The sequence below is a fragment of the Diabrotica virgifera genome, chromosome 4 (genome assembly GCF_917563875.1).
Source record: "Diabrotica virgifera virgifera chromosome 4, PGI_DIABVI_V3a".
In the NCBI taxonomy this organism is placed as follows: domain Eukaryota; kingdom Metazoa; phylum Arthropoda; class Insecta; order Coleoptera; family Chrysomelidae; genus Diabrotica; species Diabrotica virgifera.
This window is the reverse complement of record NC_065446.1, coordinates 30,208,375-30,352,553: the sequence shown is the minus strand read 5'-3', so window position 1 is coordinate 30,352,553 and position 144,179 is coordinate 30,208,375. Positions and strand designations below refer to the sequence as shown.

The following is a 144,179-nucleotide window of genomic DNA, read 5'->3' as shown; positions in this document are numbered from 1 at the left end:
ACAGTTAAATTGCAAAACTTCTAAATTTTAAAGAACCGCTTGGATTGACATGAAATTTAGCATAAACATAGGTAATACGTATGTCAAAGAAGAAAAGTGATATTGTGCCGATGTGTGCTTTTGTCCTAGGGGTGAGTTCCACCCCTTTTTGGGGGTGAAAAATATATATTCGAAATAAATCCGGAAATGGATAAAATGGCTAATTCTAAGCAACTTTTGCTCTATAAAGTTTTTTTACCAAGTTAATACTTTTCGACATATTTGTGAGTGAATATGTTCATTTTTCTACAAAATAACCACGTTTTCAGACGGTTTTTCGCAAATAACTCAATAAAGTAAGTATTTGGTCGAAAAAAAAATTCTTATCAAAAATATAGCACGTAAAAAAGTGAAAAACATGGTGATATATTAGGTCACTATACCTAGCAGAATCAGAGTTATTGCCAATGAAAAATAGGTTCATATTCGTCAAATTCCAAATAGAACATTTTAACGTGCCATAACCAAAAAACGAAGCACATTTTTGGGGAAAACTCATTTTAACTTTTTTAAAGTGTTTAAAAAATGCTTATTTTTGTTTTAATAAAAAAATTTAGCATCAAAAGTAAACAAGTTACGCTCAAAATAAATTTGGTCCCTTTTGGAAAGAAATCGGGAAAATCACCCCCTAATTAGCATTTCAAATGAACTTAATTGTTACCACTTCACAAGTTTTTTACTCGCGTGTGTATTGATCGTATTATCTGTAAGTTTCATCGGTTCAAAGTCCTTATTTTTGAGAGAGCTGTAGTTAAAAGAGCTTGAACGAGGCACTTATCACGAGTGTAATCAAATTTAGAAATACCGAATCTTAACCAATTTTTGTCTTACAGAAAAACAAAAAAATACAAAAATATTCAGAAAAGTAAAATCGACTTTATTAATTGTTTAAGATTTTGGTATCTCTAACAATTTTTAAGTTATATTGAAAAAAACATTTTCTTCAAAATTAAAATTTTTAAAAATTTTCCTTTAAAACCAAATTTTTTCAAAAATAAACACTTTGAATCGATGAAACTTACAGATCATATAAACACAACATAAGTAACAGTAACGATTAATTTCATTTAAGTTGCTAATTGGGGGGTGATCTTCCTGATTTTTTTTGCTAAAACAAAAGGGGCCAACTTTCTTTTGAGCGTAACTTGCTTACATTTGATGCTAGAAACTGTTTTTATAAAAACAGAAATAAAGATTTTTTTAAACACTTTAAAAAAGTTGTAATGTGTTTTCTTCAAGAATGCTTCATTACATATTTGGATATTTCACATTGAATTATTCTATTTGGAATTTTTCGAATATGAACCTATTTTTCATTAGCTATAACTCTGCTTTTCCTAGGTATAGAGACCTAATATATACACCGTTTTTTTCACTTTTTTATAGGGTAGTTTAATAGTTTTATAGTTTTGTTAAGAACATTTTTGGTTATTTTGTTGAAAAATGAACATATTCACTTGCAAATAACTCGAAAAGTATTGAATTGGTGAAAAACTCTATATAACAAAAGTTGCTTAAAATTAGTCAGTTTATCCATTTCGGAACTTATCTTGGACATATATTTTTTCACCGCCGAGATGGGGTGAAAATCACCCCCAGGGCAAAATCACACATCGGAACCATATTACTTTTTTTCTTTGACATGTTAGCTATGCGTATGCCAAATTTCTTGTCAATCCAAGCGGTTCTTTAAAACTTACAACAAAAACCGTGAAAGAATGTATGTACTAATAGTATTTTAATTTTCTGTGGTGGTTCATCGTGACACAATAGCCTCACGTTAGGTATTAACGTTGAATCGATCTTTACATCGAAAAAAAAAAAGAAATACCAAGACGCCGTCTTCAAAGAACTCTAGCTCCCTTAGTAAGCATTTTCGGACTAGATGAATTGAGTTAAATTGTCTTAAAATTATCTGAGGAATCTCCAGTCTTCGTGTATCAGGAAAGTTTCTGGACACCCTGTATATGAGAATGATAATAATATTTTATGAAATAATAGGACATATTATATAGTCCTGGAACCGAACCTTTTCACCTCGCAATTTTTACAGAACGGATCGATTTACTTGAAAATTTGAGAAAAAGTAGTGGATAGTCCAAGGATCAAGGATCAAGCGGGGGTGGAAATTTTTTACTACATTTTGACCGCAAAAGTTGATAAAAACGTTAATTCTAAGCAAAAAGTTTTCTATACATTTTTTGATAAAATTAATAGTTTTTGATTTATTCGCTATCGAAAGTGTTAGTTTTATATCGAAAAAATCAATGTTTTTCGATAATCCATACTCAATTACCATTCACTCAATTTTTGTCGTAGAAAAAATTTTTTCAAACCAAGTTCTTCGGAATTAAATAACCTACAATTTCATATTTAAACATTTTTTCGTATCTCTGTTGATAATCTTTCTATTCTGAAGAAAAAATCTTTCTTTGCCAAACTACAAAAATTCGTTATTCGCTTTTACCTCCAGTTTTTTAAAAAAAAACTAATCATTCTAAGCCAGTCAAACTTCTAGAATCTAGTAATAATACATAAATAAAGAAGAACTTACATTAATATGCTTCCAATTGGATTTCTCATTTTTTTTTTTTTCAAAAAAATATATTGATTTTTTAACCGGAACTTTTTATTTTTTATCTTAGAAAGTTTAGTAAAAAAGAATTTTGTAGGTTTTTACAAGATCTATAAGCTTATTAATACTAAATATTTTTAAAATCCTCAGTCGCAAAAAGAGGTGACTTTGAAAGGGTTGGTAAAGCTGGTTTTGCATGTTATTACAAGTTTTAATTGTCAATAGCTCACTCAATTTTTGCCGTAGAAAAAATTTTTGCAAACCTGGTTCTTGAAAATTAAATAAGCTACAATTTCATATTTAATCATTTTTTCGTATCTCCGATGCTAATCTTTCTATTCTGAAAAAAAGGCCATTTTTTTTCCAAACTACAAAAATTCGTTATTCGTTTTTAACTCCATTTTTTTAAACTAATTATTCTAAGCCGGTCAAACTTCTAGAACCTATTAATACTACATAAATAAAGAAGATCAAATAAGGTCAATGACTGATTTTAATTAGTTTGGTGATTAGGAGGTTGCTTCCGATCGCTTTTGCGCTGAAAAAAATAGGGACTGACATTCTTTTTATTATAAGTCACTTAATTTTACAGCTAGAGACTTTTTTTGTATTTCTGGAGAGAGATATTTTTAAATATTTTAAATTGGTTTGAACAAGGTATCCTCAAAAAATGCATAGTTTTCCCGTCTTTTGACATTGAAACTACAATATTTAGCATTTGACGAAGAAGAGCTAACATATAATTAAGTATAGCTCGATTACTATTGGTCTTCAAGAAAATTAAAAAATACGGTTTTGTTAATTTTTTGAAAAGATACATCTTTGTTAGGTAAAGTTGTTTTGATAAAACGAAAACTTTTGGAGTTGTTAGCAGAAAACTTATTAAAAACATTGATTTTTTCGATATAAAACTAACACTTTCGATAGCGAATAAATCGAAAACTATTGATTTTATCAAAAAAATGTATAGAACATTTTTTGTTTAGAATGAATGTTTTCACCAACTTTTGCGGTCAAAATATAATAAAAAATTTCCACCCACGAGATGGGGTGGCAACAACCTCCATAGTAAAAGCGCCTTTTGGCATCATATAGATTTTGATCCTCGGACTATCCACTACTTATTCTTAAATTTTCACGCAAATCGATCCATTCTGTAAAAATTGAGAGGTTTTGTCCTATTTTAAGCTTCATTACTTGGACTAATAGTTTGCTTTAATACTTTGGTTAATTGTCTGGAAAATCTATTTAAAAAAAACTTGGTGGGAGACACCATGTATGTGGAAATTTGACCCTTCACATGTTTTCGTAATAGTTCCATTAAGGGAATAAACAGAACAAAGCCCTCTTATATTTGTGCGTTCGAATAGAATTCCACTGTTAAATTCCGGTATGGTTAGCACTAAGCTACTTATATCAATACCGACATAGGGAGATTTCTACTATACCGGGATAAAATAGAATGCGCTGTTGATCGGTTTCAGAAACAAGTTTTCTTGAAAGCTTATTTCTATTCATCCAGCGATGTTTGCATTTTCAATAAAATAGAAATAATATAGAAAATAATATTATGGTAAATATATTGTTGTGGAATTGTTTTTTTTTAAGGAAATTCAAAAAATTAAATTTATATCAAAGACCATAAAATCATAGTTTTTCATCACCCTGTATGTGAACAAGATTGTATAGAATTTAATTTTGCTAGTAAACAAGTGTTTCGGAAAAATTAAAACGATTAGTGATAATGATTCGACGAAATGGACGGGGCATTAACAAAACATTTCGGTAATTAGAAAGTAGAGAGAGCGTTGACGGGACAATAACGTTTTTAAGATCCTTCCGGGAAGGTATTTTAATGTGATATACAAACTGTATTATTTTTAGTTGTAAAAGTAGAAAGTAGAAAATAACTAATTATGATTATTCTTGAAATTTGACAAATTGGAAAAGTTATGTGGAAGAATATTGGGTTTCTTAAGAAATAAATGGTTTGAGAGAGGTGGTTGTTTAGTGGACGAAAAATATCGGGAGAAGGGATAATGGATGTGAGAGTATGGATTTGAGAGAAAAATAAGGCACTGTGTAATTGACATCGGAAGAAGGCAGTCGAGTTTTAAAAGTGTATAATCAGTGTATAGTGGTGTGATCAGCCTTTGCGAGCAGAGTCAAGTTGAAACCAAATCGGCGACCGGTTGAAGAGTTAAATTTCCTGGTCCGAGGGAGATTCCTTTGTTTTGTCTAGAACGAGTAGCTGATTATTATCCGTTTGTGCACAAGATATTCGAGCAAGTCCTGTGTGTTTTTCTTGGAAGCAGTTTTGACGAGGGGGACTTTTTCGCAACAACCAGAGAGTACGTGTTGAGAGAATCAAGGACAGCGCAATCCAAAAAACGAGGAAGTGAAGAATAAAAGGTTAGTCAAATCATTTGTCTGAATGGAGAAAAGTTATTTATATCAAGACCATATTTGTTTACTTGTTTATTGAACAACTTTTTTGTAACGGAGTTAGTCATTTCAAATTTGAGAAATCAATTCAAAAGAAGAAAAGTAAAATTCATTCAATTTAGTATGAGTAAATAAGAAATTAATTAAATAAATAATTTTGTCAAAACAACGAGATATCAGAGTTAGAGTTTTAATTTATTAAGTTAGAGATTGTTGCAACAAAGTTAAATTTTAATATTTTTGAATCATATGTACACGGCATTTGATAAAAACAATAGATTACATTTATATGAATTTGAGTGTTGTCAATTTCCCTGTTTCTACCCTGGAAGAAGTAAGCAAGTAGAAATACTAGAAGCCACAGATTATAGGTATTGTATCAAATACAAAATTAGCCCTGAAAATAAAATTGATTGGAAAATTTAATTGGAATTTAGTTATGTCTTTACATAGGCAATAAATAAAATAATTGGATAATCAATCAAATTAAGAATTTGCTAATTAATCTAAATAAATAGAAAAGGTAGAGCATAACAATATGTATGTGTCTTGTGTTTCTAATATGTCATTATTGGTCTTACAGTGGCTTTATAAATCCTTAAATTCATCTCAGTGTTAATATGTTCGCCATATAATTTAATTAGGGCATCCTGACAGTCTATGTGCCTTTTGTACTTGATTTCTCACTTCTTTGTCCAGGTCTCCGTAGCTGGAAAATTTTATTTCCATTACTTGTTCATTACTGATGCCATCAATTTCTATTTTACATCTAATTGGTTCTTTACTATTTTAGTTTTCTGAGATGAAATTAAATTCTTTTGCTCTTATGTTAAATCAGTGGACTAATCTTTGCAGACTATCTTCATCTTGGGCCACTGGCGTAGCTGACAGGCCCGCAGGGCCCGCAAGGCGGGAGGAGCGACGTTAGGAGGGGCCCCTTAAAGCCTTCAAGCTTAATACTTCTACTTTCTTTAAATTGGGAACCAAAACATATTTTTTCTACGAGCCTGCAAAAATGTCTACTTTCGCGCACGCGTTTCAGTTTAGAAAGTTTTATTTTCCGTACGCGTTTTACTTTTCCGCACGCGTTTTACTTTTCCGCACGCCTTTAGATATTTTAGTATGGCCTTAAAATAATTATAATACATGCAATAAACTAATATTTAGACATTAGTTACTATTTTATTTCAAATGTATCTTATTGTGTTCCTGTTTTAATGTTCTTTGTGTGTGTGTAACAAATTTTAGCAAAAATGGTAAATAGAGACCGACCGATTAATCGGCTTCGGCCATCTTCGGCCAATATTTAAACCTTCGGCCAAAATTCGGCTTCGGACAAAACGAAGCCGAAGGTTTCGCCGAAGGTGGAATAATAGAATGCTCCGAGTATACTATTCTATATAAATAATCTCAAAACAATATGCTTCGGCGAGCCTTTGATACTTTGAATAATATTTACACCCTATTTTATACCCTAATAAACCAAAATGGTTTACAAACTTTCAGGTAGTAGGTAGGATATAAATATTAACAATAGGCCAAGATGTCTCAAAGATCTTCATTTGAATATTTCTCAGGTAGTAAAATTCTGAGAAACTATAAAAATTTTATTGTATTTGTTAAAACTCAAGATTACTGGTGTTTTGACTACCTAAATATTAATGGCAAAATATCGACCATCGACAATCCCTACTATAAATGCAAATATTTAGTCACCTTCAGCTTCGGCCGAAGGTATCCTTCAGGCAGAATTTCGGCATCGGCTTCGGCTTCGGCCAAAAAAATCACATTCGGTCGGTCTCTAATGGTAAATAAATGTTGCGTATTCACCTAATAGTCATAAAAAGGATCGTTTAAACACAGCGATAAATCAAACAACTTATCAAGGTCAATCGAGTTGTTGCAACTTATCATTGTGTGTAAACGGTGCATCGCACAACTTATCAAAGTTGGAGTTGGGTTGAAGGTGGTATCGCATTGAATCGCAGCGTCTAAACAGCGTTTCAACTTGTCATCACAACTAGTTGCTGTGACTTGTCGTTGTGTTTAAACGACGCTTAATAGCAGAGGATCTAGGCATGGCAAGGGAGATGCTACAAAAACTCGTTGCGGCTACAGAAAATGTAGGTTTTAAATATAAACATCGCGAAAACAAAAATAATGACAAACTTGGTACTCAACCACAACATCAGTATTGGTAGGAAACAAATAAAACTCATAGATAGATATAAATACGTGGAACAAAAAATTACGATTGTACGAAAGTACGATAACCAGACTCATGAACTGGAGAAAAGAATCGGTTTTGGGTGGGCACCATATGGAAAACTGGGAGAAACTTTTAAAAGTGAGGTAGTTGAAATTGTCTATTATTATATAAGAAAAAGTTTACAATTCTACACCCCCTCCATTTTACAAAAATTGGGAAATACGGGGCGAAAAATGTTTTCTAGGGGGTGAAAAAATATACGTTCAAAATAAGTCCAAAATTGTATAAAATGACTAATTCTAAGTAAAATCCACGAGGAAAATAAACTTCCTGTAGCTGGCTGTATACCATAAATCACAAAAATGCCAAGTTTCTTGTAAAAGGTATATATTAAAATACCCTAAATAAGGGTCAAAATACAAAACGTTTTCGGATTAAGGAATCCATCATCAGTGTTTAAAAGCCAAAATTTGCATGCCTGAGCCACCAAAATGTATAGGGTAAAAACCCTTTAAATGTAAATAATAAAGATGTTTTACATATTTATATAAAATTCATCGGATGTAATAGATAAACCTGGATGTTACCCAGGGCAACACAGGACTCTCCCCACGTGGTTGGAACTTTTTTTTTTTTTTTTGGTGAAAACCTCACATATTGGATTTCAATGGCCAACTGAATCCTGGCAGTTGGCCATTGAAATCCAATATGTGAGGTTTTCACCAAAAAAAAAAAAAAAAAAAAAAAAGTTCCAACCACGTGGGGAGAGTCCTGTGTTGCCCTGGGTAACATCCAGGTTTATCTATTACATCCGATGAATTTTATATAAATATGTAAAACATCTTTATTATTTACATTTAAAGGGTTTTTACCCTATACATTTTGGTGGCTCAGGCATGCAAATTTTGGCTTTTAAACACTGATGATGGATTCCTTAATCCGAAAACGTTTTGTATTTTGACCCTTATTTAGGGTATTTTAATATATACCTTTTACAAGAAACTTGGCATTTTTTTTAATTCTAAGTAACTTTTGTTCCATAGAGTTTTTTCACTAAGTTAATATTTTCGAGTTATTTGCGAGTGAAAGCTATATTTTTACTAAGAATATTTTTTTTTGTATAAAATACTTACTTTTTGAGTTATCTTCGAAAAACCGTCCAAAAACATGGTTTTTTTTTTGTTAAAAATGAACATATTCACTCGCAAATAATTCGAAAAGTATTAACTTAGCGAAAAACTCTATAGAACAAAAGTTGTTTAGAATTAGTCATTTTATCCAATTCCGGTCTTATTTTGAATGTATATTTTTCACCTTCGAGAGGGGGTATCCCCTCTATTTTGTAAAATTTAGGGGATGTAGAATTGTAAACTTTTTCTTATATAATATTAGACAATTTCAACTACCTATTCCCAAATTTTCATCCTTCCTTTTATTTTTTGTGGTCTGACTGTTCTTTGATCGGGCTAAATACATATTATATCAATCGGAAAATGGAGAGGTTTTCTTAGGAACATTTTTAACATATTTCCCAACTGAAAATTCTGTTTTTTACTTTTATTATAAGATTTTTACAACTACTGTAGATTCTAATAGTTTTATCGAATAGTGCTTCATTTCACTTAAAATGCGTTCCCTAGAATCTAAAAGATTATTTCAAGTGCCCTTAAATCCTTTAGCTTTTTTAGAATAAAGAATATGTAATCTATATTTTTAGTATAATCTAATTTAATTTAGTATAATCAACTAATTCTAAAAACAGACCTCTATTACTCGATTCTTCAGACTGATTATGACCAAACAGTGCAAAATAGTATTATTTTTAACTTTGTCTATATGAATTTAGAAGGGTAGATAACATAAGGCATGTCACCAAAATGTGTAATGAAAATTGCATGAAATATAATAAACAAATGACTATTTATAACAGATAGACCGAGGTTGCTAATTGAATCAATTTCTGAATTAATTTGTTTAGAATTAAAAATTTAGGAGTAAATCATGATTTATTTCATTACTTGGATGAATAAATTACGAGAAAATTATAGGTACTGAAAATTCGTTACCCTGTTATTAACTTACACTTTTAAAGCTAATAGTAATGAAGTAACCGCATTTCCATTATATCTAGCACCGTATCATCAAAATATTAAACTACTTCAAGTAATTTTTCTCCTGTAACGGAAAAATGGAAAAAGTTTTGAGACTCGTTAAACTTCCAAGTGACATTCTTTAAATTTTCCATATAATTTATGAAAGCTTCCTGATGAAGTCCCTGAAAAAACTGGTAGATATTTTAGCAAAACGTTGAAGTTTGAACATATTTCGAAAGACATAACTTTGTATAATTAATAAAGAAAATTTCTTGGATTTTCTCAGAATCTTTAAGAACTAGAGGGAAACATATTTAGCATTATATAAAATATTATTATTATCCAAATTTAGCCATACGGCTCACACTCCCTCTATGGGGAAAATTGACTCATCCCAGATACCTACGGTATCAAAAGGATTGAGCTCTGGTGGGACTGTTTCCATTTTATGGAGCCTTAGGTGACCTGGTAGGCTGGAGTACCTACCAAAAATTTTCGTACACATACACACCTGACCGTCGAAAGTGGTACAGCTTTCTGCATGGTATTGTAACATTTAGACAGCTTTTTTATGTTTTCCAGGAGGTTCCTCGGAATGACTCCAGTAGTAGACATAATAATAGGTATCATCTGGGTACTTTGCATTCTCCATTGTCTTCGTCTTTAAATTTCCAGATCTCTGAACTTGGCGATCTTCTCAGTAAATTTAGTACGTAGCTTATTGTTATCAGGTATCGCCACATCAATAAGTGTTGTTTTTCTTGTTAATTTATCAACTAGTACGAGATCTGGTCTATTGTGTGCCACTGTTTGATCTGTGAGTGCAGTTCAGTCCCAGTAGAGCATGTAGTTGTCATTATCAAGCATAGTCTCAGAAACATATTGATAATACGGGAGATGGTCCGTTTGGAGAAGTTATTTTTATTATTACTATTATATTCCAGTCCCTATGTAATATATCCCACTCTTCATTCCTTGCGCCTTAAAATTATGAAATATTTCGCACTATATGATATATTATGTAACTAAAGGTTATAGAAATGTATAGTTTTGTTTTTAAAATAAAATGAAATGTTTACGTATGTTACGTAATGTGTTGTATAACGGACTTCCCTTGTTGAGTAAATTGTTTCTTCTATTTATTTAAAATTCGATCATTTTTCTTCGTTTTTTTATTATAACTTTAAAAGTATTCATTTGCGAGAAAAGTTGTACTGACATAAAAGTTGCGTTAATAAATTTCTATAATATAGGATTAGTTAAAAATTTTAAAAATTGTCACTCTTGTTGCAAAATAGCAATAATTGCGAAAAAATCATAAAAAAAACAAGTACATATTCGAATTTTACGTTTTTTAACCATTTATGCTATACTTACGACCTTCATATTTCACCCAGACAAATTTTATGATAAATTAAAACAATACTTTAAATTTCATTAAGATCGGTTAAACAGATTTTGCAAAATAAATTTTGCAATCCAGCATTCGCAAAAAAATTCAATTTTTCAAAATGTTGCAGTACTGAAAATAAAGCAGACAGCAAGTTGAATTTTTTTTACATATAGAAGAACAATGTACCTTTCATTTTTAATTTGCAAAATTAAAATCGGTTAACTACCACGACGTCAGGATTTTTTTAAATAAACATTAATTGCTCGTGCTACGCGCAGGACAGCGGATACGTTTGCTCTGATTGGGCATTCCAATGATCTTTGATAATGATAATGATAATGATAATGAAAAATTTTAATTTTTAGTACATTTGGATATAAATTTGTTTATTGCAAAATAAAAACACATACTATGTCCTTTGAAATAACACTATTTTCAGCAAAAACTTTCTTTGTTCATATATTTTAACTTAACATAGAGAATATAAGTTTATTATTTTTAAACATATGTAATTGTTTAAACAATATTTAACAAACAGTAATCAAATTAGTTTGATTTTTGTGGAATTAAAATATTAAAATACAACAAAATATGGAGTAAGAAAATAATATATTAGATAAAGATTTGAAGAAATTTTGGTGGAAATCAACTTGTGTGAATCGAACACCGCTGTCCTGCGCGTAGGACCAAAAATTAATGTTTATTTAAAAAAATTCCTGACGTCGTGGTAGTTAACCGATTTAAATTTTGCAAATTACAAATGAAAATGCAGTATTCTTCTATATGCAAAAAAATTTCAACTTGCTATCTGCTGTATTTTCAGTCCTGCAACATTTTGAAAAAATGAATTTTTATTGCGAAAGCTGGATTGCAAAATTTATTTTGCAAAACTTGTTGAACCGAGCTTAATGAAATTTTCAGTATTGTTTTAGTGTATCATAAAGTTTTTCTGGGTAAAATATGAAGGTCCTAAATGTAGCATAAATGGTTGAAAAACGTAAAATGCGAATACTTGTTTTTTATGGTTTTTTCGCAATTTTTAAAATTTTGAACTAGCCCTATATTGTAGGAAATTTAATTATGCAACTTTTATGTCAGTACAACTTTTCTCGTAAGTGAATAGTTTTAAAGTTATAATCGGAAAACGAAGAAAAAAATCGAATTTTTCCTTCACTTTTTGACATTTTGATTATTTAAACAATGTTCCGGACTTTTTTGTGTGGGAGGATAACTCCATTATTATTATATGAGTTAATTCCAAGCAATTTCTGCAAAAAAAATTAATTAATAACCAAAAATTAATGTTTATTTAAAAAAATCCTGACGCCGTGGTAGTTTACCGATTTTAATTTTGCAAATTGCAAATGAAAGGTACAGTATTCTTTTATATGTAGAAAAAAATTAAACTTGCTGTCTGCTTTATTTTCAGTGCTGCAACATTTTGAAAAAATAAATTGTTTTTGCGAAAGCTGGATTTCAAAATTTATTTTGCAAAATCTATTAAACTGATCTTAATAAAATTTACAGTATTGTTTTACCATATCATAAAGTTTTTCTGGGTGAAATATGAAGGTCCTTAGTGTAGCATAAATGGTTGAAAAACGTAAAATGCAAATACTTGCTTTTTTTATGTTTTTTTCGAAATTATTGCTAGTTTGCAACAAGGGTGACAATTTTTTAAATTTTCAGTTAATCCTATATTGTAGGAAATTTAATTACGCAACTTTTATGTTGGTGTAACTTATCTCGAAAATGAATACTTTTAAAGTTAAAATCAAAAAACCAAGAAAAAAATCGGATTTTTCCTGCAATTTTTGACATTTTGTTTATTTAAACAATGTTTCGGGCGTTTTTGAGTGGGAGGATAACTCAAATATTATGATATGAGTTATTTTCAAGCAATTTCTGCAAAAAAATATGAGTCACCTCTCAACATCCAAATGTACTAATATTTTTACAGATGCACCCTGGTCTTATAGTCAGGCACCATACTCCGTACATACTAAAATATATTTTATATTATATTTATCTATGATCAGGCAGGCACTTTTCAAATCCTCCTAAAGAACAGAACAGTGATATGCGTCTCTCATTATTTACGCTAAGCACAGCGCTGTAATTGTGGCTTGTCTATACGTAGTGGACGAGGACGAGAGTTTCCGGGAACTTTTTGGGGCTAGGTTAGGCTACATTTTTTGCGCCTTCGACAATGGTTGTCCCGAGCTGCATCTCGGGATAGCCAATTGCATGTTTTAGGATCCTGACTACAAATACTGAAAAAAAAAACTAAGTGCGAATTTTGTCATGAAATTTGGTACGAGGGGTTAGAATAATATTTGGAACAACTTTTCCAAATAACTTTTTTCGATATCTCTAACGCGAACCAAAATACGAAAATTCGCCCTGTTTGTAGATTCGCAGTTGATAGCGTTTAAAATTTAAATTTGAGTTGACTATGACTATCTTAAAAAATGTGAACCATCACACGTGTTTGACTGCGAAATTTTAAATCTGTATTTATTTTGATAGCCGCAATATAGGGGTGTCTTCATCTTAAATGCGACACACTGTGTATATAGGTATACGAGTATATAATATGTAGAGCATAGTAGATTATAGAGTATATCTAAAGGTATATGTGTCGCCTACCCGCATACTGAGGTTACGAAGCCGCCACTGCATAGAACTAGAAGAAGAAGAAGATATTTCTCTTGAGATAGTGGCGCCCTAGGGCGGAGATAAGACTCATTAAAGCCACAATTGATGAAACTTAGGCATGTGTACTAGCCAGGGAGGTAGTGTCAAATTTGACCGGAGCATTTTAGCATGGCTGGTTTCTTATTATTTAGATAGGTGCTCCAAAGCTTATTAACAAATGATGTGTCAGCTGGCCCAAAACCGGGGATTTTAGTCAAGAAAAGGTAAACATGAAAGTTGATGGACCAACGCTACAGCTTAAATGTCAAATATTTATATACGTTACTCAGAACATTTAATGGACTTGCTTACTTGTCGCCTACCTTTCACTCAGGAGATCGGGGTTCAAATCCTGGCGCGGAAAATTCTTTTTGTTTTTTAAATTGACATTTTATTTTGAAACATATTTATTTTTATAATACCACGTTTTTATTATTTATACGAGACAATATAAAAAAATCTGTATGTCTTTTATAGAATTATGCATAGAACTTATGAAATAGCATAATATATACTTCTTCTTCTTAAGGTGCCGAGACCGCTTGTCGATCGTTGGCTCTCATGTTGCGCAGCATATTAACAATCATTGTCTTATTTACAGCCGCACGAAATAGTTCAGTGCTAGTTTTCCCAAACCATTGGCGTAGGTTTTTAAGCCAAGAAGTTGTACGTTGTTGTATAATATATACATTTGATCATAAATATTATGATTCACCTTAATAAGCAAAATTACTGTACATGAACCCCTGAAGCTTCCTGAGTTAGTACGACCAATCTAAGTGGCCTCCACACCCCACCCCCCTCCTGACATTTTTTATCTTTTTAGACAAACTGTTTTTTGTATATTATATTTTATATATATTATAGAGAATAGGGAAATATTTAGATTGCTATTAAAACATGGGGGTTGGTGATAGAAAAGTGAAAATTTAGGGTTGTATCTTTCGGTTCTACAACATATAAAATTAAGAAAAAACAGTGTGTCCAAAAAAATAACAAATAATATCTCCCTTTTCACTTAGATTGTTGGTCTTACCAACTCAGGAACCTTCAGGGGTTCGTGTACAACACATTTGCTTATTAAGATCAATCATAATCTGACCAAAAATGCATAGTTTGCGATTCTATAAAAGACATACAGATTTTTTTATATTGTCTCGTATAAATAATAAAAACGTGGTATTAGAAAAATAAATATTTTTCAAAATAAAATGTCATTTTAAAAAACAAAAAGAATTTTCCGCGCCAGGATTTGAACCCCGATCTCCTGAGTGAAAGGTAGGCGCCAAGTAAGCAAGTCCATTAAATGTTCTGAGTAACGTATATAATTATTTGACATTTAAGCTGTAGCGTTGGTCCATCAACTTTCATGTTTTACTTTTTCTTGACTAAAATCCCCGGTTTTGGGCCAGCTGACACATCATTTCTTAATAAGCTTTGGAGCACCTACCTAAATAATAAGAAACCAGCCATGCTAAAATGCTCCGGTCAAATTTGACACTACCTCCCTGGCTATACGAATACAAAACCAACGGACAGACTTTTTCAAAATTTCGCAGGGACTAAAGCAGGGAGATATGCTGGCCCCAACATTGTTTAACCTGGCACTGGAGTATGCGGTTAGGCAAATGCAAACTGGACGAGGAAACCTACTGACCAACCGAACGGTTCAACTGGCCGCTTATGCCGATGATATTAATATTATGAGTAGAACATCAACAGGAGTACAGGAAATAACATACGCAGAGTTAAAAACACAAACAAAATTGCTAGGTCTGGAAATTAACACAGAAAAAACAAAAATAATGACTCAGACGAGAAGAAACATAGTCCCACAAAACCACTGGCGAAGCGTCCATGTAACCATTGTTACCATTGGTAACAGTTAAAATTTGCAAATAAATATTTTATGACTACTCTGAAATAATTCCATTTATATTTTTTAAAAATAGAAATATTTGTTAATAGTATCTACCTAATTCAGTAAAATAGCCAACTAGAAGCACGAAAATATCAGCGAGTTTATGTAAAATCGGTTGTACGTTATTATAATACGCCCTTACCACAGTATACAGAGGTTCCCTCTTTATACTGTGCCCTTACCGTGCGCCGCGGCTTTACCACTTCTGTGAGTGGCAACGATGGTAGGATATTTGTATCGGTCAGGACTGGATCGTCTCTGAAAATTTTGCGGGCACGATGGCTCTGAAGCCGCTGTGGATTAGTATTCGTGTTACCAAATTTTAATTTGGTAACACGAAGTTAAGGGCCGGTAGGTACTTTAGCCGATTAGCTAACCGGGACATAAAGTAATATTCTATCGGGACAGAAAATACCGACCGTAAGAATATCAGACTTAATAAATGCAATTTTAATTATTATTTTTATAATTATAGGTAATAATTATAATTCCATTTATGAAGTCTGTTATTCTTAGGGCCGGTATTTTCTCGATTAAACTCCGGTTAGTTAACCATACCGGCCCTTTGGATTCGATTATTGCATAATATGCATTATTAATTATTAGTTTATAACTTGTAACTGTACTTGCTCACTATACAGATAACATATCTATACCTTTTTATCCTATATAAATCATATTAATCGATTTTAATTACTTGTCGAAATATATTAATTAACAACATTATTATATGACATATAATAATGTTGTTCTGAAGCTATTTCCTTGTGGCATTTTTATAATTACGTATTTTTTATGGGAAATAAGCCACAATTTTACTAAAAAATGAATTTATTAACGTTTCGAAGCCCAAATCGGGTTTCGTTGTCAAAATACAAAATACTATTAAAATAAAACAAACATGTTGTTGCTAAGTAAAAAAATTCTTCTAATAATTTATTTAATCTGACTCATTTATATTGGCAATTCAGACGTATATTATACATTTTAAAGTAGAAGACTTTAAAATGATATCGCCAATATTTATGAGTTGCGTTCCTGGGACGACTTTACTAAAAGATAGTTCATTCGATTACATGAAATCAATCCCAACTCAAGAATATCCGTCGCAAAAAATCATAGCATGTGATCTGTCTTTAAAAAGACAACCAAATGCAACGATGACAGTAAAATTCTCGCGTTAGAGATTCCATAGTAAATCACGAGGGAAAACCAGGAAAAAACCTCGTGATACTATCCCGACATCGTAAGTATTTGGTCTTACATTTAATCTACGTATAATATACGTCTGAATTGCCAATATAAATAAGTCAGATTAAATAAATTATTAGAAGAATTTTTTTACTTAGCAACAACATGTTTGTTTTATTTTAATAGTATTTTGTATTTTGACAACGAAACCTGATTTGGGCTTCGAAACGTTAATAAATTCATTTTTTAGTAAAATTGTGGCTTATTTCCCATAAAAAATACGTAAATACATATAATAATATTGATTATACAGTACATTGTAGTGTATAATCAATAAAATAAAAATTATTTAATATTTTAGGCTAAAAATGACAAATGAATGTACTGATTAGTATACTAATTATACAATTTGGATTTTTTAATAAAGTATAAAGGTGATATAATACATATTTTACCTAAAAACAACAAATATGTTTTTAGTTTGTAGATGCTTTATATAATTTCTTAAATTTTTAATTTTTTAATTTTATTTCTGTATTTCATCTATTTTTATAATAGACCTGGATCGCGCGTACCAAAAAAAAGTTGATTAATAGCAAGCTGAAAATTCACGGTGTCTAGTCGGACAAACTTTGATGTATGGGAACACTGTATAATATAAAAATATTTATAAAATACATTAGGTTTTGGTAACACTTTGGAAAAAGTCACGCGTCGCCACTGCACAAAACATTATACATGAAGATGACATTGAAACGGTTGGAAAGTTTTTATACCTGAGAGTAGAAATATATGCCGACAGATCAGAAGATGGAGAAATACGTAAGAGAATAACGCAGGCAAACAGAGCTTATTTTACCCTCTCCCATATATTTCGGTCTAAAAGTGTCCACCGAAATACAAAGATGAGAATCTATAAAACTGTAATTCGACCAATAACATACTATGGCAGTGAAGCCTGGGTCCTGAAAGAAACATCCAAAAACAAACTCAACACATTCAAAAGGAAAGTACTGAGGAGAATACTAGGACCTGTGAGGGAAAACGGAATCTTCAGAAGTCGATACAACAACGAACTTTATCAACTTTATAAGGAAGCACCCCTGTCAGACTTCATTAGAATAAAAAAGCTGCAATGGGCCGGACATGTGATAAGAATGGGAGAGGATAGGCTACCAAAAAGGGCACTGAATGCTAGAATGCAGGGAACGAGACCGGTTGGAAAGCCAAGAAAGCGCTGGGAAGCCACAGTAAATAGCGACGCACAAGCCCTTTTAGGAGTCCGTGTATGGAGAAGAGCAGTCACAGACAAGCAAGGGTGGAGGCAAAAAATAAAGGAGGCCAAGGCTCAATTTGGGCTGTAGTGCCGTAGAAGAAGAAGAAAAGGTAGGGCAGAGATGCTAAGTACCTACTTGTTGTTCTGAAGCTATTTCCTTGTGGCATTTTTATAATTACGTATTTTTTTTATGGGAAATAAGCCACAATTTTACTAAAAAATGAATTTATTAACGTTTCGAAGCCCAAATCGGGTTTCGTTGTCAAAATACAAAATACTATTAAAATAAAACAAACATGTTGTTGCTAAGTAAAAAAATTCTTCTAATAATTTATTTAATCTGACTCATTTATATTGGCAATTCAGACGTATATTATACATTTTAAAGTAGAAGATATATATATTAATATACATTTATACGCAACTCATAAATATTGGCGATATCATTTTAAAGTCTTCTACTTTAAAATGTATAATATACGTCTGAATTGCCAATATAAATGAGTCAGATTAAATAAATTATTAGAAGAATTTTTTTACTTAGCAACAACATGTTTGTTTTATTTTAATAGTATTTTGTATTTTGACAACGAAACCCGATTTGGGCTTCGAAACGTTAATAAATTCATTTTTTAGTAAAATTGTGGCTTATTTCCCATAAAAAAAATACGTAAGTACCTACTTATCGCACCACCCACGTATCTTTATCACAAAAGTGTATCACCCTGTATAGAATAATTGAAATACCGAAGTAATTCAATAAGCTGTTAAAAGACTGTATTTACATTCGCATCAATATTAATTTCGTCTTCTATTGATTAATACACTATAATCCATTAATTTAATCCTACTTTATTTCGTTTTGTTATTGATGGACAATTTTAATAATAAATATTAGCATTTTAATTGATTAATTAGATTAATTTGGTTTTATTTTAATTGCTAGTTTATATTTAACAGATAATTAACTGTTCGATGGTAAAATAAGTGCTGTGTTTGTTGAAATTTTAATTAAATTATTATTTATTCACTGTAAAATAAATAAATAATTGCATAATATACCATTTTATGCATAAAACAAACAAAACTTTGAGGGACCTTGAATTCGAATCATACTGGAGGTGGATTCAAATATATTTTTACAAATACATTACACAATAGACGCAATTTTTATTATCAGAAAAATAATAAAAAAGTCTATTGAATATGGAAAACCAGCATACATGTGCTTTGTAGATTTAAAAAGTGCATTTGACAGGGTAAGGCTAAATGACATCTTATTACAAATCAAATTTATTACAAGCTGAACAAATAGACCATCAGAAAAAAGCCAAAAAATTGTGCCCAAATAAAACATATAAAGAAATAAGAAAGAGAAAAAGAAAAAATCAATTTGACGAGGAGGCCGATGATGAACTAAACTTTTCAGCTAGTGATGAGATGAAAATCCACACATTCTATATTATAATCGACACTCTGATAAGAGACCTGAATAGACGTCTGGAATCTTATCGACTTATTTATCAACATTTTCGTGTTATTAACAGATTTGCCAAAATTAAGCAATGAAGAAATTATTAAAGAAGCTGAAAATCTGATCCAAAATAAAGACGACCAAGATACACCATTCATACATAAATGCATTCACGTAAAGGGTCATTTGGATACCACAATAAAATCACCAAATTGACATATCTTAATATTTAAAGATGAGTTAGTGCAGTCACTAAAAGTGGATATGAGCTGTTACCTCCGATATCGTTGAACCTCGATCGATTTGCATGAAAATTGGTGAGTGGTTAGAGGATATCTTAAGGAACAAAGGTGACATGGTGTCAACTTGCGCTTTTACCCTGGGGATGGATGCTACCCCTTCTCAGGGGTGAAAATTATTTTATTAAAAATATCCCCAGAATTCGATAGAGGGACAAATTCTAAGCAAAATTTGTTACATACAGTTATTAAAATAAATCAAAACTTTTTGAGTTATTAAAGATCAAAGATTTTAATTTTTCGTGAGAAAAATTAACTTTTTTAACCGCTTTTTCATAAATAACTCAAAAACTATAAGATTTTACAAAAAAGTTATTATTACCAAAATTAAAGCTAATAAAAAATGAAATAAACTCCTTACTGGAAAAACCTTTTATTGTTAACTAAAAGTGAATTATAGGTAATTGAATATATATTTTTTTCGGCGAGTACCCAAATCTAAATATTCAAGCTTAAATAACGGGAAAATGATGCATTTTATAACATAACCTTATTAAACATTTGTCAAAGTACTAAGAAATATCTATCAAATGAGCCCCCGAACAAGTTGATAGCATTAAAATTTATGCACCAAGTATTTTCCGAAATTTTTCTATTAAAAATTTTTCCAAAAAAGTTATTATTATTTTTTAAATAACTCCTTTAATTTTTACGATATCAGGTTTATCTAAAAACCATTTAAAAGTTAATTTTAATGGCTATTAATCCACTTTAAATTTAATCTATTAAACGCCTTACTTTTTTAGAAATAAAAGTTAAATGGCCCCGGTTACATGGTTCTCGCAGCAAAATTTAAGCTTTAAACGTTTCTATCTCGGTTATTTTTTACCCAACAGAAATAGTAAAAAGGTAAAATATTTGATACAGAAAAAACTAAAATTTGGTTATACATAATATGTATATTATATCACTTTTTACGTATATTGAGTATTTTTTGAGTTATTATCAGAACAAAATGAAAATTACGATAATTTTAAAAATTATGATTTTTTAAATTATATCTTTTTTAAAAATATGCATTCTAAACCTGTCAAAATTGTTGATATCATTACTTATGCTAATATAAAGAAATTCTTCTATAGATTACTAGATATAAATTTTAATTTTTGTGGAAATGGCATATGTTTTATGGTTCACTTTTTCCTAAAAAGTTCTAAAGGGTTCTCTTATTTTCATCATAACTTGCTTAATTGTGATGCTATTAACTTCTACTGGAACTCATTTGATAGGTAGGTACTTCGAAGTACTTTGACAAGTGCTTAGCAGGCAAGCAGGTATATTTTATAAAATGCATCGTTTTCCCGTTATTTAAGCTTGAATACTTAGATTTGTTAGATATCAGAATAAAGTATTAAGGAGCATCCTCAATGCTTCATGGTACTTCAGAAACTGTGATCTTCATCGAGACCTCCAGATGGATACGGTTAGCAAGACAGTAAAGGTTTCTACATATTATCATGCACTCTTCGTTTCCAGCACGTAGCGTTTAGTTTCAGAAAAATATTGATTTGAATGGTTTTAAATATGAACAATTCACACTATCCGTAACGTATCATATCAGACACCTCTTTGTAAAATCAGGTTTTTCGAAGACTACGCTACGTGCCGGAAACGATGAGTGCATGATAATATGTAGAAACCTTAAGTATGAACAAAGGCTCTCTAACCATGTCGTTGGTTTGGAAGAAGAACGTTACAAGTCGAAAAGTTATAATGTTCAGGAGCGACCGACGTTTTAAAATTTTAATGTGCTAGTTTTCATGTAATTTTGGTAAGGTAAAAAAAATAAATCTTTACAATATTAAAGAGCCCATTATTATCATTTAATTATAAATAGAAAGACCTTTCTTGTTCTCACCTTTCTACCTGTAATTAGCATTTATAGGAGTTTTTCCCAAAATGTGTTGAAATGTTACTGTATTATTCATAATAATTTTATATAAACGCACATATCCTGTATAGACCTGGATCCCGCGTAAGAAAAAAAAAGTTGATTAATAGCAAGCTGAAAATTTGTTAATAGCTTAACGGTGTCTAGTCGGACAAACATTGATGCATGGGAATACTGGAACAGGGGAAGTTTTAACGGTGGACCATGATAAACGTGTCGTCCTGGCAAGTTTATGATGGTAAAAATAGCAAGTTGTTTTTAAGTTTATTCAATAGCCAACGTTATATAATATATGAAAAAATGTTTGTCCGACAAAAAGGTTGGGCATTTTAACGAGTCCGACACGTAGAACATGTCACATCACAGGAATTATGTTGGTGATGAATAGCAGTCTGATTTTTGCATGAGAGTTTAATGAAAGGTTAAAAAAGCAATTGGAAGTTCTGTCGGACAAAATTAATGGGAAATTGTCCTAGTCGGACATTCTAAACATGTAAGATATAGACAAAAATGTTGGTGATAAATAGCAAGCTAATTTTGATTTGTTTATGTAAAAATTATATTTTGTAACGCAAAAAGTTATATCTCGGACAAAAAGTTTGGGCAAATCGAAGGAAATAAATAAAAAAACATTTTTTCAGAATGACTTAGTCACATATTGATAAAGCTATTTTAGCTGTATATTATTATTTATATTCACATATTTGCATGTGCATATATATACATGCACACTCCAAAAACAGTGAGGTAAGTATCAATGCATGTATATATAGCAAAACAATTATTTTTTTGGGTGGAGTTTGTTCTAGATATTCTCAAAATGATAATAAAAAATGTCAAAGAACATGTGAAAGCAATCTCTTAGGGTTTTCTAATTAGGCGCATCAGAAAGTACGGAAAATTTCCTACAAAAAACGTTGTATACACTTTTTTCCATACTTAAATCTTAACCCTGTAAACGACATTGAAAAATGTGAAGAGTGTAAAACTCCGGTGCTTATAAGAATAGACGTAAATATGACACATTTTGCTTAGAAGTATGTATTATAATAGAAGGCTGCATTTGTCAGTGTGACACTTTGTGCTATACAAAGTAATATTTGAAAGTACATGGTCTCTGAGTTTCTGTTTGCCACGTGTGTTGGAAATTAAAATTTATATTAACTATGGAGTGTTTTTGTGTCTATTTTTGAGTGTCAACAGTTTAAATTTTAAGTCGCCAAATCAAAAGTGAAACCATTCAACGGAACATTTTTGAGTAATTTTCGAACATTTTACAAAGTTCGTAAAATGCTTGCGTCATCAATTCAATGAGGTTCAGTTGCCAGATAATTGTGAAAATTCTATTGAATATCATTCTTCGTGCTGTAATGCTTTGCTTGATTGAAAAAGGGTACCTAAATAAATTATTATTAAAATTGTATAACGTAATTTTTCTCAACTTTCTACAAATGAAATATATTAATGTAATATGTCACATGGCTAGAAATAATTTGCTGCCAAAATAAATCGATTAGTTTAAATTTGAAGTTACGATTGCAATTTATTATGAATTATTGTCAAAAGTGACAGTTTTCTTAAATGGAAATGTATTCATAGACATAAAGGTAGACAGGGAATACAGTGCAAAAAGTCGATAGGTGGTCTATCTATCTCTTTTAACCAAGCGATCCTGCGCATGTGGCAGACAAAGATAGCTAGACCACTCAATCCATAATATACTTTGCCTGATCTACTATAAATGTATTACAGTGAGGTGTATAAATGATGTTGAGATAAATCGAAAGATATCGATTGTAATTGACTGCAGGTACTTTTGACATAGAATGATCACCCCTTATTGAAATTTCAAAAATTATTTTTTTAAATTGTCCGACTACAAAATCTACCCCTTATTTTTTTCCGACAACAGTCATTCTTGGTAAGGAATAATTTACTTAATTAAATTTCATCTTTGTCGGAAAGCTATTTATCACCAGCATTTTTGTGTATATCTTACCTGTTTAGAATGTCCGACTACGAAAACTTCCCATTAATTTTGTCGGACATAACTTCCAATTGCTTTTTTAACCTTTCATTAAACTCTCATCCAAAAATCAGACTGCTATTCATCACCAACATAATTCCGGTGATGTGACATGTTCTACGTGTCGGACTCGTTAAAATGCCCAACATTTTTGTCGGACAAACATTTTCTCATATATTACATAACGTTGGCTATCGAATAAACTTAAAAACAACTTGTTATTTTTCACAATCATAAACTTGTGAGGACGACACGTTTATCATGCTCCCCAGTTAAAACTTCCCCTGTTCCAGTGTTCCCGTGCATCAATGTTTGTCCGACTAGACACCGTTAAGCTATTAACAAATTTTCAGCTTGCTATTAATAAACTTTTTTTTCTTACGCGGGATCCAGGTCTAGTAAGGAATACTTACCTAAGACGAAATGTAACTGTCTTACATTAAATATTAAATACAAAATCCCCAAAAAAATACGTTCCTTTTTAACTTGTAACACTGTTCTCCAAAAAACACGTGGCAACTTCCACAACAACTGAAACACAACTATATTGAGACGCTCTTCCATAAAATGTTATGCATGGGTTTTGACAAAGTCAAACTTATTATAAGTTGCCATCTAGCGGTAATTACATGACTGCAACTTCTGACAATTTTTCCCATAATAAAGTTTAACATTTAGAGTTGGTTGGAGGGTAAGCCTCAAAAATGGCAATTTTTGAGTTGTAGCGTTCTTCTTCCAAACCGACGATGTGAAAATCGTGGCCATCAAACTCCTAGACAACGCCAATCAAATAAGAAGACTTAAGAGAACGAAGCCGTTCGAGTTAGTGCGATAAGTGAAAAAGCAGAGCAAATTGGGGCTAAAGTGTACACGTTAGCTGGTATAGTGCTATAATGAATTACAGAGCTTAAGGATTATTGGTGAATATGACCTTAGATAAGTTGTTTATAGTATTTTGTAGATAGAACTAAATTGCTCATTGAGCATAGTAAATATAGTTATATCAGATAACAATAATCATAAGATTGCTGCTGGAGTTTTATTAAATAAAAAAAATCTATAGAGTGTTCAATTTAAAAAAAAAACTTTTGTTCATTCCGTTGTTCCGACTTACCCTGTATAACCGAAAATAATTTTAGATTATAGAAGTCTTTGATACACATTAGTTTTGTTATAAACATTTTTTTGGATGCCCCATAGTTTAGCTGTAAACAAATAAAACCAGAGGTTTGGCACACCCTGTATAAATTTGTATATATATTTATATAATATATTTATATACTATTATTCAGTTATTAATAATGATATTTATACTTGTAATAACCTACCTTTTTTCTTTCTCTCCAGGTGCAAACTGCAGATTTCCTTTCGCTTTTACATAATCACTACCAGCTTGTGCAGTACCGTCTTCAGTAGTATACTCAACAGTCAGTGATGTGTCCGTATTACCGACCCTGACAATTCTCACTTCAAATCTTCCACAACTTTCCAAAACCGTATATTTAGATGGCTCAAAGAATACACGACATGCTGTTTGGTTATATTCTGCAGCTCCTGATTCTCTTTGAAGCTCAGCTTTGACTTCACTTAAGTCACTTTGTGCTCGTTCTGATATTCTTCGCAATAAATCGCCGCTACCCATTAACTTTCTCGTGGCTTGAATTCTGTAGAAAGCTCTAGACTTTGGACCTCTGTTCAGTAACATCTCGTGTGCCATTTTCTCAAGAACACCTAGATCAGCATGTGGATTTTGCTGCCGCAGTTCTTTTAAAGTAGTAATATACTCTTGTTTAATATCTTCATGAACATCATCAAGAGCAAGAAGTTCTGTATTTCCTAGCTCTAAGTTTTCACCTTCCGCTTGCACTATGACACCACGTCTATTCATTCTATAATCTTTGATCATGTATTTATGAATTTTCCTATCAGCGGCGTAAGCTGTCAAGACAGTCAGAGGAAAGAAAGAGAAAGTCAGAAGACCTTCCCAAATTTCTATTACTTCAGGAGAAAAAACGCAGAGAATAAGATATAACCAAATATAAGCAAAAACGGACCAAGTTGCTGTCACAAAGAAAACTCCCAAATGTTTTATTTTCCTCACTTCCCCATTTGGTATCACCGACACACATATAGCAATAATTACTAATAGATTATAAGCAGCCGATCCGACAATGGTACCAGGACCAAGATCACCGGCTTCAAAGTTTTTTGCGTAAATTTCAATAACAGACAATAATATTTCAGGAGCGCTAGAACCTAATGCCATCAAAGTTAAATTGGCGACAGTTTCATTCCACATCCGAACCACAACAATTTGTGTATCGCCATTTGATTTTCTTACTGAAACTTCTTTTTCTTGGGAAGTTATAACTTCAATAGCTGCCATAAACCGGTCAGAAATAATGGAAACTCCGATAAAAAGATAAGCAAGTAGCAGGAAATATACAATCCCCCGTCCAACACGTTCCCAGAAAGGCACTCCGACGAGAGGATGCCAGCACGGCATCATGAGCCCGTCCACACAGAGGATGGTATCGTTCGCCGCCCCCATAATGCCCGTTTCGTGCGGCAGTCGGCATGCCAGACGCTCCGTCGGCTTTCGCGGGCAAGACTGGCGACAGAGCCAAACCCCCTTAGAACTACGGATGGCGCAAACGCGCAGGAGATGATGCTCGGACCTGGGGGAGCACACACTGATTGAGACGTGTATGGTATGGGAATAAGGGATACGCTCCGTTCAGGGTTTTGTCCGGGTAAATAGAGTGTGACCACATGATAGCAAGTTCGAGTTCCGCAAGAAATTTGCGATGTTTCGCGCCGCTCTTTTGTTCTTACTTAATATTAGTTTTCCAAATACTATGTGTTTATTTTTCTGTTTCACAATAGATGTATAAGGTTTCTATTATTCGAATGAAACGACAATTTTCTCAAGCAAAACCATTTGTGAAGAACGTAGGATAGAATCGAACAATAGGAAATTTAAGCTCAGACATTAATTTCGATATTTGTTAAAAATAAAAACTTTAGCCTGCTATTCTTAAGTTTCATCTATAAAAATACCTTGATGGTATCTATTGTATTCTTGTGAATCTTCGATAAATAAGTTCTCGTCGACGTTATGGCCTTGATACTATTTTTAAAAGTAAATTATATCTAATTTAGGGCATTTATATTGTCGGCATAAAAGTTACATTAAATGAGAGTAAATTGCCAAAATCCGACTTCGTTATAGTATAAAACGGCAAAATTATAATTGTTACTCTTTAGCTGTATACATGCCATTTTAATCCAATATACGAGAGATGTAAATATTGGTTATGAAAAAAAAATTACATTAAAAAACATTTAAGGGGATATGTGCAAACTTTCGGCTCCAATGATATTTAAATGCATTCATTTTTTTGCAATCCTGAGAAAACTAATAAGTATTTTTGAAAAATTTAAAATATGAATGAAAGTTTGCATCACTACCGAGGGTAGAAAGTCTCTGAAAACGTCTATAGTGTTTATTCTAATAAGATACAGGAGTGAAAAAGAAGAGAAAATTGAGTGTGATTTTTAATTTCAAATATATCATTCAAAAGAAAACTTTTTTTATTCTAAAGGACTTTCTACCCTCGTAGACCAGTAAGGATCTGTGAAAAAACGTCTATTTTTTGGATGTGAGAGGTGGCATTCGGATTTTTGCAGATAAAGTTAGGTGACACCTTCAGTAATAATAATTGACTTATGCTCCTTCTCAAATATGCCCGGAACATTAATAAAAAACTAAAATATTTAAAAATTTCGAAAAACGTCGATTTTTTTCTGCTTTCTTTGCTTATAACTTTAACACGATTCGTTTTGGAACAAAGTCGTATAGAAATAAAATAAAGATAATTGAATTTTGTATGATATACGACTGGTCAAAAATGTCTTAACGTATTACCTTTTCTGCAATATAGCCATAAATTTAAAATAAGGGGGCAAAATACGCCTGTTGTTATTCAATGTTTTTAACCACTTTGGTGGCACTTAGAACCTTAGTAAATCGCTTAGGAAATTCTTTGTAACATACTTAAACCGTGTATAAAATTTCATTAAAATCGACCTAATAGATTTTGCATAATAAATTTGCAATCTAAATGGTTTTAAAAAAGTTCAAATTTTTAAAATCTTTCTGAACAAAAAGTAGACCATTTAGAAGTTGTCTAATTTTTTTACATATAAAGAGGTGCTCTACCTATCTAATACACTTTACAGAATTAAAATTCGGATTATTTAAGGGGCCTCAGCAATGTTTAAAACTTATAAACAATTTTTTGGCTTATAAACAAATAGCTTTGTTTAATAATAAAAAAATTAATTTTTAGCAATGCAAATAATTAAAACCGGTATAATTTGACTTAATCTTTCAAATGCTGTCAGCAGAATTGCTATTTTATTTTTTAATCAAAAGTTATTCGCGTTCAAAAATTGCAATTTTTCGAATTTTTGAAAGTTCCACTGCGTTTATCTCGAAAACTATGCATCCTACGAAAAAACTTGTAAGAACATTTTTGCTTAGATTTACAAAATAAATACAAAAAAAAATATTTTGCGAAAAATCTATGTTATGTAATTCCTCAAATTCTTTGTTTATAACAATCTTATCGACATCCGGATCAACTGTTACCCAAAAAAAATCGTGTTCTACGTATCAAAAAATACATAAAAATCTTGGGTAAGTCCATCTACATAAAGGAGCCCGTAGCACCCCCTCCTGGTCAAAGGACTAATTTGTTTATAAGCCAAAAAATTGTTTATAACTTTAAAACATTGCTGAGGCTGCTTAAATAATCCGATTTCAATTCTGTAAAGTGCATTAGATAGGTGGAGTACTTCTTTATATGTAAAAAAATTGACAAATCTTTGTATGTTCTAATTTTTTTGCGCAAGATTTTAAAAAATTTTAATTTTTTTAGAAAAGTTTAGATTGCAAAATTATTATTCAAAATCTAGTAAGTCAATTTTAATGAAATTTGGTGTACGGTTTTAGCACATTACAAAAAATTTTTTAAGCGAATTAGGAAGGTTCCAAGTGTAACCTAAGTGATGGAAAATCATTGAATAAGGACAGGCTTGTTTTGTCCCCTTATTTTATATTTATTGCTATTTTGCAGCAAGGGTGATAAATTAAGACATTTTTAACCAATCGCATCTGACAGAAAATTTAATTATCTTTGTTTTATTCCTATACGACTTTGTTCCAAAATGAATCGTTTTAAAGTTATAAGAAAAAAAATTAGAAAAAAAAACGAAATTTTTTGAAATTTTTAAATATTTTATTTTTTTTATTAATGTTCCGGGCATATTTGAGAAGGAGCATAAATCAATTATTATTAACGAAGTTATCACCTAACTTTATCCGCAAAAATCTGAATGCCACCTCTCACATCCACTTAAAAACAGATCCTTACTGGTCTATCGGTAATGATGTAATCTTTCATTCTGCGTTTAAATGTTTTAAAAATATTTCTTAGTTTTTCCAGGATTCAAAAACAATGAACACCATGTCCGTGATGATATTTTCCAAATCAAACATTCGCTATCTTTGTCATACAACGCACTCAGTCGAACAGAATGTGGTCGTGGTAACAAGGCCACTAAATATTTAACACTGACAGCAGTAAGTATGTGATATGGGAGAGAGTATACAGGGTGAGGCAAATAAAGGGCCTATTAGAAATATCTCGAGAACTAAGGGCAACAGAATCATGAAAATTGGAATAAAGGGGTTTTGAAGGATGATCTATTAAATGAAAATATTTTCATCTCTTTGCAACTTCCGGTTATACCGGAAGTTGCTTATAACTTCGTTTTTTTAAATGGGACATCCTGCATATTTTTACATTTTTGGATTCTCTTCGATGTCTTCTTTCTTAAAATATGAGGTTTTGTAATATTATACAGGGTATTTTAAAAGATAATTACGTTTTTTTATTAATTTCGTGGCAAAATTAACACCCTGTAGAATTGTAGTAGTTTGACATCTAAAACTCTACTTACGTTCAAATGATTTTTAATATACTCTACTATTGTTAAGAATCATTAGTATAGCTAAATTTTTAATTTTAATATACAGGGTTGGTCGAAACTCGGAATGAGTATTTTCTGAGTTTTCTTAAATGGAACAGCCTGTATTTTAGTATTGTAATGAAATGATATTTTATGGTACTTTTTTATTTCTTAAGCATTCCCTATACCTAACTGCTTTAATTTGTGCTTAATTGTTAATCGCACCAACAATCTTAACTAAGTAGGTATTTCGATAGCTAAACCATTATTGGTAATTTTAGGGACCAGTCTGGACTAATATGTATTTATTTCTGTAAAATTATTTGGGATTGAGTATTTTCACGGCCAACCTAATAAAATTTTACGTATTTTTTGTTGCAATTAATGTTTAGCTTGAATCACCAATAACTCACAAATTAAAACAGTTAGGTATAGGTAATGCTTAAGAAATAAAAAAGTACTATAAAATATCATTTAACTACAATACAAGAATACAGGGTGTTCCATTTAAAAAAACTCAGAAAATACTCATTCCGAGTTTCGACCAACCCTGTATACTAAAATTAAAAATTTAGCTATACTAATGATTCTTAACAATAGTAGAGTATATTAAATAGCATTTGAACTTAAGTAGAGTTTTAGATGTCAAACTACTACAATTCTACAGGGTGTGAATATTGCTACGAAATTAATAAAAAAACGTAATTATCTTTTAAAATACCCTGTATAATATTACAAAACCTCATATTTTAAGAAAGAAGACATCGAAGAGAATCCAAAAATGTAAAAATATACAGGGTGTCCCATTTAAAAAACGAAGTTATAAGCAACTTCCGGTATAACCGGAAGTTGCAAAGAGATGAAAATATTTTCATTTAATAGATCATCCTTCAAAACCCCTTTATTCCAATTTTCATGATTCTGTTGCCTTTATTTCTCGAAATATTTCTAATAGGCCAGTTATCTGCCTCACCCTATATAGTACATAGATACTGACAGTGACAGATCTTTTATACCAGTGATTATTTCATTCATAGGAGATTCTGACCAATAGAAAGCTACAGAAATAAAAATTAAACTGATTATTTTTTAATGATTTTAACTTCCAATCGTATAGTAAGATATTTGATCACGTGTTAGACAGGGCCGCGCCTTCCACGTGAGCAATGTGTGCTGCGCACACAGGCGCCAGCCATTAAGGGGCGCCACTAGAGTTCTCACAACAATTTTAGGCGGATCAAAATAACACTTACCCTTTTTTTTCAGTTTCTACCAAACGTTGGGATATTATAAAACAACACTTTGCAAGTCTGGCTTTAAATCATTTATCTAATACACGCTGGTTTAGCAGAATTGATGCTTTAAGCCATTATACCAAATTTTGTTAGAAAGTTATTATGCTTTATGTGATAACACGCGTTAGGATAAAGATCGTGATTGAAATTGTGAAGCTAGATGTTTAGGAGATAAAATATCAACATTTACATTAATATGCTCAGTTGTTCAGTCTACAGTCTACATATCTATGATATAAAGTTCTGATAAAAGTTAACTTCGTTAACAAAATTTTTCATTCAAAAACAATGAATATTATGCAGCTGGCTTTAAATGCTTTACAAAAGATAAAACAATTGTTGCTCCAGTTTCGTACATATATCAAATTTAATGATGTTATTACTACATTAAATAAAACTGCAGAGAAACTAGATGTGGAGACCAGTGACCAGTTATCAACCAGCCACCACTGGCGAAGCGGCCATGTAACCACTGTTACCATTGGTAACAGTTAAAAATCTTGCAATAAATATTTTATGACTGTTATGAAATAATTCCATTTATATTTTTTACCAACAGAAATATTTATTAATAGTACCTAATTCAGTAAATAGCCAACTAGACGCACGAAAATATTGGCGAGATATGTGAATCCATTGCACTTTATTACATGCTGTTAGCAATACTGGCAGTGGTAACGCAGGAGAAACCTCGCTATCGCTCGGGACTAGCTCTTTTCTGAAAATTTTGAAGGAGCGACGGCTCTGTTAGAGACGGCTCGCGGGCACTCTGTGTATATCAGTATTGTCACCATTTTGAGGATTGGTACATTAGTTTAGTACCTATTACAGATTACAGTGTGCGTGCATTTAAACATGGAAGAGTGTTGCTACGTATTGCTTAATTGATCAACTACTTGAAAAGTTATTTATTCTCCTTTTTTTATATATATAATTTTGAAGAAAAAAAATGATATTATTGAAAATGGAAGAAATAAAATATAAACAATAGTTTTCAAAATCTATTCTTTTTCATACTTGTTCATTTTTTTATGTTAATTTTATGGTAGAATAATACCTATGTCTAGTTTGTTTATTATTTATTGTTATACCTGTTACATATACATAATTACATACATATAATTTGAGATTTAATAAGATTTTTTTACATCTGGTTTGATAACACTTTGGAAAAAGTCACGCGTCGCCACTGACAGCCACACAGTTACAGAATACAGCCTTGCCTTACTCCACGCATGATGTTCACGTATTCGGTGTGTTCACCTTCAACTCTGAGGTTTGCAGTTTGATTCCAGTAAATGCTGGAAGGCGCAGAAAGTTATTTTTTTCTGAAATAGATATTTATTTTCAAGTTTAACTGTATCTTTTGTTATTTATTTTACGCCAAAGATTTATTTTTACTTAATTATTTTAACTTAAGAATCCAAAAGGAAGAATTTCCCGTAGCTGGCTGTATACCATTAATTACAAGTAAAATTTAATAAAAAATATTTGTCCTGGTAAAAGGTATATTAGTTTAAAAAGCCCCTATAGGGCTACAAACATAGAAACAAAACGTTTTCGCTCTGTAACAAGAGCATCATCAGTGTTACAAGAACATGGTGAGCCACCCAAAAATACAAAGGTTCTTTTAAAAATAGACTAAAAGTCTAATATAAATGTAAACATCGTAAAATCCAAAGGATGGATATAATCCCTATGGATGTGGCTTTAGGGCAGCATATGACTCCCACATGTGGTAATTGGGTGACTAGGTAATAATTAATTAGGTCATTATGTTATAAGATGTGACAGACAACTGATTACTAATATACCTTTTACCAGGACAAAAATTTTTTATTAAATTTTTACTTATTTTAACTTAGTTTATTTTCCTGTTGCATATTATATCAGAATTTTTAGTTATTTAGTTATTTTTGTTTTGTTACAATAAATAATTATTGTTCATTTTAACGAGACGATTTTAACGAGACGCCATTAAATGTTTTGCACACAGGCGCTAAAACGTGCTGGCGCGGCACTGGTGTTTAATTCCGTCCAATCAGATTAAAATTATACTGAGAATTATCTACCGTAGAAAATTACCGATAGAATTTTTTAAGTAGATTGTTTCTGTTTAATAGCAACCAGTTTCCTAGTTTTTACAACTGTCAAATTTAAGAAAATATCCATAATATACGTATTAAAAAATAATCTTACGAATATCACACGACATAGCCACTCGAGCCTTGCGGGCTCTCGTGTCTATTGCCAGACAACAAATTTTCGAAAAACTGTCGCATTATTTTCAATTTATTCTCACTCTCTTGTGATATTATACCCGATAATTTTTAATAATATCCCGTCGTCAAGTATACTACATCAGATGCCCTTCGTTGCTACGAAAAAATACATTCAGTGACATTAAGGAGGGGGTATTGTTTGAAATCAACATATCAAGCACATTTTTGTGAATTTTTTTCGACGCTATGGTAGAATTATTTTATTTTTAAATTAAATAAATATATTAAGTAAAATTCAAAGAATATTTAAGAAAAAATTTAATCCAAAATATTGAAAAATAAGCCATTGGCGACAAATTTTGACAGGCAGCTCACAAAAAAATGGATTTTGCGGTGGACATCAGAACTCATCACTGGATCATACGAAACAAAAAATTCAAAAAGATTTAATTAGCTTATGAGTTTCACGAGGTAACAACGTCGAGTTTTCTTATTTTTACTGATTTTTGAATTTTTGGTATCACTCAGAAGTCAAAAATACGAAATTTTTGATAAAAATTTTGTGAAAACCAACAGATTTAATATTGCTGAACAAAAACTAAGCACAAAACGAAAAATATCTCGACGTTGTTACCTCGCCAAATGTCTAAAGAAAATATATGCAAAATTTCAGGTAGATTTGTCATGTAGTTTTTCAGTTACAATGTCCACCGCATTTGAAAAAGCAGTTTTGAGAAAAATGCGTTTAAAGTTTTGACAACTGCATCTTCATCTTCTTATTTGTCTTCTTCTTCTTTATGTGCCGTCTTCTACCGAAGGTTGGCGACCATCAAACGATAGGTTTCTCTGTTTTGTGCCGCATGTATTATGTTCGCAGCTTCTGGTATTTGAAACCATTCTCTCAAGTTTCTCAGCCAGGATTTCTTCTTCCTGCCCAAACCTCTTCTACCTTCAATCTTGCCTTCGACGATAAGCTGTAGCAGACTGTACTTATCATTACGGAACACATGGCCCAGGTATGACGCTTTCCTCCTTTTAACAGTTGTTAACAATTCCAACTCTTTACCCATTCGTCTCAATACCTCTGTGTTGGTCACTCTGTCTGTCCAAGGAATTCTCAGTATGCGTCGATACAGCCACATTTCTAGAGCCGCTAACTTCTTTATAGTTGCTGCTGTTAACGTCCACCCTTCTACTCCGTAAAGTAGCGTAGAGAGTACATAGCATTTTGTGGCGCGCCATCGGAGGTTAACGCTTAGGTTGCGGTTGCTTAAGAGCTTTCTCATTTTTATGAATTTGGATCTTGCTATTTCAATTCGGATCCTAATCTCTACGTCTGGGTCCCACTTGTGTCTGCCAAATCGTAAAGTGATGTGATGAACATTGGAATATGTTTTTTGAATTGCGGAGTAATCTACAAAAGAGAAGGCGAACAGTTGTTTAACGTTTCTCACTACGTTCAAGCGTGCTGGCGCGAAGCCGCGGCAAAGCGAGTCGAAGGTAGGGATATTCAACACCCTGTATCTCCGGTAATTTTACTCCAATTATTTTGAAATTTTCAGAGAGTATTCTTGAAAGTGTGCACTTTTATTTGAAATAATAAAAAAAATTAAATATTTCAAACCATACCCCCCCCCTTAATGACAATTAATGTTTTAAAAATTATAAAAGTGATAACTTTCAACCGTCAAATATTTATAATAACTGTGTTTTAAATTTTACTAATTTATACTTACATAAATAAATTACAATAAAATTTTAGTTTTGAACAGTTTTATTCATGAAAAAATCGCAACAAATTGCACTCGATCTCTAAAATTATTATCAAATTTTTGCCCTCGTGACACATTGACATAATTTCACTCCCCTTCGGGTCGTGAAATTAAAACTGTCAAAGTGCCACTCGGGAAAAATTCGATAATTTTAGAGCTCTTGTGCAACTACTACTGATTATTTCATTCATAGGAGATTCTGACCAATGGAAAGCTACAGAAATAAAAATTAAACTGATAATTTTAGATAATATCCCGTCGTCAAGTATATTACGTCAGATGCCCTTCGTTGCTACGAAAAAATACATTCAGTGACATTAATGACAATTAATGTTTTAAAAATTATAAAAGTGATGACTTTCAACCGTCAAATATTTATAACAACTGTGTGTTCAATTGTGCTAATTTGTACTTACATAAATAAATTACAATAAAATTTTGGTTTTGAACAGTTTAATTCATGAAATAATCGCAACAAATTGCACTCAATCTCTAAAATTATTATCGAATTTTTGCCCTCGTGACACATTGACATAATTTCACTCCCCTTCGGGTCGTGAAATTAAAACTGTCAAAGTGTCACTCGGGAAAAATTCGATAATTTTAGAGCTCTTGTGCAACTACTACTGATTATTTCATTCATAGGAGATTCTGACCAATGGAAAGCTACAGAAATAAAAATTAAACTGATAATTTTAGATAATATCCCGTCGTCAAGTATATTACGTCAGATGCCCTTTGTTGCTACGAAAAAATACATTCAGTGACATTAATGACAATTAATGTTTTAAAAATTATAAAAGTGATGACTTTCAACCGTCAAATATTTATAACAACTGTGTGTTCAATTATACTAATTTGTACTTACATAAATAAAATTACAATAAAATTTTGGTTTTGAACAGTTTTATTCATGAAATTATCGAAACAAATTGCACTCAATCTCTAAAATTATTATCGAATTTTTCCCTCGTGACACATTGACATAATTTCACTCCCCTTCGGATCGTGAAATTAAAACTGTCAAAGTGTCACTCAGGAAAAATTCGATAAATTTTAGAGCTCTTGTGCAATTACTACTGATTATTTCATTTATAGGAGATTCTGACCAATAGATGCTAGAGAAATAAAAATTAAACTGATAATTTTTGATAATTTCCCGTCGTTAAGTATATTACGTCAGATGCCCTTCGTTGCTATGGAAAAATACATTCAGTGACATTAATGACAATTAATGTTTTAAAAATTATAAAAGTGATGACTTTCAACCGTCAAATATTTATAACAACTGTGTGTTCAATTGTACTAATTTGAACTTACATAAATAAATTACAATAAAATTTTGGTTTTGAACAGTTTTATTCATGAAATAATCGCAACAAATTGCACTCAATCTCTAAAATTATTATCGAATTTTTCCCTCGTGACACATTGACATAATTTCACTCCCCTTCGGGTCGTGAAATTAAAACTGTCAAAGTGTCACTCAGGAAAAGTTAGATAAATTTTAGAGCTCTTGTGCAATTACTACTGATTATTTCATTTATAGGAGATTCTGACCAATAGAAAGCTAGAGAAATAAAAATGAAACTGATAATTTTTGATAATTTCCCGTCGTCAAGTATATTATGTCAGTTGCCCTTCGTTGCTATGGAAAAATACATTCAGTGACATTAATGACAATTAATGTTTTAAAAATTATAAAAGTGATGACTTTCAACCGTCAAATATTTATAACAACTGTGTGTTCAATTGTACTAATTTGAACTTACATAAATAAATTACAATAAAATTTTGGTTTTGAACAGTTTTATTCATGAAATAATCGCAACAAATTGCACTCGATCTCTAAAATTAATATAAAATTTTAGAGCTCTTGTGCAATTACTACTGATAATTTTACTACACGTAATTTACCGTGTAAAGAAAGAAAAAGTGCGAATAGGAGAGTTAGTGTCGATTCGCTCGGTAAAATATTTGCGCCTAGGCTCTTAAGAAACAGAATATTTCATTATAATTATCTTTGCTTTAAAAAGTTATAGAGCAAGGATGGCTAAACTGTGACTCGCGAGCCTCATGCGGCTCTTTGAAGGAATATTATTTGTGGCTTTCGATAATGTACTCTCGAGTTACTTTTCATTTTTGTATCATTATATTAAAAAAAATGTTACAATAGCGGTCCGTGCGCTAATAACCGGCAAAATAATGGAAAAGACCGAAAACATAATACGTTGTGATATAAAAGGAGATGAAACTAGTAGAGGCGGGAAATTATCTATAGAAACCTATAAATTTATATTAAGTGCGTTCGCGGATACCTGGACAACTTGTCGCTGACAACTCCTAACCTTACCTAATATAAATAATACCGTTAATAGATAAATATATAAGATGTATTAATTAATAGTAAATATCCCTTGTATATTTATCTATAGGGCTTTTCATTCACAGTCATTTGTTTCGAGCTTCTGTCATGTGTCACATAATATTAATATATCTACGTCATACGTTATTGATATATATAATAATACAAATCAAAGACGTATGGCGTAGATATATTAATAATATGTGACACATGACAGGAGCTCGAAACAAATGACAATCGATGAAAAGCCCTATTAACGGTGTTATTTACAGTATTATTTTAAACTGCGCATGCGATTTTCTGACAATTTATCACTGACTAGTCGCCGACAGTCTCTGCAAATGCAACTAATATATTAGGTTTGTTCTAGCATCAGTTTCAAACGGTTTGAAACCATCAGCGAATAGTGGACCAGCGCGAGTAGAGGGGATAGCACTGGTGACTGTATTATGTTCTCTCACTGACCAACTGTTTGCTGACGGTTTCTGACTAGTTTGACTGTTTGCTAGAACAAACGTATTGATACTTTCCCATCTTTAGACGTATCGGAGGAGTTGCCAAACTCTTCCGATACGTCTATCCGCTGTGAGCTCGTAGGAAGAGGGGATATTTAAAAGTTCGTGAGCGCAAGTAGTGACAAATCAGTGAAGTTTTACTGGAAATTCGACATAAACGTCAAAGTGATTAATTTAAAACATTGGAATTAAACCATTAATAGGAAAAATATTAGTTGGCCAAAGGTGTGGTATATATTTTTGCCTTAAATATACACTCGCGAGCAAAAAAATCGGATCACGCGATGAATTGTACACGTTTGAGGTCTCAAATTTCCTAAACCTCTTGTCCGATTTGAGTGGTTTTTTCAGTATGTTATAGCATTATTATTTAAGAATATCAATGTAACAATATTGTTGCTAGATTGGTAAATGTCATTTTATACCGGGTGTAACAATCATACTGTGCTTTTTGCTTAAAGTTCGGAACACTCTGTGGAATATTATAGCATAGATAAAATATTGAAATTAAAACTCAATTGTAGCCTTAGGCTTTCTTAACATTTTCTTTTTTAATTCATTTGCTTATGTTGTATAATAAAAAAGTTGGGTACTTTAACAACTAGCCATGTTCTTCATCAATAAAGGTTGTTTCTAAATAAGCGCGATAAACTTTAGGGGTAGTCCTGCTGTCCTGCATAAACAAATAATGACCGTTTGCTTTTTAAAGATATGTCCGCAAATGCTTCGTTTCCGAGATACGGGATGTTGAATTTTTTCTTACAAACTGACGATTTATTTGTTGCTCTAAAACCGGTTGAAATATGCAAATGAAATTTGGTAGGTTTTAAGGGGTAGTTATTGCGCATTTCTTGACATACAAATAAGCATTTTATATACACCATTGGCTTGCATACGGGATATATCTAAAATGCTTATACCCATATGCACGCCAATGGTGAATATAAAATTCTTTTTTGTAAGTCAAAAAATGCGCAATAACTACCTCTTAAAACCTACCAAATTTAATTTGCATATCTCAACTGGTTTTACAGCAACAAATAAATCGTCATTTTGTAAGAAATAATTCAACATCCGGTATCTCGGAAATGAAGTATTTGCGGGCATATCTTTATAAATCAAACGGTCATTATTTTTTTATGCAGAATTACCCCTTAAAGTTTGTCGCACTTATTTAGAAACACCCTGTATTGATGAAGAACATGACTAGTTGTTAAAGTACCTAACTTTTTTATTATCAACAGAAGCAAATGAAACAAAAAAGGAAATGTTAAGAAAGCCTAAGGCTACAATTGAGTTTTAATTTCAATATTTTATCTATGCTATAATATTCCACAGAGTGTTCCGAACTTAGAGGAAAAAACACAGTATGATTGTTACACCCGGTATAACATGGCATTTACCTGTCTAGCAACAATATTGTTACATTGATATTCTTAAATAATAAGGCTATAATATACTGAAAAATCACTCAAATCGGACAACAGGTTTAGGAAATTCGAGACATCAAACGTGTATAATTATTCATCGAGTGACCCGATTTTTTTGCTCGCTAGTGTACTTACGTTTTAAATACTGAAATTTGTTTTTTTTTTAACATTTCGTAATATAATTAATCTATTAATCTAAGCGCCATCACGATAATTTTGAAAGTGTCCGAAGTAAGAAAGAAGGAAACTAATATTTCATCAATTGAACTTCAAAATGATTAGCAAAATCTTAAAAAAATAATCATAATGAATCATAAATTGTGTACTTAGTGATATTAATGATCGATTACAATTTAATTTCTTCTTTTTTAAATTTAAAAATTTCCAGCAAAAGTTGCATTAGTAATCCGCTAGTTGGCGTCGTTGGCGATACCAGCGAAGGTCAGAGCGAATAGATGGGAAACTATCAAATATAATATAAATTTATAGGTTTCTATCGATAATTTTCCACCTCTACTAGTTTCATCTCTTTTGATTTCACAACGTAAGTATTATGTTTTCCATCTTTTACGTTATTTTGCCGGTTATTAGTGCACTTATCACTGTATTTCGGTCAGAGGCGTGCGGTCCATGGAAGCGGGGGAAGCACCGCTTCCGTATTTATACTTCGATATAAGAAAATATATTATTAATTAATATTTAATAATCAAAAATTTTTCCTAATCCAAATAATCTACATATTACCTAGGCAATAGGCATTGAAAAATATTAAAAATTAATCGCGTACGAACGAACTCAATATGCACACAATTCAACTATTCGGTCCACTCCTGACAGAAGCGCATCTCAAAATCGCTGCTTGTCATGCAGTTGTCCCGTTTAAAATTGGTCAGGGTTCAATGACCGCACCCACTAGTCGCGCGAATTTTGGTACCCTCAGGAAGCGCTCGTCCTATCGCCTTCCAAAAGTGAGATGCTCCGACTGCTAAGGGGTGCTTAGGTCAACATACATTCTTAAAGAATATTTCGATTTAAATTTTTTGCAGAGATTTTTCCTTTTACTGATCTTTTATTTGACATTTTACAGAAGTCAAATGACATTGCATTTTGTATAAGACAAATTGATGACTTTATTAATACGATAATTAAAAAAACGAGAGCAGTTTAAAATATTTGGGATAAAACTGAAAATATGAGGTTTGAACATAAAAGAAAAATAATGAAGATTGATAATGTCGGAGAGAGAGGGAACAGAGGAAACAGAACCTTTTGATAATATTCTACAACAAATGAATTCTAGCTTTCAAAATTTTAACGATTTAAAATTTGTAGAATTATAATATGTATATAATCTTAATATTTCTAATTATAATTCATCAAAATTTCCCACAGAGGAATTTATTTCACTATACGATTAAATAATGAAATTTTTTTGATATCCTAGCTTTGCATTCTCAGTTAAGTGTCGTTTATGAAACAACTGACATTAGTGATAATTATAACTACTGGTTTAAACAAGTCACTGTGTGAAGTGGTCAAGTTGTGTGAATTAGTACTATGGGCCATTCCACAAACATACGCCTGTTTTGGATTACTTCGACAACGAATATTTTACTGTGCAACATAATAAGTACGAAAGTAAATGGCGCTAATAATTATTCCAATAAACAACAATGTAATTTGCAATTTACTTTCGTTCTTCTTATTTTGCACAGTAAAATATTCGTTGTCGAAGTAATCCAAAACAGGCGTATGTTCGTGGAATAGGGTATAACTATCCAAGCCACACGTGAATCAGTTGAACGAAGTTTTTCAGTATTAAGATGCATTACAAGTTTCAAATTAAGAGTTTCAAGAAAGTTTTCAAAAAATTTTAAAGAAAAGTTTCATTAAAAGAAATTCAACAAGCGAAGACAGACTTTGAAAGTTAGCCCTATTATCCATTGAAAGAAAAAGACTGCATTCAACAATTATCAGAATTTGATAGGAGAATAGACCTCAAGTACCTATAAATAAGTGTCATATTATTGGAAGTTGTGTGTTGTGGAAAATGTCTCGGAATATAAATTTTTTTAAATAGAATTCTTCTTTAGGAAACCAAGCCCGGAGCGAGGACTCAAGACCCGAGCTAGCAATACAGATCAATGATAGGTCACTAGTCACTAGAAATAGCGGAAATAGAGTGCCTCACGCATTGATCGGGGTAGGATTTAGTGTGTGAGTCCTTGTACCCAGGACGTCTCACATAAGCACTTTGCTGATAGAGAGCCCCTGCGCATCAGAGTGTTATCAGGTGGGAAGTGTCTCGACCCTCGACCCTTAAGAAAATATTTTTATATCCTTATTGAATCGCTTCCCCTTTCGAAAAAGTCACCGCACGCCACTGATTGCGGTCTAGTTATCAGACAAGACTATGTAACATTTCTATATCCACAATCCCCTCAAAATTACATATAAGAAATCGTTTAATCTCCACCCACGAACTTGTCGAGTATTCGCACATCAAACAGTGTTGGCATGTAAAACAAGTGTATTAAACTTGAAGATATTTATCTAGGCGTTAAGATAGATCGTTAAATTACTCGAGTTTGAGCCAACAGAGAATCTGAAACAGATTTATACTCCAGAGAAATAACGATTTTCTCAGGACACTGAAATATCCAGGCAGCTGACTACTTTTTTAGTTATTGTAGACCTATAGGAAGAAAACCTACCTGTTTCCTGCCTAGAGTTCGGAGCCGTTTTTTAATTATTAATAGTATGGTATAGTTAGACCCAAACCCAGACATCCAAAGTGAAAGTTATCCTCCAACACCAAAGTGTTCTATATGGTCCATATAATGTTCAGAAAAAAGTCACACCATTTTGAGCGTCGGGTTTGGGGGGGAGAGGGGGAGAAATCTGTAAATTCGTAGTTTTTTACGTTTTTCGTCAATATTTCTAAAATATGCGGTTTACCATGAACAACCCTCTATACAAAATTGTTCTACATTAAATTTGAAATAAAAAAGGCCCTATGGATAACCCTTCTAAAATTAACGGTTCCAAAGTTACGGAGGTAGTATAGTATAATTGGTCCAAAAAAGGCCTAACCCAGACATCCAAAGTAAAAGTCTTCCTTCAACACCAAATTGTTCTATATGGTCCACATATTGTTTAGTAAAAAGTTACACCATTTTGAGCGTCCGGTTTGGGGGGAGATGGGGGAGAAGTCGGTAAATTAGTAGTTTTTTTACGTTTTTCGTCAATATTTCTAAAACTGTGATTTAGCGTAAAAATGTTCTATAGAAAAATATTCTACATACAATTTAAAACAAAAAAGGTTTTATCCATAATTGTTATAAAATCAACGGTTCCAGAGTTACGGAGGGTGAAATGTGGAGGTTTTCGATACTTTTTATATTTACCGATTTCTCCCCCCTCACCCCTCCAAACCCGACGCTCAAAATGGTATGACTTTTTTCTGAACATTATGTGGACCATATAGAACAATTTGGTGTTGGAGGATAACTTTCACTTTGGATGTCTGGGTTTTTGGTATAGTTATACCATACATTGCCCAAAAAATATAAAAAGTATCGAAAACCTCGACTTTTCTCCCTCCGTAACTCTGGAACCGTTGATGTTATAACAATTATGTATACAAGATTTTTTGTTTTAAATTTTATGTAGAACATTTTTGTATATAACATTGTTTACGCTAAAGCATAGTTTTAGAAATATTGACGAAAAACGTAAAAGAAACTACTAATTTACCGACTTCTCCCCCATCTGCCCCCCAAACCGGACGCTCAAAATGGTGTAACTTTTTACTGAACAATATGTGGACGATACAGAACAATTTGGTGTTGGAGGAAAACTTTTACTTTGGATATTTGGGTTAGGCCTTTTTTGGACCAGATATACTATACTACCTCCGTAACTTTGGAACCATGCATTTTAGAAAGATTATGCATAGGGCCTTTTTTTCAAATTCAATGTAGAACAATTTTGTATAGAGGGTTGTTCATGCTAAACCGCATAGTTTTAGAAATATTGACGAAAAACGTAAAAACTACGAATTTACCGATTTCTCCCCGCTCTCCCTCCCAAACCCGACGTTAAAAATGGTGTGACTTTTTCTGGAGATTGTGTGGACCATATAGAACAATTTGGTGCTGAAGGATAACTTTCACTTTGGATGTCTGGGTTATGCCATCTTTTGGATCAACTATACTATACTATAACAATTTAGTGCAAAAAACGCGATTTTTGATTTTTTGCACTCTATTAAAAAGCTAAATACATAAAATTACAAAATTTGAGGTTTTAGAACATTGAAAATACTTCAAAATACCGATTTTTTAAAGTTAAAAAGTCAATTTGTTTCTTCGCAAATTGTAAACTAAGTGAAAATTGATATTCGTTAATAACTTTTACTAAAGCTAACTTGGAATTTGATTGTTTCACCCAAAGTTTGGTATTGGGGTACTTAACAAACCCTTAAAATTTGAGATCGATCTATTAATAAGTTTAAAAGTTATTCTATTTGTTTATCCCAGAGACCTTTGTTTTGCAATAACATAAGACAAAAAATAATGAAGGTATGGCAATTCTGCGTTTGGAAAATAAAAGTAGAAGAGTTAAACTGCTACCATTTTCTATATCTCGGGATCTACTCAATGGATTTTGATCTTTCTTTTTTAATGTGAAGGTACCTATTGAGTACATTACAAATATGCAATTTGTCTATACATTTATTAATTAATAAACAGTCTAATTTGTTTAAACAATTTTTGAAAAAATAGTGTTTTTCCAAAAATCTATTTTTTAATCATTATTAATCTTATAAAAAGTTAAGGCATACTTTAATAAATAAATTATCTTCAATAAATAATTATTTATTAAAAATAATTTATTTATTAAAGTGTACTTTAACTTTTTCTATGGTTATTATAGAAACTATGATTTAAAAAATAGATTTTTGGAAGAAAATTATTTTTTCAAAATGGTTTAAACAAATTAGACTGTTTATTAATTATTAAATGTATAAACAAATTTCATATTTGTAATGTACGTAGAAATTACACGCAAATTAAAAAAGAAAGATCAAAATCCCTTGAGCAGATCCAGAGATATAGACAATTTTATTAATTTGAAATTGCTTTTTCGGTATTTGAACTAATAGACGGAGAGGCAGCGCTGAAAAATCTATTTGAATTTACTAAAGCTAGATTTTTTATAGTTGATTACTGTGAGTGTGTAGAGAAACACACTGCGGTCGATCAAGCGAAACGTAGAACAGGGGTTACTGAGAGGGTATCAAAGTTGCTTTCCTACGAAGGTAATTATTTCCATTTAGTAAGGCTGAAAATCAGTACACACACTCTAAATTGAATATCAATAAAAGTTATTATAGTCGGTCAGCTGTATGACGGGACAGAGCCGGTCGGTCGGCCCCAATAGTCGATTGACGAAATGAAGCATTTTGGCTCGCAATTTTTTCGTCCAGCATGGATTTAGTTGAAATTTTCACAGAAGGTAGAGAATAGTCCAAGGATCATTTTCTATCTCATGCCGCTATCATACGCTAAAACCTTGGGTGGTTGCCACCCCATCTCGACGGTGGGAATTTTTTATTACATTTTAACCATGTAATTCGATGGAAATAGAGATTCTAAGAAAAAAATGTTTTTTACATTTTCTTCGTAAAATTAATATTTTTCGAGTTATTCGCGCTCGAAAATAACAGTTTTTCGACGAATAAATCAACTTTTTTAGAGCGTTTTTTGAGAATACCTCGAAAAATATTCTATATATTTTTGGCGATAAAAAGTTTCTTCAAAAATGATTTTGTAGGATTTTTAAAGGGCTATAAGACTGTGTAAATTAGATTCCATAAGATCCCTTAGTTTTTAATTGGGCGGGTTTAAAGGGCTCGAATAAGGTGGTGTTTGCTGGTAAATAGAGGTTTAAACAGCTATATCTGGCTAATTATTCACTGTAATGAAAATCTATGTACAGGGTAATTTTAGTCATTAAAAAAGCTACAATTTAGTAGTTTATAATTTTTTTCGTATCTTCAGTATTTTCGGAGATATTTTGAAGTAAAAGGTGAAAAATACCAAATTGCAAAAAATCAATTTTCCTTTAAACTCCAATTTTTCCAAAATTAGGCATTTTAAATAGGTCAAACTCCTTGAGTGTATTTATAATATAAATATAAAAGGAACTACAGAAAGGTAAAGACGATTAAAAGAAAGAAAGGTAAAGACATTTGACGAAAAAAGCTAACTTTTAACATGTCGTATCTCGGTTTGTATTGGTCTTAGAGATATTATAGGAAAAGAATTTGGTTTGTGATACTAAAAGATACAATTTCGATATCCAAAAGTTTTTTGGATTAAATGCATATTTTTCGAGGTATTCTCAAAAAACCCTCTAAAAAAGTCGATTTTTTCGTCGAAAAACTGTTATTTTCAAGCGCGAATAACTCGAAAAAGATTAGTTTTACGAAGAAAATGTAAAAACATTATTTCTTAGAATTACTCGAATTACTTGGTTAAAATGTAATAAAAAAGTCCCACCCCCGAGATGGGGTGGCAACCACCCCAAGGTTTTAGCATATGATAGCGGCATGATATATAAAATGATCCTTGGACTATTCCCTACCTTCTGTGAAAATTTCAAGTAAATCCATGCTGGAAGAAAAAATTGCGAGCCAAAATATCATTTCCTCAATCGACTATTGGGGCCGACCGACCGGCTCTGTCCCGTCATACAGCTGACCGACTATAATAACTTTTATTTATATTTAATTTAGAATGTGTGTACTGATTTTCAGCCTTAGTAAATGGAAATAATTACCTTCGTAGGAAAGCAACTTTGATACCCTCTCAGTAACCCCTGTTCTACGTTTCGCTTGACCGACCGCAGTATGTTTCTCTACACAATCACGGTAATCAACTGTGAAAAATCTAGCTTTAGTAAATTCAAATAGATTTTTCAGCGCTACCTCTTGGTCTATAAGTGGATTTGTAGGTTCCCCCTTTTGAACTACATTTTTGAAAATTCGTAGAGGGTACTGTGAAAGTACAATGTTTGTGAAAATTTCTTAACAAAGAATAACAATCCCATTCTTTAAAATGACACCAATGAGGTTCCTTAATTATTATAAACAAATTAGCTGTGAATTAAATAAAACACATCACTAACTTTGGCCGAAATTGACCTAAACTAAATTTTTTTATTTGAAAATTCGTGTTTAAATACTAGCTTTTCGAATATATAAAAAACTTTTTTCTACGGACAATATTTTTAGGAAGTTATTCTAAATGTTTTTACTACAAAAATTCTTCAAAAATTTGTCATTAGGATTATTAACTATATTAAATAATTAATGTATCTGTTTTTAATACATTTTGATAGTATCACTCTTCTACTTTCATTTGGCATACATAGAATTGCATTATCTTCATTATTTTCTGTCTTATGTTATTGCAAAACAAAGGTCTCTGGGATAAACAAATAAAATAACTTTTAAAGTAATTAATGGATCGGTCTCAAATTTTGAGGGTTTCTTAAATGCCCCAATACCCAACTTTGGGTGAAACACTAAAGTTCTAAGTTAGCCTTAGTAAAAATTAATAACAAATAACAATTCTCACTTATTCTGCAGTTTGCGAAGCAACAAATTGACTTTTTAACTTTAAAAAATCGGCATTTTCAAGGTTTTTTACTGTTCTAAACAAATTAATTTTGTAATTTTATGTCAACCATTTAGCTTCTTAATAGAGCGCAAAGAATCAAAAACATCGCGTTTTTTGCACTAAATTGTTAATAATTAAAAACAGCTCCGACCTCTAGGCAGAAAACAGGACACAGGTCGGTTTTCTTCCTTTAGGTCAGGTCTACAATAACTAAAAAAGTTGTCGGCCACCTTAATATTTCAGTGTCCTGAGAAAATCCTTATTTCTCTGGACTACGAGTCTGAGCCAACAACGAATCTGAAACAGATTTAGTTACTCGTCGAAAACAACTATGGCAAGTACTTTCATGTACATTCAAAACTAAATTAAACGAAGGGTTCGACCAAGGGGTTGAAGGAGCCAGAAATTTTAAGTCAATAATGTCAAAGTAAATAGTATGAGCTATTGAATTGAAATTCTGAAATTGTCTCTAGACAAGAAAATGAAAATAAATAAAAAATAGAACCGCCTTAGTAAAAGTGAGTCAACAAAAGTCTACTCTTTCATAAGACGAGTAAATAAAGTGGAAGAAATTAATATATATTGCGACCGATGAAAAATGGTAAAATTAATGGTAAAATTACATACAATTATATCATTTTATCCGTTACAAATCTTTCTTAGAGGTAGTAAATAAGCTATGTCAGTGCGGCGTCATTTGCCATGTAAAATCCCATAAGAAAACACTAAGGTGCATTCTGGTAATGTTTGACGCTTTTTGTGGTGTATATCGACTCGTCTGATCTTGATGTGTGACACCTCGTTGGAAAATAGGTAGCTTAAAAAGTAGTGCTACAGTTGTGTAAGTTGGAAAATAAGCTAGCCAGTGCGTTGATCATTTTTATTGTGGAAAGGTTCCCAATAGGCGAAGAGAAAACCACTGCTTTTTAAAAATTAAAAAGTATGAAGAGAAGTATCCATTTTCTCATATGTGGTCTCGAGGTAACAAAGTACAAAAACTCAAAGAAGTACCACAAAGTTTTATATTAAAAGGTCATAAAAGGACGCGTTTCAGCTCAGCACGAGCCATCATCAGCTTAAAATACAGGAACACAAATAACAAAGGACTGACCAGAAAATGCATACTGCAAACTGCTTATAATGTAAACTAGTTGATTCTTCCTCCTTCCTGTTTCTGGTCAGTCCTTTGTCGTTTGTGTTCCTGTATTTTAAGCTTCATTTTATGACCTTTTAACCTTTTCACTGCAAGAACCGGATATACGAGTATACGTAAAATGATTTCATGCCCGTACAACGGGAACCGGATAAATACGCGTAACCTTTTTCGGCATTCGCTGCGGCAACCGTATGAATCAGATATTGTTTGCGTATTGTATGTTGCCTATAGAAGAGAGTTAGACGTAATATATCAAAATTTACAATACTTTTAAAAATTTTATACTTTACTGCGGGAGCCGTATAAATCCGCACCTTTTTTATACAGGCACGCACTTTGGAGGATTTACTTGTAAAATCTTAGGATTCCCCTTAGCTGTATTTATGCAGGATAGTGTTTATCAACTATTTAATTTTAGTTTAAAAATTCAATTGTGCGAATTACAGCTGCTAATAAACCTATTATTGACTTTGAAAAAAGTGCAAGAGCGTTATGATCAGTAATTTGATAAATACAAAAATAATAGTAAATAATCTGAGATTTTTGGGTTGCATTTTCAAGATTTTGTGTGTGTAGCATTTAGCATCAAAATTATTGCAAATGAGGGCCGAAAATTGCAGAACATATTATATCCAGTTTTGCCACTCCTAAGCAAAAGTCGGAAAAATCTTCAAAAAATTCCGATCAGTTGTATAAGGTCTATTACGTCCACAAATTATTAATTTTCAAGAATCTAACAGCAACAGATTAACAGTTACTTCTACAAAATTGCAAATACAGTCCTGAATACATTGTATTGATACACTGCGCGAACCGTATTTATACGCCATAGTACTACATCGACTGACTGCGGCAACCGGATTGATCAGCACAGGCATGAAACAGCCGTACCAGAGACCATACTACTTTTATAACTAGCTTCAGTGAAAAGGTTAATATAAAACTGTGTGGTACTTCTTTGAGTTTTTGTACTTTATTAATTAAAAAGTATATGTAAAATCAACTTTCATAAAAAAAATTAATTAAGATGTAAGAGAAAATAGACTTCAACCAGTACCTGCCGACGAAGATCCAGTTGGCGACATTCGAAATTAAATACATAACGAGAAAAATATTTTAGTAAGAAACTAATATTCTTTTTCTGATGGAGGAGTTCCAAGTCTCGTCACACTTCTCAGCGTCACCAAGGTCAGAATCAGAACTGTTAGCAAAGTACAAAGCTCGGGGATATATTTGTTCAAGACAAATTTGATGATAGCTGACACTGAAAATAGTAACGATGGCATTTATGACAAGACTTCTAAAGAGTGTGCTCACAAATCCCATGTGAAGCATTCTCACATATTCGATGACGACTGCATCGACACTGAACGGTCAAGACAGCAGCAATTTCTGAACTTTTTGGATTTCAAGAATAAATACTCTTCATTCATGCAAAACAATATTAATTTCTTCTAAGAGACTGTTTACTGTTACCAAAAGACTGGCTACTATCAATATTCATTCCACTTCCCAAAAAAGCCAACGCTAGAAAATGTGAAGAACATAGATTAATCAGTTTGATGAGCCATGTACTTAAAGTACTCCTTAGTATCATTCACTCGCGCATATACACCAAATTAGAAGAACAGCTGAGTGAAGTCCAATTTGGATTCAGATCAGGACTCGGAACGAGGGAAGCACTTTTCAGCTTGCAAGTTCTAATACAGAGAGCCAGGGATGTCAATTGCGATGTGTATGCATGTTTCATAGATTTCGAGAAGGCATTTGATAAAGTCCCACATGGAAAACTAATCGATATCCTAAAAACATCAGGACTCGATGGTAAGGATATAAGACTCGTTTCAAACTTATATCTCCAACAAAAAGCAACAGTTCGATTCGAAAATGAACTGTCCGAAATCTTCACGGTTGAAAAAGGAGTCAGACAGGGTTGCATACTGTCACCAACATTATTTAACATATACTCTGAAAACATCTTTAGAGAGGCCTTGGACGAATCAGAAGATGGTATTGCAGTAAATGGACAACTTATAAATAATATTAGATATGCAGACGAGACAGTATTGCTGGCAGATAGTGCGCAGGGGCTCCAAAGGATCATGGATAACGTTGTAGAAGCATATAACAAATACGGCCTAAAATTAAACTGTAAGAAGACAAAAATAATGATCATTAGTAAAAACACCAACATAAACGCCCAAATTACAGTAAACAATACACCCCTAGAGAGAGTACAGAAAATATGCTACCTGGGCTGCAACATTAAGGATACTTGGGATCATAGCTACGAAATAAAACCTCGTATTGAAAAAGCCAGAAGCTCTTTTAACAGTCTTAAGAAAATTCTCTGCAACTTGTCTTTAAGTATCAATATACGCATAAGAATTCTTAGATGTTACGTCTTTAGTGTCCTCCTATACGGAGTTGAAAGCTGGAGCCTGACAGAAGATGCCATAAAACGGTTAGAGGCGTTTGAAATGTGGTGCTACCGACGTATGTTGAGGGTCTCATATATACACCACACAACTAATATAACTATTCTCCAGAGGCTAGGAAAAGACAAAGAAATAATTAACACCGTAAAGAACAGAAAATTGGCTTACTTCGGCCACATTATGCGTAATGAAAAATACCGACTGCTGCAGTTGATTCTACAAGGCAAGATTGAGGGCAGGAGAGACCCTGGACGTAGACGTATATCCTGGCTGGCCAATCTTAGGAAGTGGACTGGTCTAACGTCAACTGATCTATTTCGAGCTGCCGTAAATAGAATACGATGGGTCAATGTGGTCGCCAACATCTCCAGAAGATAGGCACTTTTAGAAGAAGAGACTGTTTCCGTTTACTTTTCTTGTACCTTAATTATTTTTTTTTTATGAAACATACCTCTAAATATATTTTAAATTTTTACAAGTTGTGGAAAATAAGCTAGCCAGTGCGTTGATAATTTTTATTGTGAAAAGGTTCCCAACAGATAAACAGAAAACCACTGCTTTTATAAATATATAATATAATAAGCGAGTCTTCTACAGCTGTCGCCGCTTCTCGCATCCTAATTTCCAGCGTTTTCTGTCGAAGCAATCTTCAGATTTTAGGTCTCTGGCGGTCATTGCATCTTCGACATCTTCTCTCCAGGATCTTCTTGGTCTACCTCGTTTTCTTCTAGTGGGTGGAGTCCATTTTTCCATTTTTTTCGGCCATCTATTTTCGGGCATTCTCTGAAGGTGTCCATACCAGTTAAGTCTTTTGACTTCGATTGTGTCTATTATATCTAGATCAATTTCCATTTGTCTCCTAATATCTGCGTTTCTCACCCTATCAAGTCTAGTGAGTCGGCAACATCGTCTCCAATAGTTCATTTCCATGGCCTTAATTTTTGACTTGTTTCTTTGGTTGATTTCCCAAAGTTCAGCGCCGTACAACCCAATACTTTCTATTATTGTTTTATATATTCTTCTTTTATTTTCTATTGTTATTTTATTACTCCACAATAGTCCGTGTAGTTGTCTGGTGGCTGATCTTTCTTGGCCAATCCTGGAATGTATTTCATTGTTACTCCCTGCTTTTAAAGTTATTTGGACTCCTAAGTATTTGAAGACTTCTGTTGGGTTTATAGTTCCCATTTCAATTTGTTGGCGTTCTGGTGTTTCTCCTACAACTAAGTACTCGGATTTTTGTATATTAATTGTAAGGCCCCACTTAGTGTACTCTTCTTCCAGTTTTCTGAGCATATAGTCCATATCACTCTCGTCTTTAGCTAGAATGGCTTGGTCGTCAGCGAAGTGTATTGGGTACAATCTATCGTCATCGATTGGGATGGCCATATTGCAGCACTTTCTTCTCCACAGTGAGAGTGCCTCATTTAAATATATTTTAAAGAGTGTAGGTGCTATGGAGCAGCCTTGCTTCAGGCCCTTACTAATAGGAATTTCTCTCGTTAATTTGTTTCCAGTTTTAATGTTTACCGTCATATTTTTGTAAAGCTGTTGTACTGCTTGTATATTTTTTTTGCTTATTCCTTTTTTTTTTCAATGCTATCCAGAGCATTGAAAGGGGTGCACTATCGTATGCCTTTGTCAGATCAATAAAAACTATATGGGTGGAAAGGTTGTGAGCTAATCTTTTCTCAATAACCTGCTTTAGAGAAAATATGCTGTCTATACAGGATCTGCCTACACGAAAGCCATTTTGTTCTTCTACATCTGTCATCTCTTTTTCAATTTTATTTTTTATTATTTTTCCATAGAGTCTTGAGAGTGAGTTTATGACACTATAGTAGTTTGAACAGGGTAGCCCCCTGTAGTTTGAACAATTTTTTCTATCTTCTTTTTTGTATATGTTGTTAATATGTGCTTTTGTCCACTCAGGTGGTAAATCATGACCTTTATAGAATAATGTGAAAACATACGCAAGGTGAAAACATACGTAAGGCGAGAACATACCACTGCTTTTTAAAAATTAAAAAGGATATGTAGAATTAACTTTAATAAAAAATAATAATTAAGATGTAAGAGAAAATAGACTTCAACCAGTACCTGTCGACGAAGATCCAGTTGGCGACATTCGAAATCAAATACATAACGAGACAAATATTTTAGAAAGAAACTAATATTATTTTGCTGATAGAGGAGCTCCAAGTCTCGTCACACTTCTCAGCGTCACCATGGTCAGAATCAGAACCGATGGCAAATTTGTACAATGTTCGGGGATATAGATATTTGTTCAAGACAAATTTGATGATAACTGACACTGAAAATAGTAACGATGGCATTTATGACAAGACTTCTAAAGAGTGTGCTCAAAAATCCCGTGTGAAGCATTCTCACATATTTATTCGATGACGAAGGCATCGACACTGAACGGTCAAGACAGCAGCAATTTCTGAAATTTTTGGATTTCAAGAATAAATATTCTTCATTCATACAGAACAATATTAGTTTCTTTTAATTGACTGTTTGCGTTTACTTTTCTTGTACCTTAATTATATTTTTTGTGACACATAGTTCTAAATATATTTTTAGTTTTTACAAAGCACTGCTACAGTTGTGGTAAACAAACTAGCCAGTGCGTTGATCATCTTTATTGTGGACAGGTTTTCAATATGCCAACATAAAACCACTGCTGTTTAAAAATTAAAAAGTATATGTAGAATTAACTTTCAGAAAATAACCTCCACCACAAAAAGCGTCAAAAATGACCAGAATGAACCTTGGCGTTTTCTTATGGGATTTTACATGGCAAATGACTCCGCAAGCACACAGCTTATTTACTAAAAAACCAATTTTCATTTGGTCATCATCATTTTTATTTACAGTTTGCTAAGGCTCTTACGAATCGAATGCAAAAAAGTGTCATTGAGATTCATCCAACTACAAAAAGTTGTTAGGTTTATTGCTCCATTTCCTCGCCTAATAATAGTCCGGGATCCGCATACCAAAAAATAGTTTATTAATATCAAGCTCAAAATTTGTTAATAGCTTAACGGTGTCTAGTCGGACAAACTTTGATGTACGGGAACACTGGAGCAGGAGAAGTTTTAATTGTGGAACAGGTTACAGGTTTCTAACGTCAGACTATGAAAACGTCCCGTGTATTTTGTCGGACAGAACTTCCAGTTGATTTGTTACCCTTTCATTAAACTTTTATGTAAAAGTCAGACTGCTATTTACCACCAACATAATCCTGGCCCTTGACATGTCCGACGTGTCGGACTTATTAAAATGCCCACCATATTTGTCGGACAAACATTTTTTCATATATAATGGTAGGGGAGCCCAAGCGGGGAATTTTGCAGTTACTCGAGCGCGTCAGATTATTACATGCGGAGAAACTTTGTACCCTGAAAATATACCTCTACCATATATTGGCTCTTAATGCAGGGGAGTTCGTTAAGGGGGGGTCGAAAAAAAAATCTATCTTTAGAAAAACTCAAAATCATCAGATTAAGATAAGGTAAGGTAAGTACATGCAAAACAGTGTATATTTCAAAAATCTGACGATTTGAGCGGGACGTAACGAAATGGGTGAGTCCCAAAATTTCACAAGAAAAAAGCGAATATTTCGCGAAATGAACGTTAGATCGAGAAACTAAAAAATACGTGTTCAATATTTTTCAAAAATCTATCGGATGATATCAAACACGACTTCCCACGGAGAGGGGTGGGGGTAAATTTAATATTTTAAATGCGAATCCCGCGATATTCTGAATAAGAATAAAAGGAATTCAAGGAATAAAAACAATTCTGAAGTGTCAATACCGCAACTGTCAAATAAATGTTACAAATTTATGCCAAAATGTCACCTTCGTTCGATTACAGTTACAGTGTGTTTCGAACAAATATGCTTTATAAAAACGCTTTATAATCCATTTATACAAATTAAATGAAACATATTATTGTGTATTTCTTTAAGTTAACATTAATATAAATCTTGAAGTATTATTTCTACGCGTATGTAATAAAATATGTCTAGTGGCTGTAATTCCAGTATACTCGGCAAAATGATTCTAAAAAAAGAACACACCTACCGCCTATATATTTCGTGTTGGTATCATATGACGTCACGGGCTATGACGCGGATGACGTGCAAGGGTAAGTATATTAGACGGAGTATACCTACGTAAAAATAAGTAACTTTTATTCGATACATTTTTTCGAATTATGGATAGATGGCGCTATAATCTAAAAAACGATTGTTGGAAATGAAAAATTAAATTAAAAATGGATGTCCCCACGAAAATGGAAAATTGTACTTAAATTTTTTTGATTTTAGGACCTACTCTTCACAGCCCAATAGGTCCCCAAAGCGCTTTAGTGACTGCACATTTAGCATACTTTGCTCCCCTACCATAAACTTTGCTGTTGAATAAACTTAAAACAACCTTCTAGTTTTCACAATCATAAACTTCTCAGGATGACACTTTCCACAATTAAAATCACGATCCACAATTAAAACTTCTGTGACGAATTTCTAACTGAGGCCGGCCCTGCCCCTAGTAGTCAACAAACAACAGCGACACGTCATCGACGAGTAATGTCTCCGCTAATCCAGAAGTTTCCCCGATGATAGGCGTGGACCCGCCTCAGGCCTTCCAAATGTTCTCGAAGCAGAGCCGTATCTATATAAGCGGATGATTTTTAAGCAGCAGGCAGTCAGTTAATATATTCGACGCGATATATTGTTTTATTGTTTGATCGGGTTGCTGAAATGTATGTATTTTTAAAGTAGATAAGTCGTATTTGTAAATAAATTAAATGTTAGAAAGTGTAAAATAAATTAGATATTGTTGTTAAATAAGTGTTAATTGTAAGTGTTATAAATAAACAATTTCAAGTAAGTCTTTTATTTATTTAATAATAATTAAAAGTCAATTCGCGTAATATTTCCTAAAAAAACGTAACAAAATTAAAAAAACGTAACACTTCCCTTTTCCAGTGTTCCCATAGATCAAAGTTTGTCCGACTAGACACCGTTAAGCTATTAACAAATTTTCAGTTTATTATTAATAAATTTTTTTTGGTACGCGGGATCCAGGCCTTTAACATAATGCTCTATTAAATGCATCTTGGTTTAATTTTGATTGGAAATATTTAGATTGGATTTAAATAATTTGAAAATTTTTATTTTTAAGTCCATGAAATTTTATTCCATTCGATCATTTTTAACGAAACTTTAACAATAAGTACATATTTATAATTTAAGAGTTTTTCAATCACTTAAACGAAACGGATCAGCATTTTCCGACTAGCAGTATTTCAATGGTCCGACCGGGGCTGAGATATATGAGCTGGTAAGTCAACCTTCAATTATTTTCGTCTGACCATTAAATCTAAAACTACGGACATCCGTATACTATTTTATTTGTTTTGCTAAGTTTCTACTATTTACCAGAGAACGGCAGTTCTTGTCAGTGGCGCACAATACCCCTATACATGCGACATTATACAGGATGAGGCAAATAAAGGGCCTATTAGAAATATCTCGAGAACTAAAGGCAACAGAATCATGAAAATTGGAATAAAGGGGTTTTTAAGGATGATCTATTAAATGAAAATATTTTCATCTCTTTGCAACTTCCGGTTATACCGGAAGTTGCTTATAACTTCGTTTTTTTAAATGGGACACCCTGTATATTTTTACATTTTTGGATTCTCTTCGATGTCTTCTTTCTTTAAATATGAGGCTTTGTAATATTATACAGGGTATTTTAAAAGATAATTACGTTTTTTTATTAATTTCGTAGCAAAATTAACACCCTGTAGAATTGTAGTAGTTTGACATCTAAAACTCTACTTACGTTCAAATGATTTTTAATATACTCTACTATTGTTAAGAATCATTAGTATAGCTAAATTTTTAATTTTAGTATACAGGGTTGGTCGAAACTCGGAATGAGTATTTTCTGAGTTTTCTTAAATAGAACACCCTATATTTTAGTATTGTAATGAAATGATATTTTATGGTACTTTTTTATTTCTGAAGCATTCCCTATACCTAACTGCTTTAATTTGTGCTTAATTGTTAATCGCACCAACAATCTTAACTAAGTAGGTATTTCGATAGCTAAACCATTATTGGTAATTTTAAGGACCAGTCTGGATTAATATGTATTTATTTCTGAAAAATTATTTGGGATTGAGTATTTTCACGGCCAACCTAATAAAATTTTACGTATTTTTTGTTGCAATTAATGTTTTGCTTGCATCACTCACAAATTAAAGCAGTTAGGTATAGGGAATGCTTAAGAAATAAAAAAGTACTATAAAATATCATTTCACTACAATGCAAAAATACAGAGTGTTCCATTTAAGAAAACTCAGAAAATACTCATTCCGAGTTTCGACCAACCCTGTATACTAAAATTAAAAATTTAGCTATACTAATGATTCTTAACAATAGTAGAGTATATCAAAAAATCATTTGTAAGTAGAGTTTTAGATGTCAAACTACTACAATTCTACAGGGTGTGAATATTGCTACGAAATTAATAAAAAAACGTAATTATCTTTTAAAATACCCTGTATAATATTACAAAACCTTATATTTTAAGAAAGAAGACATCGAAGAGAATCCAAAAATGTAAAAATATACAGGGTGCCCCATTTAAAAAAACGAAGTTATAAGCAACTTCCGGTATAACCGGAAGTTGGGATAGTGGGTCTCCTTGTCGTAATTCTTCCTTGGTTTTAAACTTTTTGGATGTATACCCTTTCCAAGCTATTTCGTTTGTGGTGTTTTCCATCGTCATCTTTATCATCCTGACAATTTTACTTGGTATCCCCAATTCTTTCATCAGTTCGTACATCTGCTGTCTATTTACTGTGTCGTAAACCTTCTTAAAATCTATGAACAAAGTATATATGTTTTATGTTCGTAATAGGTAGTCTGTATTTCTTTTAAGGCAAATATTTGGTCAGTCGTTGATCTGTTGTTCTGCCTGGTATTCTCCCAGTATTTTTTCCGAGTATTGACTTACCCTTTTTCTTATAAAAAAAACAGTAAATACTGTACAAAAGGTATATTTAAAAAACCCTCAAAAGGGCCACATCAAATTCACATAACTAGTTTTCGACTGGTTTACACTTGCCGTCTCACTTCCAGCATGTGAACAAGTCATATCTAGATCTCAGATGTTACCTAGGGCAAATTAGATAATATTTTAAACATCCAGGCTTAAGGTAGCATTTTATACCTGTTTCCTTGACGGACTACTTTTACTGGGCTTTGACCCACATATATTTTTGTATAATACTATCTTGGTGGTTAGCATGTACATTGCACGTAAGCACTGATGATGACTGGTAAACCAGTCGAAAACTACTTATGTGAATTTGATGTGGCCCTTTTGAGGGTTTTTTAAATATACCTTTTATACAGTATTTACTGTTTTTTGTATCACATGGTATACAGCCAACTACAGGAAAACTTTTTCCTTGTGGACTTTTTCTTATACTTTGTGCCAAGATTTTGTAAACTATTTCTAATAGTGCGATGCCTCTGTAATTTTCGCATAGCATTCTATCACATTTCTTATGTATAGGGCATATCCTTGCTATGGTCCACTCTTCTGGCATTTTTTCTACTTCCCATATTCTTTTTATCAGGTCATATATCTCTTTATGTAGTCTTCTCCCTCCTGATTTTATCATTTCGGCCGATATTTATGTTATTCCTGGGCTTTTGTTATTTTTCAAGCTCTTTATTTCTTGTTCTGTGAGTATTTCTATTGCTATCTGATCATCTTCAATTTCATGGTTTGTTTCCTTTTGTACTTCGCTCTTATTTAGCAATTCTGTGAAATAGTTTTGCCAGTTTCCCATTATTTTTTCCGGCTCATTTAGCAACATCCCTTTATCATCTCTCATATATGGGTTGTTTTTTTGATATCCTCTTTCCATTTTTTTTGCTTCCTGGTAGAATGATCTTATTTCTTTTTTTTTAATTTTTCTTCTATTTCTTTCAGTTTGTTCTCGTTGTATTTTCTCTTTTTGCTTCTACATTTTCTTTTCATGATTTTTCTGAATTCTCTGTATTCTTCTCTAGTGCTTTCTTCGTCATTTGTGAGATTTTTGGGTCTTACCTTTCTTATTGCTTCTGCTACTTCTTGACATTCTTCATCATACCAATCTTTTGTTTTGTGTTTTCTTTTGGTTTTCGCTAGGATTGCTTTACTTGTTTGATGGGTTTGACGTTTCTTGTTCCCTGATTAGTCTGTTGGTTATTCCCTGTTTATACTGCTTCTGTGTGTTGTTATCTTTTAATAGTCCTATGTTGAATTGTTTTCCAATCTTTTCTTTTGTTTTATTGTTTTTCTTTATGTTATGCTCGATTTTGTATTCTGCTCTCACCAAGTAGTGGTCCGAGTTACAATCCGCTCCTCTCATGCTCTTTACATTTATTACATTGTTTGCATGTTTCTTCTCTATTAAAATATGGTCTATCTGATTTACTGTCTTTTTATCAGGGGAAATCCCGTTCCTTTATATATATCTTTTCGGCGTAATTGTGTGCTTCTTATCACCATTTGCCTTTCTGTTGCAAAGCCTATTATTCTTTGGCCATTATCGTTCGACACCTGGTGCTTACTATATTTCCCTATTATGTGTTCGTATATATTCTCTCTTCCGACTTTGGCATTGCAGTCTCCCATTATTATTTTGATGTCAAACCCTGGTAATTCTCTTTCCAATTGCTCGAAGAATTCATCTTTTTCTTCTTCTGTGGCATCTTCAATCGGTGCGTGTAGGTACATTTATTATACTTATGTTTCGTTTGTCCCCTTTTAATCTTATTGTGCATAATCTATCTGATATTGGTTGGAATGCCATTACTCTTTCCTTCCATTTTCGCTGTATTATAAAACCTGTTCCTAACCTTCTGGTTTCTCCCCCGCTTTTAAAAAATACCACGTCTTCTATTTCTACTATTTCTGTCTCCATTTATTTTGTCTCTTGTAAAGCTATTATTTCTACATTATATCTTTTAATTTATCTAATTAATTCTTTGAGTTTTCCTGTTTCGTATGTGCCTCTTATATTCCATGTACCCAAGTTGACTTTAGTTTTCTTTTTGTTATTTTTACTTATTGCCTGCGTCGTTTCCGTCTCATTTTTCTCTGTTGCAAATTGTATCTTGTCATTTTTCGGCTTTTATTTTTTACTGGTGTCTTGATTTGTTTTATTTCCATAGTTCCTACTCCTCTTCTTTGCATTTTTCGTCGTCCTTTGTTTCCTTTTATTGCTGTTGCTTAGTTTTTTACTTTGGTCTTTACCACCAACGTTTGGTTCTTTCCATCCCAGCGCCATATTTCATAATCGGCATATATTTTCTTATACCCTACTTTCACTTTTCTCTCTTCCTTTCTTAGTTCTTGCGCTTTTTGTCTGATACGTTTCTGTACAATTCTGTCGTTCTTTGATAGGTTATCGTTGATATAAACTAGACCTTCTTCTCGATTTCTCAACTTGGTTTTGTTTCGCATGATTTTTCTTTTATTTTCTTCCTTTTCAAGCTCTACCAAACCAACTTTTTCTCCTAACTTCAGAGCCTTCTCTATTTGTACCGGGTGTCCCAATAAGAATGGCTCTCGGCCATATCTCATTAACCGTTTATAGTACAGCTTTGGGAAAAAAAATTTTTTAACAAAAGTTGCCTCGAGAAATGCCTGGAAATTATTTTCATATTTGTAAGTCCACCGCTAGAGGGCGTAATTGAATATCAAAAATTTAAAAATCAAAATTTTACAAAATTTACATAATGAAAGGGCACTGAAAATCCGATCATCATATTCTTCGCAAAATTCTGCGAATATTTGATTTCACAAGTGTAACTCTACCTTTGCAAATAAGAGGTGGGGGTGAGTGGGAACCTTGTTATGAAAAATGGCTGCAAGTCCGGTTCTGCTTAATCGATTTTTGCAAACTTGGTCTCGTTGAAAACAGATCTTTTTCGTTAATGTAAGAGTTATAATTACGAAACAGCCTAGTAAGTAATATGCCAGCTAGGGGGCGCTACTTTATGTTTTTCAGAAATCTAGTTTTATTTGGAAAATATTAAATACAAGTATGCACTTTTAACCCTGTATTACAAAATTAGACCAAATTATCAACAGAATATCGAAAACCGCATGTCGATACCTTTTGTCTATCTCGAGATATCTTAAGAAACGTATAAATTGTAAACAAACTGATAATGTCACCGGTAAACGAAGTTAAGGAAATCAAAGTGAAGACAGGTAGTGTGCTATGGAAACAAATTAGAGCGGGACACTTGCGGAGTGCCGACAGAAGTGAATATTTCTCATAGATTTAATTATATTCGGTTCGATTCAATTCGATTGCATTTAATTTAATTTTATTTATTATAATTATGTTTATAATTTAACGCATTTAAAATATACCCAATTTAATACATAATATATATGGTTTGTCAAACGTAGGAAAGAGTTTGAAAATCTTACAATCGCCGAAATTTTTAAACTTTTTGCTACGTTTGACAAACTGTACTAGTGATTTTACCCATTAATTTTAGAATTAACAAACTTTCAAAAGAAGTTTTACTTCAAATTTGATAGTGAATTTAATTATTATTATATAAAATGAATCGGATGTTTAAAAATACAATTTGAGGATAAGTAGGTTGAAAGGAATAATGTAATCAACAAATTTAAAAAAAGTCACTTTTGTATAACGGTCTCCCCTTTAATGAGAGTATCTAAAAATAAATAAACTCTTCCATGCATTATTTACGATTAAAATTTACACGAAGTATCATAGGCGTAACTAGGGGGTGGTTTGGCGGTTATAACCCCCCCTCCCATTGGGATGGACTTTGAGCTCTATGCGCTTAACACCATACCCCTCAGAGACCTTCCAGTAGTTGTAACCCCCCCTTAGGATCGTCCTGGTTACGCCTATGCGAAGTATTTACTATACTTCATCAGTAATTACATTTTTAATTTAAAAAATATCGGCTACATTATTAAGAAAAATAATAATTTAAAGCTTTATGTATCTTTATATCTTATTAATCCTAATTTTAACGGGTAAAATCACTAGTATATAATATTATGTATTAAATTAGGTATATATTATATATTTATATTAAATTATAGATATAATATATATTAAATAAAATTAAATCTAATCGAATGGAATCTAATTGAATCAAACGAATATAATCGAATCTATAATAAGTATTCACTTCTGTCGGCATTCCGCAAGTGTCACGCTTTAATTTTTTTCCACAGCACACTACTTGTTTCCACTTTGATTTCCGTAACTTCGTTTAAAGGGACTTCATCAGTTATGTTTAAAAATTAACACGTTTCTTAAGATATCTCGAGATAGAAAAAAGGTATCGACATGCGGTTTTCGATATTCTGTTGATAATTTAGTCTAATTTTGTAATACAGTGTTAAAAGTGCATACTTGTATTTAATATTTTCCAAAGAAAACTAGATTTCAGAAAAACATAAAATAGCGCCCCTAGCTGGCATATTACTTACTAGGCTGTTTCGTAATTATAACTCTTACATTAACGAAAAAGATCTGTTTTCAACGAGACCAAGTTTGCAAAAATCGATTAAGAAGAACCGGACTTACAGCCATTTTTCATAACAAGGTTCCCACTCACCCCCACCTCTTATTTACAAAGGTAGAGTTACACTTGTGAAATCAAATATTCGCAGAATTTTGCGAAGAATACGATGATTGGATTTTCAGTGCCCTTTCATTATGTAAATTTTGTAAAATTTTGATTTTTAAATTTTTGACATTCAATTACGCCCTCTAGCGGTGTACTTACAAATATGAAAATAATTTCCAGGCTTTTCTCGAGGTAACTTTTGTTCTAATTTTTTTTTCCCAAAGCTGTACTATAAACGGTTTCTGAGATATGGCCGAGAGCCATTCTTATTGGGACACCCGGTACATCTACGTCTAATTCTGTCTGCATAAAATTTTTCATTGCATGCTTTAGGATATCTGGGCCATTTGTATCTATGTTCAAACCCTGTATATTTTTTCGCCTTTTTTGATTTTCTAAACTTTCAAGCCTTTCTTCTATTTGATAAACTGCCTGTTTTAGTTTCGTGTTTTCTTCTCTTAATGTTATATTCTCCTGTCGCAGCTCTCTTATTTCATCTCTTTATTTTTTCTTCTCTCTACGCAGCTCGCTAAGTTCTTTTGATTGTTCCTCGATTTTTAAACTTACTCCTGACATAATTTCCATAATTTTTTGTACATTCTCCTCCATTTTCTCCTTTCTGTAGGAGGGAGATCTGCTTATTTTTCGACTTTTGTTGAAAGCCCATTCCAATTCTTCCTCTTTTCTCTTCTTGTCGTTTTCGTCTGTCGTAGTATCGTCACTTTCCATTCGAAATAGCTCTTCGTATTTTTTATCTTCTCTGCACTGGTTCGTTTCACTGCGATAAAGGTCTCGTTCGGACTATCTCCTCAAAAACTTAACAATTCTCAGTGTAACGTCTTACTTTTTTTCTTTTTTTTTGATAAAATTATAGTGAGCAGTATATACTATTTCGATCCTCCCTAGTTACAGGACTTCCCTGTCGACTTGGCAACACCGCGTTACAATATTCCAATCGAACGAGGTTCCACTGGTTCCACTTCGAATATCGTAATATCGATGACGTTTTATTTGCTTATGTGTTACGCTTACCTTTTATATTTTTGATAATTTGGAGCACACTTTTAATATTTTGTTTATTATTTTTTCTTCTGCGCTAAGATTACTCACTAAACTTCACACTTTATACATTAGATATAATTGATTCACTCTGCATTTCGAGAAACATTCGGGTTTAATGCAGGAGCAAAATACAATTAATATACTCACACCTAGCGCTACGTTGCCACCCTATTTTCCTGTCATAAATATTAGATGACCTTTATCCTGGGCAATCACCACCTGATCGTCAGGTGTATAGTGTTGAGTCGTAGTATAGCTGTATCCCAAGATAACTTCGCTGTATCATGCCAGAACATGATTTCCGCCATTTATTCAATTCAAGACCTCATTTATAGAGATTTTAAACAGTGTTGGCGATAAGATGTATCCCTGTCGTAGTCCGATATTCACCATGAAGCTATTGGATAATAATTTGTTGTTAATTTTTATGTTTGATTGGGTGTTGTTAACAAATTTTTTGCACTACTTTTATTTAAAGTTATATTATTAGGGGATATTTCCATAACTTTTCATAATTTACACAGTGGTACGTATCATATATATGCCTTAGTTAGATCGACGAATAATAGATGTATTTCTCTGTCTCTGGCTACTTTTTTTTTTCGTTGAGTTGGTTGAGAGTGAAGATGTGGTCGATCTTCCTGCTCGGAATCCTGCTTGTTATTCGATCTCTAAGGTGCATATTCATTTTCTGTTGGAGTTTTCAAAATTTTTCCTGGTTTTCAAAGGTGCTGATTACAGTAATACAGCGATAGTTCTCGCAGTCTTCCTTTCTACCCTTTTTGTCTATTGGGGTTATCCACCTTTTTTCCAATTATTTACAATAATGTCAGTTAAATATATTTATTATTTGAATTTAATGTGATTTATTATTAAAAATTTTATTCCTAGCGCAACGAAACAGACACGTCAGCATAAATCGAAAGGATTTATATTCCCAGAAAGGTAACGGCCATGTAAAAGAGTGAAAATAGCTTAAAACCTCTGAAACCGACAGAGATGAATTTTAGTTTGACAATGATTGATGATAGTTTAAGAGGACCTCCGTATTCATACCAACAACGGTAACGTTTTATAGATCCCAGATTCAATAATCAAATATTGGAAAATGAGGAATTCATATCCAAAGTTGCGAATAGAATAGAAAATATTTCATTTTTCTTTTCAAAAAGGTAATCAATCTTAATCGCTCCAGATCGCTTAATTACCGGTTTCTATTGATTAAAAGAGAGATAAATGCATTTGATTGATAGGATAAAATAATAACGTCTACTCGTAAAAATTTGCATGTATGATGTGATTATTAAATTCACACAATGTAAACGTATTGTTATACTTACAGGAGTTATATCATCCAGTTTAATCTACTGTCAAAATACCTATACAGGGTGTCCCAGACTAATTTATCCAGGCTATATCTCTTTTAAACCAATAGAGATTTTCGAATGGGACAAAAACTGATCTATTACATTTGTAAGACACTTTAATATGGCGTAAAAAAATCATCGCCTAAATATTCATCCCTTAGTTACAACCCCTAACTTTAGATAATTTTTTTAATAGCAGCCTGTACATCTTTTTATAGTTTTGGATGTGGTCTTCTGTCGTCTATTGAACATATTCTTTAAAGATAAAATCAGTTTGTGAGTAATCAAGAAAATATCGGTTTATTTTTGTAAATTATGTGTCCCAGACTAATTTATCCAGGCTATATTTCTTGAACGAATAGAGATTTTCGAATGGGACAAAAACTGATCTATTCCATTTGTAATACACTTTAATAAGGCGTAGAAAAAATCATACCATCCCCTAAATATTCATCCCTTAGTTACAACCCCTAGCTTTAATGTTTATAGCACCCTGCACATTTTTTTATAGTTTTGTAAAACGAAATAATTTTATTTTTAAAAAATCTGTTGAATAGACAATAAAAGACCAAATACAAAACTATAAAAAAAATGTACAGGGTGCTATTAAAAAAAATAAAGTTATGGGTTGTAACTAAGGGATGGATATTTAGGGGATGGGATGGATTTTTCTACGCCGTGTAAGTGTATTACAAATGAAATAGATCAGTTTTTGTCCCATTCGAAAATCTCTATTCGTTTAAGAAATATTATAGCATGGATAAATTAGTCTGGGAAACATAATTAACAAAAATAAACTGATATTTTCTTGATTACTTACGAACCGATTTTATTTTTAAAAAATCTGTTGAATAGACGATAGAAGACCACATCCAAAACTATAAAAAAATGTACAGGGTGCTAGTAAAAAATATAAAGTTAGGGGTTGAAAATAAGGGATCAATATTTAGGGGATGATTTTTTCTACGCCTTATTAAAGTGTATTACAAACAAAATGGACCAGTTTTTGTCCCGTTCGAAAATCTCTATTAGTTTAAGAGATATAGCCTGGATAAGTTAGTCTGGGACACCCTGTATGTGTATACACTATACACACTGCCATAGTATAGTACATATTTGACTTTATTCTTTTGTGGGATACCTTTATCGTTTAAGTATACAGTTGGACATGTTTCCCTACGCGTGGTAAATGTTAGGTGTGGTATTTTATTTTCATTTACTTTGACTCTCTATTTTTTCACCCATTGTTGCATTTTATTTAAGATATTTTGAAGGAGTTCTGAGGCTATTTTGGGATTTTTATTAGATAATAATATCGCCGTATCATCGGCAAATGTAGCTGTGATGATATTTGTATCGGTCGGTAGATCTGAAATGAATATAAAGTATAATAATATGGGACGCTTCTTTGAGGCACCACAGCGAGAATTTGTTGTGTTTGTGTATTCATTCTCAGACTTTACCTGGAAGTTTCTATTGGTAATAGTAATAGAGGACTTTAAGACTATATAGTAATTTGTTGGTAAATTCGGTTTTAGTTTACATACGAGATCTTTATGCCAGATTTTATCAAATGCCTGGCTATCTCAATACCGCCGATAAATATTATTTTCAAAGTCTTCATTGATTCTCTACAACTCTATGCTCTATGTACCTGTTGTATTGTTGAATGTTGTTTTATGAACCCACATTTGTGTGGCAGTAGTAGTTTTTATTTTCTGGTATAGGCATTAGCCTAGAAGTATCAGCTTTTCAAAAACTTTGGAAACCATTGGAAAGGACTGTACTTTTTTTGGTTCTTTTCCTGGCTTTAGTATCATTTTTATCTGGACCGATTTCCATTGTGATGAAAAATGACCATTAGGTATAGAGCTAAAAAGTTGTGTTAGTCGTATTCGCGGTGTGCAAGTACTTGGAGGGGATACGAGAAACGATCGTGCGAGAATAGGCGCCCAGATAGCATGTAAACTTGTGGCAAGTTTGATTCTTCTTTGATTTTAAATTTCTGCGTCAAATATGACGAGGCAAGTTTGTGTCAAGTTTGCTGCAATATTGTTATGACAAAGATGATGATTCAAGTTTGTAGCAACTTTGCTGCAAGCGTACAGTTGCAAAGCCATGTCACGCGTGCCATCTATTACACGTTACGGTCGGTTCGGTTCGGTTTCGTTCGTTACCCTGACGTTGGATGGAGTATTCTTTGCCCTGACTGATGTCATGCCCACGAAAACGAGAGTGTTGCCACCTGTGGTAAATTTCCCTTTCTACGAGAATTTTCAACATAAAAGGGAAAAAGTTAACTTATAAGGGAATCTTTGCTCCAGTCCAAATTGTAAAATATTTATAAAAATCAAAATATTTAAAAATAATTCAACATATTTTCACAGATTTTTTAAATAGGAGCATAGGAGGGAATTTTATCATAAAAGTGGGAATTTTTAAGGTACGTTGAGGGAAAAAGCTTACTCGACAGCTGGCAACACGGGAAAAGTAACCCTGCCATCCTGCCAAGAAGCGGTGATAATTTGTGGTTAGGGGTTAGGTATATCCTATCCTATAATGATATTTTTCTTTGATTTTTTTACAACATTTACCGTACAATTATCCGAGACTATTACTTTAATTACTAAGCTGAAGCTTGTTTTCTTCAGTTTTTCATAGACCCACCTGCTTGTGGTGATTAGGTAAGTTTTTTTATGTCTTTCGTTCGTAGCTTCAAAACTGTATTTACATACATACTATCCAAAATAAACATATTATAATTATTATTTATATCCCGAGGGATATAACCCAATAAAGGAAGAAGAAGAAGAAGAATTATTATTTATAAACAACTTTTAGGTTTTATTGTAAAATTGTTACTTTAACATGTTTTTGTCTCTTTTAATAGCAAATATTAATTCTGTTCACACAGCAAGACTTTATAACAATTTCTTTTATTTGTTTCAGAGCTGAGACAAAGATAAAACTGAGCATCGGAATCTGAAGCTAGCGGGTTTAATGTAAGTTCCAATAAATAATTTTAGACAATAGATTGTATTTTAGTTGAGTGATTACTGAATAAATAGTTATATAAAATGGTATTGTATTTTTTATTCACATTGTTTTATTCAAATTGTGGCTAGTATGTCAAAACAAACCTTAAGTAAGTTTGTATCAAGTTTGAAAATACAAACTTCATGCAACAAAACAAAAACAAACCTTCAGCAAGTTTATTATATCAAGTTTGTATCAAGTTTGAAAAAACAAACTTCATGCAAGTTTGTCACACACCAACTAGCAAGTTTGATTTAAACTTGCTGCAAGCTTGCAAAATTGCCATGGCAAACCTGCAGCAAGCTTTCATGTTTGATGTATCAAACTTGTTGCAAGCTTGAAACAAGTTTATATTGCTATCTGGGGGGCTTTTCATCGATTGTCATTTGTTTCGAGCTTCTGTCATGTGTCACATAATATTAATATATCTACGTCATACGTCTTTGGTTTGTATCATTGGTTATTACAAAAAATCGTCGGTTTCAGCCACTTTGTGGATCCACAGCGTAGCGCTGCAGAGTGGTCCGTCTGTTTTTGCTCTTAAGAAGGATTGCTGGAAAAGCAATACAAGATAGGATAAGAAGTAAGAAGATCAAACGCATATGTGGGGTAGACAATATAAATACCTGGATAAAGAACAGAAAAGTGGAATCAACACATAAGCAGAATGTGTGAATCAAGGATAGTAAGAATAGCCAGGGACAAGTCACCGTTAGGCAAAAGAAGTATAGGACACTAAATTTAGGGGCAGAATAAAAGGCACCGTGAAGAAAAACAGGCAGTACTGCCTATATAAAAGAAAAAGATAATTTTCAGAACACCCAGAAGTGTTGGTCTTCATTTTAAGCCTCTATGGTTTTCAATAACTTGCTCTAGTTCTCGTTTCATTTTTTATGTCACATTTTACTTTTTTTCTAATTGTTTTATTTAGTTCTATGGATTCTTGAGAATGGCCTTCGTTTTCCGCTAGCAGTTGTCTTCTTTCCTTCATTAGTTTTGTTTAGTTTCGTTGCTTATTTTGTCTTCTTTAGTTCTTTATTTCTTTGTGACCTTTAATCCCGCTTCGAGAGGGTTTTTATTTAGGTTTTTGTTAATCTGAATTGAACTTACTCGCTAAAACCGGAATTCTTCTCCATTTGTTCTTGCTTTGAAGGACTCTATCCGCGTTGTTTTTTAAAAGATCCTTTTCCTTTCTTCTTTCATATTAATATTAATTTCGTCCTAACTACAATGGTCACTACCATTTGTTACGTTGTTTATTGTGACGTCAGAGGCGTAGCTACCGCCGTATCAATTATACGGGGTCCCCGACTTTCAGGGGCCCCAGCGCGGCATATCGAAACAAAATTCCATTCAAAAAATTGAACAAAATATTCTACAATTATTTCACTATTAAAACTGATTGATTTTTGAATTGATTTTTTATCTATATATAAACTATATTTATGTACAGGTACCTATCTATTTTCTACCTCTCGCCGTTGTATAATAACAGAGCTTTTTTGTTTTCAAGCTACTTTTTATTGTCTATTCACCGTTGGCTGTGTGTGATACATTGTATAATGTATGAAACATTGAAACACTTTATATTGTTTGCGTATATTTCCGTGTAATATGTTCTTTATCGATAAATTGTCTTTAGGTATATCTATTTGTCGGTTGCTCGCCGTTAAAGAACAGAGCTTCTTTGTTTACGCTCATTTTGTCATTTTCAATGTCCATTCACTCTTGGCTTGAAAAAACTGAATCTGTTTTAAAACAATGAGTATCAATAATTCAAATCTATTTTTCAACTTTGGTTTATTAGAGTTTATTAGGTTTATTATTATTATCTATATTTGGGTGTTATACGAAAAACTTATTAGTTCCCAAAATTGTATTATGCAATTTGCAATTTATGTAAATTTTGTAATATACAGGGTGTTTCATTAATATTTGGAAATAATTTAACTGTAGATTCCTGGGCTCAAAATATTAAGATTTAATCCAAAGTACCTAGTCCGAAAATGCTTCCTAAAGAAGCTAGAGCTGTTTGAAGAAATCGCCGTGTAATTAGTTTTTTTAAATACCTCCAGAACGCTACTGTTTAGAGAAATGAAAACTGGTACGGCTATTTATCTTCCATAGATAAATCGACTCCATAAATTGCGAATTTCTAGTACCTATCATAGGCGTCCGTCTTGGGTAGGGCAACGGTTATTTTATCGCATAACTTTTTTGTCTTTAACTTTAACTTTTAAGCCTTTTTGACACTGAATGATTACATTGTGAGGTATTCTAGTAATAAAAGGTACTCTTACTTTAAGTCGGACACACCGTTTTCAAGAAATATCGATTTAAAATTTATTTTTTTTTTTTCAATTTGAGAAAAATTTTCAAAAAAAAAACTATGAAAACAAAAACGAAAACTGGTACGTTTATTTCAGAGATGAATAGGTTTAATCAATTGCGCATTATAGTACCGTCATATGCTTCCGTTTTGGGTAGGTCAACGGTTATTTTATCGCATTATTCTTTGCGTCTTTAATTTTGAAGCATTTTGACACTATATTAGTAAATTATGAGGTATTCTAGTAATAAAAGTTACTCATGCTTTAAGTCGGTAAAATACACGTTTTTTTAAATTTTTTTCAAATTTTATTCAAATTCAAAAAAAATAAAAATTTTTAAATCGATTTTTCTAGAAAACGGTGTATCCTACTGACTTAGAGTAACTTTTAGCACTAGAATACCTCACAATTTAATAATCTAGTGGCAAGAATTCTTTAAAGTTAAAGACAAAAAAGTTGTGCGATAAAATAACCGTTGCCCTACCCAAAGTGGACGTATATGACCGGTACTAGAAATGCGCAATTTATGAAATCTATTTATCTCTAGACGATAAATAGACGTACCAGTTTTCATTTTTCTAAATAGAAGTGTTCTAGAGGTATTTACAAAAAACTAATTAAAAGACACCATCTTCAAAGAACTCCAGCTCCATTGGGAAGCATTTTTGGAGTAGGTGATTTGAGTTAAACCTTAATATTTTGAGCTACACACACCTATACATGCTATACAAACCTTAATCTACAGTTAAAATATTTCCAATTATTAATGAAACACACTGTATTGTTTTGTTTTATTTCATTATCTTTTTTTTTTCGTAATATTGACGATTTATGTAATTTCAGTAAACTGTATTTGTTATTGTTTCTTTTCCTACTCTTTGTCCATATAATGGTAAAATTTTAGGTGACAATAAAGCATATTAAATATGCTTTATTCTCACTGAAAATTTTCTATTATATTCTATGCAAGCGTTTTTGCTTCTTTTGTTGAACATTTTTTTAGCATTATGCCATATCAGTGGTGGAAAAGGGCCCCGCGACAAACTTTGATATGGGGCCCCTGTGGGACTAGCTACGCCACTGTGTGACGTCTTCAAATATTCTATTCTTTTTTTAGAACAATAGTCTATTTCATTTTTGGTAGTTCCGTTGTGCACTTTTTTTGTATAAGGTAGTTATAGCATACATGTTTTCTTCTTGTTCCAGGAATTCCATAAGTTTTTCTCCTCTTATGTTTCTTGTGCCGTATCCGAAAAATTGTCAATCTTGTTTTCAGAGTCTTCAATCTTCCTTCTAATTTTTGCTTTAAAATCTTCCATTATTCTTATTTTAGTATCTTCTCCTCTTCTTTTAACGTCTGATAGTCCAATGTATCCCAATTCCTGTTCCCCAATTCCTCTTCTAGTTCGTAGAGTTTTTCATCTTTTGCCATGTAACGGATGTTATAAGTTGCTATATGGGAGTGTGGAATAAAACCCACCTGGGATACCTTCGATGTCTCTGTTGAAATAGACATTTTTTTGGTTTTTTTAGAGGTTTTGCCTACTCCCACCAGGCTGGCCAGACGGGTTGGTGGAATAGAAGAATGTGTAATGTCAATCGTTCCAACGGAGGTTAAGCAGTGCGTCCTACTTAGTTCAACTAACACCACTCAGAAAGACAACTTTCATTGTGACTTTTAACCTGATTCGGTTTATTGAGTTGTTCTCTCCAGAGGTATACACAAATCAATGGTAGATTTAAAAATGGAACACCATAACAAATTTAACTTTTATTTAAATGATATATTTAAAATAAAATGAAATATGAAAACTACAAAAGAAAATGTTAAGACTAGACTTTTATATACATATAATTCTAATACTAAGCAACATTCAAATTAGGCCTTAAAAATTATTTATCAGTTCCGAAGGCATAATTGAATATCAATCGAAAAATAAAATAAAACAATTCAAATTTGCACTGATTTCATAAGGTTTCAATAAAACGTCCAAACTAAAATAAGAACGGCAGTGTCTAATGCTTTCCTTAATTACAGGTACTCGAACAAAGGCGATATGGTACACTCATTCATAATAGTTTAGGGCGCATCTGTTTTGAGATGGATGTTGAGAGGTGCCTCATACTTTTTTGCAGAAACTGCTTGGAAATAACTCATATAATAATAATTGGATTATCCTCCCACTCAAAAAGGTCCGGAATATTGTTTAAATAATCAAAATGTCAAAAAAGGAAAAAAATTAGATCTTTTTCTTCGTTTTTTGATTATAACTTTAAAAGTACATATTCATTTCCGAGAAAAGTTGCGTAATCAAATCTCCTACAAGATAGGATTGGTTAAAATTTTTAAAAATTGTCATCCTTGTTGCAAAATAGCAATAATTGCATACCATACCTTACATACCATAAAAAACAAGTATTCGCATTTTACTTTTTTTCAACCATTTATGCTACGCTTGGAACTTTCATATTTCATCCAGAAAAACTTTAAGATACAATAAAACAATACTGTAAATTTAATTACGATCGGTTTAACAGATTTTGAGAAAATAATTTTGCAATCCAGCTTTTGCAAAAAAAATTTGCAGGACTGAAAATAAACCAGATAGCAAGTTAATTTTTTTTACATATAGAAGAATACTGTATCTTTCATTTGCAATTTTCAAAATTAAAATCGGTTAATTAGCACTGCGTCAGGAATTTTTATAAATAAACATTAATTTTTGGTGTTACGCGCAGGACAGCGGATACGTTTGCTCTGATTGGGCATTCCAATGACCTGTCAAAAAGTATCGAATATTGCGGCTGTGGACAAACAAATGTATTGTTAATAATTGTTAGGTGTTTTAGTTTTTATTGTTGTGAGAGCAGAGACAAAAGTAAGTTTATACTTGTAGGGACTTTTTAAATAGTTTTTAAAAGCAACAGGTACTTATGTGTAAATATTTTAGTATTGTATTGGAAAATTATATATTCTACATATTTGGAAAATGTAAAATGTTCGATTTATACAATTTGATTTGCAATAAAATTTCTACCAATCTTTATCTAAAATATTATTTTCTTAATCTATATTTTGTTGTATTTTAATATTTTAATTCCACAAAAATCAAACTAATTTGATTAATTAAGACAATAAGCAAATATTATGACTAACTGTCAAAAACTTTAAAACCTTCAGTTCGCATGTCTAATTGGGTACATTTAAACAGTAAAACTATTTAAAAAGTCACTACAAGTAATAAACTTACTTATTACGTCTCTGTTCTCAAAGAATAAAAACTAAAACCCCACCTTAACAATTATTAACAATAACACATTTGTTTGTCCACAGCCGCAATATTCGATCATTTTTGACAGGTCATTTGATTGCCCAATCGGAGCATACGTATCCGCTGTCCTGCGCGTAGCACTAAAAATTAATGTTTATTTAAAAAAATTCCTGACGCCGTGCTAATTAACCGATTTTAATTTTGAAAATTGCAAATAAAATTATATTTCATATATTATATAAAAAAAAATTCAACTTGCTATCTGCTATATTTTCAGTCCTGCAAAATTTTGAAAAATTGTATTTTTTGCGAAAGCTGGATTGCAAAATTATTTTCTCAAAATCCCAACCTCTCAACATACAAATGTACTCAGATTTTTACAGATGCGCCCTGGACTATAAATAGAAATAATTAAAATAGTTAATTTTCCTTAAACATGTAAATTTGTAATAAGAAAGGCCCACAACGGGCAAGAGTTTGCAGAAGAGCTTTTGGCTTTGTCTTCTTTCACTGTACTAGACTAGATGATAAAGTAGATTTAAAAACTTGTCTTACACTTGTTTGTTGCTCAAGCTAACAACTGAGGAAAAGAATAAATATGTTTGTCGGTGACAAAACAAGTCAGGTGTCAACATTTAAATTGATGATTTAAAAATATCCGTTGGGTTCCTTAAGTTTCCTGGTTGTCAAAAAGATTACTGGTCGAAGGAATAAGATCTTACAGTCTCTTTAGAATACGAAAACTTATACGAAAACTTATACTAAAAATTATAGGAGAGTAGGTATCAATGAGGTTTTCGAAAAAAAAAAGATCAGTCACAGATTTTTACATTGAGGCAAACCGAGAAAATCTGCTAAATACTAATTATTATTAGAAATTAATATATTATTAATTAATACTGAAAAGTTCTTCCGTAAGCACTTGATGGGTGATAAACTAAACAGAAGAAGAAAAAATAAATGCATGGGAAACGAAAATATTGAGAATTTTTGGAGGTGTAAAAGAGGGGTGGTATACAGAAAAAGAGCCAATGCCGAAATCATGAGTCGTTTTAAAGGGCCTGCGTTATCAGAAATAGAAAAAGCATCAAGACTCGGTTGATGCATTTAGAAGGAATGAAAGAGAAAAAATACCAAAAATATTAGAAGATCCAGAGATGGATGACAAAAGGAGGGTAGGTCGACGAAGAAGGAGATGGTTAGATGAAGTAGAAATTGGAGAGGAAAAACTAAAAACCATAAAGAATGGAGAACAATTGTCAAGCAAGGAAAACTTAGAAATTAGAGATTTTTAGCAAAATCTTGACAGTTACAGATATTGTTTCAATTTCTAAAGAAGTACTTTATTGTTGTGCAGTGGAACGATGTTACTTCTAGTAGAATATCCCAATAGATATTAAATATATTTTTAGGATATCGCGGATATCAGGGCAACTGTTTTTAGGATATCGCGCCACTGGTATTTTCAGATAAAATCGCACTGATCATCGTCCAGTTGAATCAAACAAAATAATGGTAAAGAGATGACAGGGGCACACAGGACTATTATTTCGACGGCAAAAATTTAATTACTGTCAAATGGGCCGACAGATAAGTTATAAGTAGAAAAGTTTACATAATTAAAATACCACTAGAGACAGATGCAGTAACTGTCTTCTTCTTCTTCTTCTTTAGCTCATTTCTATCCAACTTTGGACATACGCCTTCCCCAAATTTTTCCATATCTGTCTGTCCTTGGCTGCGCTTTTCTTGTGAGTTCCTGCAGCTTTTACAACATCATCCTTCCATCGCATCTTAAGTCCACGGTCTCCAGTTTTGTATTTCAGCATTCCATATTTTATCTTCCTGTCTCGCAAATCTCCACTTAACCCTGTTATATGTTCTGTTAACTTTTTTGCTTTTGTTTTCTCTCTTATCCATGTGTTTGATTTTCCGTCTTGCAGTTTTATTCCCAACATCGATCTTTCCATTTTCTTTGAGATATTTTTATTTTGTTTATGTTGGAATTTGTTAATGTCCATGTTTCTGAGCCATACGTCAGATCAGGAAGGATGCACTAATCCAATACACGGGTTTTTAGGTACTGTTGTATCTTTGTGCTTTTTAGTATCCAGCTTAACTTTCCAAACACTGCCCACGCCAATTTAATTCTTCTCTGTACTTCAATTGTTTGGTTCTCTTTATTAGCTTTGATTATTTGACCCAGGTATACAGTGATGAGCGCACTAACAACCGGCAAAATAGCTCAAAAGATGGAAAACATAATACATTGCGAAACAAAAAAAGATGAAACTACTGGAGGTGTAAATTATTGTTATAAACGTATTAATTAACATTACATTACATAGTTTCCCACCTTTAGACGTCTGTGACAGGAGTATTTTATAAAATTCTACTGTCACAATGACAGTTTCATACTCCTCTGATACGTCTAAAGGTGGGAAACTATGTAATGTAATGTTAATTAATACGTTTATAACAATAATTTCTACCTCCACTAGTTTCATCTCTTTTTGTTTCGCAATGTATTATGTTTTCCATCTTTTGAGCTAGTTTGCCGGTTAATAGCGCGCTCATCACTGTATATGTATATTACTCAACATACTCAATATTTACGTTATTTATTACTGGCATTTGTATTTATGATTTTTGTTTTAATCATGTTCATTTTTAATCCTATCTTCTCTGATGCTTATGCTAGTTGAGTCAGCATTGTGGCTAGTTCTTCTTGGTTGGTTGTAATAAGAACAACATCATCGCAATATCTGAGGTGATTGAGTTTCGTTCTGTTTACGTTGATACCCATGTCTTCCCATTCCAGTTATTTAAAGACGACTTCCAAAGCTAAGGTGAAGAGTTTTGTGGATATTACATGATATTACATGAATAACTGTCTAGATTTATTGAAATTAAGAAAATAGTAGAAACATTAAAATAGCATATTTAAGGCAATTAAATATTTCAATTATTTCTATTTTAATCCTAACGAACTCAATTCAAAACATTTTAAGATTAACTACCTGTGTTACACCGATACCAGTTCAATGTTAAGGTAATAAAACAATCTGTAGCACTTAAAATTGTTAAAATAGCTGCCAGATCTTGTAACATATTTAACTCTTCACTATTTGCTATAATATGCAAGACACTATTTTAACTTGGCACTAAGTTGTAACATACAATTTGATCGAAAATTCAATTTAATGTCCATATAAAAATCCTTACCAACAAATATACAGCTTACCTATCAAAGTTGTATAAATAGTCTAGTAAAAAACTAAAACAGTTTTAAAAAGTTCCAAACAACCAATTATTCAAAATGTCATAAACCTTATATTGAAAAACTGATATTTCCGTGCTTTTATGATCACAAAACACCTCGTCCTAAACTCTCTTCCGTACTCTGAGTTTTTCCAATGTTGAAAAAAAATTATAACGAAAAATATCTTAGGTAATTTTATTAAGATACTTTTATATCACAATTAATAGATAAAACTAATAATAATTATGACAACCGTAGCAATCTGCGAAGGTGCAACGTACCTTTACCATTGTTTATGTAGAATTGTAAATATTTTATCTTATATTTTTAAGTCTCCTGTATATAATTTTTCTTAATAATTATTAAGAGCACGAAATAAGAGTTTCACACATATGGACCTACGTCGGCCCAGATGGGTGGAACGGATTGGGATTACTACGGTAGCCCAACCGGCGCGAACTACTTTTAACTTTTAATCTTTAAGACATAAGAATAACATTCGCCACTGGGTAACCCTATTTTTATTACTAATAGGGAACGAAATTTATTGCAGTAGAATTTTAATAGTTGCGGATTTAAGCATGAAGAGGGGAAGAAAGGAGGCGGTTTTGGTTAGTGTGGGAATCAATACAGTTAGTCGATTTTAACATCAGAACCTCGACGGACGTGTTATTTGGGATAATCGAAAAAGACGCAACTTAAAGAGACGCTTTAAGACGGGTATTATGACAAGCCGGTTATAATATTGATTAGACGCAATTATTTCCAAATACATTTCTTTTTGTAAGAACACGTAAAATTTTGGTCGCAATTACACAAACACTTTTACATTTAGTCAACTTAATAGTATCCATAATTTAGTTGTCTATTTTATTAATTAAAACTGTTAAGCCTCATACGGACTTTTATTACGATTGTCTTTAAGGAATCCTATATTTATATTGTAATAGTTGGTAAACGTAACGAGCAAATTTGTTTGATTCTAATTGAGACAGTCACCAGAATGTCACCACCATTTCTGTCAGGGTTGCAATGTCACGCGTAACTACGATAAATCCAAAATGCATAGACACCAAGTTGGATACGATCCTATTCATAACACACCCAACTCGCATACATATTAAGAAAAATAAATATAATTGAAGAATATATTTAGAAAGTGAATTAATGATGTCATACTACTATAGATTATTTCTTAAACAATGATTATACATATAATAGCATGACATCATTAATTCAATTTCTAAATTATATTCTTCCATATATTTATTTTTCTTAATATTATACTACTATACATTATACATATAATAGCATGACATCATTAATTCAATTTCTAAATTATATCCTTCCATATATTTATTTTCAACGAAAACTTTTCGTTTATAAATTCGCAAGTGTGTGTGTTATTGCGTTGCCGCTCCTGAAATACCTAGAGGCCACCTAGCGACGGATTCCTATGTAGTTTTGTCTTCTGAATCCAAATCTGAAAACGGCATTTCGCTATCTCTAACCATCTTCGAGATATCCGACCTCAAAGTCGTCATTGTGACGTCACAAGCCTCCTTTAAATTGTCATTTTCTTCCGACATAGAAACGTCAACTCTACTTTGTTTTCGTTTGACGCAACTAAACGTCAACATAAAATTAAAATGTCAGATAAACAAATTTTATTTATTTATGTTAATGTAATGTTAAATTACACTTCACTATTTTCAAGGAAAACTGTTTATTTTGTATTTATTTATTTTTACTAGATATCAAATCTATATTATATGAGGTATGTCAAAAAATATGAAGTTCGATCAAGATTAAAGTGTCTTTATTTTTCACAATATTGAAAAGTGTTATTATAAAAAGTTGTTTGGAGTTAAAAACTATGTTCTAATATGCAATTACTTGTACATCCTTCTAAAGATAAAAAAAATATTTGAAAATTTTTCTTAAATTACGAATACCAATATCATTTTCATTCCTAACTCTTTTATTATTAATTTTACGAAGAAAAGTTATTCTTCATAAAAAGATCTGCATGGTCTAAAATCTAAGATCCAATCATCATATATCAAATTTTATCAATTTTATTCGAGGTATGTCAAAAAATATGAATTTCGCTCGAGAGTAGAGTACCTTTATAGTTCACAATATTTAAATTAGGATATAATTGCATATTAAAACATAGCATTTAATACAAAACAACTTTTCATAATAGAAATTTTCCATATTATGAATTTAAATACATACGTAAATAAACAAAGTTTTCGTTATGATAATGCTCGCATTTTCAGCTTGTTCTTAATATTCTTAGTTACGCGTGACATTGCAACCCGGACAGAAATGGTGATGACATTTGGTGACTGTCTCAATTAGAATCAAACAAATTTACTCGTTACGTTGACCAACTATTACTATATAAACAATGCGTTTACCTTTTAGTTTATAGACACCTATAGACTTTTTAAACATATACGAAATATCTAAACTCACAAGAATATTTCGAGGATCGATCTTTAGGGGAAAAATCAACCTAATGAAATGTAAGTAATTGCGGACATACAAAAAGAGCGACTGGTATAAGGTATATAATATATAATTGGTGTGATAAGATTTTACGATTTTGTATGTTCTTGAATTAATGGTAATGACAATAGAAAACACCATCTGAACCCATAAGGCAACGTTGAAAAATACGAGAAAACTATTATCGCTCTATTTGCGAAGTTTGAATAATTGGTCGTATCAGTGGTATAACTGTATAAATACCTTTTAATGTATGTACTTTATCAAATTAATAACAGATTTATAAAATATTTTCGATTAAATGCAACAGTTTAAAAATACACTAGTAAAATCCCATCAAATCGATCATAGAGTACATATTTCATTAATAATTGTACATAAATAAACTGGAAAATTCTGACTAAATAAATCAATAATAAGAAAATAAAAACATGAAGTTTTAGGGTCATTCCATTTCAAATCACTCAATTTTGGAGCAAAAAAAATTTTGGACCTCCGATTTGTCTGAAAATTGGTATATAGCTTCTGCGGGACGTAAAAATAAGATATTTAAGGTCAAAAAATCTTCTTCTTTTTTTCTCAAAATGTTATTTTATGCGATTTTACAGTGATTTGGTGTTTATTTATACAAATTTGCATTTTCTATCGTAAAGTATCAATGGAAAACATATTTTAATAGAAGGGACTCAAAAATGTCATTATATGGCATTATAACAAGTTACTTTGATTCAAAACAAGCTTTTGATCAAATTTTATAGTGTAGAAAACGTTAAAATACCGTTTTTTACATTTTTCTCCATTCCCAAAATACATCATAATCGATTTGGCTGAAAATTTGCCCACAAATAGACAAAACATAGGACTTTAAGTGGTGAGAAGGATTTGAATTATATTACAATACCAAAAAAGTTACATGCAATAATATAGTCAAAAATATAGGCGTCTACTGTAAGTAAAATTAACTCGAAAATAACGACCTCATGACAAAAATTGTTAAAAAGAAATTGTAATAATTGTAAACACGATTTATTTGGAACAATTTCAGTTCCTACCATTTTTGTCGAAAAGTTAAAAATGGTTCTCCTTTAAAATCAAAGATGGCTGCTAACGTAACGGAGGAATTCATTCGTGATTTTAAATTTAGGCTACTATTAACTCCCCTAAAGATCAGAAAAATAAAATTTTGGGCAGCTCGGCATTCACGGTCAAATGCTATCCCGACTGGACTAATATATACTTTTGAGTCTGATATTACTGCATGTAACTTTTTTGGTATTGTAATATAATTCAAATCCTTCTAACCACTTAAAACTCCTATTTTTTGGCTATCTGTGGGCAAATTTTCAGCCAAATCGATGATGATGTATTTTGGGAATGGAAGAAAATGTAAAAAACGGTATTTTAACGTTTTTTACACTATAAAATTTGATCAAAAACTTGTTTTAATTCAAAATAACTTGTTATAATGCCATATAATGACATTTTTGAGTCCTTTCTATTAAAATATTATGTTTTTCATTGATACTTTACGACAGAAAATGCAAATTTGTTTAAATAAACACGAAATCACTGTAAAATCGCATAAAATAACATTTTGAGAAAAAAAGAAGAAGATTTTTTGACCTTAAATATCTTATTTTTACGTCTCGCAGAAGCTATATACCAATTTTCAGACAAATCGGAGTTCCAAAATTTTTTGCCTGAGTGATTTGACATGGAATGTACGTTTATATGAAAACATGTTTTAACGTTTTTTTTAAACATGTACGTTTTTTGTTAATCCCTGTTAATGTATTGCATCGTCTTAGAAAAATACAAGTACTAAAAGGTGCCTTATCTCTAGAATATGTACCTGAAACCAACGAATAGAGACACATACATTTCAAAAGGGACAAAGGGTCACGGTTAATATACTTCAAAATACTCATGTAGATGGTTTAACCAGTGACATGCGGTATGCCATACCGCGCCGAAAATATATTTTGTTGTAAAACTTGTTTTATAAAACATTCCTTGAACACCATCTGTGTACCTTCAAGTGGTGTGTACCTGTACCTGCTCCCAACTGCAGCTGTTGTAGTATGGTTTAGTCTTTGAGCTACGTTGACGTAGTTTTCTTGCGGTATCACGTACCGCATGTCACTGTTTACGTTTCTAATAGTTAAAAGCAGTTCATTCAGTAATCTTTCGCCATTAGTATGGTAGCAAGTTCATCCACTTGTTCTACTTTTTCAAGTGCTTTCAACATTATTTTACTATTTTTTAGTTACCATTACCAATACTAGCTTTTTGTAATTTAGTTTATAAATAATTTTGTAAGAACCTCCATCATTTATTTAATATTATGCAAGCGTTCGTAATTTTCTTGAAAAAATTAAGTGTATTTTATTTGGAGCACTATTCCATAGTTGATATAGAAAACAAATACACTGACATAAGACGAATTCATATTGAAAACAAAGCAGAATAGGTAACGGTATCACATACCGCATGTCAGAATCTACGTTCTGAAACATCCATGTCTGTAGTTAAGGGTTAAATTAAGAATTTGAATCACAATATTGTACATAGTTCTAAAAATATGTATATTGTGATGTGATATGTATTTGTGTTGAGAGCATACAGTAGCGATCAACAGGTAGCAACAAACGCGGTCCAAGATTGCGGCTGTAATTTTGAATATTTTGTCGAGATATTTGGCACACATATTCATAATATAATAAAGAATGGCGGTACAGAGTCCAATTTTAGAAATATCTTATTATGTGGAAATTACTCTATAACTAAAGAAAATACTGCAAAAAGGAGCCTGTACCGCCATTAAGAAGAACAAATTAATATACTTTCTTCGAATAAATTTTTTTATCCCAGGCCTAGATTTTGTGTCATTTTGGACCTACTAAAATTTTTTATTTCTTACAAGAAATCGAACATATTACAGTGGAACCTCGATAAGTCGGATTAATCGGGACCGCGGCCGATCCGGGTTATCGAAAATCCGGATTAGCCGGAGAATATGGTAAAATTAATAAAATACATATAAATAATAAACAAAGACACATTATAATTGCAAAAACATGAAATATATATGCACAATACATCTAAATTACGTACAATTGTATACAGTATTGTTTATTTTTGGTAAAAAACTCTGTCAAAATGAAAAAATCTTTGTTTTGTCTGATGAAAATCGGTCCGGGTTAGCCGAACTTCCGGGTAATCGGAGGCCGACTTATCGGGATTCCACTGTATAACCAATTACGTAACATAGAGAAATTCAGACGTGTGATGGATGACCAAAGTTATCTTTAACGTTTGAGTTAAAGTTAAGATTACTCTCAGGTATAACGATGTCCATAACTATTTAGGTAAAATTGGGTGTGATGTATTCTTCACAGTTATGAGATAGTTATTTTTTCAACGCTATATTAGAAATAACATTTTAGGAACAAAGTTTGACGTAACAAAGAGAACCTTATGTAGAAATAGTACAAAATGGAGTGAGCGCGAGAAATTGTTCGGAACATGCTACAGGATTGACCGAACATCTGTTCGGGTTCGGTGGTGTTTCAAACGGTAGATAGAAACAGGGTTGCCAGATTGGTGTATTTTCCCACAATTTTGGGGTAATTTGAAAGCGTCTAGGGAAATTTTTCTAAGCAGAAATTGTAGTGTGACGTATATTATACTCCCATATAATCGAAGACGATAGGAACTATTAATTATTGTCAGAGCCCTCGTTGATAAGTAGTATAATTTTGGTTTACTGTTCTCTTCAATTGACTACTAATTTATTAAAATGCGACAAAAATTTAAATTTGGGGTATTTTAGCTTCAATTTGAGGGAATTTCAGTTTCTGAGTGGGGGATTTATAAAATATCATCTGGCAACTCTGGATAGAAAGCTCAGTAGGTACTTAAAATAAAATTTCAACTTATATCTCTCGATTTGATTTTTGTATAATTTTTAAAATTGTATTAACCTTCTATAATTAATTATTAAATTATTACTAAATTCACTTGATTTCTGTCTAAAAACAAGTCAAAAGATGAACGTAACCTTACATATACTTACATAACTACAAAGTTATCTCATAACTTGAGGTTTAACGTCACGTTATAAAGTGACAGTTGATATATCAGATAATTCAAGAACTGTCAAGAAATAACGCAAGTAGGTAGTTAAGTTAAATATGATACATCACACCAATTCGAGGATTATAACTTAACTACAGGATAACTTTACGTTAAAGATAACTTCGGTCATCCATCACACGGCTGACTGTCACTGTCATTTTAACAAACCTGCGTCAAATTTTCTCTTACCTTCTGATCTTTATCGATATCTGTTCAGTGCAGTAGTGTATCATTTTAAGAATTCGTTATTGTTGTTTCATAGGAAAGTAGTGTTTATTTATAGTTAATTTGTTATATTTTTTTTTGTGTAATAGAACCACCGAACAACCCGAAGGCACAGTCGACTCGGCGGGAAGAGTTCGCGCATCTGGTTTGCGCACGGCTGGCGGCCATTTTTTCGGTCCACAGGTCCGCTGCTGACACGATCAATTTGTGATTGTTGTTGTCAGATCACGCTTGTTTCGGGGTTACTTTGATTTTGTGTTGTTCTGTTCGGTGATTTTGTTTTTGTGCATTGTGCAATAATAATTATGGATATGGACAAAAAGAAAGGCAGTTCGAATTTAATCTGTGCAGCGATCAACTGTAAAAACACGGTATCAAATTTCAGCTATAGTTTTTTCCGTTTTCCAAAAGACGAATCAAGGTAAGCATTTTTAAATTCACAATGTTTTTATAAATGTTTATGTACTTAAATGGATAGGTACTTGAAAATTTGGTATTAACTATGAAACTTTACCTAATATTATTTTCAATGGGAAATAAGCCACAATTTTACCAAAAAAATGATTTTATTAACGTTTCGACGCCCAAGTCAGGTGTTCTTGTTAAAATACAAAATAATTCTTGTATTCAATCATTGAAAATAGTTGATTATAAAAATGCCACAAGGAAATAGCTTCAGAACAAAACTTTACCTATATTATGTATACAGGGTGTCCAGAAACTCTACCGACAAACGAAGACAGGAGACTCCTCATATAATTTTAAGACATTTAAACCCAATTCATCTAGTCCGAAAATGCTTCCTAAGGGAGCTAGAGCTCTTTGAAGATGGCGTCTTATAATTAGTTTTTCTTAGATACCTCCAGAACCCTTGTATTTAGAAAAACAACAATTGGTACACACATTTATCTTCTAAAGATGCATCGATTTCATTAATCGTGAATTTCTAGTACCGGTCATAGGCGTCCGTTATGGGTAGGGCAACGGTTATTTTATCGCATAACTTTTTTATCTTTAACTTTTAAGCATTTTTGATATTGGATTATTATACTGTGTGATATTCTAGTACTAAAAGGTGCTCTTGATTTAAGTCCGTAGGACACGCCGTTTTCTAGAAAAATCGATTTGAAAATTTTTCGTCTTTTAAATTTGAAAAAAAAACTGCAAGTTTTCAAAAAAAAAACAGTGTATTTTACTAACTTATACCAAGAGTAACTTTTAGTACTAGAATAGCTCATTATTTAATAATCTAAAGTCACAAATTCTTAAAAATTAAAGGCAAAAAAGTTATGCGATAAAATAACTCTTGACCTACCCAAAACGGACGCATATGACCGGTACTATAAATTCGCAATTAATGAAATCGATTCATCTCTGGAATATAAATAAACGTAACAATTTTCGTTTTTCTAACTGTTTTTTTTTTTATTTTTTTTTGGAAATTCAAGAAACGAAAAATTTTAAAATCGATTTTTTTAGAAAACCGTGTGTTCTACCGACTTAAAGGAAGAGTACCTTTTAGTACTAGGATACCTCATAATTTAATAATCCAGTGTCAAAAATGCTTAAAAGTTAAAGACATAAAAGTTATCCGATAAAATAACCGTTGCCCTACCCAAAACTGACGCCTATGACCGGTACTAAAAGTTCACAATAAATGTAATCGATTTATCTCTGAAAGATAAATATGCGTACCAATTCTCATGATTCTAAATGAGAGCGTTCTGGAGTTATTTAAGAAAAACTAATTACAAGACGGCATATTTAAAGAGCTCTAGCCCTCTTAGGAAGCATTTTCGGACTAGAAGAATTAGGTTAAAATGTCTTAAATTTATCTGAGGAATCTCCTGTCTTCGTTTGTCGGTAGAGTTTTTGGACACCCTGTATATAAAATATTGTTGAAAACGTACTTATACATACATTTTGTTATTGTAGAGCTTGGAACTCCTATTTTTTGTACAAAAAAAATACAGAAATAGAGATAAAATACATAGAATACAGAGAAGCTCTTATTAGATCGCTATTAGGTCTCGATATATTTTTTAATTAAAATTATATGTTAAATAAGTTTAAAGTAAATAAATTTTATTTGATACACTTATTTGAAAAATCAACACCGGTGCTGCAACATATATTTAAGCAAAGCCGGATCTGACCACTTGGACCGATAAAATGGCGCAAGGTCACAGAATCTGTCCCACAGCTAAACAATGAAATTTATTGAAGTGCACCTTCGGGTTGTTCGGTGATAGAACTAAGTTGGCCTATTTGAAAAAATAGATTATTGTTAATTGTGAGTTTTAGTTATATGTAGGTAAGTATATTTTACGTAAAAATATTTCGAATTCTAATGCGAGTATATAAAGTTTTAGGAGGATTTTTTATTCTAAAAATATTATCAATAGTTTAAAAAATGGCAAAAGGTCATTTAAATTATATTTAAAAAAAAAGGGGTTGAAACTAGTTAGAGTGCGTTAGGCGCTCTGTGAACTAAATAAAATAAGACGGCTCTTGTTTCGCTTCACAACGAAATGACTATTTATTATTTAATTATTATTATTTCGTGCAAATACCTGTTAACTTAAAATTTTCACCCATTTTGGTTTATTTTTAAATATTTATTTACTAATAATAAAATTGTTTTCTATTACTTCTATTTAGCGCGCCTATGAGTCAATTGATCAGATAATTGTCAAAATATTGATTTTACTAGGTAAAGGTAGATACTATCTCTCGAAGTTATATTGATGACGCGCTACTGTATGCTCTTAAAAGTCAAAATATTATTTTTGATTTTCCAAAATGGTATCTAATATTGCTGATTTGTCGAGTCAGAGCTTGTGCTCTGACAACTTTTACTAATATAGTAAAGCTCTATTACAGATGTTTATGTATAGTGAAATGTTTTCCAAATTCCAAAAGACAGCTTGTTGGCACTGTAGATACAAAACGTAAACTGAGTTCTTCTAAAGTAGTCAATACAAAATTAAAACAAGTTGAAATTTCGGTTTCAAGTTAAAAACTCCAGTCCCATCAAAAATGGATTTCAGGAAAAAAATCTGCTAATAAAGATTCTAATAAAAAATGATCATTCGTTGTCATTTATAAACTAGAAATTTCACAAGATTGAAGAAGGAAAACAACAAAACACCAAAAACTCCGTTTAAACATCATTATGTAACAGGTTTGTCAGAAAAAATTAAAGAGGATAGGAAATAAATACATCATAGCAACAACATTTAAAACAACCAACGCCCATATCTCTTGTTTCCATAACCAAAGCCAACAACACACGGGAGAAATCAAAGAACTGCATTTATAAAATACCTTGGGAATTGTGAATGTAAACATTTTTTATCCATACTTCGTGCTATCTACTCTCATAACATCACTTGGAACTGAATTGGTCATGTATTTTGTTTTTTGAGAAAGTTTATGTTCAGGCCTACTTGTTCTATCGCCTGTTTTAGTTCTTCCCTCATTTTGTGAGCGTCATTTAAACTCTCTGCTATAGGGACAATGTCATCTGCAAAGCGCAAGTGGCTCAGATATTCACCATCAATATTTATTCCCCTTTTAGCCCAATCCAGTTTTTTAAATGCATATTTCAGAGCTGTAGTAAATAGTTAAGTTCAGTTAAAAACTTATTAAGATTGATTGCCGACTACTCCGATGGGAGCGTGCCGGCCTTCTTCGATGATGCCGGCTACTCCTATCGGAGTATAGATCACATAATCGAAGTAAGACTCACGGAGTAGCCAGCGTTGCCGAAGGAGGCAGTTTTGTCCGTCGGCAATCAACCAACTGTTAAGCACCCAAAAACGTCTTATTCGCAAAATTAAATTCCGACAGAGGGCGCTCAAAATTTCAAAGATGGACGATAACTCTAGAAAAACAATTGATTTTGTCATTTGACCTCACAGTTCTAAAACGTTAAATTAAAATCATTTACACGAGTGTTTTGCCAAAGTAACCACTAAGTTTTGCCACTAAGACATCTTATAGGTTAAAGACGACTCAAAATTATGTTTCATCTGTATGCATTCATTAAAATTTGATGCTAACTACTGATTTGTTTTTACCTTTTTTTTAATAAAAAAATCTGGCCCCCCGATAATCACACAGCTATCTATAATCACAATCTATCTTAGAATTTTTAATTTTGTTTTTAATTTAATTAATAGGTACACTACAATTTATTTTAGGCCAACAGGTAACAATTTTTAGTTAAATAAAAACTGGAAACTAAGTAGGTGAATTTATCTTATAATAATTGTGTTCTGGAAATTATGAGGTGATCGGAATATTTTGCATAACAATGTACATTCTATGTACAGAATATACACTACATTTTATTTAATTATTTAATTTTGCAGTCGCTTAAACAATAAAAAATACTACGTTTAATACAAACGTTAAATTAACAAAACGTGTGATTTGGCGTTGGTTAGTTTACGTCATTACGTAGAGTATAATAGGAATAATTACTGAGGAACACTGCAATAGTTTTTTAAGTCGAAATCATTGTTAATAACAACATAAATTGACCGCAAATATGTACACCAATTAATGACAAAGTCAATGTTTTCCTAGAGTTGATGCTTTTCAAATTCGCCACCAGGCGTCGCCCACTTTGCGGTTCCTCGCCAATTAATTTGTTCTACATTGTACTCTTCTTATACTTTTGCCAGTTAATCCATGTACCTGTATTAATTAAACAACTCTTTATAAACTCATTACCTATTTTAAGGAACCAAATGCATGCCAGTCTTTAAGTATCTCAAAAGGTATTTATACAAATTTACCTGGCATAAAAAATTATCTAAATAAAAAATGCTAATTTACTACTTTCAAAAATTTAAAAATATCATATTAGTAAAACATCAGTTCGACAAACAAATGATTATTTAGAATGATGAAAAATGTTTGTGAAATAAAGGTTAAAATTCACTGATAATACACAGAAATATTGTTTTTCACATTTCAAAATGGCGATGTGGATGCTTCCGAGCATGTCGAATCTTGCCGACAGCTGAGCGAGTGTTGAAGAGCCATCGGCATTAGCCACTCTTTCGGTAGGCAGCGTTCCAAGAATGGGACCCAACTGCTGAAATATGCCAGTCTGTTAATCCAAGGGGGAATATCTTGCCCACATAATATCTAAATATAAAAAATATATTAATATTAATTAATTATGTACAAAGTTGTTCAAGATATGTTTATCAATGTCATTACCATAAATAGAATAACTTTAATATTTTATATACTCAGGCTCTGGTGCAAAAAATTCAGTGTAGATTGTAGATATGTAGATATGTAGATATGTAGATACCCGTTACCGCCCACAAAAATAACATACTACTGTGACGCTATTATACGCTCCTAAACCGCCGAATATTCAGGCCTATTTGTTATAATTCGAATGTTGTAAACATACCCTTTTTCATATAATGATTTATGATGTTCGATTGTTTCTAGACTTCCTGAGACTTTGCGAGTAAATGCTTTTAAAGTTGTAAACATTGTTTAACCTTTTTCGAGATGTTTCTTATTTCTAGAACATTGTAATAATATATAGACATTTTAGGTTTGGGGGATTCAGTATTTTATCGACGCGTGAATTGTAACGAATTCGGGTTAATAATAAATTAAACTTTGTAATATTGCATAGATATAATATGCATAGATATAATAACCAGTAGATTAGGCAAGATATGGGCCGCTATGTGCATCGAGGTGTAACGCCAATATTAAGAGGCTACAGTAGCGATCAACAGGTAGCAACAAACGTGTTCCAAGATTGCGGCTCTAATTTTGAATATTTTGTCGAGATATTTGGCACACATATTCGTAATATAATAAAGAATGGCGGTACAGAGCCCAATTTCAGAAATATGTTAGTACGTGGAAATTACTCTATAACTAAATAAAATATTGAAAAAAGGAGCCTGTACCGCCATTAAGAAGAAAAAAAATAAACTTTCTTCAAATAAACTTTTTTATCCCATGCCTAGATTTTGTGTAATCTTGGAACTACTAAAATTTTTTATTTCTAACAAGAAATCGAACATATTATAACTAAATAACTAATTAGGCAACATAGAGAAATTATCACTGTCATTTTGACAAACCTGCGTCAGATTTTCTCTAATCTGTTCTGTCATCTTTATCGATATCTGTTCAGTGCAGTAGTGTGTTAATTTAAGAATTCGTTATTGTTGTTTCATAGGAAAGTAGTGTTTATTGATAGTTAATTTATTATATATTTGTTGTTGTATAAGTTGTTGGCCTCTTTGAAAGAATAGTTTGTTGTTAATTGTGAGTTTTAGTTATAATATGTAGGTAGGTAAGTATATTTTACGTAAAAATATTTCGAATTCTAATGCGAGTATATAAAGTTTTAGGAGGATTTTTTATTCTAAAAATATTATCAATAGTTTAACAAAATGGAAAAAGTAAATCAAACGAAAAATAAAGTGAAACCTTTCAAGAAAAAGTCCATTAAAAACCGTGCCAAAATTATGCGAAAATCGAAATTTCTTTCGCTTCACAACAAAAAATGATTATTTATTATTGTTTTATTATTAGATATTTCATGCAAATACCTTTCTAAATACCTATCTTAACATAAAATTTTCACCCATTTTGGTTTATTTTTATAAATATCTATTTATTAATAATAAAATCATTTTCTATTACTTCCATTTAGCGCGACTATGATACTGTCAAAATATTAATCTTAGATAATGTTAAAGATTACCACTGTTGCCAAAGTTTATGATACTATCTCCCGAAGTTATATTTTGTTGCTACCTGTTGATCGCTACTGTTTACTCTTAAGGACTGAGTGGTCTAACCATATTTGTTTGTCACATGCGCGGGATCGCTTGGTTAAAAGAGATAGATAGACCACCGATCGACTGCTTCCACGTTACGCTTTTTTGCTCAGTATGCCTTGTCTACCCTTAATATGTCTATGGTCGGATGACGATCTATTATGCAGGATAGCGAAATTTTATACCTCGTGACTAATAAAACTGACACTACCGCAGCACTCCATCAACTGCAAGTTCAGATAATGAAGATGAAAACATAATTGGTACTTCAGAAGCTTATACTTGGTTAGATATGGCCTTGCGTTGATTTGAAACACAAGCTGAGAGCAACCAGTATTAAATATCTGCCCTTAAAAATATACGGGTAGGCTTACTTCGGCAGACGAAAATTGAATTTAAAAAAATGTTAAATGTTCGTCAATATTGTACTTAGAATAAGTTTTGTTGCAAATAATGCAATTTTTGTTTAATTGCTATTGGTCATTAAATATATAATTACTATGTATTCGGACTATCAATTTCAACAGCAAAATAGAGATGGCTATTTCATTAGTTTTTGAATAGTCTTGCGACAATTCACACTTGCATAATCGCTTAAAATATTCATTGATTTAATTAATAGGATTATTTTTTCACTAACTATGTATTCAGTGATTACAATAATTTATATATTATGCAATAAAAACTAATAATCGAGAAAGAGGAAAATTGATATTTTCCTTTCCTTTCCTTTTAATTGAAAATATCTTTAGAGCATATGACAATAAAATGTTTTCTGCTTTGGTACTTTTGGATTTTTCTAAAGCGTTTGATACTATTAACCATGAGTTGCTGGTAGCTAAACTTAAATACTATGGATTTTCCGAAGAATCATTTTTGCTCATTGCATCTTATTTAAGCAACAGATTTCAGTCAATTTTCTCTAATAATAAGTATTCTAATAGAGCAGAAATACTTGCTGGCGTTCCTCAGGGTTCGATACTGGGTCCTTTGCTATTTCTTATTTATACGTCTGATATATTGAAATCTATAAAATTTTGCAAACTGCAAGCATTTGCTGACGATACCCAAATTTATGTATGTTTTGAATTAGAGGACTATAAAGAATTTCAGGAGTGCCTTAATCAGGATCTTCAGACGATTTATCAGCTTTCTTTGGATCATAACTTAAAGCTAAATCCTGACAAATCGTGTGTTATGATTTTTGGTAATCAAAGTAAAACACGAGTTTCTTAAAAAAAATTTAAGTATTTCAATTAATAATTCCAAACTAAACTTTGTAGAGAAAAACAAAAACTTGGGCGTTATTTTAGATGAACAGCTTGGATTTAAAGAACATGTGAAAAAATTAGTTCAAAAATCATTTTGTTCTCTGAAAATATTATATAATAATAGACATGTCATAAACAAAAAATTTATGTGAAGCTCTTGTCTTATCTAATTTTAATTACTGTGATTTTATTTATGGTTTTTGTTTAGACAGTGACAGTAAAAACCGTATACAGAAAGTCCAGAATGCGTGTATCAGGCTTGTTTATGGTTTGCGCAAATTTGATCATATATCACATTTATATAAGGATGTTAATTGGCTTAAAATGAATGACCAAAGAACTCTTCATTTTGCTACCTTTTTATCAAATATAATAAATAATCCTACTTCACCAACTACGCTTAACGAACGCCTTATATTTCGTAACGATATACATAACCTTAACATCAGAAACAGGATTAAACTAACAATGCCTCAACATAGCACCGCAATTTTTCAAAGATCTTTCTCATATAATGCTGTTAAAATTTTTAATTATATTCCTAATCATTTCCTCCAATTAAATATAAATAGCTTTAAAGTAAAATATAAAAAATATCTGTTAAATAATAATATGTCATAATAAGTAATCAGTTTTCAAATCTTAAAAAATCAACTAAATTATCAATTTTTAATTCATTAGCTAATTTGTAGACCAAATAAAATATTTATTCAATTTTATTAATTGTCAATCCGTAATTTTTTTCAACAGTATAAATAATTAACATAAAAGCCTTTGTGCAACATATCTTTTAAGTGACAAAAAAATAGAAATGCATTAGGGTTCTGGTTTGGTTCATTTGAGTAGCCTTGAGCTAGACTTGCGCCAAACCAGGACATGATAGGAAACATTTTTTTTTTATTTTTATTGTAACTTACTGATTGTAAAAATATTTTTTCCCTTAAATAAAGTCCTTTATTATTAAAAGACTAAGTTTTCACTCTAATGGCATACAAAACAACATAATGCTATTCTACATCCCACCAGAATGAAAACAATGGGAACCTTCTCTGGTTACACCTCCGAGGCTTCTACAATTTGCAAGCCATACGGATGCTGAGACTAAGGAAGATGAGGGAATTCTACAATTTACAATTCACGTCCCATCTGCTCAGCGCGGTAAAATTCCAACGAGAATGGTTCCCTTCATACTCCACACAGAGTAAATGTAAATCAAAAATGAATAACCATTTTCAGTTTCGTTGCAAAACGAAAATACAGCCGAACCATATTTTCCAGTCCAATCAGAGAGTGCCGCAAGCACCCCTACCGGTTTCGAAACTTATTAGTCTCTCATCAGGAGGCACATATGCTGCCCTCCCTGATCTAACTAAAACAAACCCCAGCATGCAGTCCCGGATTGCAACGAACGAAATGGCATAGATGCCCTAGCGGCAACTGCTAGCAAAAAGACTAAGTTTTCACTCTAATGGCATACAAAACAACATAATGCTATTCTACATCCCACCAGAATGAAAACAATGGGAACCTTCTCTGGTTACACCTCCGAGGCTTCTACAATTTGCAAGCCATACGGATGCTGAGACTAAGGAAGATGAGGGAATTCTACAATTTACAATTCACGTCCCATCTGCTCAGCGCGGTAAAATTCCAACGAGAATGGTTCCCTTCATACTCCACACAGAGTAAATGTAAATCAAAAATGAATAACCATTTTCAATTTCGTTGCAAAACCGTTGCTGTTATTCATTTTTGATCTACATTTACTCTGTGTGGAGTATGAAGGGAACCATTCTCGTTGGAATTTTACCGCGCTGAGCAGATGGGACGTGAATTGTAAATTGTAGAATTCCCTCATCTTCCTTAGTCTCAGCATCCGTATGGCTTGCAAATTGTAGAAGCCTCGGAGGTGTAACCAGAGAAGGTTTCCATTGTTTTCATTCTGGTGGGATGTAGAATAGCATTATGTTGTTTTGTATGCCATTAGAGTGAAAACTTAGTCTTTTTGCTAGCAGTTGCCGCTAGGGCATCTATGCCATTTCGTTCGTTGCAATCCGGGACTGCACGCTGGGGTTTGTTTTAGTTGGATCAGGGAGGGCAGCATATGTGCCTCCTGATGAGAGACTAATAAGTTTCGAAACCGGTAGGGGTGCTTGCGGCACTCTCTGGTTGGACTGGAATATGGTTCGGCTGTATTTTCGTTTTGCAACGAAATTGAAAATGGTTATTCATTTTTCCTTTATTATTATATTATTATTATTATTATATGGTGATTTTAATAACATACTGTTACTATCGGAACGAGTAGATAAATGTTGAACACATTTAACAAATTACAATAAAATTATAGTATACAGCAATGTTGCCGACTTTAACGTTTCCTTCAGTCTCTTATATCTAATCAAAAACTAAACGGTCTGTATGTACGAAATTGGCGTAAAGGGATATGCCATTAAAAAATAATGTGGCAGCAAACATGTGTTAAAATATAAAATAGATTTTTTTATTGTTCGCCTTTTAGTCTTTATAAATAAGTTACATTTATTGATTGAAACAACGGTTTGGTCTAATTCCTTTATCAATTAATTAAGTGGAACAAACAATAACAAAATTTGCACCATCGACTGACATTGTTCAGATAGTAGAGCTATTAATGCAACTTTAATCTTAGTATTATATTACTTGTTTTATTACACAATTGAATTTATAATTTTTAATAGAAAAAGGTTCAAGGTTAAATGTTTTCAATACTAAACTGCCCAATTGTAATTCTAGTCCTCGATTATCGGTCAGGGCACCGGAACAAGGGTATGACGGATAATCGAAAAGACGGTTAACAGAACATTAAAAAAATTAAAAATTCACAGAACAACTCTCAAATTTTATTTGTATGTTTTGTTTGACAAGATAGATCTGGATCCCGCGCACCAAAAAAACAAGTTGATTAATAGCAAGTTGAAAATTTGTTGATAGCTTAACGGTGTCAAGTCGGACAAACTTTGATGTACGGGAATACTGGAACAGGGGAAGTTTTAATTACTGTGGAACAGTTAAAAATTTGGAACGTCAGATTACGAAAAGGTCCCATGTATTTTATCGGACAGAACATCCAATTGATTTGTTACCCTTTGATTAAACTCTCATGCAAAAATCAGATTACTATTACTAACCAACATGATTCCTGTCATTTGACATGTTCTTCGTGTTCCACTCATTAAAACGCCCAGTTGATGATAAACACCAGCCTGATGTTTGCATGAGAGTTTAATGAAATGGTAACAAATCAATTGGAAGTTCTGTCCGACAAAATACATGGAACGTTTTCGTAGTCTGACGTTCCAAATTTTTAACCTGTTCCACAATTAAAACTTCCCCTGTTCCAGTGTTCCCATACATCAAAGTTTGTCCGACTAGACACCGTTAAGCTATTAACAAATTTTCAGCTTGCTATTTTTTTTTATGGGATAGACTTGGGTGTTAATTAGCCAGTCTCAACTGTTTTGTTTTCTGTTCATACATAAAGAAGGCAATGAGGTCCTTAGAGTTCCATAGCAAACTCTTCCACAGCTCTCTACTCAGTTCAAAAGCTGCAGCTGGCCGCTATGGACTACCAAAGTTGCTCACCACATTTTTCCATTATACATTTTCTTCTTCTTCTTTTTTCATATGTACATAATACATCAAATTATCAGGATTAATAAATTTAGAGGTTAATTTTAGTTTCACAGATAAATTTCATTAAACAATCATATATATTTTTGCTGTTCAGAGACAATAGATAGGATATATTGAAGCTTGCTATTAATCAACTTTTTTTGGTACGCGGGATCCAGGTCTATAATATATACCGTGTGCAGTATTTTCCCAAAGTATGAACTAAATCCACTGCGACCTAATTTCAGTAAGGTTTGTGCGGGGTCTTTACATCAAAGTGTCGGTCTTAAAAAAATATTGTACGTCACGCGACCAAAAATTACTGTTTTTCAGTTCTCACCAACCTTCCAGGGCTCGACCTGAAAAACACCACTTTTCGGTCTTGTAACGTAAATAAACTATTACGTAAACGATACTTAATATTGAAAATAAAAATGTAGGTATAAGGAATTATATTAATCGCTTACCTTAGAAAATGCTCCTGAAAAGTGATTACAATTATTGTTCATAAGATGATATCTATCGCCTCTAAATTCCTTTCCTAATTCATTAACAATTCGTTTAACATCTTCTTCTGTAAAATCTGTATATCCTATATGTATTGTTTGTCTACAAATAATGGGTGGAATTAACATAATAATAACGTTATTCATTCTATTAGTCTAATCGCAACATGAGGGGTCCCGCGGGAAATTCTAGCTCGCCCTGATTTTATTGTGGTATTATAGGTTTTTTGGGTCGCTGAATCCAATGGAAATGGCCTGGGAGACCAAATATTACCCGTTTAATTGTTATTAACAAAATATGGTAAAATTAGGTATTTTCCAGATATTATAAGAAGCCCTGTAAAGAAATTGATAGTGTTGAGCTCTTCTCTGGTGTATTTTTGGTCGCTGAATTGAATGCAACTAGTCGGGATTACTCAAAATATGTTCTTATTTTGTTAATAACAAAATATTTTGTTTATTCATTATTTAAATAAATTGTTTATTCGCAGAAAAGGTCGAAATAATGCGCTATGTACAGCCAGTTTGTGGTCTTTTTCGTAGTATTTTTATACGCTAAATCGATTGCCACTAGTCGTGATAGCTTAAACCACGTTCCGACTTTGTTATTTATAACTTATTGCAAAAATAACTGTTTATAGTACGTGTACTCACGGTTTATGCTCTAAATATAAAAAAACCGCTTGGATTGACATACAATTTTGCATACACATAGCTAATATATGTCAAAGAAAAAAAGTGATATTGTGCCGAAGTGTGCTTTTACCCTAGGGGCGAGTTTCACCCCTTCTTGGGAGTGAAAAAAGATACCTTTAAAATAAGTCCGGAAGTGGATAAACTGACTGAAAATTTTTCACCAAGTCAAAACTTTTCGAGTTATTTGCGAGTGAATATGTTCTTTTTCCACAAAAAAAAAACACGTTTTTAGACGGTTTTTCACAAATAACTCAAAAAATAAGTATTTATCGAAAAAAAATTCCTAGTAAAAATAGATCATATAAAAAATGAAAAAAATGGTGTATGTATGAGGTCTTTAGATCCAGTACAGAGTTAAAGCTAATAAAAAATTGGTTCGTATATAAATTGGTCCTTTTTTGTGGTAAAAAAATCGGGAAAATCACCCACGGTTCCCGGGAAGGGGGGTTATCGTGGGAGGTCTTGTCACTGGGAATTTTCCGGCGTCAACTTATTTTTTAACGATTCTTTAGTCAAAATTCACTGAGAGCGAAATCGCAGCACGTTCTTTTTTTAACTAAGCTCGAAATGCATTTTTTCTGCACAAAGCTCTACTATTCCGTAAGCATTTTACATCGTTTGAAATTCATATTGTATTACCAATATTTTTTTCTTTCAAAAACCATCAGAAGTAGTTTTGGTGACATTAATACATTAGCCTGAATTTTTTCAGATTTTTCTGACTACTCTAAGACCACTTTTTGAGGCTTTGAAAATGATTTTCTCATTTTTGTAACAGTTTTAAACGCTTTTGAGATAGTGCTCTTTTTCCGGGTGTGAGTATATAAATATACTTTATTCAATTTAATTCAAATACAAGCTTAAATTATGCGCCAATTTAAAAAATTAACTATAAGGGAGGTATTTATTTTTGCATTACAGGTGTTACAGGTAGAAATTCAATAACCATGCCGGATTCGACAAAAAATTATTGCCGTACAAAGGTACAATGGAACGCAAATTTAAAATGGCATTATAATGTCATAATAATATTATTATTGAAAAAACATTGTTTTCTTTTTCAGTACAAAAAATGTTGTAACACTTTGCCAATTTATTATACATCTAATATCTCTAATAATTGTTAATATTTTGCGGTCAACATTATCTGCATATTTATTTATACAGAGTGGGCCAAATAAAAGGAGCCACCCCGATATTTGGCAGTATTTATTACATTTTAAGAAAATAAAAAAACAGGTCAATTTTTGATCTAAGGGGGACACATTTTTACGATACAAACATCTGTCATTTGTCAACTCCCTCCCTTCCACTTCCCCCACCCCTTATTTTTAAATAGGGAATAGGGATCGTGTGCTAGCTCATTTGAAAGGTTATTCAATTCTCTATTCAGTAATATCAACATCGACTTAAAAATGTATACAGGGTGTCCAAGAAAAATTATTTTGAATTAAATTAATTGACACAAAAAGAAGAATGTATGTAATTTATTTAACTCAGAACACATTCTACTGCTGGCAGAAAGCAGAAAAAAATGTTTTTTGATAAACAGACACTGCTTTTTGCTTAATTTTAATGTTCAAGCTTCCACCCATCTGCCTCTTGGTAGGTTGAATATTGAATTTAAGCAACAAACAGTATTTATTTATCAAATAAACATTGTTTTCTGTTTTTTATCAGCAGTAGAATGTATTCTGAGTTAAATAAATTACATACATTCTTCTTTTTGTGTCAATTAATTTAATTTAAAATAATTTTTCTTGGACACCCTGTATAAAGTTTTATGTCAATGTTGATATTACTGAATAGAGAATTGAATAACCTTTCAAATGAGCTAGCACACGCCCCCTATTCCCTATTTAAAAATAAGGGGTGGGGGAAGTGGAAGGGAGGGAGTTGACAAATGACAGATGTTTGTACCGTAAAAATGTGTCCCCCTTAGATAAAAAATTGACCTGTTTTTTTATTTTCTTAAAATCCAATAAATACTGCCAAATATCGGGGTGGCTCCTTTTATTTGGCCCACTCTGTATAATAAATAAATAATATAATATTATAATTATGTATGTTATCGAATTTCTACCTGTAACATCTATAGTGCAACAATAAGCATCTCACTTATATATACTCTCGGACAAAAATATTGCATATGCATGTGGAATGAAATTTTTTGTGCTGCTATCCTTAGCCCCCTTCATCATAGGAATAGGATTTATTTTCCGAATGCCATTTTTTAAAGTATCACATAAATACTATAATCGGATCTAAATCTGATCTGGGCTATATACTGGCCAATATAATTTTTAAATTGAATCTCATCAAGATAAGTATTCACTATGCTAACGACAAGAAGAAGTGCATTAGCACCAATATGTCATATCCAATATGGCTTTCAAATGGCAAAACATGATCTTCTAAAATGTTTTCAATGTACATATCAGTTGACATTCGCCTAATCACCTTCACGTGTTCGGTATGTCCTTTCAAAGCAATACCACTCCCTAGTACTATGTCGCCACCACCAAAACTAACGTTCTGTATGAGGTTACAACTGACATACTGTTCGCCAACTCTTCTGTAGACGAAGTCTTGTAAATCGTGCTTCCATATGGTGAACGGTATGCCAGATATAACCTCATACAGAGGGTTAATTTTGGTGGTGGCGGCATAGTGCTATGAAGTGGTATTTCTTGGTAAGGAGATACTGAACTTGTGGAGGTGATTGGGTGAATGACAGCTCTGATATGTACATTAAAAACATTTTAGAAGATCATGTTTTGTCATTTACCAGCCATATTGGATAACAAATTCGTGTACCATGACGCAAGTCTTAATGTCGGTAGAATCGTGAATACTTACCTTGATGTGATTCAATTTAAAAATTATATTGGCCACCATATAGCCCACATTAAATTTAAATGCGATTAAACCATTTATATGAAACATTACAAAAATTTGGTTTCTGAAAAGAAATCCTATTTCTATGGCACTGGGGGGCAGCACAAATTTTTTTATTTCACACGTTAATTTCAAAATATGCAAATTTTTTGTCCGTGAGTGTATATTAGTTTATTTTTCAAATTGGCGCCTAATTTAAGCTTGTATTTTGTATTTATAGTATACAAATAATATCATTAAATTGAATAAAGTATATTTACATACTCACACCCGGAAAAAGAGCAATACCTCAAAAGCGTTTAAAAGTGTCAAAAAAGTGAAAAAATCATTTTCAAAGCCTCAAAAAGTGATCTTAGAGTAGTCAGAAAATCTGAAAAAAATTAAGGCTAATGTATTAATGTCCCCAAAACTACTTCTGATAGTTTTTGAAAGAAAAAAAATATTGGAAATACAATATGAATTTCAAACGATGTAAAATACCTACATACGGAATAGTAGAGCTTTGTGCAAAAAATGCATTTCGCGCTTAATTAAAAAAAGAACGTGCTGCGATTTCGCTCTCAGTGAATTTTGACTAAAGAATCATTAAGAAATAAGTTGACGACGGAAAATTCCCAGTGACAAGACCTCTCACGATAACCCCCCTTCCCGGGAACCGTGCACCACTAATAGGCATCTCAAATGAAATTAATCGTTACCGCTTCACAAATTGCTTTACTCGTGTATGTATTGTTTATATTATCTGTAAGTTTCGTCGGTTCAAAGTGCTTATTTTTGAAAGAGCTGTAGTTGAAAGGGCTTGAACGAGTCACTATTCACGAGTGTATACAAATTTAGAAACACCAAATCTTTAACCATTTTTGTCTTACAGAAAAACAAAAAATCCAGAGTTTTCAGAAAAGCAAAGCCTACATTTTGTTACTCTTTGAATTTTTTGGTATGTCTAACAATTTTTAAGTTATTTTGAAAAAAAAAACATTTTTTTCAAAATTAAAAAAATTTTACTTTAAAACCAAATTTTTTCAAAAATAAGCACTTTGAACTGATGAAACTTACAGATCATATAGACACAACACAAATAAAGTAACTTGTGAAGCGGTAACGATTAATTTCACTTGAGATGCTAATTAGGAGGTGATTTTCCCGATTTTTGTTTACCAAAAAAAGGGACCAACTTTATTTTGAGCGTAACTTGCTTATGTTTGATACAAGAGACTTTTTTAAAAATCAAAAATAAAGCTTTTTTCAAAAACTTTAAAAAAGTTGTAATAAGTTTTCTTCAAAACGTGCTTCATTTTTTGGTTATTTCATTTGGAATATGAACCTGTTGTTCATTAGCTACAACTCCGCTTCTAATAGGCCTAGATGCCTCACACATACACCATTTTTTTTCACTTTTTTATAGTCTATCTTTTTGCTGAGAATTTTTTTTAAATACTTACTTTTTTGAGTTATTTGCAAAAAACCGTCTAGAAACATGGTTTTATTGTTGAAAAATGAACATATTTACTCGCAAATAACTCAGAAAATATTGACTAAGTGAAAAAACTGTATAGAACAAAAGTTGCTTAGAATTAATCAGTTTATCCACTTCCGGACTTATTTTAAAAGTATCTTTTTCACCCCCGAGAAGGGGTGAAATTCACTCACAGGGTAAAAGCAAACATCGGCACAATATAACTTTTTTTCTTTGACATGTTAGCTATGTATATGCCAAATTTTATGTCAATCCAAGCGGTTTTTTAAATTTAGAGCAAAAACCGTGAGTACACGTACTATAAACAGTTATTTTTGCAATAATTTATTAATAACAAAGTCGTAACGTGGTTTAAGCTATCACGACTAGCGGCAATCGATTTAGCGTATAAAAATACTACGAAAAAGACCACAAACTTGCTGTAGATAGCGCATTATTTCGACCTTTTCTGCGAATAAACAATTATTTTGTAATTAACAAAATAAGAACATATTTTGAGTAATCGCGACTAGTCGCAAAAATACACCAGAGAAGACCTTAACACTATCAATGTCTTTACAGGGCTTCTAATAATACCTGGAAAATACCTAATTTTACCATAATTTGTTAATAACAATTAAACGGGTAATGGGCATTTGGGCTTCCAGACCACTTCCATTGGATTCAGCGACCCAAAATACCTATAATACCACCATCAAACCACGGCGAGCTAGAATTTACCACGGGACCCCTTATGTTGCGACTTGCGACTAGACTATATATGTATAAACTTACTATCAGTAATTAAATAAATAATAAATGGAATAATTTGATATCCTCAAATGGGTATCACAACTACTGTAAACACAAACAGGAAATTGTACTCTGTACTCTCATCAGCAATTGTTTTTTAATACCTTGTTTAATTTCTAATCACGTTTATTTAAGACTGGTTATAATTTTTTTTGATATTGGGGAATACAATCAATTAAGTTGGACTGATTATTTTTAATCTCCAAGTAAAACACTTTGTAAATGATTTTATATATTTATGTATTATTAATATTACCTATTTATATTTTAAAATAACATACATACGAGTATAAAATCAGAGTTTGGTATAAATTTTGAGAGTAAACTTAAAACTTAATGTAAGACCAAATACTTACCATGTCGAGATATACAGGGTGAGTTTTAAGTGCGGGATCGGTCGATAATTCCATTACGGTATAGAATATCGAAAAAAGTTATTTAGAAAAAATGTAGGCAATGATATTCTCCACGCTTGGAAAATATGTCCATTTCTACAGGGTGATCAATAACAGCGTGGTATATCAAACATATAATTTTTTAAATGGGATACCCTATATATTTTTTCATATTTATATTCCCCTCATAATTCTTGTTCATATAATATAGGGTTTTGCATTACTATACAGAGTATTTACCAAGTTATGACCATTTTTATTTCGAAATCCCTATGAGTTTAACATCCTGTATATAAAGAAGTAATTCATAGACAATAATTTGTTTTATGTAGTAAGATAAACAATATACTGTAGTTTTTAAATTAAGTCTAATTGAAATCATTGACGAACTTTTGTATACAGGGTGAACTACAAAACCAAATTACGATTTACTCTATTTTTTTAAATAGATCACCCTATATTTTATTTTTCAAAAATATTGTATTTATTATACTCTTTCATTTTTATATAGCATTCCCTATATCTAAACTTATTACTTTCGGAGATATTTTTAGTTTTCTTCAACTTTCGGGAATACATTCAATTTTTCTAGTAGAAATAAGTTGGTATTGAATGATAATTAAACAAAATTATTTTTATTCAATAAATAACTAACACAAAATATAAACCATAGCAATATGCAATGAATGTATCAATAAATGTGATATTAAGGATATATCATATTTCCCTAATATACAAGAATCATACAATTCCTACAAAAAAAATATAGGTATCTTGTGTATAATAAAATTACAAGATTATTTTTATTTAATAAACAACTCACACAAAACATAAATCAAAACAATATACCACTAATTTAATAGTTTTTAGATTATTATATCAACAGCATTCTAAGCCAAGAAGTTTTTATTAACATATTCCTAATTGCAGATTGTGACCCGCAGTTATTAATAATATAATTTTCATATTAAATTTCATTAATATGCATCAAGAAACACTCAAACTAGGTGGTCTATAAATGTTTAAGGTGATATTGTTAGAGATTATGTGATTGGTCCACATTTTTTGACGGTTGAGGTTTTTATACGACGGTGCTCCAGTTCTTCCAAAATTGATTTTTTTCAAGTGGGGCTATATAAAAAACCTTGTATACCAGAAGCATCCAACAACGCTTGATGATATGAAAAATAGAATAAAAGAAGCTTTTAATAATATTGACTTATAAAAATGTTAGAAATGTGGCTCGGTCATTTGAATATCGGTTACAAAATTGCATAGACGTTGAAAGTGGTCATTTTCAACATTTACTTTAGACTTAAATCCTTAACATCACTTTAATTGGTACATTCATTAAATTTTGTTATGGTTTATTATTTTTTGTTAGTTATTTATTGAATGAAAATATTTGTTATACTATTACATAATACTTATTTGTTAAGGTATTTATATTTATAAGAATTGAATGTATTCCCGGCAAATGAAGAAAACTAAAAATATCTCAGAAACTAATAAGTTTAGGTATAGGAGATGCTATATAAAAATGAAAGAGTATCATAAATACAATATTTCAAAAAAATAAAATATAGGGTGATCTATTAAAAAAAAATTGAGAAAATCGTAATTTTGTTTTGTAGTTTAAAAGTGCTTATAAAAATGAATGTTCTACTAAAAAATTCTTGGCTTAGAATGCTGTTGATATACCAATCTAAAAACTGTTACATCAGTTGTATATTGTTTTGATTTATGTTTCATGTAAGTTATTTATTGAATAAAAATAATCTTGTTATATTATTATATACAATAAAAAAAATTTTTTGTAGGAATTTTACGATTCTTGTATATTAGGGAAATATGATAATTTCTTAATATCACATTTATTGGTATATTCACTGCATATTTCTAGGATTTATGTTTTGTGTTAGTTATTTATCTAATAAAAATAATTTTGTCTAATTATCACTCAATACTAACTTATTTCTACTAGAAAAATTGAATGTATTCCCGAAATTTGAAGAAAACTAAAAATATCTCGCAAAGTAATCAGTTTAGCTATAGGGAATGCTATATAAAAATGAAAGAGTATATTAAATACAATAATGTTGGAAAATAAAATATAGGGTGATCCATTTAAAAAAATAGAGAAAATCGTAATTTGGTTTTGTAGTTCACCCTGTATACAAATATTCGTCAATGATGTGAATTGGACTTAATTTAAAAACTACAGTATATTGTTTATCTTATTACATAAAACAAATTATTGTCTACGAATTACTTCTATATATACAGGGTGTTAATCTCATAGTGATTTCGAAATAAAAATGGTTATAACTTGTTAAATACTCTGTATAGTAATGCAAAACCATATATTATATGAACAAGAATTATGAGGGGAATATAAATATGAAAAAATATAGAGGGTGTCCCATTTAAAAAATTATATGTTTGATATACCACGCAGTTACTGATCACCCTGTAGAAATGGACATATTTTCCAAGCGTGGAGAATATCATTGCCTACATTTTCTTTAAATAACTTTTCTCGATATTTTATACCATAATGGAGTTATCGACCGATCCCGCACTAAAAACTCACCCTGTATCATGAGGTTTTTTCCTGGTTTTTCCGCGTGATTTACTATGGAATTACTAACACGAGAATTTTACTGTCACCATTGCATGTGGTTGACAAATGTTTTTAAAGACAAATCACATGCTATGTTTTTGTGACGGATATTCTTAAAGTTGATGTAATCGAATGAACTATCTTTTCAATAAAGTCGTTCCAGGAACGCAACTCATAAATATTGGCAATATATTTTAAAGTCGTCTGCTTTAAAATCTATAATATAAATGTCTGAATTGCCGATATGAACGAGTCAGATTAAATTAAATTACTAGAATTCTTTTACTAAGCAACATAAACAAAATTTGTTTAATTTATTAATATTTTGTATTTCGATAACGACTTCCGAAGTAGAAGTCGAAACGTCAATAAATTTCATTTTTAACTTAAATTATGGCTTATTTTCCAATAAAATAGTAAATTGCGTAAGATGCCACAAAGAAACAGCTTCATCAGAACAATATTTATTACATTAAGTATTTATTTTTTGTATATAGACACAAGCCCTATATTTTCATGAATTTGGAATATACTGAAATATACTTTGGGATATACTGGAATATACTATTTGGAATACTTGTATAATCTTTATAATATCAAATGTATCAAAACATATAATTCGTGAGATAGAATATACAAAAATGTGACTTTACCTAAATTTGAACTGTTCTCCTAATTCTTTTTCATCCCTAGGTATATTTTCGAATATGCCAGTAAATGAATATTGATGGCCTCCATAAGCATGCTCTGTTCCATATATTTCAACACCTAGAACAAAAGAATATCATACAATGGAAATCCAAACGGGATGACGAAACAAAGAGGAATTTTGATAAGGTAACAATACTCTAGGTTGATTCGCAGTAATAACTATTATTTTCTCACTTCATATGATTTTATAGAAATTTAACGTCAAATGTTTGTATAATGTTAAGTTGTGTATAATATGTTTAATTCAAATTTATTATATTGTAGATTTAGAGCAGACATTTGCTTTATTTTAGTGAAAAAATAATTAATTTGGGTGTATAAAATGTTACTCAAGGTACTGGATAGAGACTACGCGTCATAAATGACTAACTATCCAAAAAAGTTACCCACTGGCTATGTGAATAAAATGTACCCATAGTTTGTAATGATACTCCTCGAACACGCATCGACACTAGAACCGTGCGAGTTTCACAATCCGCGCAGATGCCCCACTCATTTCTACTTCTCCGAAACAACACAGGCAGAGGGATATTTAAGGAGGCAACAAGCAGAGATTCTCCGGCTCAATGACTTTCTCCAAAACCACAACATCATACCAAAATTCCAATACGGATTCCAGTCTGGTAAATCTACTAAACATGCATTAATAGATTTCACAACTAAAGTTACCCAAACCATCAACGATGGTTCATTCGCCATAGCCACATTTCTGGATGTGCAGAAGGCTTTCGATCAGGTCTGGCACGACGGACTCGTTCGGAAACTTCTGGACATCGGGCTACCATTACAATTTACCAAAATTGTACACTCATACCTCCACAACCGAACTGTCAAAGTGAAAATAAGCGATCAAAAGTCCACCCCTTTCACTCCACAAGCTGGAGTTCCCCAGGGTTCAGTCCTAGCACCGCTGTTGTACATCATCTACAACAGCGACATCACCAATCAAAATATCCCAGGCACTCGGCTGTTTCTGTACGCAGACGACACGGCTCTGCTCACAACAACCTCTCGATACAAGCCAAGACTCATCCATAGAAGAGCCCGGGCTCTGTTGGACGGGGTCGGAGAATGGTGTTGTAAGTGGAGAGTCACGCTGAACGCGAACAAAACAACAACAATTGTGTTTCGCGCCCCTTCTGTGTCACATAGAATCATAATTAATGAAGACGACCAATATCCATTGAGACTGTTGGGAGAAAGGCTTGTTGTTAGTCCGACTGCGAACTATTTAGGAGTTCTGTTCACCAGGACTCTTAACTGGAACGCAGATCTAAAGGCAACTTTAGATAGGGTAAGGAACAGGGCCAGACTTCTCAACCCTCTCTCTGGACGAATTGGCAAGACACACAAGAAGACTCTCATTCACACTTACAAGACCTTTATTCGACCAGTAATAGAATACAAGTCACGTCTCTACACTCTTTGCTCAAGAGCAAAACAAGAGAGGTTGTTGCGAGCGGAACGTAGAATCTTGCGTGTATGCAACTACGAGCACTGGAGATATCCCTCAAACGAAATCCATAACATTTCAAACATCCCCAAAATCACCGAGAGAATAAACTCTCTGAACAGGAACTTCACAATCAAAGTAATCAACGATCCCCCTCCGACACACAAGAAACTCTCAAATGTTCCTGTTCATATTCCGGCCACGTACTCTACCGAAAGCCCAAACACAAAAAGATTCATTTACCGTCCGCTCTATTGCAAACATGCATTGACGAACTCCCGGTAGAGTACGAAAACATCCTCGAGGCTACCCCGTTAGCCTTCCGTACCCACCTTTAACATCTCCTCTTCCCTACCCCGAACAGGGAGAAGTTGGTTTTTTGCGGTTTCCCAACTTCATTGCACAATTATACCTGTTCGTCCCAAGAAAATAGCCGCAACTATTTTCTCCACTCGAACGCACACTGTCCACGCCGCGCTCAAAGCCACCTCCTGACCGCCGACGAGGGACGCAGGTTCGCCTGTCGTTGTACAATGGTTTCTAGGGAGACTGGTCGAGAGCAAAGCACGGACAGTACACATAAATGTCTATGGAATCAACAACAATCCATCAAACTTTCTTCTCTGTTGACTTCTTAGCCTTCTGGACACCACCGTCCGGCATAACCCAGGATCCAAAAACACCAGGACATGGCGCTTGCCCCAGTGTGTTTTTCGGACTGTTTGCTTTTGCTGCCAACACTATACATTCACTACAAACCCTGAAGAGGACAAAATCCTAAACGGGGACAATCATTGATCGCATTTCCACATAGCATTATATCTATACAAGCAAATCAAACAATGATAGTAGAGATTCTCCAGTCTTGAAGACTTGAAGCTACAGCTCCGGACTCCACTACTAGCCAAGCGAGGTGAGCTAGGCAGGCCGACCTGAATACCGAGGCACCGTGGTGACGTGATCTCGCAAGCTAAGGCAGGCCAACTTAGCAGCCAGGTGTACCGTGGTGAGGTAATTTCCGGCTCATAATTAAACGGCGACAAGAGAAGTGAGCGAGGTCTCGATAAATTCATACACACAACGCAAAAGTATAAGGATATTTTAATAATTTGACAATACCAATGATAGAAATTTCATGACCATATAAATTTACTTTTACTATAATTGTTGATACAGACACTCACTTCTTATCAAAAAAAATTGTAAAACTAATAGCAATATGTGTTTTAGAATGTTTTTTATAAGGGACAAAAACATCGACATTTTTATATTTTGTTTATTTTTAATTTTAGTCACTTTATACCATTCTTGCTTAATAGGTGAGTTAAAGATATTGTCTTTTTACCATGCAACGACAACATTTAACAATAACAACGATTTAACGTTGGACGAGATGAATAGAGCCGTGGGCCTCCTTCAAGCTGGTATGCGACAAACTCAAGTTACAGACCAGCTGGGTGTCTCCCAAAGCGTCGTAAGTCATTTGTGGCGTCGGTTTAGAGACACTAGGAGTCCAGCCGAGCAACATACACGACGTGGTCGCTCTACAACCGTCGCTCAAGACCGATATTTAATTTTAAATGTCAGAAGGCAGCCAACAGTCACAGCACCCGAGCTGGTTAATGAATTACAGCTTGCACATAATGTAACAATTAGCCGCAGTACTGTGAGGAATCGTCTTCATGAAGCCAATCTTCGTAGTTGGCGACCACTGAGATGTCCACCATGTGAGATGACATGTGAGAAGCAATCGCGCTGCAAGATTAACCTGGTGTCACAGTGACAATGGTGACAATGACTGGGCCACAGTTTTGTTTAGTGACGAGTCTAGATATGGATTTCATCCAGATTCTCGTCGGGCAAGAGTTTGGAGACGACCCGGAAATGGAGAACGATTATGACATCTTCAAGAAGTGTATGCATACAGAGGTGGTACAATAATGGTATGGCGCGGAATCATGACTGACGGAAGAACTGACCTCATTTTCCCATGTGGCTTTCTCAGAAGTCAGAAATATTTGGACACTTTTCTTGAACCTGTTGTGTGCCCGTTTGCTGCTTATGTTGGAGAAAATTTTTACTTTATGCATGATAACGCTCGACCACATGTTGCGCATATTGTAACAAACTGGTTGGATAACGAGGGTATTGATGTATTGTCGTGGCCAGCACAATCACCGGACTTGAATCCCATTGAGCATGTATGGAACATGCTCCAACGAAGATTTACTCCACATATGGGCAATATCTACAATGAGTTTCAATAAAAAGAACTTCTGAGAGAACAATGGACACAACCACCTCAAGCAGACATTAACAATGTGATTCGGAGCATGAACAGTACATGTAGAGCTGTGATAAGCCAACGTGGTGGCCATACTTTATTTTAAGTTTATATTTCGTATTTTTGACATTTTATGGTGGTATGTGAAACATGGGTGATTTGCAATATATTTTTTTGCTCCAATTTTCTGTGTTTTTTACAATTTATGGTTTTTGACATATTAAACAACAATTTAAACTACAAATTTTGTATTTCTTTTTTTAAGTTGATTACAGATAAACAAAATACGTCTATTTATAACAATATCCCTAGACTTTTGCGTTGTGTGTATATTTTAATCGCGTGACTGTTTGAACACTGCACTGAGTTGTAAGAATATTATTTCATATTATTGTTATATCTACCCATCACAAGTTCAGTCGTGAGATATGGACAAGAATTATCAAGGTAGTTATAAGTTGAACTTTGTAGAAATGCATTGTAACGTTTATTTTTTGTTAGTGTAGATTTTAATTCAGTCCCCATCTCTTCATGGCTTTTACTCACTTGGGTGTAGAATTTTAGAAGCTTAATATCTCCGTTGACTTCTCTGACTTTCATTGACCTATCAGCTGCATACGATACCGTCTGGAGACAATGAGTAATCTGCAAACTACTCAGTGTCAAACAATAACTAAACTCATTGATAAAATGCTCACCAACAGACCCTTTCAAATCACAAGCAATTTTAAAAATGTCCATACGAAACTCAGCACTGGACTGCCACAGGGATCTGTTTGGGCGCCCTTAATGTCTAATTTACACATCGCAGACCTGTCTAGGACAACTTCGCAGAAATTTGGCTACGCTGATGCCTGGGCCACTGGGATAACTTCGAAAGGCACAGTGTAGAGACTGAAGATATATATGCAGCAGTATAAACGTCAAAATAAAAAATATAATACAACAATAAAATTGCAGCTGCATATTTTCACACCAAAACATTTAAAAAAAAAATAAGTCCAGTCCTTTAAAACAATTTTGGAAAAATTCCGCATTTAAGCAGATTTTAAAGCCAAAAACACCATTTTCCAAAGTCAAAAAAAATAGTCCGCGCTCGCAGCAATGATATGTTGCCACGATTTTGTTAGATAATGACGGAACCGTAATGCTGAATGGAATACAACCCCTTGTTTGGTAGAAATGATTGATGAATTCCGCAAAAACAATCGAAGTCGTCGCATCATCTTGCATCAGGACAATCAGCTGTCCCACATCCCTATGACATCCGAGTATTTGAAGGAGAAAACAGCGATTTTGTGGTTTATCCTGCACCCAGTCCTGACGTGGCACCGTGTGATTTATACGGTGATACGCACAGTGCGCGTATTGATCTAGAAGACGAATACTTTGAAAAACAATAAAGCTGATTTTTCCCAAAAATATGTTTTACTTCTATTGTTATTGTTTGTACAAAACTTTTAGTATACGCTTCATATATCTACGTGGAATAATACAGAATTCTGAACTTTTCCGTATATTGATCGATTTGCCAAAAAAGCAAATTCAAAATTTTGTGATTAGAATAAATGCCGTGATGGTAATTTTTGGAGTTTTATTAGTCTGCTTTGTATACACAAAGATAAATTTGCGCTTTGATGTATAAACAACTACTGTACAAAAAATAAACCAATTTGAATTAGTTGCCAGTTTACTCTATAATTAGAAGTTTTATATACACGGTACACAAACAATTTTTAGTTAAAGGTTTTTACCGGAACATCGTATACTTTCTTACTTTTAGTGAGGTTTACCAAGCACTAAACAATAATCTTTATACTGCCACTGTTTTCTGTGACTATGCCAAAGGTTTTGATTGTGTAAATCACATTTTGATTAAAAGACTAAATTTCTATGGAATTCGAGGTAATTCTTTGAATTGGTTCCAATCTTACTTCAATAATAGGAAACAACTAGTTAGAGCAAATGATACTGACTCTAGTCTCAAAAACATTGTATGTGGAGTACCACAAGGTTCAGTATTGGGTCCTTTACTGTTCCTTATCTTTATAAATGACACCGCTAATTTAAAAATCGATAGGTAAATTTTTCTCTTTGCTGATGATACCAGTATCACTTGGAGCAACTCAACTATTGCATCTCTTCATGCAACTATAACTTCTGATTTGCTTACGATAAAAACCTGGTCTGGCTCTAATTTACTCTCTTTTAACCTTCGGATGACCAAACGGGGGAAATTGTGACCCCAGCGTATGTTTTTCTTTAATAAATTTAAAAGTATTTTCAATTTTTAACTCATTATTTTTTTATTTGACTTTAATATCATTCTAGATATACTCGTATTTTGAAATAAAAAAAATTCCCTATATTTTACGAATAAAAAATATATTCTGAAGTTGATGTTTAGTAAAATACCGACTATTATGTGTAACTCCAAGTAGTTTTACGCTAATGACGTCGACTTTGCAAAGTAACAAGACACTTACTCAACATACACACTACACATGACACTAATACTCATGTTGTGACTGGTTAAATGACATAAAGTCCATGCCAAAAAAAAACTTCATTTTTTTGTTAATTGTCATTTTTGACATTTTTGACCTGGGGTCATTTTTCCCCCCATTGGTCATCCGTGTAACAAAAAAAGGTTGGTCATCGGAAGGTTAACGTGTGGATAAGACAGTAGCATTATCCTATAAAACTGCTCTTCAAACTCTGCTTCTTAATAACAGCCAGATCTCTACCGTTGATTCTGTAAAATTCCTTGGTATTTTTTTTAGACAGCAACCTCAAATGGTCCCTTCATATCGATTTGTTAAGTAAGAAAATCGCCTCAGCCTAGTATGCTATAAGATCTGTTTCCAAAGAACTCAATTTAGTATCTTCTACACTAACATATTTTTCCTTGTTCGAGTCTCATCTTAGATATGGGCCAGGATTACGAACACTCGATACGAATCGTATCCGCCATGTTTTCCCATAAGGCGCTATGGTAAAACATGGCGGATACGATGCGTATCGAGTGTACGTAATCCGGGCCATGGTCTTCCTTTTTGGGGTTCTAGTACAGCTGCCCAATTAGATGTTATTTTTAAATTACAAAAAAGAGCAATAAGGTATCTGTTTGGCCGCAGAAGAACAACACATTGTAGAAGTTACTTCAAAGATCACGGAATTTTAACCCTTCCATTTTATATATTTTAGAAACTGCTTGCTTACTTCGTAAACACATGCATGTCTTTCCAGCAAGACCTCATCATGACTACTCCACCAGAAATTCGACTTTTGATGTCTATTTACCGATCGATCCCGTCCTCTGAGTTAGTAAAGAAATCTATATTATATTTCGCAAAAAAACTATACAACCATCTCCCTTTACAACTCAAATCTGCAACATATTTCCCCAAATTCCGTAAAATGACAAAAGCTCATCTATCTAAAAGACCATATTATTCAGTAGAAGAGTTTCTGAATGACTAAGAAATTACAGTAATGTACAAGTAACCAAAACTTATTAAAAATGAATAACCATTTTCAATTTCGTTGCAAAACGAAAATACAGCCGAACCATATTCCAGTCCAATCAGAGAGTGCTGCAAGCACCTCTACCGGTTTCGAAACTTATTAGTCTCTCATCAGGAGGCACATATGCTGCTCTCCCTGATCCAACCAAAACAAACCCCAGCGTGCAGTCCCGAATTGCAACGAACGAAATGGCATAGATGCCCTAGCGGCAACTGCTAGCAAAAGACTAAGTTTTCACTCTAATGGCATATAACATATCCCACCAGAATGAAAACAATGGGAACCTTCTCTGGTTACACCTCCGAGGCTTCTACAATTTGCAAGCCATACGGATGCTGAGACTAAGGAAGATGAGGGAATTCTACAATTTACAATTGCGTGAGCAGATGTGACGTGAATTGTAAATTGTAGAATTCCCTCATCTTCCTTAGTCTCAGCATCCGTATGGCTTGCAAATTGTAGAAGCCTCGGAGGTGTAACCAGAGAAGGTTCCCATTGTTTTCATTCTGGTGGGATATGTTATATGCCATTAGAGTGAAAACTTAGTCTTTTGCTAGCAGTTGCCGCTAGGGCATCTATGCCATTTCGTTCGTTGCAATTCGGGACTGCACGCTGGGGTTTGTTTTGGTTGGATCAGGGAGAGCAGCATATGTGCCTCCTGATGAGAGACTAATAAGTTTCGAAACCGGTAGAGGTGCTTGCAGCACTCTCTGATTGGACTGGAATATGGTTCGGCTGTATTTTCGTTTTGCAACGAAATTGAAAATGGTTATTCATTTTTGATTTACATTTACTCTGTGTGGAGTATGAAGGGAACCAGTCTCGTTGGAACTTTACCGCGCTGAGCAGATGTGACGTGAATTGTAAATTGTGGAATTCCCTCATCTTCCTTAGTCTCAGCATCCGTATGGCTTGCAAATTGTAGAAGCCTCGGAGGTGTAACCAGAGAAGGTTCCCATTGTTTTCATTCTGGTGGGATATGTTATATGCCATTAGAGTGAAAACTTAGTCAAAACTTATTAGTTCCTATGTCTGTATTTTACTTTGTTGTGTGTTCACTTTGCAATTTCTATTAATTTTTGCAAAATGTATATCGGTTTTGTTTTTTTTTTTCTATACTTTATTAACTTGTATTTTTTTATATTGACGATTTATCAAATTTCAGAAAATTGTATTTGTTATTGTTATTGTTATTTTTTTCTGACTTAATGTATAAAATTTGTATAATTTTCAGTGACAATAAAGCATATTTCTATTCTGTTCTTTCACAACTAAGGCCAGAACGCATCAGAGAGTCGCGGACGCGACTCGTCGCGAACAAGACAGTCACAGTCTCGTATACCTGAACAGAGTTAACAAAAACCCTCAAAGTCACTTACACCGCATTAACGAACGTTTGTGGTGTCTTCTCTTGGAGGTTGCAGACAACTCGGTTTTACTATTCGCCGTGTGCAAATACTTGGAGGGCATACGAGAAACGATCGTGCGCGAATAGCGGAGAAATCTTGCAACTTTCTTAAATAATTCATTGTCAAATTGACGCATATTTCATATCTACTGTCAATGAAGAAGAAAAATTATATGTTGCTCCACAGTCATAATTCTCTTTGCTTTATCCCTATGCGGGATCGTCTTCCCTAATTGCATTTCTCCATACAATTCTATTTTGGGTCATATCAATATTAATCCCCTTTACCAACATGTCCTGCCTAATCGTCTCGCCCCACGTCTTCTTTGGTCTTCCCCTCCTACTCCTTCCAGGAATCTGCACTTCAGCAATTCTTCGTATTGGGTGATTAGCGTCTCGACGTTAAACGTGACCAAACCATCTCAACCTATGCTCTCTCATTTTGGCATCAATTGGTGCCACACCTAGACTTCCCCTAATATACTCATTTTTAATTTTATCCTTTTTTGTCACTTCACTCATCCATCTAAGCATTCTCATTTCCGCCACATGCATTCGTTGTTCCTCTTTATTTTTCACTGCCCAACATTCAGTTTCGTACATCATAACCGGTCTTATGGCTGTTTTATAGAATTTTCCCTTCAACTTCATTGGAATTTTCCTGTCACACAGCACACCACTCGCTTCCTTCCACTTCATCCATCCAGCCCTAATTCTACTGCATGCATCTCCATATATTGCTCCATTACTCTGTAATACCGATCCCAGATACTTAAAACTATTGCTTTTAACAATCAGTTCACCATCCAAAAATACCATTTTATTTGTAGTAACTCCATCTTTAAATGAACATTGCAAATACTCTGTCTTTGTCCTACTAAGTTTTAAACCTTTTTCCTCCAGAGCTTGTCTCCACTGTTCCAGTTTTTGTTCTAAGTCTCTTTCATTTTGTCCTACTAACACGACATCATCAGCATACATTAAGCACCATGGAATGTTACCCTGTAGTTTCGCTGTTATCTGGTCCAAAACTAATGAGAATAAATACGGACTAAGCACCGAGCCTTGGTGCAATCCTACTTTCACATGAAATTTATCAGTCTCTCCCACACCTGTCCTAACACTAGTCGTTACTCCCTCGTACATATCTCTCACAATCTTTACATATTCGCCAGGGACTCCTTTCTTATTGAGTGCCCACCACAGAATCTCTCGAGGAACTCTATCATATGCTTTCTCAAGATCAATGAATACCATATGAGCGTTGGTCTCTTTATTCCTGTATTTTTCGATCAGTTGCCTTACAATGAAAATTGCATCTGTTGTTGATCTGCCCTGCATAAAGAGAAATTGATTATCGGATATTTCGGTTTCTTTACGTATCCGTCTATCAATTACTCTCTCCCATATTTTCATGGTGTGGCTAAGTAGTTTTATAGCCCTGTAGTTTGTACATTGTTGTATGTCTCTCTTGTTTTTGTAGACAGGTACTAATATACTATTACAGGATACAGGATTATTACAGGAATACCAGATAGTAAACACCTTTGTCTATCTCGGGTCTAGTATAACTAACGATGGTAACTGTGAAACAGAAGTTCGGAGACGTATTGGTATGGCAAAAAATGCGATGAGTCGCCTAACTAAAGTTTGGAAAGACAGATCTATCTCTCAAAATATCAAGATGAGACTGGTGAATGCCCTTGTATTATCAATATTTTTATACGGAGCAGAGACTTGGACTCTTCGCGCATGCGAGCGCCAAAAAAATTGATGCCATTGAGATGTGGTGCTGGAGAAGCTTCTGCGCATACCTTGGACAATTCATAGGACAAACGTTTCCATTGTAAACCAACTCAATATTAAAAAAAGGCTGTCCACATTATGTCTGCAACGAATTCTGCAATTCTTTGGTCACGTGGTTCGCAGAGGTGACGACAGTTTGGAGAGATTCATTGTTTCTGGAAACGTTCCGGGGAGAAGATCAAGAGGACGATCACCAACTAGATGGTCTGACCAAATAAAAAATTCACCTGGAAACTCATTCTGCGAAGCTCTTAGAGCAGCTGAAGATAGAGACCAATGGAGAAAGATTGTTAGGAATATTGGATGAAATCACGATCCTCAGTAATGGGGAAACGACAGGAGAGAGAGAGAGACTAATATACTGCTTCTCCATTCGTCTGGCATTTGTCCAACTGCCATAATTTTATTAAGAGGAAACAGCGATCAACAGGTAGCGAAAACGCGTTCCAAGATTGCGGCTGTAATTTTGAATATTTTTTCGAGATATTTGGCACACGTATTCGTAATATAATAAAGAATGGCGGTACAGAGCCCAATTTAAAAAATATATTAATATGTGGAAATTACTCTGTAATTAAATACGATATTAAAAAAACGACCCTGTGCCGCCATTAAGAAGAACAAAAAAATACACTTTCTTCAAATAAACTTTTTTATCCGATGCCTAGATTTTGTGTCATTTTGGAACTACTAATGAAATAAAAAATTTTAGTAGTTCCAAAATGACACAAAATCTAGGCATCGGATAAAAAAGTTTATTTGAAGAAAGTGTATTTTTTATTCTTCTTAATGGCAGTACAGGCTCGTTTATTTATTATTGTATTTAATTACAGAGTAATTTCCACATATTAATATATGTTTCAAATTGGACTCTGTACCGACATTCTTTATTATATTACGAATATGTGTGCCAAATATCTCGAAAAAATAATCAAAATTACAGCCGCAATCTTGGAACGCGTTTTTGCTACCTGTTGATCGCTACTGTATCACCTTAAATAAACCTGCTAGCCAACTTATTCCTGTCTCTCCCAATGCTCTCCATACTTCCCCAGGAATATCATCTGGTCCGACTGCTTTCCCTTTCTTTATTTTTTGAAGCGCTTGAGCCACTTCCTCGTTTGTTATTCTGGTTACACAAAAACTGGTTAAGATATGACTCATAAAGATGTGCATACACCCGTGATTAGTGATTAGTGACTCGTTCAAGCCCTTTTAACTTCAGCATTTTCAAAAATAAACACTTTGAAACGATGAAACTACAGATCATTGTAAACAATACAAAAGTAAAGTTTGTGAAGAAGCGGTAACGATTCATTTCGTTTGGGATGCTATTAATGGAGCGATTTACACGATTTTTTGTTACCAAAAAAAAGGGACCATCATTATTTTGAGCGTAACTTACTTACTTTTGATGTTAGAAACTTAAAAAAACCAAAAATGAAGCTTTTTTAAACACTTTAAAAAAAGTTGTACCTAATGAGTTTTCTCCGATAAATGCTTGACTTTTTGTTATTTCATGTTGAACTATTCGATTTGAAATTGACGATTTGGATTATTCGAATGACGAATAATAACCTATGACCTACATTCCCACAAAATTTCCTCCTTTTCCAACATTTCAACCTTTCATTCTACATTTCCTACAACTCTGCTTCCACTGCGTCTATGAATTTCATAATATACACCATTTTTGTCACTTTATGAGTTATTTGCGAAAAAGCGTCTATAGTCGGTTGGCTAAACTCAGACACAACTGGCTAGTGATTTTAGTAGGTTTTTTTTTTGTTTTTGGAAAATTTTGCCAAAATTGGCAAAATTACTAACTATTTAGTAATTATTTTTTACCAAATTGGCAAAATTACTTACTAAAATCACTAGCCAGCTGTGTCTGAGTTTAACGAACCGAATATACGTGTTTTTTTTTGAAAAATGAACATATTCACTCGCAAATAACTCATAAAGTATTGACTGTTAGTGAAAAAACTCTATAGAACAAAAGTTGCTTAGAGTTGGTCAGTTAATCCAATTCCGGACTTATTTTGAACGTATGTTTTTTCACCCGCGAGAAGGGGTGAAACTCACCCCCTGGACAAAAATGAACATCGGCAGAATATCACTTTTTTTCTTTGTAACATTATTTTGAGCGTAACTTACTTACTTTTGATGTTAGAAACTTAAAAAAAAACAAAAATGAAGCTTTTTTAAACACTTAAAAGTTGTAATGAATTTTTTCCGATAAGTGCTTGACTTTTTGGTTATTTCATGTTGAGCTATTCGATTTGGAATATTTTTTTTTTTTTTATTTATTTGCTAAGTGCTACAATCTGGTCTTTGACCAATGAGTAACTTTTTATCTATCCTATCTTACTAACTACTTAATATCTAAGAGTCACCCTTTGATGTCTTCTTAGTTGTCTTTATTATTACTGGCGCACTTTTTGATTGCGCACTATCACACAAAGCTCTGCTTTTCACTTTATCACGCACTACACCAACACGTTGCTTGCACACTAGTCGCGCAATGCTCCGCTATTAGCTTTGTCGCACACTACACCAACTCGTGAGGTTTGGTCCTCTTCAGTCTTCTTTTCTGGTTTGAGTTGTCCAGGAGCTGGATGGCCTCAATATTTTCGTGGAGAAGAAGTCTTTTTTCATGACTTTCTGCGTGTTTTCGGATTTCTTTGTCGACGGGCTCCATTCGTAGATCCTTGTGGATATCGTCATTACGGATGTACCAGGGTGCGTTAACTATGCCCCTTAATACTTTGTTTTGAAAAGTTTGTATTATTTTCAAGTTTGTCTTTTTTGTACATCCCCACAGTTGGATACCATACGTCCATACTGGTTTTATAACTTGTTTGTAGATTAGCATCTTGTTATACGTTGACAACCCTGAGTATCTTCCCAGTAGCCAGTACAATTTTTTATATTTAATATTTAATTCTTCCTTCTTTTTCTTTACATGGGCTTTCCAGCGAAGCTTCGTGTCTAGGGTTAAGCCCAGGTATTTGGCTGTGTTGGCATACGGAATGTCTTGTCCATTAATTTTTATTGGTGCGTACAGAATTTTTTTATTAGTGAAATCAACATGTACTGATTTGCTTTCATTCAATGTAATCTTCCACGTCTTAGTCCATTTTTGGAATTTGCTTATCGCATTTTGTAGTTTATTGGCTGTTTCTACGTTATCTTTACCTACTGCTAATATGGCGGTGTCGTCGGCAAAGGTAGCTAAACAGTAGTTATCGAATTCTGGTAGATCACATGTATAAAGGAGATATAGGACCGGGCCCGATACGCTACCCTGGGGGACTCCGGCTTTTATTTCTTTAAGTTCAGAATAAGCATCATCTTGCTTGATTCTGAAATATCTATCAGTTAAGTACGATTTAATTATGTCTGTGTATGATTTTGGAAGAATAGTCTCTAATTTATGAAATAGTCCTTCATGCCAAACTCTGTCAAATGCCTGGGCAACATCTAAGAATAAAGCTGAACAAACTTTTCTTTCCTCTAGTGCATTTTCTATAATATCGGTGACTCTGTGGAGTTGGTCTATAGTTGAGTGTTTATGCCTAAAACCAAACTGGTGATTTGGAATTAATTTTTTGTTTACTATAATTGGTTGCAATCTTCTGAGGAGAAGTTTTTCAAATAATTTAGACATTGTGGGTAGCAGTGATATTGGTCTATAGGAAGAGGTTATATGTGGTGGTTTGCCTGGTTTTGGTATCATTACTATTTCCGCCACTTTCCACAATGAAGGAATATATTTTAATCTGATCGCAGCATTAATTAAATAGGTCAACTTGACAATTGCTTTTCTTGGGAGCTGTTTTAATATTTGTCCTGTTATTAAATCAAAGCCAGGAGCTTTTCTCGGGTTTAAATTATACTTGATTTCTTTTATTACTTCTTCTACAGTTACTGGCATTATGTTCTCTTCTTCTTGCAAATGGTTGTTCTGTAATGCTTCTTCTTCTTGTTGTTGTTGATGCGGTTGAAATATTTTTTCTAGATGTGTAGCAAAGCATTCTGCTTTTTGTTCGCTGCTTCTAGCCCAAGTGCCGTCTTCTTTTTTTATGGGTGGTATTTGCATCATTGGTCTTTTTAATCCATTGGTTGCCTTCCATAGTGAGTATTCTGTGGATCTTTCATTCGTTAGGTTGTTTAAGTATGTCCTAATGGATTCTTCTTTAAATTCTTTTATCTCTCTTTTTAGTTGTTGGGTGAGATTATTTACAATTGTTTTATCTTGAGGAGCTCTACTTTGGAACCATTTTCGTCTTGCTTTCCGTTTTTCGTATACCAGCGTTCTAATTTCTGCCGGGTAGTTGCATCCTTTTAGGCGTCTTTTGATGTCTGGAGTACATTCCCAAGATATTCTTTGGATGTCTTTATTGAATTGGTCAACTTCTTTTTCAATGTCTTTTACGGTTCTAAGAGAAACGTTTAAATTAATTGTTTCTTCTAGCATTTGTCTGAAGCTTATCCAGTCGGTGTACTTATTAGTTAGCGAAGGGTTATTTTCTTTATATATTATGTTTTCGCTTAGTGTTAGTGTTATTGTTGTATGGTCAGAACATAACTTATGACATTCATCTATTTTCAGGTAGTTTTGCGATATATTTTTGGTTATGAAAAAATCAATTAGGTCAGGTATCTTGTTGGGGTCAGTAGGCCAATAAGTTGGCTTCCCTGTTGACAAGGTTATGGCTCCGTATTCATTCACAGCTTTTAAAAGTTCTCTGCCTTTTGTTGTGGTTAACCTTGAGCCCCAGTGGGTATTTTTAGCATTATAATCGCCTCCTACTATAAATCTATTTCCCAGCTCGGTAAAGAGATCAATATATTCCTCCTTACTTATTGCATGTTTCGGAGGACTATAGATTGCTGCCACTATCAGTGGGTATCTAAGAGTTCTAAGTGTTACTGCAGTTAACTGCACTTTTTCTGTTACGTAGTTGGCTTCTTCGTAATGTTGTAAATTTTCTTTAATTATCACTGCACTTCCTCCTTTTGCATTATTATCAGGATGAATCGCATGATAGACTCTATAACCGTGAAATTTGATAAATGAGTGTTTAGTAAAATGTGTCTCTGAGATGAGGCATACATCTATATTTTCTGTCTGTAGAACTAATTGAAGCTCCTGCTGGTGGTTCAGGAGTCCGTTTGCGTTCCACACTAGTACCTTAATTGAATTAATATTGTTTCGATTTAGGTATAGCTCCTTTGGCACTATATTCTAATCTTTTTAGCCTCTCATCCAGTGTTGTTATGATTTGTTCTTGATTTTCTAGCTTCGCTAATATGAGTTGCAGACTTTGTTCGATATTATTAGTTCGTTCCTCCTTTTTGCCACTTTCCTTTTCGTTGTTTACTGCATTGGCAAATGTTAGATTTTCGTTAACTTGCCTGCTTACTGAAGGATGTTTATTAACCCCCCTTTTTTTATCTATTGCTCTATTCCTCATGTTTTGTAATTCAATAGCCACTTTACAGCCACGATAGTTAGCTGGATGCTCTTGTCCACAGTGTACGCATTTAGGTTTGACATCTTTTGATTTGGTACACTCCTTAGTATGATGCTTCCCTGTGCATTTGACACATCTCGCTTGTCTGGCGCAAAATTTTTGGGTATGCCCATATGCCTGGCAATTTTTGCATTGAGATATTAATTTGGAGGATTTAAATGGTTGGATTTCGACTTTACATTGTAGTATATGCTGTATACTATGTATTTTATTTATATCTTCGCTATTGTCAAAAGTCACTATGAACATGTCAAGTGGTTCCTTGGTACGCCACTTAATTTTATTTATAGCATTCACTGCTTTAAAACCTCTCCTTACCAATTCTTCTTTGTATGGTTCTTAGTTATTAGTCGGGTTCTTTTATCTTCGTATGTGAACCAACTGTGTGGTGTTTGCTCTCGTAGTATTTTTGTCACGCCACGATACGTATCCTCATCGTTGGCTTTAATTTTGAAGTTCTCTTTATTTACCATTTGGATTATAAATTTATTTATACCTATTTCCTTTGTGAGCAGTTCGATAAATTTATTATATTCTTTAATTCCTTCCACTATTATTGGTGGTGGAGGTTGTACTTTTTTTTTGTTTTGGTTCAATGGCCGGATTTGGAATATGACGAATAAGAACCTACGACCTACATTCCAACAAAATTTCCTCCTTTTCCAACATTTCAACCTTTCATTCCACATTTCCTACAACTCTGCTTCTACTGCGTCTATGGACTTCATAATATACACCATTTTTGTCACTTTTTGAGTTATTTGCGAAAAACCGTCTACGTATTTTTTTGTTGAAAGATGAACATATTCACTGGCAAATAACTCGAAAAGTCTAACAATAAAACACTGAAAACGTTTGTTTTCAAGTAACTTGAGAAAGGCACTCTGCCGAAACAGCTGTAGTCACATAGTTGTAATAAATTTTGTGGAAGTATAGAAAACAAACGTTTTCAGTGTTTTATTGTTAGATAAAATGAACTTCCATCAAGCAACGGTTGAACGGTGGGCAGGGCACGTAGCCCGCATGCATGAGAATAGAATCCCCAGAAAATTGCTGAATGCAAGAATGCAGGGAAAAAGACCTGTTGGAAGACCTAAAAAGAGATGGGAAGACGAAGTCGATGAGGATGTCATGGAAAAGAACAGCGGTAAATCACCCCCTTATTGAAGGAGGCCAAGGCTCGATTTGGGCTGTAGTGCCATTGGATGGATGGATAGAAAACAAACGTTTTCAGTGTTTTATTGTTAGATAAAATGAACTTCCATCGAGTAACGGTCGAATCCATCAATTAACTCGAAAAGTATTGACATTTCTCTGTTGGTGCATATTTGAAAAAAATATATATGTCACTAGACAGTTGTGTTTCAGAAAAGCGAATCGACTTTACATATACCTACCATCCAAGCAGATTGAAAGTTTATTTGGAGTATTTATTTTTTTTTATATTACTGTTTGACAATTTAAAAGTACAAGTTTTATTGTGTCTATTTAGGTTGTATGGGTTGTATAGATATAGAGGTGACCCCTATCTGAAACTGAAAATGATAATTTTTCTCTAAATAATAATAATTATCTGAAAAATGTGATATTGACAGCAGATAACGAGGATTTAAAAGATTAGCAGAAAGACAACATATGGGCGACATATGGAACAATATTGTTCATCCAACAACCGATTTATGAATGCCATTAAAGATTTTATTGCAGAAAATAAGAGATATAATCAGTTCGCTAACCTCAGACACAACTGTCTAGTGATTTTAGCAAGTAATTTTGCCAATTTGGTAAAAAATTGGCAAAAAAAATAATTACTAAATAGTTAATAATTACTAAATAGTTACTTAGTAATTTTGCTAATTTTGGCAAAATTGGCAAAAAACAAAAAAATTACCTACTAAAATCACTAGCCAGTTGTGTCCGAGTTTAGCGAACCGACTATAACAGCTGTTTCTCTAGTAGACGAAATTCTATAAAATTGAGCTTGTATTTTAAACTGTGTGTAAGTACATAATTGTATCGTTAATAATATTTCAATTCCTACACCCTATGTGTAGAACAAAAATTAAATTATGTATATTTTGTATTGTAAATTGACTAAATAATGTGTAGTAGGGCTCAATAGTGTGGAAGAAGTTTCAATATTTTGCCTCTTCAAAGAAAATAGAAATATGTTTGAACGTCAAAGTTTTTATAAACAATATGTACTGGTATAGATGTATATGTACTCGTATAGTAAGGTTAAAGAGCAAAATAAATAAATCATCACCACAAGCGATTTATTTTACGACTGAAGCCGCTAGACCAAGGCATTTAGCCCAAAATAAATCGATTTTAAATACAGTCGGAAAAATGAAATAATACCCATGAACGATCACATAAATCACTTATTGTGTATTTGCTGTCTTTTTGAAGTTATACTTCTTTACCGGCGATAGAGGGTAAATTTTTATATGGGAAAACCTAGCGACCGGGCGCATGCGCATTATAACTTTGTTCTGATTGGATGTTCAAATGACATGTCAAAAATTATTCAATATGGTGGCTGTGGCACAGCTGTAGTTAGATTATTTATGGTTGTTGCGTTTTAAAATTTGTGTGAAAAGAAACAACAAACAAAAGTTAGTTAATAGTTATACTGCCTTTTTAAATAGTTTTCATATACCTATATTTTTGGACTTTTGGACTATTTTGGACAAGGAAAACTCATTCTAATTTGGTAAGTACCTAGTTTTTATTATAATCATATTGTAATTATACATTTGGATTAGGTTGAAATACATACATTTATTTTCTCAAGAATGCGGATTTTAGAGAGAAATCCCAAATTAGGTTCGATTTTTATTTTTAAATTATGATTTTTTGGCGTAGATTTATTTATCTAGTAGGTATGTAATGCTTTGATTTACATACTTAATTTGATTACCAACAAAAGTTCTACCAATCTTCATCTAATATATTGTTTTCTTACTGTTTTGTTATATTTTTATATTTTCTTCCACAAAATTTAAACTACATAATTTTCAAAACAATTGTCAAACAGTAAAACGTTCAGGTACCGTATGTTTCCACATGATAAATAATGTGCGATTGGACGAGTGAGTCTACGCTTCGATTACGAGTCAAAGCGGCACGAAATTCAAGGGTTCAATTCCCGATGCAAGTTTTATTTTTTTATTTTTTTATGCATATTATGATTGTAAGTATATTTGTTATATAATTTTTTTTTCAGCAAATGCGTATTTAAAATTTTTGCCAACAATTATTATCGTCCAGAAATCATTTTTTCTTTGTGGCATTTTTCAATGTGTTTGTGTGCGTTTTATTCTTTTATTTTTTTAAATTTTTGGTATAGTCTTAAAAATCACATAATATGTAGTAGAAGTATAACTTCTTACGTGCGTACAAAGTACACACACATTCTTGTTCTATGAATAACAAACGTTTGTTATAGAAAAAGACAGCAAATACAAAATAAGTGATTGATGTGATCGTTCATGGGTATTCTTTCATTTTTCCGACTGTACAGCACCGAGACAGTTGAAAGTTGCAAAAAACTAAAGAAATCGCTCTTTATTTATATTTATTTTTCCAACTGAAAAATTCGTTATCCGAAAAAACTGTCCCCCCTTTATTTCGGTTAACCGGGGCTCTACTGTGGTATTTCTTAGTTAACTTCATTTATTTTACAAAGATAAAAATAGAAACGTACGTATTATCACTCAACAGTAACTGATTAGAGTAAATTGATATAAGTATCTAAGAACTGCTTTTAATAAACTTGGTGATAATGGTGAATATGTGATAAACAAAATATGCAAAAGATTAGTCATTTTTTACTTATAAACAATATAATATAGACAATGAGAGGTTGCTACTTGATTTTAAATAGGAAAGTTGAAGACCAATAAATATATGGAAAAGTGCAACAATTTTGCTGAAAAACCAAATTAATTTTTTTATAAAATTTATTGTTAAAATATATTATTTATAATAGCTATAATACATAAATATTTAAGTTACCTATCATTTCGTAACTTTTTCTAATAATAATATTAAGAGAAAAGTAAAATTTTGCAAAAATAAATATTTATTTTAAATTGTTTTAATAAATTACTCTGTTAAATAAACAATTCACCAATTAACTAAATGCATTTTTATGATTTATGCCACGAGGTTTGCCCAAATAATAATCTATGTGCAAATTAAAAAAACATTGATTTTCGTCAGGGTTGTTTTGTTTTAAACATTTTGTTTTAAACAACTGATTTAAACATGTTTTAAAAGTTTGTTTAGGTTTAAAACAGTTTTTGTTTAAAACAGTTTAAAACATGTTTAAAACACTTAAATTAAACAAGCGTCTTTTTTAATTTTTTTTTGTGAATAATACATAAATATGAAAAAAACATCTTATACATATTACCTATTATACAGACTTTGTAACAAATATATTATTTTAATGGGGACACAACAAAAATTGGAAAACTTCAAAACATTTTGCATACAAGAGTTAATAAATTTCTCAAATTGTTTCAGTCTCATAGTAATCTTGTAATCTAAGTCATCAATTTTATCAGCCACGTGATCACTTATAGAATTAAGCTCTTTAAAAATTGAAACCAACTTAGCAGCTTTGACATTGCCTAGCAGGTTACATAGTTTGGAATTGACTAAAGCGTATGATGAGAAGAGTTTTTTTTACGTTGGATGACCATAGAACGCCACCATGCCAATGGTCTTACATTAGATGTTTAGAAAATATTTATATGGTTTAAACTTTAAAGGGTACACACTTTGCCTGGTAATTAATAACAATTGGCAATGCTTCTGGATGTGAAGAGAAGTTTCCACATATTCCGTGCCAGTTTTTATTTGCTCTTGACTAAATTTATTTCCACTAAAGCGATGAGCAAGCAAACTTGTCAAAAAATGAGCAAGGATCAAAGCCATTTTCATAAGCTCCTTGACTTTATTTGTATCATTTACCAAAAATTCGCCATTTGCGTGTTCAGTCTCGAATGCCTCCAGAAGTTCTAGCCATATCTCTGTAGCCTCTCCTTTAGTGCAAGTATTTGTTTGGACTTTGTCCCTGCACTGCAATATACTTTAATTTTTATAAATACCTAGTCTTAGGCATTTGTCTTTAACTTTGTATCATTTACAAGCTTTATTACATCTTTATCAATAAGTGAAATTTAATAAAAAATTTTCCTCTTGGTAAAAGGTATATTAGTTTAAAAAGCCCTAAAGGGCTACAAACATATGAACAAAACGTTTTCGCTCTGTAACAAGAGCATCATCAGTGTTACAAGAACATGGTGAGCCAACCAAAAAATACAAGGTCACAGCCTTTCAAAAAACAGACAAAAGTCTAATATAAATAAATACATCGAAAAATCCAAAGGATGGATATTTTTTGGTTGGCTCACCATGTTCTTGTAACACTGATGATGCTCTTGTTACAGAGCGAAAAAGTTTTGTTCATATGTTTGTAGCCCTTTAGGGCTTTTTAAACTAATATAACTTTTACCAAGAGGACAATTTTTTATTAAATTTCACTTGTAATTAATGGTTTACAGCCAACTACAGGAAGTTGTTCCTTGTGGATTCTTTATCAATACTTATTCTATTGTTTAGAGCAAATGTGAAATAATATTGTCCAGGTTTTCAACTAACTTTCTAAGCATTCCGATAAAGTATTCCAACGAACATCCTAGTGCAACACAAGAGCAGAATCACCAGCTTTTCGGAATTTTGCGCTAGCAAAATGTATCTACATTTCTTAAATATTTGCAATTTTTTGACACTGTTCTTTATTCCTGGCACTTCTGTATCGTGGGCAAGTAAGATATATAGATATAATATATACTCTTAGACCATAAGTTCAGAATATGGGCTGAACAGTGCTGCCTAATTCCTCAAACAGATCCTTATCATTTTAAGAAATATTGTGTTGGGATACACGGCATCTCTTAGTAATCTTCTTATTAAAACAAGAATTAAGAGACAAAGTTATACGCTCATTTCAAGCTGTAAACTTAAGGACGGTAGTTCCAAGTTCAATACACCAACCAATCGACAAGGAAATAGAGGAAGAACAAAACGACGAAGAAGTAGAAGAGGAAAAAAGTGACGAGGAGATAGAGGAAAAAATTGACGAGGAAATAAAAGAGGGAAAAAGCGACACAAAACAAGAGATAAAAATATTAAACATGGCTCTGACAATCAACGAATTTTTGAATATTGCAAGCAAGGTATTGCCCAACGAGTTTGATGGAAGCGCAGGGAAATTACAACCATTTTTAGACGCATTAGAGTTACTTGGAAAAATAGCAGAAGGACATGAAGAAACAGCAATAACATTAATAAAAACAAGATTGACTAATAAGGCTAGAAACCTGATAACTACAGAGGATACGATCCCTCTTATAGCAGCGGCACTGAAGAAGGAATTCAGAGGCGACAATCCGAAAACGATAATAGACAAGTTAGCAAAGAAAAGGCAAGGAAACAAATATGCAGCAGTGTACGCATCCGAAGTAGAGGAATTAGCGGAACAGTTGAAGGTAGCATACATAGCGGAAGGAATGCCATTGGAGCTAGCGAAAAAATACACAACGGAAACAGTTGTAGCAACAATGAAGCGAAACGTTAATACGGATAGAGCAAAGTTAATACTGGAGGCAGGTAATTTCACAACACCGCAGGAGGTAGTATCTAAATTTTTATCGATTGATACGACAGAGGAGAACACACAGGGAAGAGTGTTCAATTATAGGACGAATTATGAAAATAGGAGAGGACAACAGCAATACCGAAGAGGATACCATAACAAATACGACAGAGGAAGAAGAAATAACTTCGGACAACGGAACGAAGGACAAGAAACAGGAAACCAACGGAATTATTCCAACAGAGGATATAGACAATTCAACAACCAAACGTACAGAGGGAACCAGAGAGGAGGACGTAACAGAAACGTAAGGCTACTTGAGTTAGAAGACAGCCAAGAGGAACCAGAAAACCAGCAGTTGGGGTTTTGAATGAACGAAACAAGGAAAGTACACAGTCAGAAGTGGAATATAATATTTACAACTTCGATTTAAACCTAACGAATTTTGTACGAATGAAAACAGGAATCCTAGAAAACACAAATACCTTTATCATAGACACAGGAGCTGATATTTCAATACTGAAATGTTCACAAGATTTTATGAAGGAACATGTGAAACCAAACACAAAAGCGAAAATAAAAGGAGTAACTAAAGGAGAATTACAAACAATGGGAGAAGTTGAAACAACGCTAGAAGTAAAAGGATCTCGATTTGAGCATATCTTTCAATTAGTGGAACCTAGCTTTCCTATTCCAACCGACGGAATCATTGGGAGAGACTTTATTTCAAACTTTCAATGCATACTAGACTACGCTAACCTTAAAATGCACATTAAAGAGGACAACGATTGTTACATTAGTACAAACATTTTGGATAATATAGATAATGACACGATAATAATACCGCCTAGATGTGAAATTTACAGAGTCGTAAAAATTTTTCAAACGCTGAAGAACGACAGGATAGTGGAACAACAAGAAATACAACCAGGAATATTCATAGCGAGAGCAATTATTTCAAGTAATAATCCGTACATCAAAATTTTAAACACAACCTACGAAACAGTAAAAGTAGAGACAAACGCAATCAAAACATTAGACATTAAATTATTCAACATATATAGACTGGTCAACGACAGCAAGGATAGGAAAAAGGAATTACGGGAATCATTGAAGTTAGACATTCCAGAATACATACGCGATAAGTTAGTATCTTTATGTGAAGATTATTCAGATATATTCGCCCTAAGGCATGACATGCTAACATGTAACAACTTCTACGAGCAGAAACTGAGAGTTAAAGACCAAACTCCGGTATACATTAAAAACTATAGGACACCTCATGCACAAACAGAGGAATTAAACCGGCAAGTACAAAAACTGAGAGACCAAGGAATAACAGAACCGTCTACATCAGAATACAACAGCCCAGTAGTACTGGTACCGAAAAAGGCGATAGATGGAAATAAAGCATGGAGATTATGCATAGATTTTAGACAACTGAACAAGAAAATAGTCACAGACAAATTTCCTTTACCAAGGATAGACTCGATACTAGATCAACTAGGAAGAGCAAAATGGTTTTCAGTTACAGACTTAATGTCAGGTTTTCACCAGATACCATTAGAAAAATCATCGAGAAAATACACATCGTTTAGCACAGAAAATGGAGCATTTCAATTTACCATATTATCTTTTGGATTAAATGTAAGCCCAAATAGCTTTTCAAGGATGATGTCAATAGCATTTTCGGGATTAACACCAGATAAAGCATTTCTCTACATGGACGATATAGTAGTAATAGGAATATCCGAAAAACATCACCTAGACAACCTGAAAAAGGCATTCGAGGCATGTCGAAAATTCAATTTGAAACTAAACCCAGGAAAATGTCAATTTTTTAGAAGAGAAAATTGACATATTTAGGACATGATCTTTCTCAGGAAGGAGTATCACCAGACAAAGCGAAATATGCAACGATTGAACAATACCCGACACCTAAGACAGCGTAAGAAACAAAAAGATTCGTAGCATTTTGTAACTATTATAGACGTTTTATTCAAAATTTTGCTGAAATATGCAGACCACTCAACAGATTATCAAGAAAAGGAGTAGAATTTTTTTGGTCAGAAGAATGTGAAAAGGCATTCAATAAGCTTAAATCATCTCTGATGAAGCCACCGATCCTAAAATATCCGGATTTCAATAAACAATTCATCCTAACAACAGACGCATCCAACGAGAATTGTTCAGCAATTTTAAGTCAAGATTATAACGGAATAGACCTACCAATAGCATACGCATCAAGAAGTTTTAATAAAGGAGAATGTAATAAACCTATAATCGTTAAGGAATTACTAGCGATTCATTGGGGAATCAATCATTTCAAATGTTATTTATAAGGAGCACCAACATTTTTAGTCAAAACGGATCATAAACCACTAACACATTTATTTGCAATGAAAGAACCAACTTCGAAACTTACAAGAATCAGATTAGATTTAGAGGAATACGATTTCGAAATAGAATACATAACAGGGAAAAATAACTATGCAGATAGTCTTTCAAGAATAACATTACATCAACTAAAGAACCTATACATAGACAATACTCATAAATTAGCTATAACACGAGCTCAAGCAAGAGAAAATAAGAAGGAAGCAAGGCAAACGAAGGCAGAAAGCGAACTCGCACTACAGCCAGAAGCCCACAAACAGACAGCAAGAAAGGTACTAAATAATTTAGAGGCGCATAGACTACCAATTTTGTCTTTTGGAGCAGAACTAATCTCACCAAGACTGAGCATTAGGGTCAAAAACAAAATAAAGTGCAGCAAGAGCATAGCCACAGGATTCAATCATTTTGATTTAAACCAAATGTTGGCACAGCTTGATAAGCTGGCGGTAGAGAATGCAGTACGTAAAGTAAAAATATACGTAAACGATATTATTTTTAAAGTGTGCACAATGGAGGAATTTATTAAACAAGGAAACGAAATATTAAAGAATGTTCAAATATACATATGTGAAGTACCAGAAACAATAGAAGATGACAAAGAAAAACACAGGCTAATAGAAGAATATCACAATCATCCGATGTTCGGAGGACACTTAAAGAAAAATAGACTAATAAAGAAGCTAAAAGCAAGATTTAGATGGAAAAATTTGGAAAAAGACGTAAGAAAATACGTTAAGCAATGCCATAAATGTCAAATTAACAAACCGAATAGAACACATGTCAAAGAAGACGTGATATCGGACACTTCTTCGAAACCAGAGGACACAAAATACATAGATACGATAGGTCAATTCACTAGAAGCAATGAAAGCAAGGAGGACAAAAAAGAGCGGCAAGAAGAAAATAAGATCAAAGCAACACCACAACACTTTAAAATAGGAGACCTAGTCCTGGTAAAAAGGGAAGAGAATGGTAAGTTTGATAGTCATAGTCTTTATGTAGGCCCTTTCACAATAACAGAGGTAAATAATGTTAATTGTAAGATCAGATCGGAAAACAATAAAATCAAGGAAATACATAAGAATAGATTATATACTTACAATCCGAGAACACAGTGAGTGACAAGTGAAATGGGAACAATGTCGATAACGAACATTTTTATTTTTTTGTATTTAATTATTATTTATAGGAAAAAATGTATATATTGTACTTAGTAAAACGCAGTAAGGAAGTGGTGGTACTAATAGAAAAATTTTCTTCCTTTTCCGTAGTCAGAAAATTTTTGGAAGGAAAGGAAGATGTGTTGGGATACACGGCATCTCTTAGTAATCTTCTTATTAAAACAAATCCTTTTAATAATTAAAAATATCTTTAGCAAAACAAAACTACGTTTGTTTATAGTAAATACAATCGACCTACATTCGCACATATCAGTGTAACAGTTTAGGTTTGACCAAGGTTGGGTTGAAATAACAATAGTATTCATTATTTTTATATATTAGTAGACTCAGCGCTTTTAATCAAAATAATCTTACTTTCATTATATATCAAAACAATAACAAGAGAATATCGAGGTTTAGTTCTAATTCCATCGCGAACAGTAATTTAATTAATATTTGAGATCCCAAAGGGAAAACATCACAGCTACTGAGAACTAACGTAACACCAGCTCTTTACCGTTAGTACTCTGACTTATAGAAATAAATGCATCTACTGTGAAAAGAGTTATTTCATCAACCCTTATGGTAGGGGGTAACCAACCCCTAAGTATCCAGGGTGGCTCAGAAGATAGGAACCACCATAATATGATTTAAACAATGTTTTTTTCTACGTTTTATTTGTTTAGAACATGTAGTATAAAAACGAAAAAAAAACATGTTTAAAACAAAAAAGAACGTTTGTTCTGTATAAAATAAAGAAACATGTTTTTTCAACCCTAATTTTCGTTGATTAGAACTGGAGATATTGCGACTTTTATAAATTTGAAGTTTGTGATGAATTTAATGAATCGTTTTGAAGTTTCTTTGTCAAATGGTGCTTTTTAAATGTTTTAATTTTAATGTTTATAAACAGAGCCCCAGTGAATTTTTGAAAAAAAAAGACTAACCACACTTGAGAGCAAAATAATCGACTCACTTGCTGAATTGTACACGTTAGAAGTCTCGAATTTCTTAAACCTGTTGTCTGATTCGTGATTTTTTTAGTATGTTACAGCCTTATTATTTAAGAAAGTCGATGTAATATTGTTATTGCTAGACAGGTAAAGGCCATTTTATACCGGGTGTAACAATCATAGTTTGTTTTTTTAAACGTACCTAACTTTTTTATTATCCAACATAAGCAAATGAGTCAAAAAAGAAAATGTTAATAAAGTCTAAGCCTACAATTGAATTTTAATTTAAATATTTTTTATCTGCTAGAATACTCCACAGAGTGTTCCGATCCGAACTTTAAGAAAAAACACAGTATGATTGTTACACCCGGTATAAAATTACCTTTTTGGTAACCCTATTCTATTAGGTGTCTTAAAGGAAAGAAGTATTGCATCTGACATGATCCTGAGATTTGTAGGTATCCAGTAGATTTATCCAGAGTATGAAGCCTAAGTTTCATTAGGATATCTTCATAAGAGTAAATATGTAAAAGCCTGTTCAATTTGTATGCCTGCAAACAGTAGAAATTTATGCTGAACTATTTCAAAACACAACAATGAACATCAACATTGATCTGGTAGAATGGAGACCATACATTAGAGGAGAGGCATTCTGTAAAGTTGAGCTAACCAATGCATTGTACAATATCTTTGTCGAATTAATGGATGGATCCCTTGAATTATGCAAAACAAAACCAAGCATTTGAAGAGTTTTAGTAATTGAATTATAATGGTGAAGAAAACTCTCCAAGGTTTTCATCACATTTAGTCCCTTTAGCAGGGCCAGCGAGAACGAGCCTGATTTTCAAAATCAAAAAATATCTTTCCATCACCTACCTGAAACTGTTAAAATCCTATCTAAGTGGGAGACAATTCTAAACAAGAGAGAATAAAAGTATTTATGTAGGGTAATAAGTCTACTACTCACAATCTTATTCGATTTTATTTATTTGAATTGTAAAAGTAAAAGTTGGGCGACCGGTTTTGATGTTTAAAAAGTTATACATCATCATCAGGGTCTTAAGAAGCTAAGATATCAGTACATAGAATTAGAAAATTAGCCCCCTCCTTCTAGACATTTTTTTATATTAAAGAATTTTTGTGAGACCAACAAGACAACTAAAAAATTGGTACAATTTTTACAACTGGAAAGTTGGAATCAACTCGAACTTTGTGGCTTTCTCGACATATTGCTTCCCAGTGTCTAGTAGAGTTTTTATTGTCCTTCCACTCACTAAGCCTAATTTTTATTTTTTGTGATTTATGTAACTGCTTTCTGTTGCCACCAGTCACATTAACACATGCTATGTGCTCCATGTCTAATATTTCTAATGATGTTACAACCTTATTCGCCACTCTACTTGAAAGCTCTCATAAAAATAAAATCAGATGATTTTCTGCGACTAATTGCATACCAGTATAACAGAAATGGTGGTTACAACCTTATTCTGCTAATAACACAGATTCACAAATATTGAGGATTACAACATTATTCTGGTCGGACATTCATTTATATGTAATTTCCACATACTAACATATTTCTCAGATTGGGCTCTGCACCGCCATTCTTTACTGTAATTACAAATAAGTGCGCCAAATATCTTGACAAAATATTCAAAATTAAAGCCGCAATCTTGGAATGCGTTTTCTTAGCGCTATTTACCTATTAACCCTTAAACGCCCAAGGGTGGGTAGAAAATGTCCACCTAATGCGTATTCCCTTGTAACATATTTATTACGTGTTTAAAAAATTTTCAAAAATTATTTATTGTTAAAAATACAGCCCTTTATCGAATGTTAATTTGGTTTTACCGATATTTTTGGAAATAAAAGTAATATCTTGAGTTAAATATGAGTGGGCATAAAAAGTACACCCTTGGTAAAACTTGTTAGGTACTAAAGGTTTCTCTGTAATTTCTTGTTGGTAGGAACATAATTCATATAGAGTTATCAATGTATAATTACATTATCGACATAATTATCCGCCAATGAGGAGGCTGAAAGGAAGAATGTGGACAAAATCGACAAATCTGAATTAGTGGCTTTTACTGGTATGTTAATTTTGATGTACATTGTAATTTTGTTGTAAGGTTTGTAAAGTGTTTATATTAATATTTAAGAAGATGCTGTGTTTATTAAGCATAAGATTGTTAAGTTTAATCCATTTCCAACAACTCTCAATAAACATATTAGCTATTTTCGAGGTGGACATTTTTTACCCACCCTTGGGCGTACATGGAACTTAAAAAAGGTTGGGTGTTTAAGGGTTAATAGGTTAATATACTTATTTTAGGTAAAAATATGGAATTGTCATTAAGACCTAACTGTGGCTAATCCCACATAAACATAACATTTAACTCAAACATGCCACAAGTCAACAGTTTTAGAATGATATTCAGGATTAAGTAACATTAACAGTAGGTATATTTTATAGTAGAAAAAAAATAAAGGTATGTTATTTAAAAACTAATAAATGATTAAGATTTATTTTAAAAAAATATTGAAATTAATTAATTGATTACTGGCCAATAGGGTAAACTCAACACTATTTTGTATATTAAATTATAGAAGTTGTGATGTAGGAATAGTGGGAAGATAGTGAAGGTTTTAACTTTCCATGTGTTGCAATACTTTTAATAAAAAAAATCAAAAATTGTGTATACAGATATTTATCTGTTAAAAATATAATGTGATTCAAATTTCAAGAAAAAAAATTACTGTAAAAAACACTCACCTGAATGAAAAACACCCAATCCAATGTTACTGGTAAATTCATTAATTTTGTACATATCATACACATTTAACAACACAGGCTCCCGAGACATTTTATTAGGTAGTAGTTCATCGGAACCTGAGTCTCTTACACTCATACAACTAAACGGTAAATTGCAAGTTAAACCATTGGAAAACATTTCTAAAAATAAAAATACAGATGTTATGTTTTAAAATAGAACTGCAAGAAATGACCTTACTTTAATTAATATCGTTTGAGATAATAGAACAACAACTGCTTGATGCTGTGGTTTAATTCATTACAACGTAATCACTTCAATGTTTGAGGAAATAAGGAAAGAGTAATTATTTTCACAGGTTATATTTCCATTTCCATTATGACTAACAACTATAACAACAAAAGTCAAGCGAGTCCTTGACTCCTGACATTTTAATAAATTTGATTAGGTGGTGTATAATGTACTTTGAAAAAGGCAAATAAAAAAGAAGAATATTTTCCATAAGCGTAGTATAAGAAAAGTTATTAGAAATACGTTTTCATTCGAATTTTATATCATGGGAAGGGCGGACAAGATGGTATACCTACCTAGTAGTTTATTTTCCATACACCTGAGACACAAATAGAGAGATCATTCCTTATGATTTATAATGATAGCCAGGTCATTTTGCTATTATTCTAAGAAACAAAAAATCACTCACGACACTCACAGATAGTGTGACCAACTCCAAGTCAGTCGAATTCGGGACAAGGCTAAAAAAACCTAAAATCCGGGACTATTCAATGAAAATCGGACCATTTTTTTTTAATATAGAACTTTAATATCACTTTATTGATTGTTTAACATTTTTATGTCGACAAAAATGTTTTTGATGGGATGGGTTGTAATGATAATTACACTTTTGTTAGTTTTTGACGTTTCGACTTAAAATCCGGAAATCGTTCTCAAGAAGGAAAAAATTAGAAAATCAACTGATGTTGGATTTCCATGTAAATAGGACCTTAGGTTAATATAAAAATATAATTATTGTGCAGGACGCTCACCATTGGTTAAATGGACTTGGTGAATATCTCTTGTCCTTCACACAAGAGGGGAACCAGTTTTAGCTTCAACCAGTGGTTGATATAATTGGACTCTGATAATCTTTGTCGAGTCGAAGCAAGGTGTAAATCGGTGTTGAAATGATTCAAAAAGTGTGGAATAACTATTTTATTTAACACAATCACTATTATTTATTACAAGTACTATACAATATAATTAATATTGGGTTTACTACAACAAAAAATATACAACATACATACATTTGCTATGTACATAGAATTGATAGTAATTGATGTAAACCGCGACCTAAGAGCCGAGTATGTGACCAATAAAGAGTGAGAGAATTAATTCGCGTGAAAAACCGAGTAATGATAATGAGAAAATGCGAGCTATGAAGTGAGAATGTAATCATTCGAGAAAATTCTGAGTAGAGTTAAAAACGCGAGCGTCTAGCCATCAGGGTGGCTAACAAGTTACTGCGAGACTAATAAAATACCATGATATAATGAAAACGAAGATATGACACCACGCAGCTCCTGGTGACGTCAATACGTGACGATTCCGACATTTTGTTATTTGTTGTTGTTTGTTTCCATGGTTTGTTTCTGCTATTTATATATACAGGTTGTAAGCTTCCAACGATTGTTATTAGTATTTAATATGTCATCGGGTTTGCAAATACAACATAGTTAACACATTTTTGTTTATTAAAATTAATAAAAAGTGTTTTGTTAAATGTATTCTATTTTTTATTTAACCCAAAAACCTATTAAAGCTTGAAAAGGTTAAGTTTATGTTGAGATGTATTAACAAGAGCTCTGGAGAAGAGACATAGAATAAATCATCTAAGAATCATAACTACAATCTGTTATGCACAACTTCCAGTTCAAACAAGAAAGAAAATTGACAAAAAGGCAATCAAACGTTATTTGATTGGTTTAGACGAAGAAGATACAGAATTTTTGTTGAGGATGAGAATAAGGTCACATTGGCAAGAGATGTTAAGCATCTGGAAAAACTGGTTGTCAGAAACGGGTTCAATTGCCTCTACAATACCTCCTTATAGAAAATAATTCTAAAAATGACCATGATTATATAGCTATTTCTCAATTAGAACAAAATGAGATCGATAATGAAATAATCTCACAGAATGGTGAAGATGACCATAAAAAAATCGGTAGATATGGAAACAGGAAGATATAACCTAAGAAATTGTGATCAAACTAAACAGCCTTCACACAAATTTCCACTGCAGAACAAGTTACAGATGTGATGACCAAACCTCTAACGAAAATAAGATTCCACATCCTCTCAAAGACAGGACTGATGTAGATGCGAAAAACCTTTTTAATAACGGAAAGTGTTGAAATTTACTAGGTATTAATATGGTTTTTCTCATTGTATTCGGTGAATGTCATATTAGTGTGATAATAATTTTAATGAAAATATCACTATTTTAAGTGCACATTTGCCTATTTTATCTTCAATAAGTCCATAATTCACAAAAGTTTATATCCATTACTTTCTCACTACGTTTCGTAAAAAGTAATTTAACATAAATAATCCGTAATTTTTTTACCAGAATGCTTCCACTCTTCATGTTATCCATAGGTTATTTCAAATTGACGCCGCTAACTAGTCACGTATTGACGTCATGCGCAGAACCGAACGAATTTGAAACACTTTGGTGTCATATCTCCTAAATTTATTGTATCATGTAAAATACTGAAAACCTACTAAAACAAGGATTCTTCTTTACTTCGGGTTTCTCAAAAAGAAGGGGAACTCATTTATCAAAGTCCTATGCGTGTCTAATTTACTTTTCAGAAATAAACAGAAGCTCTAATTCTGTGCTGTAGGGACAAAGGTATTTATTGATTTAGGAAGCATAAATCCAGCATCAAGACAGCTTAAATCACACATGGTCTAGTGTGGTCTAGTTAAAGATATAAAGATTGTTCTTATTTTCGACCAAGCTTGTGGGAAACAGGATGTGTCTTAAAATCGAATGTTTTCATAGTGCAAGGCTCCTTGTATCGCCGACTCAAGACTCAAGACAGCTTAAATCACACATGGTCTAGTGTGGTCTAGTTAAAGATATAAAGATTGTTCTTATTTTCGACCAAGCTTGTGGGAAACAGGATGTGTCTTAAAATCGAATGTTTTCATAGTGCAAGGCTCCTTGTATCGCCGACTCAAAAAGGGACGCCACCCAGACGCAGTGTTTTCTCGGAATTAGTTAAATTGAAAGCTGCATAAGGCAGATGTGTTTGTTTGGAAATGATCAAGGAGGCGACGAATTTTATTGAGATTATTATATAAGTAGAAATGATAATTATCGTTATGTTAGAACATTTTCTAACATTCATCATTATTTGATATTCATGTTTTTGAATCGTCTTTTTGAAAGACGAAAATTAAAATACAGAAACGGAAAAATGTCCAGAGTTTGAGTTTTCGTAGACCTATGATACCACGATATAAAATGCATGCGTTTTGGATGTGGTAAGAGGTATTAGAATGGTATTTGTATTTTACACTCTAGAAATTGTCGACTTTTTTTCGTTTCACCAATTAAATTTGATGTAAGTTCTTAGAAAAATAAGGTATTCAAAATTTCAAAAAAGAATTTTACCAAAACGTTGAAAATTCGGATGGCCCGGAAGCCTTGTCCGGGACACAACTTCGTAATTCGAGTCATGTCCCGGATTTTTCGGGCTAGTTGGTCACACTAAAAAAATGGTTATTAAAAAAATAATAAAAATCAAAATGTAACAAGAAACATCTCGCCCACTGCTGTATAATATTGTTCGCAGTGCTTCCTCATTTACTTAATATCATTAAAAAAATACTAAATTCCTTTGTAAAAGGCATGTTTAAAAATCCCTAAAAAGGGTTACATCACAGAACAGAACGTTTTCGGAATAGTAATTCCCTCATCAGTGTTAAATTCAATAATGTACATGTCTGAGCCACCAAAATGTTTTGGGTAAAAACTCTTTAAATGTTATAGAGTTTTTAAATTTGCTACATAATATTATTAAATTGTGATGTTGAAAATATTCCTGAATTTGACCCAGGTCAACACAGGACTCTTCCCACGTAGTTGCAATGGATATTTGAATGAATAAGACTTTAAAAGAGTCCTTGAAATTTAGTTGCTAATTAGTGTCCAATATGTGAGGTTTTATTTCTCTGGACATAAGGTCTAGAGGTGAATCATTATTATATTTTGTTATGGAATTTTTTTTTATTTATGTTTTTAGCATTTAGCTATTTAGCCAGATACATGTTGATAATAATAATTAATACTAATACAAAAAAAAACAAACTATTAAAGCTAATATAAATTATAAAATACATATTATTCTAATTTACTTAATACTAAATAAAAAAGTGTCTATCTATACCTATACCTACTATTAATTGCTATTGAAAACAGGTCATTAGAGTCAAAGAAAAGAAAAAAAAGAATGTGTGTGTACTTTGTACGCACGTAAGAAGATATTCTTCTATTATATAATAGGTAATTTAAACGAAGTAAATATACTTAAAAGGTTATTTGTACTTATTTTATTTAAAAATCAAACTAACTTTCTTATCTACCACTTTCAAAAAAGAAGAATATCTTCAAAAATTATATAATAATATACTTACAATCATAAAATCTATAAAAAAAATAAAAAAATAATAACTTGCTTGGGGCTTGAACCCACTTCACGTCTACCGCGCCGTACGAAAGTTGACGCCATTTCAAACTGCACCAAACTCTCGTATACGTCATGTGGTAATATACACAAACTAAACGTTTACACCATAAATTTATATGAATTTAATAAAATTATTAGTTTGATTTTTGTCGAAATAAAATACAACAAAATATAGAGTAAGAAAACGATATATGAGATGAAGATTTGTAGAATGTTTGTTCGTAATCAGATTATGTAAATTAAAGCATTGCCTACTAATAGGTAACTACATTATTTTGTTAACATTTTCCAAAAAGATAAGTATTGAAACTATGAAGGCCGCGTCCCACCATCAAATAATTTGATCAAACTTGACAGTTAGTGACACAAAGTGACAGTTAGTGACGTCACATCCTGAGTGTTCATTGTGGATAATAATGAAAAATTTAAATTTTAAATAAAGTACAAACTAGTTAGACAACTCAATACAAAGAATTTGATCAAATTAGACTGATAGTGACAGCACATATTTTTAGAATTTCAAAAAAACTGCAATTGTGACGTCACTTTGACGTACTTCCTCAAGTACGTCAAGTTTGCTCAAACTGTTTGATCAAATTATTTGATGGTGAGACGCGGCCTTTAGGTATTTCCAACTGAAACATTTAGAATTACGTGCCTGCAGCTTTTCAAAACTATTTAAAAAGTCACTATAATTATAAATTTGATTTTATTTCTGTGCAAACATCAATAAAAACTAATATTATACAATATTTTTGTTTACCGATAACCTCCATATTGAACAATTATTGACAGATCATTTCAAAATTTCAACACCCAATCAGAGCCCGTATAACAACTAATACCATACTGTCGGTGTGCGCATGCGCGCGGATCAATCAAATTTTACCCTCAATCGATTCGCCGCTAAAGAAGAATATCTTCAAAAAACTCTTAAGAACTCATAGTTATGGAATATGATTAGACAAAATAGACACAACTGTTGGTTGGCTGGAACTGTTAAATAATGCCATGTGTATGAATACGTGTATCTTGTTTAGACCATCGACACATCTGTTTTGAAATAACAGGCAGTGAGCCTATCAGTAAAACTTATAATCCTCGCAAAACAAACTGAAAAGCATATCAAGTAGATCGGGAATATTATTTAGGCAGAGTTAAAGGAACGATAAGGCACAGATTGGACCTAGACATGGCCGTCGAATAATTTCAAGAGGATGTCAGTTCGAAGACAACTGTCCAGAGATAGTGAGTAATTCGAATTCCTCATTCGTCATCTCCGCCTTTGTGGAATCTGGTCGTGGATGGACTGATAGCGAGACTCAGCGACGACAGGCATCATATCTTGGACTTAACGGACAATCTGTTCATCTTAGCCCACGGCAACTTTAAGGGAACAGTGAGAGATAGAATGCAACAGGCTCTGACTATAGTTACAGAATGTACTTTACATGTAGGACTTAACATAAGCCGTCAGAAGACCAAAATCACGATAACCAGAAGGAGGAATTTAGAGGAATTGAATCCTTCTCTTTTAACGATTTTTGTCACAGCCTCTAGCACTTCTTTAAACTCACTTTGCCCCCTTGTCACTATTGTCATAACTGTTCGAGCCATTTAAATATTGAATTCACCTGTTCACCCTGTATTCAGAAATCGTTAATATATTGGGAGTTTAAAGAACTCTGAATAGACACACATTCTTCTACTCAGACATATACGTTTTGTTTTGATAATAAAATTATCTACTTGAGGCGGAAATCAGGTCGTGCTAAGTTTGCAGATCTTTTGCCACATATGATGGCGACTGAATTTAACCTTGGTTATGGATATGCGTGGTTTCGCGTTGCCGGTAATAGTTACAAAGAACTAGATACCGTCGTGGTCGGTAATATTTTAAGTTCCACAAGATACTGTAAACTGTAGATGCACGTTTGCACAACGTTTGACATTCCGGTATATGGTACAAACATTTTAACGCGGAGTTTTAGAATTATCCACAATTAGAGATACATTATTTATATTTCGCCCTTTAATATTTTTGCAAACTGTTAACTCTTTGATCGAAGCTGAATTGTTATAGGAAATAGAAGTACAAAGTCTTTTATTTAATTTCGAATCTCGGAGGTTTGTTAGGAGCTGGTAGCCCTTTCAGACAGCCCCCACAATAACATTCTGTTCTTCTAAGATGCCTACCCTTGCATATAGCTTCGCTCTTTCGTAATTAAACTTTCTGAATTCGAACGCGCAGTGTTCTGCATAGTTGCTTACTCCACAATCCACACAGCTACCATCTATTGCCTTGCCTATATCCTCTCAAGGTATGCTCTAAATGTCTTAATGACACGTGTCCCGTATGGAATTGCGTGAAGAAGTAGTTCGTGCTTTTATATTTGCACTTCACCCCATTTGAGGCTTACTTGGAATCAGCAAATAGAACGAATAACCAAGAGAGCAGAAACTACAATGATAGCCTGACGCACTCATAGATAAATGTGAGGTTTAAAACCAGACATGATATTTTGGATTTATAACATGGTGGTAAAACCAAAAATTTACGTAAGGAGGTACATCAGTGGTATGAAATGGTGGCCAAAGGTGCAGCAAAAAAGTTGCCATCTTCCATCATAAATTTGCCAAAAGTTGCCATCATAAAAAAAAATAAGAAACTTATTTAATATTTATTTATTTATTTATTTACGGGATTACCTCCATTACAACACATACAGTATAAAATCAATCTCTGTAATATCTACTAAACTAGAGTAAAATAAATCTTAATTACATACTTATTAAACAAAAACGAAATGTTAATAGTTATCCATTACACATATTACATCTATTACACAAATCAGTTCAAATAAACAAAAAGCACCTGTCAAGCTCTTTTAATCCGATTCTTAAAACCAGCCAAGGAGACACCAAACATTTCCAAGTTATTCTCGTTTATAATTTTTAGTGTTCGCTCAATGGGCGAATGCATACCATAGTTTGTCCGATGAAAAGGTATATAAAACAAATCAACATGTCTGAGACTTCTGGAGGGAACATATAAATTAATAGATTGGAGAAGTTCAGAACAACAAATTAAACCATTTATTAATTTAAACACAAATACCAAATCAGAGTTATCTCGTCGAGTTTTTAATAAATTCATGTTGAGTGTTTTTAAAATATAGGTATAATCATGATTAGTAATGCGTATGTTTAATTTGTATGCACAATATCTCAAAAATTTATTCTGCAATCTCTCCAACGTAGTAGAATGAGCTTGGTATTGTGGAGACCATACAATAGATGCATATTCCACTTTAGATACAACCAAAGCATAATATACCGTTCTTAAAGCCCCTACAGATAGTCTCAGACAGTTGCGAATGATAAAGCCCAAAGATTTTGATGCATTTACTGTTACACCATTTATATGTTGCACAAAACGCAACTGCTCATCAAATGTGACTCCTAAGTCTTTTATTGTTTTAACATAAGACAATTCATTTTCATTAATTGTGTAAGAAGTATCATATTTTTTATTACCTCTATAAAAGCTTATATAACAGCATTTAGCAACATTTAAATGCAAAATATTATTCTCACACCAAATACTCAACCGGTCTAAATCTTCTTGAATTAATGTTACATCAACATTTGAATCTACGGATTTAAATAATTTCAAATCATCTGCAAACATCAGGAAATCGCAATTTCTAAAACACTCTGATATATCGTTCACAAATATATTAAATAACAAAGGTGAACAATGAGCTCCTTGGGGTACTCCTGATGTCACATGAATTATATTTGAATTAAAACAACCTACTCTCACCTGCTGTGTGCGATCTCTTAAAAAGCTATTGAACCATTGTAAGGATTGATGACTGAAGCCAAAAGCATTTAATTTTCCCAATAACATGTTATGATCTACTCTGTCAAATGCCTTGGAGAAGTCAGTATAAATAGTATCCATCTGACTTTTATTCTCCAACGCGTTTAATATTTTTTGTTCAAAGAGTACTAAATTTGTTACCGTTGATTTATTCTGAGAAAATCCATGTTGATTGTGTATTAGACGCTCTTTACAATAAAATTTTAATTGATCGTGCAATAGTCTATCAAAAAGTTTTGGTATAGAGGATTGTTTACAAACGCTTCGATAATTTGTTATGTCTTGTTTATTACCTGATTTAAAAATTGGACAGATATAAGAGTGCTTCCATAAAGTTGGGAAAGCTGAT

At 32.6% G+C, this 144,179-nt stretch overlaps 2 protein-coding genes across 2 annotated transcripts; both read right to left on the bottom strand.

Annotated features, from left to right (window-relative positions):
• Positions 1-24,853: 24,853 nt before the first annotated feature.
• LOC126882976 (sodium/calcium exchanger 3) lies at positions 24,854-26,109 on the bottom strand. Its single transcript, XM_050648114.1, has one exon. The coding sequence runs from the start codon at positions 26,078-26,080 to the stop codon at positions 24,854-24,856; it is 1,227 nt and encodes a 408-aa protein (XP_050504071.1). The 5' UTR covers positions 26,081-26,109.
• Positions 26,110-71,709: 45,600 nt separating this feature from the next.
• Positions 71,710-135,709, bottom strand: LOC114349375 (deubiquitinase DESI2). The gene is made up of 5 exons (XM_050648113.1): positions 135,434-135,709; positions 135,196-135,375; positions 105,166-105,280; positions 95,593-95,734; positions 71,710-88,524 (listed from the first exon to the last, which is right to left on the bottom strand). The coding sequence occupies exons 2-5, from the start codon at positions 135,371-135,373 to the stop codon at positions 88,348-88,350; spliced, it is 612 nt and encodes a 203-aa protein (XP_050504070.1). The 5' UTR covers positions 135,374-135,375; positions 135,434-135,709; the 3' UTR covers positions 71,710-88,347.
• Between the last annotated feature and the right edge of the window lie 8,470 nt (positions 135,710-144,179).

Excerpts from the sequence above, each read along its gene's own strand:
- LOC126882976 (XM_050648114.1), bottom strand. The coding sequence starts at position 26,080 with ATGGGGGCGGCGAACGATACCATCCTCTGTGTGGACGGGCTCATGATG.
- LOC114349375 (XM_050648113.1), bottom strand. The coding sequence starts at position 135,373 with ATGTTTTCCAATGGTTTAACTTGCAATTTACCGTTTAGTTGTATGAGT. Across the intron at positions 105,281-135,195 it reads ATTGGGTGTTTTTCATTCAG|GTGTTGAAATATATGGAACA; the intron begins GTGAGTGTTTTT and ends CTTTTGTTCTAG. Across the intron at positions 88,525-95,592 it reads TTTCAGGAGCATTTTCTAAG|ATATTATGTGGGCAAGATAT; the intron begins GTAAGCGATTAA and ends TTTTATATTTAG.